This window comes from Nelumbo nucifera, chromosome 6 (assembly GCF_055504915.1).
Source record: "Nelumbo nucifera cultivar China Antique chromosome 6, China Antique-T2T, whole genome shotgun sequence".
In the NCBI taxonomy this organism is placed as follows: domain Eukaryota; kingdom Viridiplantae; phylum Streptophyta; class Magnoliopsida; order Proteales; family Nelumbonaceae; genus Nelumbo; species Nelumbo nucifera.
In genome coordinates, this window is record NC_142654.1 from 51,276,459 (window position 1) to 51,420,637 (window position 144,179).

Sequence of the window (144,179 nt, forward strand, 5' to 3'; positions counted from 1 at the left end):
AACTCCCTATCCTATCTGCTGATCTAAATCCCATAACCACTCCCTTTTAAATAATCATATTATACCAGTTTGAATTGGGCTTTAGGCCCATTAAGTCCATGTGCTCATTCGCCCTCCAAACTATTGCCCAATTGGGTATCCTTGTATGGCATGGGACCCAAACATTGATCTACACATCAGTCACTTGGGTTCAGCCCGGCCTCTGTTACAAGGCCTGGCCGAATTCACTGTAGGAAACAATGAACCCCTGAGCCCATCACCATGGGCTCTTAACGGGCCCAACACTTACACTAAGTGGTCCTTAGGTCAAGCCACCTTATAAAAAACCAATGACTGTGGACAGATGCAAGATTGGCCCATCAGGTATTACCTTCAATGGTCTTACACTTAACCTCTCAGCCCATAATGATCAATCACTGCTCGACAAGAGAGGACCTCTCCCTCGGCTGCAAGGAACAGTGTTGCACTCTCTACTCACATGGATCCCGAGAATTTCAATGATTGAAATTCCAACGATTGAAATCGGCTGCCAGCAGCTTTGCAAAAACAAATATGTATATCTCTATATAAATATATTTTGCAAAAACAAATTTCAACGATTGAAATCGGCTGCCAGCAGCTTTGGTTTCCATTAGAGAGAGTGCATCCCCAATCATTCACTTTGTCCGACAAATGGGCTGATCTTGTCACTATGATTACCCACTCAGATGAATTCTCGGATTGTCCCAACATACCCAGGTTTTGACCCCCTCTAAGGATCTCACTGATTGGCATATCAAAGATAGCCCAATCCGACACCTAGTGCAGTATCATAGTCGAGTCTAGGGGTCAGGTGTAACATTTCAATTTTGCCCATCTATCTCCAAGGTTCAGGGCAATACTGGAATTTTGGTCCGGTTCAAGGTTTCAAGAAAACCCACACTGTATTTACCTTATGTCTCACCCTAGTAGCTGAGACAAGCCACCCCAACCAACTTGGCAGCACATCAGTGTCAGCCTTGGCAGGATAAATCTCCCTAGATCTATCCAACGGCTATGAAGATTATAAACTAATATGAGTCTCATATGTGTCCAGTTTAAGGGTATTACACAGAAACACATCATAATAACATAAATCAAATATGTACTTTATTCATTTACAATAAATGTCATAATGTACATCATTCTGATTGAAGCTAAGGGCATATACTATCTAACATTTTCCCCACTCTTAGAGTTTTTGTTTTTGTTTTTTTCTAATGGTATTTGATAGAAAATAATTCCAACAAACCCAACTTTCCACAAAACTGGATAGTAGGGAAAGGTATGGAGTATAATTAGGATGACAGTACAAACAACAGATTCCATTACACCACGATCAAGATCATGCTGATTTTTTTCATTGTTTTTCATTCCCAAATTTTTTACCAAGTCAGCAACCCAAATTTCTTTTATAATAAATATTAGAAAACAGATACTCATTTGAGATCATGCTGATTTTTTTCATTGTAATAACTATTCCATGAGGTTCAATCTTTGGTCCAGAGGGGCGGGAAAAGTTAAGAAAAACAAAAAAGCAGAACACCAACAAAAAAGAACACCAACGAACACAAATCTAAAGTTTTGAAAAAGAACATTGATGGTTGATGCAACAAGGTTGAATACGAACACCAACGTATGTTTGCAGGAAAAGAATACAAAAGAAATAAAAAAGAAGCCAAGGGTAGCTGGAGAAGGAGCACTTACCAATGGTAGTTTGGTGCAGCAAGGTTGAAGTTGCAAAAGCAAGTGAGCACTGATGGTCGGAGTTGCAGCGACAAGCCCATAACGCCAGAAGCAAGCAGCGGCAAGCGGTATATTGCAACGGTAAAAAAAAAGGGTTACATATGATAAAATTTATAGGTGAAACACAGGATCAATGAATGATAGTTGTGTGGTTTGATCCACGAGAAAAATCCATTTAGGAGATTTTGGCCTGTGGTGTGACGCAATATATTGTGGACATTCCACGATGCCGAACACCTCCGGAGTGTACAGAAGAATTTATTAATAATTTTATAGTTATAATTAAATTAAGGTGGGTCGATGGATTGAAAGGGTCTTTAACCAATTTTTATGGACCAAACTCTTATAAGGAGGAGAAGAATTTTGGGAGGAGTTAGCAACTATAAGTGGTCTTTTGGAAGGTCCTTAGTGTGTGGGGGTGATTTTAATGTTCTCAGATTTATAAATGAAACAAATAACCTTAATCATAGGATCACCTTTGGCATAAGAAAATTCAACCTCTTTGTTGGTACCTTTGAGTTGAGAGAGTTTCTTATGCTATAAGAAAATTTCACTTTATCCAATTTCCAAGAGGATCCCATTTGTTGCAAGTTGGATAGGTTCTTATTCTCTTTGGATTGGGAAATTGCTTGGAGGGGTTTTGTGGTGAGAGCCTTACCTAGATCAACTTTAGATCATTGCCCAGTTAGACTTTCCCAAGAAATTGTATGAGGGGGACCCTGCCCGTTTAGGTTTGAGAATATGTAGTTGCTTTATCTTAAATTTATTAAAAAAATGAAAAGAGTGGTGGGAAAAAGACCATATGGATTTTCGGTGGAAAGGCCAAAGACATTACAAAAAGCAACAGTCCTTGAAAGCTAGATCAAAGCTTCGCATAAAGAGGAATTTGGAAGAGTGGAAGAAAGGAAGGAGTGGATTGGTGCAAGTATTCTAGAAATTGATGTGGGTGAAGTTGAGAGAAGGTTGAGGGAGGATGATAGGGTAGAAAGGTAGAAATTGAAACATTAATTGGAAGAAATCATTAGAAGATATGAAGTGGTTCAAAGACAAAAATCTAGATGCAAATGGTTAAAGGAAGGGGTGGAAATACAAAACTTTTTCATACTATGGCGACTAAAAGAAAATGAAGAGCCTTGTGGAAAGGATGGAGTGGAATAGGAAATTGCTTACAAGGGAATAGGATATAGTAAGAGCTTTTGTGAACCATTTCAAAGCCACCTTTGGTAGCCCGAGTAGCATGAGATAGAGCCTTCGTGACTTTGATTGTCAATTGGGGAATAGGGAGTGTGTTCACCAAGTTAGTTTGGCTCGATTATAGGTTGTTTGGCCAACCAAATCAAGCTGGTCAGGTTGGGGAATTGGTCACCCAAAATTGACTAACCATTAGTGAAAACCGACCAACTTGGGTTGTATTTGTTTGGGTTGATTTTCGGTTTGGTCGGTTCAAAAGATTTAAACTTAAAAAATTAAATTTAAATTAAAAAAATTATAGTAGCATTATTAAACAAATAAATTAAAAAATAAATTTATGATATAAAATTTTTTAGATTAAGAAATATGGATTTTTCCCACTTTCCCGTATTAAAAAATTATATTAAAAATATAAAATATTAGTATGTATATATGGCCAAGTCGTTCGATTTACAATTGGCCAAAGCAAAATTGACTCAACCTAATTGGATTGGGAAATTATTGAACCAACGTCAATAAGAAATCCTAGAAAATTGACTAATTCATGTCAAGTTGGTCGGTTTCAACAGTTTGATGAACAACCATAGTTGAAATTAATTATTGTTATTTTTTGTATTGTAGAAAAATTATTAAAATTACAATATAAAATATAAATAATTAATAATTATTTAAAAAGTTAAAAATACAAAACAATTGTATACTCTTATATGTTTATATTGTTTATCTTTTTCTTAACAAATCTCGTGCATCACACGAGTCACTACTAGTTCACTAATAATGAATTAGCACATTCCTTTATTTTAACCTAAACTATAATGAACCCACCAAACCAGTGGCTAAAATAATATAAAACTTTATGAAATTTTAGAAAAAAACTCCTATGAAAGCTGAGACAAATTGTGTACATCTTTCTAACCAAAACAAAGAATATTAATTGCTAATATTATTATTTTTCTATTAATAATATAATAGTATTTATTATTAATTTTCTATTATTCTCATTCTCATTAGATTAAATTTAACTGCATAAGTAATACTTCACCACTATAACATGTTTAGAATATGATCCTCAAATCCTGTCTACTGAAGTACTGAACCTCCCCATTGGAAAATGTGAAAGATTGAACCCAATAAATTGTTAACTGTTTTTTCAGTACAATTAACTAGTTAATTAGTAGTTAAGACTTGTGCTTTGCTTAGATGCACAAATAGCACGTGTCACATGCTTCTATTGACACAATTAGATCTGTTCATGGGCCAAGCTGGGCTTTGCCTCCTTATAAATAGAAAATTACTAGGCCCAAGCCTGAGGCTAGCCTGATGATCGGGCCTAAATCTTGAGTTTGAACCCAGCCCTATATAAAGCCTGAAGCCTTGAGCCCAAGCACACATGCATAAAATTTTGTCCAAACCTGATTTAAGATGGGCCGGGCTGGACCAGCCCTCGGGTTACCTGGCCCATGAATAGGTCTAGATGCAATATACAATTACAAATAGGCAAGATGGTGTGGATAGGCGATGTGAAATCTTAGCAAATTAAAAGACCACCCTGCAAACCAAAGTGGATGGGTAAAATAAAAAGCGAATTGCAGAAACTGTAACTTTGAGAAATTGCACAATTGATGCAGATTTGGTCTAGAGACTGTATAAATTTTTGAATAGTTCAGATTAGAAAGAAGAATGGTAGGGAGAGTAACTTTGAGAAATTGCACAATTGATATAGATTTGGTGCAGAGATTGTAGAACATTTCGAATAGTTCATATCAAAAGAAGAATGTAAGAGGGAAAATAACAAGTATAGTCGATACCTTAAAAATTGCAGATTTGATGTAGACTGATTGAGAATGATTGGTAGTTCAGAGAGAGAATGATAGGTCGATTTAGATGGAGAATGATAAGCATATTGATTGAGAATGCAGATTGTTGGTGGATGTCATGTGCAATCTTGGATGTGAACATAATTTTTTGAAATTTAGATGACACACAAAATTGAGAATTTGTTTCCTGAAAGTAAGCAAGGTGGGCTTATCCCATGAATGAATTGAAATACTATTTCTTGCAAAACTGGGAATAAGTTAAATTAAAATCCTATTTCCTGTAAAACTGGAAACCACATGTTTGAAGGGGGCAAACTTTAGCTTAACCACATTCTTTTAGGCTATGTTTGCTTTGAAGGAAAAAGTAGTGAAAGGAAGGAAAATATAGGGAAATCTTTACAAACCTTACATAAGTTTTCCTATGTTTTCAAACCAAACATAACCTTAATAGAGATATAGATTATTATAACATGATTTTTCATGCCTAGGCCCAACCTGAGGTTCGAAAATCCAACTAAACTCCGTGCAAAAAACCGGATTAAATTGGAGCGGGTTCGGGTTGAGCCCGCCCAAATTGCACCCCTACGTGACGGTAAAACAATGCGCTAATCAAGTCCTAAAGTGGATTGAACGATTAATCCAAAATTGCAGAGAGAGGTTAGAGAGCGAGCTTTATTACTTCTTATTCCACGTTTCGTATGGACTTTGAAAAGCAAAACCAGAGAAAATGTTTGGAGGTCGTTCTAATGGTTGATGGCGGCACTTAAACCCTAAACCATAAACCAAGAGAGGCCCTAGAAAGTACGAACTCTAGATCCGTACACAAATGTTCTATGCTCGATACATATATTCTTGAACCTGCGGTGGCTGCTGAATCGAAACCCTAGACAATCGTTTTCTTCTTGATGCAAATGGGCAGCGAAGCAATGGAGATGGGGATGGAGAAGTCATCGAAGAAAAAGGCGGAGACTCTGCAAGCGTTGGCTACTGGTCCTTTATCATCTTCGATTGCGAAGCTTTCAGGTTCTTCAAGAGGTATTCCTTCGGACAAGGATTTTCATTTCTTTTACAACTTCGACGAGTTCAAGACACCTATTAGGGAAATAGCCGAAAAGTCTGAATCGTTGTTGAAAAGCATTGGTTCGTCGAGGTCACTTTGGGGGAAAGAATTGATTTTTCCGGAGGATTCAGAGGAAGCTTATGATTGGCTGGTTAATGTTAGTGACGAGGTCCTTGAGAGATGTGATGTTTCGATGGATGAGTTTCAGAGATTGAGGAAGAAAGAAGAGGAAAGCGGGAGGAGTATGAGTTCGATGAATACTGACGATGGGTTTCAGTTGGTTTATGGGAAGAAGAAAAAGGGAGTTAGTCGTAGTATGGAGAAAAAGGAGGAGCATGATTCAAATCCTTCCACGGCGGTTAAAGTGGCTTCGAGGGACAAAAAAACTACTGGGGCACGACCGCGCGTGCCATTCCATATACCAACCATTCCTCGACCTCAAGATGAATTCAGTATATTGGTTAACAACTCGAATCAGCCTTTCGACCATGTCTGGTTGCGCAAAAGCGAGGATGGGAGTAGATTTTTACATCCTCTGGTTGGTTTTTATTTGATTACTCCCATCACATAACTTTAGTTCGAGTTGATTGTTTCTTTTCATGGTTCTTGCTTATGTATAGTGTTGGTGACATGTCTTCCATAAGTCACCAAGAAGAAAATATTCTATGCCTTTAAATATAGATGTATTAGGACATATGTTGATAAAAGAATTTATGAATAGCTTCTTCTTTCATGGTGTACAGTTCAAATGAATAGGTCTGGAAGCCTTTTTTTGGTGAGTGTTGAGGAAGACTTGAATGATTATATAGAGGCATAATTGGATAGTTTAAAAACTGGTATTCATCTTGATTTTGATTGCATCTGTGATATATTTTCCTGCAGTAACTTAATCCTTGTTTAGGTCAATTTCTTAATCTTAATTGATGTGTCTCAATAGGTGTTGGTGTCTAGAAATTATTTGCAATTTTATGATGTCTGCGTTCAGCATTAGATGATATTTTAAGAACTAGTTAATATCCCAGGAGAATCTCATACAACCAAAAAGAACAGAAAACCAATTCCTAATATAACAAGCCAATGACAGGAGATTAATGGGGAAAACAGTCTCACCATTCAATTTGCACAAGATGCACCAGCTAGGAGAAAGCGGTCGGCTTGGTCTTTTCTTTTGTAACACATCACAGGAAGGGACCTGAAGGGGGGGGGGGGGTTCCCTAACCAACATATTAAAAAAGGACCTACAAGAAAATTTACCCTTAGAATTTGGTACCCTCAAATGTTTATCCATTTCTGAGTTGTCAAGAGACACTCCATCCAACAAGTTCAAAAGACCAAAATTAGGACCTAACTCAGACTCTCTCAGATTCCTTCTAAAGCCCAAATTCAAACAAGACCAAGAGAAGGAGAAGGTAGACAAACTCAGAGTTTGATTTATTTTTAAGAGTAGAGATGGCATAAGAAGAAGGAAAACCTATTTAAACATGGACTCTCGAATCCAAACATCTTTCCAGATTTACACCCCATTGCTAGAGGATAAATCATACTTGATTTGATTGAGAAACAAGGGTAAAGACATCTCTATTCATTTTCCTTTTCTTCTTCTTGCCTCCCACCTTACCCACCTCCTTAGCTTTCCTAAAATAAGATTTAAGTTCCTTCGTGGAATCTGCTTTCAAGCCCAATCTGTTTGCTAACTCCTCCACTGGTTCCTTTCCCTTGTTAATCCCACTTTGGTTCTCTCCCCATCAACACCTCTTTTCCTCCACTTCTCCCTTTTTCCGCTTCTACAACCCTCCCTTCTAAACGAGGTTCACATTTGCCTTCCCCTCCTAACTCTTCCCCTCCTAACTCACCCCTCCTCCTTGGTTGCAATCATTACCACCAACAACCTTAACTCCTATCCCCTCCACCCTTATTCTTCCCCTTGATGTTCTTCAAGTTTTTTCTTTTCAATTTCCTCTCTTGGGACACTTATTGTTCTCCCCTGAATCTCCTCAACTTTTTCAGTTTCATTTTTTTGGACATTTCCAAGAGAATTACCTCCACTTTATCATGCTTTTCATTCTCTCCCCTTCTTACCTCTTTGGTCAATCCCTTCAACAAATGTTCTGAAAATAGTAATTGTATCTAAAATCATAGAGAAAATTGAATCAAATCGAATTGTGAAACATATAGTAAATCGTAAGAGTATTTCTATTTTTTTACAAACTTGTCAAAAATTAAATGTAGGTATGCTAAAAGACAAAATATATAGAAAAGTGTTATTTTAAGTCATATTTACCATATATGTACCTAAAACAATAGAACTTACCACTTATACAATAGCAGTTTAAGATGACATAATTGAATTTGACTTGAAAGTCAAATAATCCACATACAATGGCTCTTTATCCAATGCATATCTATAGAAATTTATGAAGTTTTAGAAAAATGCCTATCTATAGAAATTTTCGAATAGTTCAGATTAGAAAGAAGAATGATCAGAGGGAGAGTTACTTTGAGAAATTGCACAATTGATACAGATTTGGTCCAGAGACTGTAGAAAATTTTGAATAGTTCAGATCAGAAGAAGAGTGATCAGAGGGAGAATGATAGGTATAGTTGATACCTGAAAAATTGCAGACTTGATGCAGATTAACTGAGAACGATAGGCGGTTCAGAGGGAGAATGATAAGCAAATTGACTGAGAATGTAGACTGTTGGTGGATGTCATGTAGTCTTTGACGTGAACGTGATGGTGAGGTACTGAGGTGGTTGAAAACATTTTTTGAAATTTAGATTACACAGGATTGACAATTTGTTTCCTGAAAGTAACCAAGGTGGGCTTATCCCATGAATGAATTGAAATACAATTTCCTGAAAAAGTGGGAAGTTGAATTGAAATCCTATTTCCTGTAAAACTGGGAAACCACGTGTTTGAAGGGGGGGGGAAGACTCTAGCCTGACCACATTCCTTTAAGGTGAAGAATTGAAATCCTATTTCCTGAAAGTAAGCGAGGGATCCCAACTTGCACACCAGCATGGGGTGGAGAATTTATTAATTGAATGTGATTTTAAGGTGGTTGTGGCGTGGCTATTTGACCCAGATTCTGTCATTTAGTGCTACAGGGATCTTCTCAAAAAGGTCAAATGGCCAACTAAAAGTATGACCGTTAGAATTCAATGGGTGGGCAGAATGACAAATAGTTTGGCCTATTCCTTTGCTAAACAAGGGCCTTCTCGGGATTCCTTATTTTGTGCTACCTTGTAATTTGTACTTTGATTAACTTTGAGAATTTTTGATCTTTTAAAGGAGTGGTTGCATCTCGTGCCTCTCCTTTGGTTGCTTGTAACTTCCCAATCTTTTGGTTAATAAATTTATCTTTCAACTATCAAAAAAAAAAAAGAGAGTTGCTACTATAATGAGAAAATAGTTACCATAGTTGTCAAGGCGATGCCTATGCAACAAGGTGCCCTTGGAGGCTCGCCTAGCCTAGTCGCCAAGCAGTTTTGTATATTGTGTTATAAAATACTTTTATATTCTTAATTTTTTTGAGATTATAATTATAAAATAGATTATTAAACTAAAATATTCATTTTTTTATCAATAACTAAAATATTCCTTTTGTGTGTTTATATATTAATTTCTTTTTATTATTTTCTTATTTGTTAGGGTTTAATCAACACAGATATTGCTAACTGTTGATCTACTATGTCATCTTTGTTAGTTTCCTCATACTAACTACAATGTGAGTTGCCAATTTCATATATGGCCTTTTTGGTCGAGTACAAAGTATTCTTTGTATGATGAATGGTGTACTTAGATGCTATTACATTGTCAGTTTCACCTATGCATCCTTTTGTCAACTTTGTTTTACTTGTTTGTAATGGTCTAGTTTGTTATTTTCCTTCTTTGTGTTGATCTTTGCGGTAGCTTGCTTAATTAGGTATTCATTTTGCTTATTTGGGATTCACATTTCATGGTTTCCTTGTTTATACAGGAAGAACTCTCAGAGCGGGATTTTGTTGATAGAAAAACTGGGAATGTTGAACCAGTAAAACCACTCCCATTAGAGAGTACACCTTTTAAGCTTGTGGAAGATGTCAAGGATTTGAAGGAGTTAGCTGCCAAATTGCGTGAAGTGAATGAGTTTGCAGTAAGTCATGCCCATATTGATCTTATCCTGCACTATACAATTTTACAGTTATGGTTTTCAAGCTGGCTGCTATCAAGGTTGTCAAATACTAGGCAGTTATGTGGGTTTTATATTATGGCAAACTAGTAACTCCTTCCCAAACATGATGCGTGTGTATATGGCTATATGCTGTGGCAGTTTCTTTTTGCTTCTTTTTTCTCTTCGGGTTCTAAACCCCCTGATTTTGATAGTAAAGAAAAGCATAAAGAAGGAAAGAAATGGAAAAAAGTGAGGCTGCACCTTGAGCCTCTCTCTGGGCTTATTTTTTTTATGAGGAATAGTAAATTTTATTAATTCAAAAACTGATTTAGAGTTGTGAATTCATACAACATCTCAGGAGAGGTGCGAGCTGCAGCCCCTCCTTGAATCTTACAAGTAAACTGGGAAAGAAATACAGGAATCACAGTTGAGCCCATACAATTCTTCCCTACTTACCCCTTGCTTGGCTAACACATCTGACAAAGTATTTGCTGATCTCCCCACCCACTATAAAGAGACCAACATATTCCCTGTCAACCAACTGAATTTCTTCATTTCGTTCTTGTAGCACCATATAGCATCTTCAGGATTTTTCAACCAGCCCACCACCACCTTGGAATTCCCTTCAATTATTAGATGTGTTGTACCCCAGCCAATAGCTCTGCCCTGATAGAGTCTCCAACTCCTAAAGGACCCGAGTAGAGCAACACAATCTCTCCATTCTCATTTCTCAAAACACCCCCCATTCCAGATAATCCTGGATTACCCATGCTACTTCCATCAAAGTTCAACTTCAATGAGCCTTCAGATGGAGGAGACCAACTTGCAATTAACTTTGTCTTTTAAGGGTGAACACCTTGCTATTGCCGACCAATTTCTCCAAAGGTCATTAAAAGAGAATTGGTGAAAGATTTCCAAAGTCTTCAGCCAAAGTATTGCCCTATGCAACACACAGTCTTTCAATTCCTGACTGCTCATTTCCTTTTCTTGAAAAATTCTAGCATTTCTTTCTTCCCAAAGAGTCCAAATCAGTGCAGTGCGAGAACATTTCCACATAAGTCTCCCTCTTTTTGTAGGCCAAGAGAAAGTAGAATGGTTAAAGATCATGCGAACTTCTGCTGGTTCTCTCTTGGCTTATTTGTAACAGATATTTCTTTTGAGTAATGAATTAAATTTCAATAATCAAAAAAAGGAAAAAATTACAATCCAAGGTGATAAAATATCAAAGAGACAAGAGAAAGCAGATAAACCACGTTCTATTTACTTTTGTTAGTTTATATATATATATATATACCATGATATGATATACCATAGCTACACAACGATCTGGTGGCCAACATTGTTACTTCATGGGTAGCTCAAATCTGGAGGCCAACATTTAACTTCATGTTTGAAATGATTATTGAGCTCCAAACAAGGGGATGCAAGGCAGCAACTATATTGGGCCTCATTGTAACTTGGGTTGTAATCCTTGGGATGACTATTAGGTCATCAGTCTGTAATCAACTCCACATATTTTAATTAATGACAATTTTTTTGCTGATAAAGAATATTGAGCTAGCTAAAAATGGTAATCATGTAAGTTAGGAAGGCAATAGTATTGTTGCTCTACATATCTACAATATTGTCACCAACTTATGTTATAATACTATCTCTTGTACTCTTTATAGTGTTGGTAGTATTCACTGGGGAATATGTTGATTCCAGCAAAGTTTCATGATGCTATACATGGATGTGGAAATGGAATATGTTGTGGAAACCATCTCTTGTACTCCATATAGTTCTGGTAGTGTTCATTGGGGAATATGTTGATTCTAGTAAAATTTCGTGTCACTACCCATGGAAATGGATATATGTCATGAAAATATTTAGGAAATTAGGGACATTTTAAACCACGGAAAGTGAAGTTGAAGTGCTCTTTGGTAAGGAAAAGCAGAACTAATATTAAGGAAACCAAGTATATAGTGGAAGGATGCCCAAATCCCTCTCTAGCAAGTGATTTAATTATGTAGACTGCATAGAGCAGGATTGACTGTTTTTTAATATACATGGTCAATGATATCTTATAGTTAACGTGTTGCTGAGTCCTTTAGAGATCCATTATATTATACTATATCATATTACTGCACTTTAATTGTTCTAAAGATCCATTTCCTTCTGGAATGAGAAGTATATGGACACCTTTTTATTTTATTAAAGAACTTTTTTTTTTTGAAGAAGTATTGTATTAATGACCATAGCTATATAATAAGCCCCTGTACAATGCAATTCTGTACAAAACAGCAGGTCTGGAACATTAGTGTTTAAAAAATAATAAAAAGTCAGTATGAGTTCTGTGCATATCCCTGAATAACGAGTGATTTGTGAGCCACAAATCCACTAGCTCCACATAGGGTTAGGAATAGATCAACTGCTTCAACAGGGTTCTTCTATTCAAAAGTACAAGTATTTCTTTTTATTCATGATGGCCGGAAAATAGCATGCAGAATACAGCCTCACAACATTACCCTTTCATACTTAACTCTCTCAGATGACAACCCCTCAAAAGCAAACCCCCTAATTTTGGAACACACCAATTGGGTTTGAAGGCCATGAGAAAGGTGGTGTAAATGAATTTTTGGGTGTATAAGCTCTTGCCATTACTCCGTGCTAGTTAGTGGTGTTGTAAAGATTTTCTTTCCAGCCTCTAGAGGACTAAGACAAGGTTTACCCTTTATCACCCCTTCCTTTTCACCCTTGTAGCTGATGTGCTTAGCTGACTAATTTCAAAAGCAGATGATGATGATGCCTTTTAAGGGTTGGAGAATTGGTAGGAGCAATCTTCCAATCACCCACCTCCAATTTTTTGATATAATCTTTTGTGAAGGGGATGGTTTATAGAGGGTGAGGAACCTTAAGGATTTGATACTTTTGTTTGAAAGTGTATCCAATTTGAAGATTAATTGGCCCAAAAGTTGTGTAGTGGGCATTAATCCGGAGGATAGGGTTGTTGGGTCTATTGCAGAGTGCTTAGATTGCCCCATCTCTTGGCCTATGTCCTACTTATGTCTCCTCTTGGTGCAACCATAAAGAGAGTCGTTTTTGGAATCCGGTGTTGGAGAAGTTTGAATCTAGAGCACCCTTGATTTACAACCTTGTAATGAAGACTCTTTTTCAATTTGATTTCTAGTGTGTATCTGGTGTGTCAACTTGACAACCAATGGTGTTGAGATGTACTTCCTTTTTTTCAATTTAATGAAATTTCTTTTTGATCATTCAAAAAAAGTTTGAAAAAAGGTTGGCCTCATGGAAGAAGAATTCAATCTCCTTGGAAAGTTGAGTTAAATTGATTAGGGCCACTTTAGCCAACTTACTAGTTTATTTTCTCTTTTATCTTTAGAGTCCCTGTTAAGGAAGCAAAGAGGTTAGAGAGACTGATGAGGAATTTTCTTTGTGAACCTGGGGAGGAGAAAAGGGATCACTTAGTAAGATGGGATTTGGTCTGTAGGAATAAAGAGCAGGGTGGTTTGGGCCTAGGAAACTTAATGTGTAAGAATACGTATTTGTTGGGCAAATGGCTTTGGAGGTGGCCTTGAGAGAGAGGGTCCTTGTGACAGGAGGTTATAAGTAGTATACATGGTTGGGATGTTGGCTCATCTCGTTAGGCTACTTTGCTTCATCGTGGAAAGTGATTTCAAGGATTCACTCTCAATTCCTTTGTTATATCAGGTATGGTGTTTGTTGTGGGAATTTGGTGAGGTTTTGGGAAGACATTTGGGTGGGTAGTTCAGCCCTTGAGGATTTATTTCCTTCTCTCTATTTGGTTTCCCTGAGGAAGAATGAGATTGTGGCCAAGTGTATTTCTTCTCCTATCACCATTGATTCTTTGAATTGGGATTTAGGGTTTAGAAGAGGTCTAAGGGAGGCAGAATTGACTTGTGTGACAGTCTTCTTGCTTCTCTTGGCTAATGTTTGTCTGAACCCCCTTAAGTCAATGAAATTGGGATTTAGGGTTTAAAAGAGGTTTAAGGGTGGCAGAATTGACTTGTGTGACAGAATTCTTGCTTCTCTTGGCTAATGTTTGTCTGAACCCCCTTAAGTCGATGAAAGGGTTTGGTTCCCTTTGTCTAAAGGTTCCTTTTCATTTGCTTCTTTTTTCAAAATCGTTTGCTTGGCCTCTGTCTCTTTACCCTTTTCCTGTTAAGGAAGTTTGGACTAAGCCCATTCCCCCATTGGTCTCCGGTTTTTGCTCGGAAGTGTTCCTTGGGAAGGTTGATACTTTGGACAAGGTGTATAAGAAAAGGCCTTAATTGTGCTTGTCCCCAAATTGGTGTTTTCTTTACAAATGCATTGGTGAGGAGGTAAGAAGGGGAAAAAGTGGAGATTAAGGCCCTGTTTGGCAATGCTTCCACCTATTCCTGTTCTTTTTGAAATTCCTGTGCTAGAATAAGAATTTTATTTCTTTTTCCTCGGGAGTAAAGAGGCGCTTGGCAAAATGTTTATCGAGAACGCATTTTTGTTCTACAGAAACAGGAATGGCGTTTGGATAATGAAACTATTTCTTGATGTGAACAAATGAATTCAGATGATAGAAACTCAATATCTGTTAGAGATGATTGTTGTCGGAGATTAGTTTGGTTGAATCTAGCTAGAGCAATAATGAGTAAACAAGGTACGACGAGAAGGAATGCACCTACCTGTTTCCATGAATCTGGTTGGAAATGTCGCCAGGGATTTGTACCGTTCGCTTGTTGTCCGGTTTTTGACGCAACAGGAGCCAAGGGAGTTCCTTCCTCTGAGATGTGCAATGGCAATGAGGTAGTGTCGAATGAATGAAAGGTGGTTGTTTAGGGCTTGTTTCTATCATTTCGTGTGAAATACCAAACATACCCCTTCTCTCATGTGGGAATTGATGACACGTGGTCATTAATATGCATTAATGTTGTGATAACCACACATTCTCTGGGAACACATTCTTTGAGAGTGTCGGTTTATCACTCCCAAAGAACACGTTCTTTGGGTGTTCTCACGTGAAAATAGATTGTTTCTTTCATTTTTTTTTTGTACCAAACGCATTCCTGCTCTGCGAGAACACCGGGAACGATAGAAACGTTCTCATGGAACGTTGCCAAACAGGGCCTAATTGTCTAGTCGACAGGGAAATTCAGGTGGGTAAGAGCTTAGGTCTGTTTTTTTTGGGGAGGAGATGAGTTCACTAGAAGGGCTTTCGAAGTTTTTTGAAAAAGTAAAGAGGGTAGAAAGCTCAAGGAAGATTGCTCCTGGGGAAGGAGGAGAGGTAAGGAATGAGGAAGGCGGAGAAGATGATTTCCTTGAAGAAGACTATTAATTTGCTGTGTTTCGGAACTGTCCGCAGCACCCTCTTGTCTTTTGAGCTCTTGTTTCGGAACTGTCCGCAGTGCACCGTCTCTCCAAAAAACGATTTTGCTACTATCGCCCACCTTGTATTTGACCCTTGAATCAAATGAGGGTTAGCTTTGCATACACCCATCCTACCAAATATCAATGAGGCTGAATTGAGTCATTGGTGCCCCGTCTGCTTAAACCATATTTTGCTATGATAGCTTTCTTCCAAAGACCTTTGAGGTCCATGGTGAAATGCCAAAGCCATCTGCCCAGTAGAGAAACATTGGTGACTTTTAAGTGTCTCATGCCTAAACTGCACCTGTTTGTTGCTGTTCACACCTTCCCCTAGTCAACTAAAGTATCCTTATACCCTTTGCATAAGAAGTCCCTTGTATAGGTTGGGAGGCTAGGGAACACACTTTCGATCAGTGTCAGTTTGCTTCCTTTCGATAAATACTTTGTCTTCCATGATTCTGGCTTTCTTTCCACCGTCTCCACTACTAGATCCATAGACTTTTGGCTATGCATCTGGCTCCCAATTTCAAGCACAAATATTTAGATGGAAGTCTCCCAATCTTGTACCCCATAGCTGAGGATAGTTGATCCAAATTCTGCACCTCTCCTGACAGTCATCATTTCACTTATAGATAGATTGACCTGAAGCATTGATACCCCTTCAAACCAGCATAGTAGATGCCACTGATTTAAAATCTAAACCCTTCTTTTATTTTTTGATAAATTAAAATCTGATCCCTTCATGTATCGTAGAAAAAGAGTGTGTCATCATCATATTGAAAAAGAGCAACTCTTAAGCTATTACCCACTTGAAAATCTTCTAGCAAAATTTCCTAAACAACTCTTTTTTTTATGAGCTTTCCTAAACAAACCTTTCCCATCATCTTTACCCAAATCCTCCATGATGCAAAGGGATAAATAAGGTGAGAGCAGGTCACCTTGTCTCAAACCTTGAGAACTATGGTATATTCCTTTAGCTGGTTTATTAGCAAGTGTTGAAAAGAGGGTTTGAGATGCATACTTTTACACAATCCTCCATTTCTGTCCGAAGTGCTTTCTTTGAAGCACATTCTAAAAAACCTCAATTGACATGGTTGTATGCTTTCTCAAGGTTGACCTTACATATAAATCCATTCCTCACACATCTTTTTCTGGGGTCAACCAGTTCATTAGCAATTAGTACACTGTCCAGAATTTGATATTGTGTACAAAAGCTCGTTGAAACGTAGGGGTAATCGACTCCATGATGTTTTTCATTCTTGAGGTCAGCAATTTTGGTATAGTCTTTAGACACTGTCAATCTGACTAATTGGTTTGAAGTTCTTTGAGTTGAACTGCCCCCTTTTTGGTATGAGTGCAATAAAACATAGAATTGAGGCTTCTTCCTAGTGCTGCCAAAGCATGTAATTCAGTCAACACATTCATCAAGTCCTCTCCCACCATGTCCCAGCACTTCTTGTAAAAAAGAATGTTGAACATGTTTGGGCCTGGGGCCTTGTCCCTCTCCATCCCAGCTATCAGTTTCTTTGCTTCGTCTTCTGTATGGGGGTTTCTGACTCTGCCGCTTGGCTGTCAATCAAAGTGTCAAACTCCATCCATCTAATTTTTGTCCGATCTTGCAAGGTTCCTTGTATAGATTCTTCTAAAAATCAACAATTGTCTTTTCCACTAACTCCTCTACTGTCAAATCCCTATTGACAGCTAGTTACTTTTTGGTTTCTCCTTTTCTTTGCATTAGCTATCAAATCCCTATTGACATTATTATTTTTGCCTTGTTTAACCATCTCACCCTCAATATTTGTCTCTATTTGACTCCTTGTAAACTGGCTTATTATAGTTCAATTTTGCCAGGTTCTTGTTCTTGCTCAGTTCTTCAAAGAACCCCCCTCTTCCCTCTTCCCTGCCAAATTTCAAGCATTGTTGGAGTCTAGTTTCCACCTTACCACAGTGTTTCTTGCATCATCCATTAATTTTCTTCTTTAACTCCTGAAACTTCTTCCTCATGACCTAGCTTTCTTTTCCTTCGACTCTGGGATTATTCCACCATTCCTGGGATTTCCTACAGAATCCATATTCTTCTAACCACATCTGTTCTAGGCTGAACAGGTTGGGCTTCTTTCTCACCCCACCATAATCAAGAATCAATGGTATATGATCAGAAAAAGGGGTGTAGGTAATGCTTCTTGTAGAGAATTTGGGCATTTATCCTCCCACTTGGTGTAGATAAGGAACCTGTCCAGGAGAGCTAGAGATGGGTTTACTTGATTATTAGACCTTCTGTGTTTTAATCACCTTAAAAAATTGGCTAGCTTGATCCTCACAACCTGCAACATTGTCAGCAGGTACTGTTCCTCATCTTGTCACCGGAGATAGGTTTCTCATCCATTGGTCCTCAACTTGTTGCTGAATTTTATTTAAGAACTCTAAGTATTTGCTTTTGATGAATTGGAGGTCAATTGTTTTGAAGCTTGTCAAACAGTTCAAAGTAAAGATGCCTTTTTCTTATTAATTTAAAATGAAGATCTTTTTGTCCTTACAAGATTAATCATTATTCGTATGCTATTTTCTAGGTTGATTTGGAACACAACCAGTATAGGTCCTTCCAAGGAATGACTTGCTTGATGCAAATTTCTACGAGAATGGAAGATTTTGTAGTAGACACACTAAAACTTCGTGTTCATATTGGTCCTCATCTAAGGGAAATATTCAAAGACCCCTCTAAGAAAAAGGTGTGATCTCGTTATTCTATGTAAACATGTTTGGCATTTGAGATTGTTACTTCATTGTTTGTCATGCTTAATTAGGTCATGCATGGAGCAGATCGGGATATAGTGTGGCTGCAACGGGACTTCGGAATATACATCTGCAATTTGTTTGATACTGGCCAGGTTTTATTCTGAAACCTTTCTGCATATTTTGAATTCTGAGGCTCTGTTTGATCTTCTTCCTCTTGTCTGCTTATTTTGGAGGTAATAAATGAGCCTATTATCATCAGTGGTACTTCTTCTGATCCATTCTTTGCATCTCGCATTGTTTGATCCATTCCTTATCTCTCATGTTGAATGACACAATCACCTTTAGGGGGGAGCAAAAAAACCGAAAAACCGAACTGACAAAAAAATCAACCAAAACTGAACCGAAAATTCGGTTAACCAAGCCGGTCGGTTTGGTTTTAGCTCAATATTTTAAAAAACCGAAGGTACCGGTTCTGTTTCAGTTAACCAAAATAGAAAACCAGCGGTTAACTGAACCGACCAGTATACATATATTTATAAATGTTTTGTGTATATTTATATATTATATATTTTATATTTTCTATACATTACAAATTAATAAATATGGATTATATATAAATATATAATATATTATTTAAAATATAATATTATATGTATTTCTAGTATTTTATTATGTATTTATATATTTTTCTATAATAAATATTGTAAATAATAAAAACCAAAAAACCGACAAACCGAACTGACAGTTAACCGAACTGGTTAACTGATCGAATTCGGTTCGGTTTCGGCCCGGTTTGGTTTCAAAAATTAGCCCCCGGTTCGGTTAACCGAACCGTGAGCACACCTCACACTGTTGTACCCATCAAAATTTTCACCATTTCAACAACATGCCACCACTTTTTGCTGGTTGCTTTCTTACTATATTTTTCTTGTCTTTCTTGAGATGGTGAAGACTTCTCTTTTCTTTTTCTTTTTTCTTGTTTTTTTTCCCATGGAATGGTGATTGTTTTTTGTTGTTGCAGGAAGCATATCTTAACTAACTTTTCTATGTTACTGATGAGAGAACTTCTCTAATTTGGGGTAAAGATTTGCTATCTTATAGATAATCAAGTAATTTGTCCAAGCAAAAAAAAAAAAAAAAACAAAACGAAAAAGGCATCCTCCAAATGAGGCCCTTCAATCATTTGATTGCATTTGCCAACTCCAGTTTGTCCTTCAAACCATGAGTATGCACCCATGTAGACTACTACTTCACGATCTTAAAATTTCTTGTATCTTTTAAATAAAGATGGATGATGCATTGGTCACTGCTTGCAGGCTGTAGCCATGGCCAAAGAAGCTCACTACTATATAAATTGATTAAACAAACATCTCTATACATCCATAAGAGAAACTGTATTTGTCTCTGCTTAAACAGATGGACCAGTTGGAGCTTAGAATCCTTTTATCCATTTCAGGGGGCACCACAAGATGAAATAGACCAATAAATCTCATACTTTATTATTTTTTTTCCTTTTCAAATGTGAAAGGTGGTACAACAGAACTAAAATGGAGTTCTAACCAGAAAAAATAAAGAAGAAAGGAGAAGAGAATATAGAGAAGAGAGAAAGAGGAAAAGTACCAATCTGTTTTAGAGAAGGATTAGACTTCATAATCCACTCTAAGCAGTTGGCCCATCTTTTATATTAGTACTAAAGATGTGCTGAGTTACATATGTGCTCCTGTTTATGATAAATAATGGACAGGAGTGTCCAAAACATAAAATAAAAGGACATCTCTTTCCTGCCACCCAATACACCCAGAAGGACTATTCTTCTAACATTCCCCCTCAAGCTGGAGTATATATATCATATTAGACCCAGCCTGTTAGTGATGAAATCAATGTGAGGACGATTCAGAGCCTTGGTCCATAAATTAGCTAACTGGTCCCTTGTCTTCATCAATGGTGTGTCAATGTCACCACTTTGAATCCTTTCTCTAACGAAGACAGGGTGATTATCATGAGCGAACAGGTATTCTTTAGCATTGTCATTGTGGTAAACTGCCACTTCATTAGAGAACAAGTATTCTTTCCTGGAAGAGCAAAAAGCAAAATGTTGTAGCTAAATCAAGTGTAGAAGCTGAGTATAGAGCCATGAGTCAAGCAACAGGAGAATTAGTGTGGCTTAAGAGTCTTCTTCAAGAAATTGGAATTCCAGTGAAGACTCCTATGCACTTACACTGATAATCAGGCTGCCATCCATATTGCATCAAATCTAGGTTTTTTTTTATTGCAAGGACAGGGGACCAGTCTTTCTCATTAGTCATTTCTCATTGTAAAATTCAATAAATGGTGAAGACAGATATTCTTTAGCATTGTTAGATTGAACAACACAAATAGTAGAGCCAAATTGGGTTTTTATTTCCATAAAGAAAGATTTGAATACACAAAATAATTTGGATCTCTTCTTTAACAAATATAACCAGGTAACCCTTGAAAAGTCATCAACAAAAGTAACAAAGTACTTGAACTCCAAATAAAACACTACAGGATATAGACCCCAAACATCTGAATGAAATAATTGAAACGATTTAGACATACGACTCATAACTGAAGGAGGAAAAACAGCCCGGTGATGTTTGCTAAGTTGACATGCATCACACTCAAAACTGGTGTCGGTCAGAAGTGAAGGTACCATGACATGAAGACTCTACAATGAGGGATGGGCCAACCGACAATGAAGCTAAAAGGAGACACACCAAAAGAAAGACTGTAAGGCAGTAGGTCCTAAGTCACCTTGCAAATAGTAAAGATCGCCAAACTCAACTCTTCCACCAATCTGCCTCTTCGTTTGTAAGTCCTAAAACACATAATAAAAGGTAACAAAACAATTTAGTGATTTTGTAAGCTTACTCACAGACATAAGGCTAAACCAAAAGTGAGGTACATAAAGAACAGATGATAAAGACAATTGGGATGCTAGGTTCACATGTCCTATCCTAGATACTAGAGATTTATATCCATTAGCAAGAGTAACATGTTGGATGCAAGATGCCAAAGGATTTAATTGAGAAAAGGCAAATGAAGTACCTAACATGTGATTTGTAACTCCTAAGTCAATGACCCATGGAGATGGTGATGAGGTAGAGAGAAGACAGGTGGAGCTGATACTTAATGCCCGGGCAAGAGTAGTGGTGGAGGAAGATGAGGCTGCAACCTACTGATTATATTCTTCCTTAGAAATAGTCATTGTCTCCCCATCTAGGTGATAGTTTGTAGCAACTATCTGTGGTTGGGTCTGTAGTACATCATCTGGATAAGTGACTTGGTTGGCATAACTTCCTAGTTTTTTCAATAGACCAGTGTTTTAAAAGTGCAAGGCCCAAAAAAGGCGCAAGGCGCAAGGCAAGGCACAAGCTTCTTTGAAGCAAGGCGCAAAAATAAAAAGTCAGAAAAATAAAAAAATGCCAAAAAAATAAAAAAGAAAATATTAAACATAATATTAATAAAAAGTATAAACTTAAATTTTAAAATGAATGTTTTCAAAAATCTATTATCTAAAATGAAAATACATAAACATAACATGGAAAGCATATTCAAATGAGAATTAAATAATAAAATCGAACATATAAAACATTTTCAAGCATGTAAACCCCATAATCTCTTTTTCTCAACTGCATTACTTCAAGTAGCTAATGTGATGTGAAACATATTACATTCCTGATTCTTTGAGCGGCCTTTGTGTGAGAACCAAGAATTTAAGACCCTACGTGGACTTGTTTGGTCTTGCCTTGAGGGGCATGGCACAGGGGTTCGGGGACACTCTGAGGAAAGCTAATTGGTTTTCAAGGAACATGACTGTTAATTCTTAGCGGGTGGATAGAACAACTAATACCATAGTGGATGGGTTAGCAAAGCAAGGGGTATCAAGGGAACATTTATTTTGTGCAGCTCTGTAAACTTTCATTCCTAGTTTGATGTAATACATTGTTGTTGTTTAGGAGAGCTACCAGCTCGTGCCTCTCCTTGGGCAGTTTGTACTGTAATATCATATTGTTTTCTTGAATAAAATATCACTCATTTATAAAAAAAAGAAGTACTTGAAAGAATAGGGGTATGAGGTGGACTGTCTACCCTTCTTGAGTTTCATCTGGGGGAATCAAAACGATCTGGGACAGTGAGGTACTAACAAGGGTTGAGAAATTGGTGGGTAAATTCATTGTTTCAATCAAATTCAGACAAAATAGTGATGGTTTTGATTGGGTGATGACTTGTGTATGGCCCCAGCAACTATTGGGAAATGAATGAATTCTGGGAGGTGCTGGAGGACATTAGAGGTTTGTGGGATTGGCCTTGGTGTTTGTGGGGGGGATTTCAATGTTATCAGGTTCACTGCAGTGTTTTAAAAGTTGTTGGAGGCGTATGCCTAGAGGTGCGCCTCCAAGCGAGGCGCTCCCAAAACGCCTTGAGGCGTATGCTAGAGGCGCTGACACCTCCGAGGCTTACGCTTTCGGTGCAAGAAGGCGTACACCTCTTGCACTTTTTTTATGAGGCGTGCTAGAGGTGTACACCTCATGCACCTCATGCACATCTTATATAAATTGACAGAAAAAAAAGAAAAAAGAAAAAAAAGTAAAGGAAAAGAAAGGGAAGGGAAAGAAAAAGAAAGAGAAGAAAAAAAAGAGAAAAGGAATGAGATCCCCCCTTTCAACTAATGTTATGCATCTTTATTCTTCTTAGTATAAAAGATTTTTTATTAAAAATAAAGAAAAAATAAGATCCCCCTTTAGAACGCAAGAGGCGTAAGCCTCCTGAACACAAGGAGGCGTATATTAAGAAGAATAAAGATGAGATCCCCCCTTGGGCAGGGGATATTCCTCTTAAAGGTCTCTTTCCATCCTTGTTTCCTGTTTCTTTGTATAAAAATGAGGTGATTTCAAAATTCCTTCCTTCTGTGTTAAACCTGTCGGCCTTGACTTGGGATTTTGGTTTCTGTAGAGGGTTAAGGGATGAGGAAATCCAATGTTTGTCTAATTTTCTTTGTCCCTTGAAAAGATTTGGTTGGACCCCTCATCCAAAAGGGTTTTTTTTTTTTTTTTTCCTGTGGTTCCTTTTATAAGTCACTTTGCAACTCACCCTCTCAACAAGTTTTCCCTTTCAAAGAAGTTTGGTGTAGGCCAGTTCCCCCTAAATTTATGGCTTTATGTTGGGAAGTGTGCCATGGGAAAGTTAACACTATGGATAACCTACAAAAGAGAAGACCCTTTCTTTGTATCTCACCTAACTGGTGCACTCTTTGCAAATCACATGGTGAGGACTGTTACCATCTATTTTTATCTTGAAGTGTCACTGCAAAGCTTTGGGTTTGGCTTTTCTCCTTGTTTGGGTGCAGGCGGGAGATGCCAGCAGAAGTAAGCATGTTGTTTAACCCATTTATTCTCTCTTGGCCCCATAAAAGAGGAAGAAGAAGAGCTTCTTCTTGGAAGTCTATCCATGTTATCCATGCTATCCTGTCCCCTTACACGGTCAATTTGGGAATGGTCTTCTTCCTTATTCGGGTGGAGGTGGAACCCCCCGCCAAATGTTCAAGGGCTAGTTGACCCTACCTTTGTTAGCTATCAAAAGAAGAGGGGAAAAACATTATGGGTATGTTTAATGACTGCGGTTTGTTGGACTATTTGGTAAGAGAGAAATCAAAGCCTGTTTTAAGGCAAAGAAAGAAGTTTGGATGCTCTAATTGAAGTCATTACAGTTAGGATGATCCATTGGGTGAAAACTTTAAATCTTTTTTATGGTATTTCCACGGTTTATTTGAGGAGGAATTGGAGAGAAGTGGCTGAATCTGAGTCATTGGAAGAGTTGGTAGTACCTACTTAGTCTCCCCCTACTAATGGTTTCATCAAGCTAAATTGTGGCTCTTTTCTCTGTTCCCATTGGTGTTGGGGACTCCGTAAGAGTGGAAATCCTTGCTGTGTTAGAAGCATAGTTGTCAAGGCGACTAGGCGCCTAGGCGACTAGGCGCCTAGGCGACTAGGCGCTTTTCAAAGAATGCCTCGCCCAAATGCCAACTATGTTAGGCGCATGCTCAAGGGGCTGAAGCAAATATATACTATATAAATATTTATTAAATAAAAAATATAAAACATATAATATTTTTTTGGTTGTTTTAGTTTTTATGATAGAACCTATTGCATGTTATCATGCTTTTGTTTTGAGGAAAGTAAAATCAAAATTAACCTTTGAGGGTTTCACTTTGACAATAGAATTGAGCTGAGGAAGAGGAGAGAACAACAGACCTCCATCGTTCCCACACAGTCCTCTAAAGTCAAGGTGAGTTAATAAGTTTTGTTGTTCTTCTTAGTTTTGTTCTCTGTTTCCTGGTTTAAAAACAGTAGTTACGCCCCATTTTCTTCTCTTCCTTCTTTTATCTTTTCTCCAAGTTTTCGAATCATTTTATTTGACTAAAACAGGGGCTCCGCCCCCTTCTTTTGTTCTTCAATTTCCTGCATGTTTTCAGCTTTTTTTTCTCATTATTGGTGTCTGAAACAGGGGTGTAACAGGGGCTCCGCCCCTTCTTTTATTCTTCATATTCTTTTTTTATTTTAGTTTTTTTTTTCACCAGATTTTCTGGGTCTAGAACAGGGGCTCCGCCCCCTTCTTTTTTTCTTAATTTCTTGGATTTTTTCAGCTTTTTTTGTTCTTATCATTGGTTTCTTAAACAGGGGCTGCGCCCCTTCTTTTCTTCTTTATATTTCTTCTTTTATTTTAATATTTTTTCACCAACTTTTCTGGTCTAGAACAGGAGCTCCGCCCCCTACTTTTCTTTTTCATTTTCTTCTTTTATTTTAGTATTTGTTCCCTATGTATTGTTGATCTAAAATAGGGGCTCCGCCCCTTCAGTTCTTTCAAGTTCTAACTTGTAAGTGGCAACTCTAATATATTGTTTTGCCTACTTGAATTTACACAGCAAGAAATACAAGTACAAAAGTAAGTGCAGAATACATAAAACCAAAAAAACTAGTTCAAAAGGTGTAGAAAGCCTTATTTTTAAATTCCATCGCCTAGGCGAGGGCTAGGCGCCTGGGCGCCCCATGGTCACCTAGCCTCGCCTTGGCGCCTTGAAAACTATAGCCAAGAGAGCTAGAGAGCATAACCTTACTAAGATATTAATTGGAGGGGATTCTAAACTGGTTATTGGTGGCTGGCTTCAAAAAGAGGAGGGGATGGTGGGCTTTCATGAATGAGAAAAGGAGATTTAGATACTTGACGCTAGGAATGAATGTCGAGCTGAATTGGGTTACGAGAGATGCCAACTCCATGGCTGATGCTTAGATAAACAAGAGGTGGGAAGAAACTCTATTTTTTTGGTTATATTGTAATTCATTTTATGGCTTCTATCTGGGGAGTTTAGAGAGTTAATCTCCTCCTTTTTGTATCTTCCTTTGGCTTAATAATTAATGAACTTAAGTTATTGATAAAAAAATCAAATATCATATATTAATTGTATTGTTTTTTCTTTTTTCTTGGAAAATTTGCATTTTAAGATACCATTTGTAAGAATTAAGGCTTTAAGTATTTGAAAGATCATTGTTTTTGTTTATTTTAAAGGTTAGTAGACCACTACTTGTGTACAAATATCAATACAAGGTAATTCAGTAGATGATAAACCATTACCAAAAGTGTAGAGCACAAAAGCATCCACAGAAAAAAGACAATTTTAAAAAGTTGCTTGCTTGGGATGACACTCAAGGAGTCAAGGTACACCAGGTGCATGCCTTTTGAAAAGGGCTGCAGATGGGTTCAGGTGAGGTGCATACCCTGAAATGTGCCTTGTCTGTGTGCCTAGGCACGCCTTTTAAGACACTGCTATCGGCTGTGTCATGCACCTTATCACCATCTTGTATCAACTATTCTCGAAGATCATGCATTTATCTCTTGCTAAATTTGATAGAAATTAGCTATGAAGGTCTTAATTTTTCTCCGTCTGTATGAACCCTTAAGATGATTGTAAAGTCACCTGTGCACATCCATATTGTAAAAAGCATCAGGAAGTACACAATTTTACCTCCCAAAACCATTTAGGGGATGAGAACCACAAGCTGGAACAAGAAAGGAAGTGGTCTTGGTGATTCCTCATTTAGTGCCTAATTCTTTGCCCTCAGGTAGTCCAGGTAACCTTGTTGTTTTAGTTTCTGGTGCTAACAACTCTGCAGGTGCTGGTGCAGAATCTTCAGCTTCCCTCTGTGATAATGATAAGCCCAATTTGAATTCAAACATTATAAAAGGGATTGGGGGGGATGAAGGAAGTAGCTATGTAGATTTGGAGAATAGGAAGGAGCAAAGTGGGGAGGCTGAGGGAGCTGGTGGAGCTCAAGAGGGGTAGGAGTGGAAGCAGAAGAGGGAGGTGGAGATGTGAGTTACTGGAAGAACACAATAAAGGGGAAAAATTTATAACGAAGGAGAAGGATAGTTGGGTGTGTGCCTGTAAAGGTAAAATAGAAATTGTATGTGGAGAAGATATGAGTATATGGAGAAGATTGGAGTACTGCTGATATGGGGCTGAAGGAAGACTTATGTATTGGTAAGAGGTACCTCAATTGGCTTCATGCTTTTTGTTGTACTTTCTTCGCTCATCTTCCTCCACATGGAAAGCATGAAGCTGACTTCTCAATTGGCTTTGCGTGCTTTCATGGGAAATAGCTTGGATCATAAGTTTTTTTTTTTTTGTTATATAACTCTTAATCTTAGCGGATTTGGATTTGTAGAAATGTTGTCATTCTTTAGAGCATTTCTTTCCTTGCTCATATTGTTAAACTCCTTTCTCTTTTTGTCTTTGTTTTGCATTCATTTGATTCTACAAGTATTATGAGCTCCACTTCTACCCTCTTTGAGTCTCTTCACTAGAATATTGTAAGTACTATTCTAGAGCCTTCTTCCTCTGCACTTGTTTCATTCTCTCCTCCTGTTCTATGTTGTTCCTCTCATATCTCTATTATCTCCTGACCACTTAGTTTTCCCACCAACCATTGCTCCTTTTCTGCTGTCTTGTCATCTATAGATATTTCAAAGACTCATCAACATGCAATGGCAATTCCATACTGCAAAGAAGCTATGGATGCTGAAATTCAGGTCTTCATAGAGAATGATACTTGGGATATTATCCTTGCACCCCTAGATGCCTCAACCATTGGCAAGAGAATGGGTTTATTTGGTCAAGTTGAAGTTCGATAGTAGCCTTGATAGATACAAGGCTCGCCTGGTTGCACAAGAAAACAAGCAAGAGTTTGGGATTGATTATGAGGAGACATTTGCACTCGTTGCAAAGATGAGTACAGTTCAATTCGTTTTAGCCATCTCAGTAGTTAAACGATGGGATCCATCAAATGTGTTATCAGTGCAATGATGAAAGAGAAAAGAAGAGAGGAAGAAAGAGGAGAGAGAGCAGAAGAGAGAAGAAATATTTGAGAGTCAAAAGCGTGCTGGCGGTGCCAGCTATTTGTTATATATACTAGGGCGGCAGCAACTAAAAAAATAAAAAGTAAAGGTACAATAGTACCCTGCGGTACTAAGGAAAAATAACAGCTTTCAACAAAATGGATGTCAAGAATGCTTTCCTTCATGGTCACTTGAAGGAATCAATGTTTATGAAGCCTCCTCCTAGGTAATGTGATGATTCAACTATAGTTTGTTGCCTTAAGAGATTTCTTTATGGATTTAAACAGACTCCTTGGGCTTAGTTCGAGAGGGGTTTTGTTCTGTCATTATAGAGGCTGGGTTTATATAGAGTCCTTTTGACTATTCTCTCTTTGTTCTGCAATGGTCTCAAGGAATCACTCTTCTTCTGTAGGTTGATGATACACTCATTACCGGTGATGACCATGATGGTTTTTCTTAACTCAAGAATTGATTGAGTCAATCGTTCAAGATAAAATACCATGGCCCTCTGACCTATTTTCTAGGGTTGGAAGACTTGTTCCTGTTAAGGATGCTTTGTAAATCAACAAAAGTATGCAACGGATTTGGTTCAGTGAGCTTGCCTTAATGATGAGAAATACGTGGATACTCTTATTGAGGCGAACCTCAAATTATCTAAAGACAATGGTGAACTATTGACTACTTGTTGGTAGCCTTATCTATCTAACAATGACAAGGTTTGATCTCTCTCATATGTTCAAGTTCTCGGTCAATTTGTTTCTTCTCCCAGACAACCATATATGACCGTCGTCATCCGGATCATTAGGTTCATTAGGGGTACTGTCTCATGTGGGCTATTTTTCTTATCATCATCTCTGAATCTGTTAGCCTATGATGATGTGAACTAAGCTGGCTGCCCTGACACTAGAAAATCTATAACATGTTGGTGCATATTCTTAAGTGATTCCCATGTCTCCTAGAAGTGCAAGAAACAACAGATTTTCTCCAAGTCCTCCACTGAGGCAAAGTATTGAGCTATGTTGTCTATCTGTAGTGAAGTTGTGTGTCTTCAGGCTCTTCTTAGTGATCTTCACCATTTAAATTCATACTCCTATTCCCAACCATGCAGATAATGTCAGTGCCATCAAGGTCGCCTCTAATCATGTTTTCAAGAGCGCATTAAACAATAGAGGTCGGTTGCCATTTCATTAGAGATTAGGATCTTGTTGGAATCATCACTCTTCCCCATGTTTTGTTTGGTCTTCAACTCGTTGACATCTTCACAAAGGCTATACACGTCCTTGCCACAAGTTATTGGCTGACAAATTGATGCTGCTACCTTGACATCAGTTTGAGGGGGGGGGGGGTATAGAGATACTATCAGGTGACTTGGTTGTGAGTACCATTTTCTCTTGTATCTTATGTATGTTATAATTTATCTTTTTATCGTATTCATAGCCTTTTTCTTATATTTTGTTAGAGGAGAGTACAATTGTTCTTTCTCTTTTGTGTACTATTTTGATATATAATACAATTCTTTTGGGTGTGCGCAAGGTAAGCCACACCCTTTCAACTTCTTTTGTCTATTTTGTAGCATCTCTGACAAGGATATGGGTTTAGAGTCTTTGACATGATGATGACACTATAGTCTGTAGCAGCATTAAATTCAGGACATATAGTATGGAAACTGAATAAGAGCATTAGTAATTGCTGTAGCAGCTGTACTCTAAGAATAGGGAGAAACCTCGAATACAACTGTTTGCAAGTAGATGGGGACTCAAAGGACATTGTAGAGTGGCTCAAAAACAATAATGGGGGGGGGGCTTAGAAATATAGGCATATTCTGAGAGAAATCAGACATCTCTATCTAGAATTTTGGAGGCTTGCTTTCATAAGGATTCAAAATATCATGCAATAGTATGGAAGATGATTTTGCTGAACAATGAGTCAAAAAACAGAATTATATTTAGGAATCATTTCTGGGGAGAAGGATAAAATTGCAACTTAAAAACAAAGACAGAGATTCAAGGGATATGTAGCTGGACTAACACATGAAATTGTGTTTGAATGGTTGAATTATACCATAATTTCTTCTGCAATTAATAAAGGGGTTCAGTTACCAATAAAAAATGATATATGCATCCAGGGGCTGAACAATTGCATTGAGCATATTTTTATTTTATTTTGATCTGTTGTTAACAGCACTATATTGTTTTATATTATAAATTCTTTCTGATTCTCTGTTCATGGTAATTGTCCATTTTTGCATCTCCAATAAAATAAGTTTCACATTATTATTGGTCAATAAAAGAAGTGATATATCCATCATTTCTCCTGTTTATTTTTATATATTTTATTTTATTGGATATACAGGCTTCAAGGATATTGCAATTGGAGAGGAACAGTCTGGAGTATCTTCTGCACCATTTTTGTGGAGTTACTGCAAACAAAGAGTAACTTCTCTATCTATTCTGTGTGGGGCCTGTGGGCATAAAAAAATATCTATTCTGTGTAATTTTGTTTTGGAGTCATCACTTTTGATTTTATGACTGATATTATTTACAACCAATGTTGCTAGACATGGATCAGATCAGATGGTTGGACCAGTGATTTAAAAGGCGCGCCTAGGCGCACAGGCGAGGCACATTTCAGGGTATGTGCCTCGCCTAGGTCCTAGGCACAGCCCTTTCAAAAGGCGCACGCCTGGTGCACCTTGCGCCTCGGCCCAGGCGTGCATCTTTTGAAAATTTGACGCCTCACCTAATAAAATGTCTTCTTAAAAAGCAATATGTTTGAAAGTTTGACGCCTCGCCTAATAAAATGCCTCCGCGAACCCCTAATTTGGTAATGTTGCTCATTCATTCTTCCTAATAAAATGTCTTCTTAAAAAGCAATTAAAACTATAAAATCATTATTTTTTGTGTGAAAACTAAGAATTTAAGACCTAACATGGACTTGTTTGGGCTTGCCTCGAGGGGCGTGGCACAAGGCGGCTCATAGAATCAGGAATGTAATATGTTTTACATTACATTAGCTACTTGAAGTAATGCAATTGAGTGAAAAAAGAGACTAGAGGTTTTACATGCTTGAAAATGTTTTATACGTTTGATTTTATTTTTAAATTCTCATTTGAATGTTCTTTACATCTTATGTTTATGTATTTTAATTTTAGATAATAGGTTTTTTAAATCATTTATTTTAAAATTTAACTTTATATTATTTATTAATATTTTTTGTTTTTTTTTTGAATTTTCTGACCTTTTTTTTTTATTTTGTGCCTTGCTTCAAAAGGCGTGCGCCTCGCCTTGCGCCTTGCGTCTCAGGTGCAAATTGACCCCTGCGCCTTTTTTGCATCTTGCGCTTTTAAAACACTGGGTTGGATGTTTGGAATGCGACCTAGTAATATTTCTAGTTTTTTAGAATCCTGGTTTTCATTTTTTCAGAAGTCTGTAATTGGACTGGATGATTTTATGAGAATTGGTTGAATTTCCAAAACACAGGTGGTTTCTGTGGAACCATTTGAGTTTAATGATTCTTATATTTATAAAATAAAATAAGTATTATTTTATTATTTTAGGTTATATGTTTAGAATTTTTAAATCAATCTAAAATGAAAAGAGAAAGACTTTAAACTGTCCTGTCTATTGAAGCATAGAGTAGGTATGTGAATCACTGGAACCCCTTTTACTGCCTATCATGAGCAACAATGATAATGAACTGCTGGCCAGGTTACTCATTTTTTTAATCAGTGACGGTGAAAATTTTATTTATTAGGAAAAGTTAATGTATATAGGAGTAGAGGGATTGTCAGCCTTGACTTAACTTCCTTGTGAGATTCAGTATCAAGCACAAGTCCCCCTGTGTTGTATAAATTTCCAAATACATTGAATTCCTTGTTACCCCCTGTTTCACCCACTCATCTGCAAGACTGTTAGCAGACCTAGATGTTCATTGTGTGACTGCTCTCAATTCCTTTATCATCTCTTTAGTTTCTCTGATCTTCTATCTGTGCTTGCGTGTTCCCTCATCAATACTTACAAAGCAACCTGCTAAGAGATTAGAGTCCTCTTTGTTTATTATATTGCTGTACTTCATATCTTTAGACCTTTTCAGACCTGTCAAAACAGCCTTTAGCTCTGTACTATTGAATCCCCAACACTAATAGGTTCCGAATATATAATCATGATGTCTGCCTTGTGATTTCTAACCACTCCAGTGCCCAATACCTAGGTTGCCCGCTAAAATTCAGCTTGATATATGATGCCTGTGGTGGGCACCATTACACTTGTACTATTGACCTGCTTGGGGCAGAATCATCTACTTCCTTTCAGTTTCTTATATAATGTTGTCAGTTGTAAAAGAAGCAGCAGCTCCATAGTCCTGATGCAATGTGCTACTTTGATGGAGATATTATTATTTATTAATGGTTGTCCTTTCCTTTCGTCCCACACGCAAAATAAAATAGCCTCACTTTCTCTTCTCCATAAAATCCTCCCTCTCTCCTTTTGAAGTGGTAAAGAAAGTGGCATTGAACAATTGTTTGAGATCATTTGGAGGCAACCAACTACACTGCAGAGTAGATGTAAAGAATTTTCACCATTAGCTTTATACATTAGATGCACACAAGGAGATGAACACTAGGAACCATGAATCTTTGATGATGATGGTTTTGGTATTGAACCAAATGATGCTGTCCCACAGTAATGGTGTCCGATGAGGTTGGAAGTGGAGTGGTTGTGTTCAGGGTCAAACAACGAAGAAGGGGCAAGTTGATTAGAAGATGAGAGTCAGGTTTTTGGTAGAACAGTAGAACTGGAGGTGGAATGTAGTGAGAGTAAAACCTGACATCTCCCATAGAGAGAGGCTACGGATTCAGGGGCCTGACCGTGCATCGGTGATGTGAGCATTAGAAAGGATTGGGAATGCACTTTTTCAAAGTAGATGAAGGCAAGGTAAATGCTAGTTAGGACTTGCTTAAGAGATAACTGCTTGGGAAGTTTGAGGAGGAGGGGGTTTGATGTAGGTAGACAAATGGGTGAGGAAGGGTGTTGTTGGAGTTCCGGTGAAGAAAATGCCACAAGGTTTGTTCCTATTTATTCTTTTGTCAAAATACAATGCAGCCTTTGTTGCCAAGGCCCTTGGCAGATGGGAAGATTTCACCTCGTTGGGAGTTCGAGTTGGTTGTACTTCAAAGGAGGGAGCAAGGGGCCCCTGGTGAAATTTGGGTCAAAGCTTTTGGGTTACGACTCCCATAATTGTGCCTCAATGTGATGAAATCCAGAGACTTTTATGGTGTATTCATGGAAATTGATCTCGTCAGTGGAAATTAGGACATGTTATTGGAGTGGAAATTATTGGATGAGCATAACTGTTGAAGAAGATTGATTTGAAAGCGGACGACATTGTTTTCTCGGTACGGGTTTGGCTGGAGGTATTGCTGGTTTTCAGATCTTCCTGAAAGATGTCTTCTCCTTGATAAGATGGAATGCAATAAATCAAGGAAGGGGTAGTGCAATGGGCTACTTCTTGGGCCTAATGCCTCTAAAATAATGGTGATTCATGCGGAGGAATTGGGAAGTGAGGCTAGGGAGCCTCATTGGAAGTAGGGAAGGCAACATACTAGAAACCTGTGCTGGGTGCAGCTTGTTTAGTGAATGGACAACCCATATGTCAAACAACTTTTGCATGTGTAGGTGACCTCTGTTGTAGGCTATCTTTACCAGGTGCAATTTCGGCTCGGTTAGGAGCATTTCTAAGGGCATGAATGTAAAATGGATCATGTTCCCATCCTGGGGGTGATTTGGTGGAATCATTACTATTGGGAATGGTGTGAATGTTTTTGTGGTAGATGAATTGATAGGAAATTTTATTGTATTAGTCAAACTGAGACTGAGAGGTTCAGATGATTTCACTTGGGGTTGGTAAACAGTGGTTCTTCCATCAGCTAGCTAACAATAGGAAGAAGAACTATGTCTTGATGTTGGTTCTTGAATGGTGAAGATATTTTTGATCGAGAATTGATAGCTAAAACTTTGGTTGATCATTTCAAGTCTGTTTATGGTTCCTCACTCACTCCGAGATTTTCTGTTACTTGTTTGGTTGGCTAAGGCTAGACAGTGACTTGGCCACTGCCTTGGAGAGACCCTTTGAGGAGTTTCAAGTGAAAATGGTAGTGTTTGATATGAATGCCTCTATAGCCTCAGGACCAAATGGATTTACAATTGAAGGTGTTTAGGAGTTGCATGGGAGGGGTATCATCAATAGAAGGAGTAAGCACTATATTTGTTTCTCTTGTCCGTAAGTCCTTGACCGCTTCCAGACCTCTTTAGGCTCATCTGTCTTATAAGGATCCTTTACAAAATCATTGTCATAGATCTTTCCCTAAGATTGAAGAAAGTGTTACAACTCCTAAGTCCTAATATCTCAAAACAATGGGCTTTCATCTCGAGTAGATAAATTACATGCCAAGTCCTGGTAGCCAATGAAAGTGTGGAGGAATTGAGGAGGAAAGGGTGTAAGGTCTGTGTTTGCAGACTTGATTTGGAGAAAGCCTACAATTATGTGGGTTGGTCTTTCCGGACCTGGCCTTGAAGAAGTGTGGTTTTGGTGACAGATAGAGGAAGTGGATTAGTAGTTGCACCCAATCTTGTCACTACTCTGTCTTGGTCAATGGGGTAGGTAGGATTTCTTCCAAGCTAGGAGAGGTCTAAGGGAGGGGGATCCACTATCACAATTCCTGTTTAGCATTCTAATTGATGTCCATAGCTGTTTAATCTACAGGGTAGATGAGTTGGTATTTCTGAATGGTTGGCGGACATGTAGGGAAAAAGTGGTGGTCTCACATTTGCTCTTTGCTAAAGATATCATGATCTTTTGTCAGGATAGGGGTGAAGAGGATTTGAGAAACTTTCAGCTATTAGTGAAGTGTTTTGAAAGAATTGCTAGTTTGAAAGTAAACATGGTGAAGATTTGTTTAGAGTGCTTAAACTTAGAAGAGAGTGATTTGAGGAGATACGCAAAAATCTTAGGGTATGCTACTGCTCTGTGGTTAAAATAGATTTACCAAAAGAATAACAGTGTGAAAGAAGAAGTGCATTTTCATTGGTGGTTGGATAACACTTATTAAATCCATTCCAACAATCTTCCAGTTTGCTACCTTTCAGTGTTTAAAATACTGGTTTCAATAACAAAAAAGATTGAGAGAATAATAAGAGACTTTCTTTGGAAACCAGGAGAAGGGAAAAAAGGATCACTCAATCAATTGGAAAATGGAGTGCAGGACAACAAGATTAAGGAGGAGGGGGTTTGGGTAGGATAAGTATGTTTCAAGAATACTTCTTTTTTGGGTAAATGACTTTGGAGATTCCCCATTGATTCAAACAAGTTTTGGCACATGGCCATCAAAAGTGTTCACGAGCAACTTTTTAATGGATGGGATGGTGGTAATGCTAGTGCTTCTTTTATTTCACCTTGTAAAGCAGTTTCAACTATTTCTCCTCTTTTTTTTGTCGTTTATCAGGTATATGATTTGATGTGCATTCTTGGTGTAAAATTTATATTTCATTCTGGAAGGACCTTTGGTGGGGGGGCATTCTTTCATGGTCTTGTTTCCTTCATCATATATTCTTTGCTCCAACAGAGTTTGCTTCAAACAATGGGCTGCATTGGGACTTATGTTTTAGAAAGGGATTAGGCATGGTTTTGAAAACCGGACTGGAAACGAAACTGCTTTGACCACCGGTTGCTGCGTCAAACAGCCCGACCATCCAGCCCGAAGCCCAATCGGGCTGTTTTGGGTCCAAAACTGGACTCAGACTCATGTTTGGTTCTCGGGTCAACAGGTCCAACCATATGGTCCAGTCCAGTTTTCAAAACCATGGGATTAGGTGGTTGTGAAACATCAGATGTCATTGCTCTCCTTAACATCCAAGAAGAAATCCACCTTATGATCCAAGCAGACCTGATGAGAGGATTTGGACTTTGCCAAACCGTGTGTCCTTTTCTTGTAAATCCTTCTTCCTTGAACTATGTAGGGACCCCATTTCCTCTACAACTGGCCCTGTAAATGCAATTTCAAAAGATCCAAGTCCATGCAAACTTAGAGCTTTTTATTGGGAGGTATACCATGATAAAATTAACACAATGGAGAATCTACGAAAAAAGAAGCCTTGGTGGACACATTCCCCACATGCTTGTCCTTCATGTAAAGAACGTGGTGAAAGCTCTTATCATCTACAAATCTCCTGCAATTTTGTGTTTGCTATCTGGAGCTTCTCTCTCCTTATTTGGGAACAGGTGGGGGACCTGCCTTTGGATCTGAGAAGTTTATTTTGCAACTTGTTTTTCTCCCTGCTAAAAAAATAGGGGAAAATTGCTTTGGATGTACAGAAGGCAGCAATCTTGTGGGGTGTGTGGTAAGAAAGGAATCACTTTTTCAGAGAGAAGGAAAGAACTACTCAAGAACTGCTTGACAACGTCTCAATTAAAGTAGTGCTTTAGCTTAAACTCTGGATATCTTCTGTGATTTTACAAAAGATGACATTCTTGGAAATTGGAAGAAAGTTGCAAGCTCTGCTACTTGGACAGAAAAACATGTGTTTAGTTGGGTTTCTCCACCATTGGGACACCTAAAAGTTAACTTTTACAGTTGCAGCCTGGGCATTTTGGGCCTTCTGGCCTAGGTGGAGTAAGCAAGGATGAAAGTGACATACTTCTCAGGCCCGTTGGGAGTAGGAAACTCAATCCGGGCAGAGACTTAGGCAGCACTCATAGGTCTAAGGAGGATAAAAGCATTGAACTTGAATCAGGCGGAAGTATAAGGAAATTCAGGAACAGTCATAGCATGGTTAAAGGGTGAGCAGAAAGTGGCTGGAGCTATAGATATGTCTTAAGAGTATTGAAAAAATTAATCAAGGACCTACAGGCTCAAGTAAATTGGATTCCAGTGGCTTCTGATGGGTTGGCAGATGTGTTAGAAAAACAAGGGGTATCAAGGGATCATTTATACTTGGACAAGTTGAATAAAATTTTCCATTTCTTTTATGGAGGTTAGCCGAGGCTTGCCTCCTTAATTGCGACCTCTTCTTATGATAACCAGGGGCCCTCCGGCAATCCTCCAATAGCTTATAACTCCCCCAAAATTCTCTGCTCTCCCTATAATGATTTGGTGCAAATTTATTTGTGGCCACCCACTTGTAACCTTCCTCTCTCTGATGGAAATTGAGTACCTTCCTATCAAATCCTGCACCCCTGATAATTTCTCATTATTCCACATTGTGGCACCCACGAAGGAGCCAAAGACCAACTTATACAACCTTTCTTCCTTCATTTTCTCCTTATGTTTCCCTTTACCTTGCTCCACAAGACTATTAGTCTTCAATTCTAGACTTCTTTTACATTCCCATATGCGTTCATCCTCTTCCATGTTATTGTGAACAAAAGCGAGTGTATGCATCTCCCATCTTTGCACAACACATTCACCTCAGTGTCAATCCTTTTTGCCTTGTTAATGCTTCACCCTCTTCCATGTTATCGTGAACAAAAGCGAGTGTATGCATCTCCCATCTTTGCACAACATATTCACCTCAGTGTCAATCCTTTTTGCCTTGCTAATGCTTCACCCTCAACTTCTTGCACCACTATATCCTCATAGTGGCCCTGAACCAATCCCTATATTTGTTCTCCCTCTTCTTTGCCCTTCTATCGTCTCACAATTCTTTTAGGTTTCCCAATTTGGTCTGTAGTCTTTGTGGTTTCCATGATGATTTTCATAGTCTGAGTGGCTAAGCTATCTGCAATAACAGAATGCACAGACTGAGGAAAAAGTAGAGGACAAGAAGGTAAAATTCAATAAAAGTAATGAGAGTTGGCATCATAAGGACACTAAACTCAATTTGAGTTGCCAATGCCATTATGATTTTGGCACCATTGGTTTGAGTGATCATTCTCCATTAGATAATGTTCAACAGATCAGTCCATCCTGATTCCTGGGTCTAAATCTCCTCTGGCTTTTGTATGAGAATTTAGTGAGACAAACCTTCTCTACACGTACACCCTGAGTCAGTGATTTGTTCTCTGGGTTGTAATTTCTCCTCATTGATAGGTCAGGCATCATGTTTCTATTATGCAATATCGGGGTTCTGCTCTCTGCACAACTTCCTTTCAATTCCTTTGTAGACGTTTGTTGGATTTCGACTTGCTGCTTCCCATTTTCAAATAGCCAATTGACATTTGTACTTTCATGTACTCAAACATCCCCTTTAAACTCATTTACTCTGTGTACTTGAATAGTTTGCTGAGATGCTGTTAGAATTGCAATTGATCCAGCCAGAATCTTCTACCTCTTCCATTTGGTTCCTCTGCTTGTTGTGTGGATTAGGGTATTTGGAATGTGGGCTAACTGTATGATTAATCTGCTGCTTGATAAGGGACCTGAGGGGTGCTCACATGATTCTTCAAGTGACCACCTCCTTTGCCCCCATGACTCAGATTACTTGAATAGGTTTGGTCACCTTGTCCACCTGTTGAAAATATGCCAATTGGTTAGCTGTGGTCGAGATTAATTTGCTTCCTGTCCATTTGCTGCCTTTGTTCTTTATTTCTTTGAAGTCTTTTTACCAACTTCACTGCTAAATTTGAACTTGTTAATGGTTCGATTAACGCTAGTTCAGTTCTAGGTCTGAAGAAAGAAAGAGAGAGGAAGAAGAAGAGAAAGAATGGGTTCAACCAGAGAAAAAGAATCAGTCCTCTCAGCAGACCCCCTCTTATTCATAATCTGTGAAATAAAATACAATATAGAACCATGTCCCGTATCAAGTGTGGGACACAACTTAAACATAGACAAAATAGACCACTTATCTCTAATTAAGTATTAAATGACTAAATTGCCCTTATACTACTGACTCTAACACTCCCCCTCAAGCTGGAGAGTATATATCATATAATCCCAACTTGTTACATATGTAATCCATTCTTCCCCAACTCAACCCTCTTGTAAACATATTTGCCCACTAATTTCCTGAACTCACATGTGCTATACTTATCACTCCATTGAACACCTTATCTTTTCCAAAGTGGCAATCAACTTCTATACGCTTTGTTCTCTCATGAAAAACTAGGTTAGAGGAGATGTGGACTGTGGTTTGGTATCACAATACAACTTCATAGACCTGTCAATTAAGAACCCTGATGGTGCGCGATCTGGTAGCTTCTAGTTGGATGGTAGCTCGCCTAGTTGGCCTGTCGAACTGCAAAGAAGTACTCAGAGAACCCGGGGTGGTCACTCCGATGCTTAAGTTAGTACTAGGTTGGTTGCGAGCTGAATGCAAGTGAGTATGAGAGCTAGAATGCACTAAATCACGCACACCTGGGTCTCTAGGGCTGATGCCCTTATATAATTGGGCTTTTGTGAGTCTCACAAAACACCTCTGAGATCCTCGACCAGCGCCATTAGGAGACCGTTCTGCCCCGGGAGGTGGATAACGTGCTTAGCCTATAAGGCCTGTTGTGTCCGTCTGATCTCGGCGGGATAAGTCTCCTGGTTGTGTGCGTGATCCTGAAGAGCTCGGAGATAGTTGGCAATGCTTCTAGAAGTCTGACGTATCACCTCAGTAAACTAGGCAATACCGAGCTACCCATACCTCGGTCATCGTCGAGGTGCCCAAGGTGGTAAATTGTGCTGAGATGGCAGTAAGTGCCGACTCACAATCTAGCTGGCAGGTCTCGTCCATGTGTCCTCTACTTACTAGGTCGGGCCAAATCACCCTCATCAATTTCCCCCCACTCCCCATGCCTGGGGTCCTGACCCGATGCCGGGAGTTCATTACGAGTTCAGGTGGATTTGGCCCGGTTTACCTTCGGGTTGATGTCCGGTCCGACGGTCACGCCACGATAACCTGCCCGGCCGAGGTAAGCACTTCGACACAGTTCTGACTCCAACCCGTCCGAGGCGAACACATCAGGATAAGCCTCGACCTCTCGCCGCTCTCGGGGGCCAGATCGCTTCGGTCCTTTTTTCATGACGATGGAGCGACTCCAGGCGCTAGCTGCTCGCTACAAGTTTCCCGACGACTGTGCTTATAGTATCCCCTTAGGGAGGTATCCTTGGGACCATGATCATAAGGAGATCGCAGTCTTTGAGGAGCAGTTAGCGGCTAGGCTGCGCTTTCCACTTCATCCTTTTATCACTGAGGTCATCAAGTTCTTCGACGTTACCATAGACCAACTCCATCCCAACTCAGGTCGTACCATCGTAGGGGTCATATCCCTCTTCCACGACTACGGTAGACCCTTGAACTTAGATATCTTCAGTTTGATCTGTTTCATCAAGAAAAATCTTGCCAACCTCCCTTCGGAAGAAAAACGTAGTTATTATTATCCCCCCTTGACCTGGGTATAAAGTCCTACACCAATACCCTAAGAAGGTTCCGGCCTGGAAGAAACGTTACTTCGTCGTTACTGTTGCTGGGGGGTGTCCATTCCCGACACACTGGAGGACGACCATTAGTGACCCTGGTATTGAGCTAGATAAGTCCTCTGGGTAGGTCACCACCTCGGCACACACACACACACAAACTTGTGAAGGCCGGGATAAGTTCTCCTGGATGCAGCTCATGAAAGCAGCAAGTCATTGCATGGTGGTATGTGCTCGATCTTGAAACTACGCCTTTGCTCGTTCCCACTTGATACTTAGAACTTTTTCTTCCTTTGGCAGGTGAACTCCCTGATTCATTCTCTCGTATGACAGTCCGGTCAGCACCTAAAGAGGGCCCTAACAGCCGAAGTGAGGGCTGAACAAGCCGAAACATCCTCCCCGAATGCTCGAGGCGAGCTGACAAAGTCCTTAGGTCATATTCACAAGCTGGAGAATGACACGCAGGCTCAGAAGGAGTTGATTGAGCATTTGATGAAGGAAATCGAGGAGCTGAAGGTTACTATGAAAGAACACGAGGCCATCTTTGACGAGGAGATTAAGGGAGTTGGGGATGTCGCCGTCGCTGCTTAGAAGAGTTTGCCAAAGTTCCATAAGTTGAAGATAGAAATCGAAATGGGTGCTTATTAGAAGGGTTTCAAGCTCTGCAGGTGGTTGACCTGGCGCGAATTCCCCGACCTCAACCTCAGTTCTCTCACCACAATCGGAGTCACCACCGAAATGATCTTAGAAGCTAATAAAGATCCGGACTCCGTGGAGGGGAGCAACGACCTCGGTGAGGGAGCAACAAAGAAGGCCGATGAGATTGCGACTGTTGGGGATGCTATGGAAATCGACCTGATTGGAGATTCTGCTGGAGATGCTGAAGGTGGGGGCGAGGAGCCCCGAGAAGACTAAACTTTGCCTCTTTTCTTTGGACCCCCCTTGTAGATACAATGTATACCGAGCCTTCGAGCTTGGTTTAGTAGGCTTTAGTTCTTTTTTTTTCTGTTTCCAAGGGAGATTTCATTCTCTTGATGATTGTACAAGAACTCTTTTTTTTTTTTTCAATTACAAAGTAATGAAGTATTTTCCTTTTGTCACTTTGCGTACAATGAAATCGCAAACCCGAAGTCAATGTAAGCCAAGGTGAGTAGGCACTGTAGGGTATTGACCCGACGTGCTTGCACACTGATGGGGCGCAAGTTGGATTTGCCGGTTGCCCATGCTTAGAAGCAACTGGGTCTTATTATGGCACTGAGGTCACTTATTAGCTCTGTGCCTTAGCCCTTAGGCGTCGGGAACGACTTAGAGTCCACTCTCCATTGTGCGACCTGACCAGTTCGCTAGTCTTATGGACAGAGAAATCTTGTGGGTGTCTTACTCTTGAGCTCATAGGTAGTACCTCTTCAAATTGTCGACATTCCAAGCACAGGGTACCTGCTTCCCTTCCAACATCTCGAGTTCGTATGTGCCTTCACCGAAAACCCGTCTCACCTTATACAGGCCCTCTTAGTTCGGTCCAAGCTTACCCACACCAGGCTCAAGTACCATCACCTTCCAGAGTACTAGTTCCGAGTTTACCCACGCTGTTGGTAGGCCGTAGGGGTGATTTGGCCCGAAATAGTAAGCAGAGGACACATGGACGTGACCTGCCAGCTAGATTGTGAGTTAGCACTTACTGCCATCTCAACACAATTTACCACCTCGGTGGGCCAAGCCACCTTGGGCACTTCGACGTTGACCAGAGGTATGGGTAGCTCGGTATTGCCTAATTTATCGAGGTGATACGCCATACTTCTAGAAGTATTGCCAACTGTCTCCGAGCTCTTCGGGATCATGCACACGGTCGGGGGACTTATCCTTATCTCGTTGGGATTGGACTGACATGACAGGCTTTATCGGCTAAGCACGTTATACTCCTAACGGCGCAGGCCAAGGATCTTGGAGGTGCTTCGTGAGACCCACGACAACCCAACTATATAAGGGCATCAACTCCAGAGACCGAGGTACGCGCAATTTAGTGCATTCTAGCTTGCTACCGACCTAGTACTAACTTAAGCATCGGAGTGACCATGCCGAGTTAGCCACCCCGGGTTCTCTGAGTACTTCTTCCTTACAGTTCGACCGGCCAGCTAGGTGAGCTGCCATCCATCTAGGAGCTACCTGATCGCGCACCATCAATTATCTATTGCAAAAGGTTTTTCAGCCACACTAGTTCACATGTATTGTGTGCCATGACCCTGCATTTAGCTTCAACATTGCTTCTTGCTACCACGATTTGTTGCTTGCTATTCCAAGTCACTAGATTTCCCCCAAAGAAGGTACACTATCCTATAGTGTATCTCTTGTTAAAAATAGATCTGGCCCAATCATCATTTGTGTACCCCTCTTTTTCAAGCGTTCATCCATTCTTGTAAAACAATCCACGGCTTGGAGCTCCCTTCAAGTATTTGACAATCCTTAGGACTGCATCCCAATGTAGGACCCGAGGATGTTGCATAAATTCACTACTGCACATGCAAATGATATATCTAGCCGAGTAATAGTTAGATGATTCAACTTACTCACTAGCCATCTGTACCACTCAGGATCTTCAAATTCTTAACCTGCATCAACATTCAACTTGACATTGGTTCTATAGGTGTTTTAGTCGGTTTGGGACCTAACAATCTTGTTTCCTCGAGTCAATCAAGAACTTGCTTTCTTTGGCACAAGTTAATATCATGTCTTGATCTTGCAACTTCTATTCCCAACAAATATTTTAGTTTACCCAAATCTTTTGCTTGGAAGTGATTAGGCAGAAACGTATTCAACCTGTCAATCCCCATGCTATCACTACTAGTTATGACAATGTCATCTACATACACCACAAGCAAGATCTTTCTTGCCTTCGATTCATAGCTGTACACGGAATGGTTTACCTAGTGTGTTTCATGCCAAAGTCCCTTACTACTTCACTGAATTTGCCAAATCACACACGTGGAGACTGTTTTAGTCCATAAATTGCCTTCTTAAGTTTGCAAACTTTACCATCATCCCCCTGGGCAACAAACCCCGGTGGTTGCTCCATATATACTTTCTCAAGGATGTTACCATGTAAGAAGGCATTTTTAATATCAAACTAAAAGTGGAGGGCCCAATCATACATTGTTGCTAGAGAGGTCAATACCTGAACTGAACGAATATTAGTCATTAGAGAAAACGTTTTCGTGTAGTTAACTACATACAAATGAGAGTAGCCTTTGGACACTAATTGAGCCTTTAACCTTTCTACATTGCCATTTGGAAGATATTTCATAGTATACACCCACTTACATTTGACAACATGCTTACCAGGCGAAGAGTGGTAAGCTCCCACTTATGATTGTGTGCTAGTGCAGACAATTCCTCTTCCATTGCTTGGCGCCACCTTGGAGAGGTAATAGCCCCTCTATGAGTATACACTTATGTGACTGGTAACCTTTCAATGCTAACCTACACTGGAGAAATCAACGACTGAGGCATAACAGGAATTGTAGGAATGGGGTCATCAGCTAGAATAGGAAGAGAAAACACAAGAGGTGGAGGAACTATTTGGACCTACAATTCACTTCTGTCTTTCATAAGATGAAGCCATGTCATTCTTGAAAAGTCATTAACAAAAATTACAAAAGTACTTATAACCATTGTACAACTATTTGGACCCCAAACATCTGAATGAACTAATGAAAATGGACTCAAAACACGACTATCAACCCTAGGACTAATTGAGACTTTATGGTGTTTTCCAAACTGACACGATTCACATCCAAAGAAAAAAGATGACTCAATGGCAGAACTAGTAACTTCAGATCCTTGAGTGATGGATGACCAAGTTTGAGTGCCATTGGGGAGGACTAAGAGAAGATTGAAGTGCTTTTGTACCACCACCATCAAGGTAATACCGATGATTTAAAAGGCGTGCCTAGGCGCACAGGCAAGGCATATTTTAGGGTAGGCGCCTCGCCCAGATCCTAGGTGATTTAAAAGGACCTAGTTAATCTGATGCGTCTCAGCCCAGGCTTGCGCCTTTTGAAATTTTGTTGTTTATTTTTGCTTTTTTCGATCCTAGCGGATGGGCAAGGGGCTCATCCCCTAGACCCCCGTGCCACACACCTCAAGGCAAGCCCAAATAAGTCTATGTTAGGGTCCTAAATTCTTAGTTCTCACACAAAATATCTTGATTTTGTGTAAGAACTAAGAATTTTGGACCCTAACATGGACTCGTTTGGGCTTGCCTTGAGGGGCGTGGCACAAAGGCGGCTCTTAGAATCAGGAATGTAATATGTTTTACACCACATTACCTATTTTAAGTAATGCAATTGAGGAAAAAAAAGAGATAATGGGTTTTACATGCTTGAAAATGTTTTATATGTTTGATTTTATTTTTAAATTCACATTTGAATATGCTTTACACGTTAAGTTTATGTATTTTAATTTTAGATAATTGGTTTTTTAAAACATTTATTTAAAATTTAAAGTATATAATTTATTAATATTATGTTTAATATTTTTTGATTTGTTTGGTTTTTTAGCATTTTTTTTTAATTTTTGTGCCTTGCTTCAAAAAGGCGTGTGCCTCGGGCACAAATTGACCCCTGTGCCTTTTTTGTGCCTTGTGCTTTTAAAGCACTGGTAATACAACCACTAGTTTCATTCCTTCGACCAATCTTCATCCTCGTCTTGATATCCTGAAACACACACAAAGAGAGTTAAAAGGTGATAGAACAATTAACGGATTTTTTCAATCTACTAACAGACATGAGATTAAAAGGAAATTTGGGTACATATAAAGCAAAGGATAAAGATAAAGATATGAGATCAACAACACAAACCCCACAAATAGGAGAAGTATAACCATTAGTTAGGGTAACTGTTTGAGATGTGGAAGACTGGGAAAAAGAAAAAAACACACTTGGAGTCCCAATCATATGATAAGAGGCTCCAGAATCAATAATCCAATGTGAAGGTTTAGATGCCAAGCAAGCCATTCCTGAGTGAGCAAAGGTGGTTGTGTTCTGCTAAGAGGAAGTTTGAAGAAATTTCTTATACTTATCACGTGGACACTCACCACCTCCTTCCTAGAAGCACTTGTAGATGTAGAGCAGTGTTTTAAAAGGTGTGGGAGGCGTGCGCCTGGAGGCGCGCCTCCAGGTGAAGCGCTCCCAAAACGCCCTGAGGCATATGCCAGAGGCGCTGACACCTCTGGGGCGTACGCCTCAGGTGCAAGAGGCGTACGCTTTTCTCATGAGGCGTGCTAGAGGCATACGCCTCTTGTGCCTCATGCACATCAATACAAAAAAAAAAGAAAAAGGAAAAAAAGGAAAGGAAAAGAAAAGAAAGGGAAAGAAAAGGAAAGGAAAGAGAAGAAAAAAAGAGAAAAGGAAAGAAAAGAAAAGTAAGGGAAGGGAAGAAAAGATAAGGGGAAAGAAAATGGTTTGCCTGTCCCTTCGGTTGGGGGGCACCCCCCGCCCCCTTTGAACTACTGTTATGCATCTTTATTCTTCTTAATATAAAAGATTTTTATTAAAAAATAAAGAAAAAGAAAAAATGAGATCCCCCCTTCCTTTTCATCCTCCTCATACCCCCCCTCCTCTTAAGGAGGCTTACGCCTCCTTGTGTTTGGGAGGCTTATGCCTCTTGCGTTCTGAATTACGCCTCACGCCTCTAGGTAGTGGAACGCCTCCGCGTTTTAAAACACTGATGTGGAGGGTTTGAAAGGGATGCACCTAGGCGCACCTGGGCAAGGCATATGCCCTAAAATGCGCCTCGCCTGTGCACCTAGGCGCACCTTAGGTGTGCCTTTTGAATCACTAAGGGGGTGTTTTTTTTTTTGGATTTTGAGAGGAGATAAAGTTGGTCAATGGGATTTTGATTCCCATTGACCAAGAAACCCATGTTCTTTTTTCAGATTTATATGGGGACTAGGGAAAGTTTATTTTCTTGGGTAGTGATACCCATCTCCCAGGTGGGTAAATAACTTCCTCACCTGGGGGAAAGTTGCCAACACTTGAATGGGACAAAAATGCCCCTTTTAATTATTAAATTTTATGGTTAAAATGGTCATTGCCTTATTTACATGGGAAATAAAAGAACATGGGTAAATGCACCTACCTGGGTAAGTCTTTCCTGGGAAACACTTACCTGGGTAAGTGTATTTACCCTGGTAAATAACTTACTGAAAAGCGAACGGGGCCTAAGTTTTACTATAACTACCCTCTCCAATTGTTGCCATTGTAAAAAAAAAGATTCAACTACAAGAATCACCCTTCACTATTCAGCACTCACTACATGGCACATCACACCACAATTGAATAACTGTTGCTGAAACACTCATTGTCATCGGGCTCAGCACGAGGCCCTATATCTGTCACAGATATTCAACCACAAGTAGGAAAAGAAAAACCGTCCCTACACATACCTGCCGATTAGCACTACCACACAATTGAAATCCAATCCAAACAAGAGAGAAAACACCATACCATCAGCCGACTACAGAAGTCTGTTTAGGTGTCCACGAATCAGCCCTCTTTGAGTCATCATCTTGAGGGTTTCTAGAAAACCACTGAGGCGAGCATCACCAGAACAACTGGAGGCATAGTTACCTCCTAGAAGAAAAAACAACCAATCCTTTTTGGCCTGTTATCAATCCTCCAATTGATTGATGAAATATTTCAAAGAAAAAAAGATCTGATATGGCGACGCAAGGAGAAAAACAATGGATGAAAGACAACTGATTTCTAGATCTCTGGAGGGTTTCTAGAAAGCCACTGAGGCGAGCATCACCAGAACAACTGGAGGCATAGTTACCTCCTAGAAGAAAAAACAACCAATCCTTTTTGGCCTGTTATCAATCCTCCAATTGATTGATGAAATATTTCAAAGAAAAAAAAGATCTGATATGGCGACGCAAGGAGAAAAACAATGGATGAAAGACAACTGATTTCTAGATCTCTGGTACCATGTTAATGGTTTGACTAACACTAGTTCAGTCCTAGGTCTGAAGTAAGAAAAAAGGTAGAGGAAGAAGGAGAGAAAGAAAGGTTTCGGCTAGAGAAATAGAATCAGTCCTCTCAGCTGACCCATCTATAATTTATAATATGTGAATTAAAATACAAATGATAGCCATGTCCCTTATTAAGTATGGGACACACAACTTAAACACAGACAAAATAGACCACTCATCTCTAATTAAATAGCAAATGACTAAACTACCCTTATACTGCTGACTCTAACAGAACTCAACCTTTTAATTTTAACTTTTATTGTGTATATCCGTGTCCATCTTCTATGTGCCACATGTCCCCCCATGGCCACGCTGTCACCGTCAAACTCTTACTTTACTTTCTATAACAAAGACTTTGCTGAAGATGTAATCCAGATGTTGTGCCTTGTTCCTGCATAGCATGCTCCCTTACTAAATCATCTCCTCCTAGCTGATATTGTTTCTCCCATTAACTAATTCATCTATCTCCAACTGATTCCCTCTCTTTCTCACAACAAACCCTCTGTTCCCTACATCCTCTCTCTCTCTCCCATTCTCTGTATAAGACTGTCCAAGTATAAGAAGGTAGTTTTATTGTTAATGAGATAATGGTCAAACTGTGGTTTAACTGTGACGAAAATATTGACCTGGGACCTGGTCACTTTTACAAGATGATGAATCGTCCATGTCTAACATAGTTGACTTTTTTTTTAATCGTTTTTCGTTTTTTTTCTTTTGTTCTCCTTTAGTCTGACCTTAAGCCCCTTATTGCAGATACCAAAATGCAGATTGGAGATTACGCCCTCTACCTGACGAAATGATCAGGTATTAATATTATTCTTGCAAAATGTACTTTCATTTGTTCAGCATTGTGACGCTCATCTTCTTATCTTATTTTAATCTTGAGATGATATTGACCTTGTAAATGTAACTTCTCCTCATTCTTGACAGATATGCAAGAGAAGATACACATTTTCTGTTGTACATTTATGATCTGATGAAAGCAAGGTTATTTGCATTATCTGCCGACTCTGAAAATGGTGATGCTTTGCTGTTAGAGGTATGATATTAATTAGTTTTGTATCTTTTTATAAAATTTGAGTAATTTATGTAAAGTTGCTTTAAATTTTTAAGTTCTTACTCACTAATTAGTGATGAGTTTTATGTTATTGTGATTTGTTCTAAATTTATGTATCTAATGACTATTCTAATCTAAGTTCTACTTATTTTTTTCCCAAATATTTTTTTTTGTACATACATCCATTTTTTTCTTCCTGTTACTTGTTTATGCCATGTCTCTAAGGTGTACTGTGCTTATGGCAAGGTAACTTACCGATTATTGACTAGGTTTTTTGGTGTTGGTGGAAATATCAGTCATGTAAATATACGAAGCGTGTCAGAAACATTGGACACATCATATGGACATATTATAAAACTTGTACACATGGTTGAAACACTGAAATTTGCAAAAGTATGAGATATTATTATATGCAATGACAAAAGATATATGTGTAGACCCTTTGAAATTGTTAGTTTTGACATTATGTTCCAAATCATCAAATAAAGCTAATAAACTAATGTTAATAGGTAAAATAATATGCTATAATCTTGTGCTGTAATTTTAAAGTGTCAAAACTACAAGATAGAGTGAGTTCAAGCAAAATTTAAATTCATAGAAAGTGCAAATGATTCTAATAAATCAACCAAATATTTCATTATACAATAAAAACTCAAATTAACTTAACATTTGAAAAGAATTTTTAGCTACTCCACATATCTAAGAGATTGTCACCAATTTATGTTATGATACCATCTTTTAAACTCCACATTGCACTGGTAGTTTTCGTTGGGGAATATGCCAATTCCAGTAATATTTTGTGTCGGTACCCATGGAAATGGAAATATGTCATGGAAATATTAGGAAAAATATGGACATTTTAAACATGGTGGGCTTCCTGATTGGCCCATTACTGTTTGATTAAATGAATCAAAGAAGTTATTATGTCTATGGCTGGAGCTTCTTACCTGTTTTGCTGGAGAGAATTATGTCTTGAGAATTGTTGTTGAAGGTTCTTACTCTATGTGATGGGTTGAAAATATGGCTTTTTGGAGGAAGGAGGATTGCAAAAGCCTTCAGGCTGCTTCTTTTAATTCTTCGAAGTTTAGTGATCAATTCACAGGAGGGTTCAGAGGTTGAAGATAAGGGTATTTCGGGAATTATGGGTAAAATTTCTCCTAATGAGGTGGTGTTATGGGTCTTGATGAATGTAGAAGCTGTTGGGAATCAAAGAGTTGTATGGGGAGTGAGGCTCATTTGGTGGATGCTTTGATCCTTAGGGAAGGCTCACATCTATTGGAGATTAATGATGTTGACGTTGATAAGGGTTTGCTGGGACAGTCAGAAGAGTAAAAATGTGGGGCTGAATAAGGATTTTTTTTTTTTTTTTGAAAAAAGTTAAACAGATTTCATTAAAGGAAAGAGAGGAAAGAGAGGAAAGAGAGGGAAAAGATTGGGTGGAGGCTCAAGTGGGAAGATTTTTTTTTTTGATAAATGAGTGGGAAGATTTTTAAGAGAACCAAGATTAAAAAGGATAAAGTCAAGAACCGGGCGTCCATTTTTTTGAAAAAAGTTAACTGATTTCATTAAAGGAAAGAGAGGGAAAAGATTGGGTGGATGCTCAAGTGGGAGGATTTTTTTTTTTTTTTGATAAATGAGTGGGAAGATTTTTAAGAGAACCAAGATTAAAAAGGATAAGAGTCAAGAACCAAGATTAAAAAGGATATCGTTACCGGATAATAAAGTTGTAGCATTTTTTGCAATTGTTGAAGAGCTAAAGAGGTTGTGGCTTTGGGTAGAAAAAAAAGCTTGCCTAAATTGCAGAAGGGGAAGAAAGAGAGTTGGGTCTGGGTGATTATTAGATTTGATAGAGAAGGTTAGAAGAAGATTGATGAAGTTGCAATGGAGGATTGTGCTGACTTTAATTTTTCAAAAGTATGATGATTCGTCAATTAACAATTTAGTTTCTGCTCTGGTGGAGTCTTGCTTGAGAAGCCAAGAGGATGAAGATGGAGATCGGTGGAGAAGGAAGGCTGTTTGCCTATTGAGAAAATTGTTGAGGATGACAAAAGTCTTGTTTTTTTTTTGGGTGGTGAGATGGTTGCAAGAAGAGCCATTGAGCAATTTGAGAAGAGAGAGGAGAGTTTCAGTTGGGGAAAGAGGATAGATCTGGAATGAAGCAGACAATGGGCAAGAGGAAGTAGTTGAGGGGGAGTAGAGGTGTCTCCTCTAAGATGTTTTAGTTGTTTTGTCTAGTTGGTTGTAGCTGGTTGGTTTCTGGTTTTGGGGCTTAGGGGATGGGTGTGTTGGTGGCTGATGTTTGAGGAGGACTTTGCAGCTTGTTTTGTTTAGAGTCTTCTTGTAAATTTCATGTGAAAACATAAAATTTCATATTTAAACATTTGTGATATGCTATGTAGAAGAAGGCCTTGCACTTGCCTTTCTCCTCATGTGTGCTCTTTGTGTAAGGAAAGTGGTGAGACCCTATCTCATTTAACGATATCCTGTTCTTTTATGCTTTGAATTTGGGAATTCTTTTGTATTTTCTTCGTCTGCAGGTGGGCTCCCCCCTCAAGATGTGACAAGACGTTTCAACCGTGACTTCTTAAGACAACGAAAGAAAAGAAGCATGGTAATGTGGAAAGCAACAAAGTTGGCAATATGCTGGGTGGTGTGGGAAGAAAGGAATGACGGATTTTCTTGGAAAAGAAAGTGGTGTTGTACCACCATTCAGCCTAGTGGATCCACTTCAGTCGTTGTCTTGGCCGATCTCCCGTGAAGCATCTCAGATATGTTTCGAGACTCTTGTTAACCGCCTCTGTCTGTCCATCAGATTGGGGGTGGTAGCTAGTTGACTTGAAGAGTTTAACCCCGTGCAGGCGAAAAAGCTCAGCCCAGAAACGGCTCATAAAAATAGGGTTCCTGTCTGATACAATTGAGCTGGGGAGCCCGTGTAGGTGCACAATTTCTCGGAGGAACAATTCAGCAACTGTGACTGCTGTAAATGGGTATGATAGAGGTAGGAAATGACTGTATTTCGTCAATCTATCCACTACCACAAGGATAACAGTTTTGCTGGCAGAAACGGGCAATCCTGTGATGAAATCCATTGATATTTCATCCCAGACTTGGGTTGGTATTGGGAGTGGTTGCAAGAGGCCTGCTGGTGTTGTAGTGGCCGACTTGTTTTGTTGGCATACTGCACACCCGGCTATGAGTTCTGGATCCAATGGAATTGTGTGGCGATGCGTTTTTGTGTTCGTAGGATGCCGGAGTGGCCACTTGTGGGTGAGGCATGGAATAATTCCAGGAGCTTCTTGAGATGGTGTACCCGGGGTGCAGTGAGGGATTTGCCAATACTTGGGCCTTCAACTGCTGTAACTCCCTATGGGATTGGGCTTCTTTTCGAAGTAGATCCAGGAGTGGAGAAGTTGGGGAAGATACTAGTAATTGAAATGATTGTGGGTGCCATGAGAGGGCATCAGCCACCCGGTTAGCAGCCTCTGCTTTGTACTCAATTATGTAGTCGTACCCCAGTAGCTTGGATATCCATCGTTGTTGTTCCAGGGATAGGACTGATTGATCCAATAAGAACTTCAAATTTTGATGGTCGGTCCGAATTATGAACAGTCTACCGAGCAAGTAGGATCGCCAACGTTGGACTGCTAAGACCACTGCTATTAATTCTCGTTCATAAACTGATTTGGCCCACTTTTGTGATGTTAAGGCCTTGCTGAAAAAGGCTAGTGGTCGCCCCTCTTGCATGAGAGCAGCCCCAACACCTTGACCGGAGGTATCACACTCAATGATGAAGTCTTTTGTGAAACCGGGCAATGCTAATGTTGGAGGGCTCGCAACTGCCTGTCTCAATTGCTCAAAAGCTTGTTGGGCCTGGATTGACCAGTGAAAAGCGTCTTGTTTCAGCAATTGGGTCAACGGGGTAGCTATTTGGCCCACTTTTGTGATGTTAAGGCCTTGCTGAAAAAGGCTAGTGGTCGCCCCTCTTGCATGAGAACAGCCCCAACACCTTGACCGGAGGTATCACACTCAATGATGAAGTCTTTTGTGAAATCGGGCAATGCTAATGTTGGAGGGCTCGCAACTGCCTGTCTCAACTGCTCAAAAGCTTGTTGGGCCTGGGTTGACCAGTGAAAAGCGTCTTGTTTCAGCAATTGGGTCAACGGGGTAGCTATTAGGTCGTAGTTTTTGATGAAGCGGCGGTAGTACCCAGTCAGGCCCAAGAAGGCCCTCAACTCTTTCACACTTTTGGGTTGTGGCCAGCTCATTATATTGGAGATTTTATCTGGGTCGGCCGCTACAGTTCCATTCTCTACAACATGTCCCAAGTAGTGAACTTGGTTTTGTCCAGAGGAGAACTTGGACTCTTTAGCGAACAGCTGGTGGGCCTCAAGTGTTGCAAGGGTGACCTGTAGATGATTCAGATGTTCCTCTCAATTGGGGCTATAGACCAATATGTCATCAAAGAAAACAAGGATGAACTTACATAAATATGGCCGGAATATGTCGTTCATTAATGCTTGAAATGTGGCTAGAGAATTGGTCAACCTAAATGGCATGACTAGGAACTCAGTGGCCATCATGTGTCCTAAAAGTCGTTTTGTGAACATCCTCCCTATGTACCCTTATTTGATGATACCTAGCTCGTAAATCTAATTTTGAGAATATGGTGGCTTAACTGAGTTCATCAAGCAGCTCATCAATGACCGATATTGGAAATCGGTCTTCAATGGTGATATTGTTAAGGGCTCTGTAATCAATACAAAATCGCCACGTCCCATCCTTTTTTTTTGACTAATAATACTGGTGAAGAGAATGGGTTGTGATTGGGTTGTATTATCCCTTGCTTAAGCATATCTTAAACTTGCTTCTCGATTTCAAATTTTTGAAAGTAAGGGTATCGGTAGGGTCTTACATTGGTTGGGGCAGCTCTTGGCATGGGGGAGATGCGGTGGTCATGCTTTCGGCGTGGTGGAAGTTCTTGGGGTTCTTCTAACACGCTGCCATATTGCTGAAGGAGTTGTTGTAGGCGGCTTTGGAAGTCTCTAGGCCCATTTGGGCTGGTCCAATTTGAGTCCATGTGCATGAATATGGGCTGATCCGGATCTTCTATTTGCTTTGTTAATGTTGCAAGACTGATGGGCCTTGGACCCTTGCATGTTTTCCTTAGTAGATGTACTGTAGAGTTCTCTGATGTGAAGTCCATGGTGAGACAGGCCCACTTACAAATCATGGGCCCTAGTTGTCTTAACCATTGAATGCCTAGCACCACGTTCGCTCCACTGAGATGAAGAGGATATAGGTCCACCGCAAACTGGTGACCCTGAACCTTTAGTGGTAAGCCCATGCAAATGCTATTTCAGGATAGGCTATTACCGTTGGCCACATGAACCGTAAAAGCTGTTGTTGGTTGAATCGGGAGTCCCATTTTATCCACCAAGACTTGAGTTATGAAGTTAAGGGAACTACCACTGTCTATGAGGATTGACACTTGGTGTCCTTGGATTAGCCTTGCAACTCTCATTGTTTGAGGGGATGCAAGTCCCGTAAGGGCTTGTAGAGATATTTCAGGTGTGCCATTAGGTTGTATTTCCCACCCTGGGTTAGATTCCTCGCAACTGGTGAGGTCGTCTTCCTCTTCGGCATCTGCTTGGAGGAGAAATGCTTGTTGTTTCTTGCACCGATGGCCCGGCCCGAGTTTCTCTTCGCAGTTGTAACAGAGTCCTTTGTCTCTGCGGGCTTGCATCTCTGCCCAGGTCAGCCGTTTGAAAGGAACCAATGGGCCTGGGCCCAGTATTCCTTCCTCCTTGTCTGGTGCTGTTGTCCTGGTTCCTGGACCCCATGGCCATTGCACCTTTCTTGCTCGAGCGAACTTATCCTCATACAATTTTGCTAGTGTTGCCGCATTTATGACTGAAGTGGGCTGCATCGCCTTCACTTCCAGTCACAGTTCTTCTTTTAGGTTGCCGACGAAGCTTCCCACCAACGCCTTCTCCGTCCACCCTTGGACTCTCACGGCTAGCTTTTCGAACTCCATCTGGTAATCTTTAACTGATCCCACCTGTCGTAGCTTTGCCAAACTCTCATCGTGATCTTCAAACCCAGACGATCCAAAACGGATAGTCATGGCATCAGTGAAGTTTGCCCAAGTTTGACGAGGGTGCCCTCGTCGGTACCATTGAAACCAGAGGATAGCTTCCCCTTCAAGATGCGCAGAGGCTAGAGCTACTCTGTCTTGCCTAGGTGTCTCATGGTAATTGAAATACCGTTCGGCTCTGAGAATCCAGGGAGTTGGGTCGCCGCTTGAGAAGATGGGGAAATCGATTTTGGCTGCTCTCGTTGCCGCCGGCCCTGTTCTGCGGTTGTTTTCATTGCTGCGCTCTTGTTGGCTTCCTCTGCCGTTGTTTGTTGCCCCCTGCTCCAGCCAATTGAGGAGAGCAGTGAAACCTTCCTTCATTTCTTTGAGATCTGAAGACATTCGACAGATCTCTACCTCCATCTGATCTACTCGGGTGTCTACTGACGTGTTTCTTGTGTTGGTCATGCTGGCTCTGATACCAACTTGTTAGGAACCTGCCTAACTCAGGGCTCTTTGAGGGAGCCAACCTCCTGAATTCGTTGGAAGGAGAGAGAGAGAGAGAGATTACTGCCGGAAGAATTACTGTCTTATTTCTCTTTGTGCTTCACTACTTATACTGTTTACAATCTTTGATTTCTTTCTGTTACAGCTGTTGCAAGTGGATAGTTAGTTGTGCTGACATGGCCTCCTCTTGTAAAACTGATTAACTGCTTTCGGTTGGTCTGTTCCAGTAGTCTTTACCAAATGATTGACAACATCAAGGTGGAAGTAGTTCATTTGGTAAAATCCTTGGACAGCTTTCTAGTCATCTCAGTCATAGACATTCTAAGAACCTGATCTGAAGTATCACAGTCCTTGAGAGTGAGAGACAAAGTAAGGCTGGAGTGGAAACCACCAGAAGGCAATTAAGTAAAACTGAATTTTGGTGGGAACTCCCTTGGAAATCCGGGACTATCAGGTATAGGAGTAACCAGAAATTCTGAAAGGAGGATACTGGTTATGTTCTCAAGACTGATTGGTACAGGGAATTCACTGAAGGCTGAACTTTTGGCATTACTACAAGGTTTGAAGCTAGCTAAACAAATGGGATACAGACATATTGAGGTGGAAGGTGATTCAAAAATGGTCATTTCCTGGGCTGCAAGCAGCAGCCATACCCCTTGAACGTTAAACATATGATTAGGGAAGTGGGACATATTGCAAATGAGGTTGTTGCGGAATTTAATTGGGTCCAAAGGAGTGTAAATGGGCTAGCTGACTATCTAGCAAAACTAGGGGCAATGAGACTGCAATTATTTTGGGCTGCACTGTAATGAGAGAGAAAAGAGTGTTTAAATGGGATCATCAGTCCCATCACCAAGTTGTATGAACTGTTTCCAATCTGAAATTTAAATAAAATACATGTTTACTGATAAAAAAACATGAATGATGTTAAGCAAGAGGACATGGTGCATCTCGATGAAGAGGAGGGAACTATAAAGGTGGGGTAAGTTGGGGGTTCTAAGATTGCCTAATTTCTGAAGGTGTGGTTCTGGTGTCTGTGGTTGTACTTTGGGTTTTTTTTGTTTTCTCTTTTATTATTTGTGGACTTTATGTTCAACTGTTGCTGTTTGGTTTTCATTACATACATGTAAACCAAAAGATTAGTAAGTATCATGAGAAAGCAAATCTTATTGCTTACATGTATTTATGTTGCTGTTTGGTTCGTCCTCTGAACCAGAGCTTATTGTTTACAGGTATACAAGCGTGGTTATGACATATGTCTGCAGCTTTATGAGAAAGAGCTCTTTACAGACACTTCATATCTCTACATATATGGGTTTGTTGTTTACTCTCCCAGCATATGGAATTTCTGTTTTACCTACAACCAGTGTTTATTAGAAAATAACTTTCATCACTTACTTTTTACCTGTTCGTAACAGGTTACAGGGGGCTAATTTCAATGCTCAACAGCTTGCTATTGTTAATGTGAGCTATTTGTTTATTCCTCTCATCCCTCTTGCATCTGTTTTTATTATTACTGCTTAATGAATAAAACTTGCCTCAGGATGGTTGTTGGGCAGATGTTCTAGATGACCTTTGATGTGCTTCATATGTTAATGGTCCTTTTCTCACCAAGATTTTCATGTACAATAATTATCCTGGTTGAGTTAATCCAAGTTGGTAGTTAGAACATTTGTCTACTTAAATAGTCACAAATTTCTTGGTTCTTAGAGCTGCTACCATTTAGTCTTTGCAGTTTCTTCCATTAGCTATTTTGTTGGTTCTTAATGCTGATAATATTAAAACTTCAAATGGACACAGGGTCTTTGTGAATGGAGGGATGTTGTTGCTCGTGCAGAGGATGAAAGTACGGGCTATATATTGCCAAATAAAGCATTGCTTGAGATAGGTATGAGAGGTGTTTTAATTACCTAAATTGTCCTAGTATATATATAATGCCAATGCAAGTCAACTTAGTTTCAAGCTTTTCGTTTTTCTAAATAAAAAAGCCAGGGAGATGCCCCTCACAAATGGCAAGCTGCGCCGATTGGTGAAGTCGAAACATCCTTACGTTGAGCGCAATCTTGGTACTGTGGTTAGCATAATCAGGAGTTCAATCCAAAATGCTGCTGCTTTTGAAGTTGTTGCTGAACAGCTAAAGAAGGGTCGTTTAGAAATGGTAAGACATGCATTTAGATAAGTCCACAAAAAAAAGTGTCTTAAAAATCAACCTCCACTGTCTCCATCTACGAACTCTCCTTGGTATAAAACTCATCATCCCATTGATGTAGATCAATAAAATGGTAGCTAGTTCTGTCTTCTTGTAGGGCTATTGCACAGAAAATTAAATTTATCCTTCCACTGTATGAGTGTGCTGCTCCAGACAGAGCTCATGATTGAACATACATGCATTCCTCTGCTGGAAAAGTTGTACTATTAGTCCTGTGACTTCTTAGTGTGACTTTTTATGGCTAGATCCATGAGGTGATTCAGTGTGTTTGTTAAGGTGCTGAATTTTTCATCTGGACAGTAGCCTTGAGAAATAGGTAGTCTTGATAATCCTGTTTCACCAGCATAAACATTGCATGATTTTGTTTTTCTTTTGTGATTCTTTGCACACCTTAATTTCTGATTGCATGGTATAATTCATTTTCCTTTTCAATATAGCTTCATGTTTTGATATGTAGGTACATGAGGAGAACACAGAAACAGTTCAAAATGGAACCGGAACCTTATCTTCAGGAAATCTAACAAGCATGCAAAATGCATCTGCTCAAACAGAAATGATTAATAGCAATAGTGGCACTGGAGTAAACTGGAAGATGAACAAATATCCAGTGGCTTCTCTGCAAGTCAAGGAAGAGCCCTTAGAGCTTGGTGGTAGTGTTGTTGAGTGTGGTAGGGATGAACAGAGGCAGCATGAGCTACTTGGTGAAACTGGAAAAATCGAGAATGAAAGGGGCAGCTGTTCATCACAACTTCCAAATGAAAATCCCATCACATTGAGGCATATGGTAGACAGAAATTCTTGAAAAGGAACTTTACATTTGATGATGAGTGTACATTATAATAATTGCTCATTGGATTTTATTTCCTTTTTTTTGTTGGCTGGTGGGATGTATGTGCTGATGTAGCTGTCAATTCTTTTGTAGGATACTGGGGCAACTATTCAAGTGTTGAAGAAGCCAAGCTGTTCTTTTGGAGCACTGCTAGGGAATTCTTCCTCAAAGAGAAAGCTTAATCAGGTTCAGAAGGTGAGTTAAAGAAGAGTACTGTTCCTTGGTGTAGCTCTCTGTAAATACAATTGTCCATATAAAGAGCAGTCAACCTTTGGTCACCAGTACCATGGAAAGGAGGGTTATCCACTCTAAACTGTGGATCTCACTTTTTAGAGTGGAAACATGTGCAAATATGTTCCTATTTGTTAGGTTCATAGTTCTATTGCATTCTTAGTTTCATGATATTTTTTAACATTAAGGCTTAGTTTGGAAGGAGTACAAATACAAATATGTGCAGAGCAAGTACATACAAAATAATACAAAATACAAGAATAGTGAAGAGAGAACAATAGTATAATAGAGAAAAGACAATCAAGAAAAAAGTCATTGAATAATAAAAGAGAAAATATAAACTCAGTCACCTTACTCGTGTTGAGTTGAAATTGGGCCCGGGTTAGTCTTGGGTTGGCCCAACTTCTGTACTTCCTTTTTCCAAATGTACTAATTTACTAGTCTCTTTTCATATTAATTCAATATTAGCATTCATTTGTGTAAAAGAATATGGTTATCATGTTTTAGAAAAAAGTTTGCCCTTAAACTAGAAATTATTGGCATACAATATACATGCATACATGTATCCATGCTACTATTATAAGTGTGAATAAGGTCTAGATTCTAGACATTTTGACTAAGATGCCCCTGTTTTTGAATTTGGTCCTTATATTATGACAGCAAAAGTGTAATTTGAACTACTACTTTTATTAAATTCAATCTACTCCCTCTCATTAAGTCTTATATTTAATGTATTAACTCCAATTCCCTCTCAATAAATCAGCTTTATGGACTTTTCTTGACTGAACAACCCTTACTATTACTTTCTACTTCATTCAAGTCTAGAGTTGTAAAGTGGGTTATGCTGCCCACATGTCGGCCTAGCACGATGTGTCATGCTGGGCTTGGGTTTTGAGTTTTGTGGGATGGCACGACAACAACATAACATAGTGGTAAATACCCTTACCCCTTATTCTCATCACACAAATTCTCATACTCTCATATACTCATCTACTCTCACATACTCTCTCCTACACTCTAATGCTCTTAATTTCTTGCTACCTAGTCCATAGTTCTCAACTTTATTCAAGTTTCAACAAGAAGGCTTGCTCAAGTGTCTCAAGTTAGCAATCTGGGAGGCTTAGAAGCTTCGTCAATTGAAATGAAGTTAGGATTCTAGACTAGTGGACTGGGTAAGTTGTAATTAATTTTCCTTTTTTAGGGTTTTAATACTTCGAGAATACTTCGAGTATCATAGTATGACAACATCGATATGGGTTCTAGTGGTTCTACGGATGATGCTATTCAAACCACCCATACTATATTGCTAGGGGTGGAAAGAGAAAGACAACCAAGTCTAGGAAGTGTTTAATATAGAAACTCTTGAGGAGAAGGGAAAAAGAGGTGTTAAAATAAAAATGTAAGAGTGATTTTAGTTATAGAAGCAAGGATGGTACTTGCCATTTGGCTAGACATTTAGCCAATCAGTTATAAAATAATCAAAATCAATGACAAATTGAGTGTGGGTTTTATGGTAATTTTGAATATTCCTAGGAAAAGAGAGATAAGAATTAGCTAATTTTGAATACACCGAATAGCTATTTTTATTAGTTGAAGGTCCTTGGCTAGAAAGATTTTTACAATAATCAGTAAATCTCCAATTTAAAAAAGTTTGTGGAAATACTATTAGAGCAAATCCTTTAAAAATTTTCTACTCATAAAAAAAAAAATTAATTTCTAGTTTATCAACACTTAATTCTAAAGTTGCACTTTATGATATTTGGACTTCTAAATATAATGTAAATTATATTTGTGTTACTGAACATTTTATTGATGAAAATTGGCTTTTACAAAAAAGAATGTTAAGTTTTACCAGACTTGATTGGCTATATACTGGCACGGTAGTTGTTGCTAGTATATTAAATTATTTACTTTGATGATGCTACTGATAATGGTTCAACTATAAATATTTTAAAATCTCAATTAAGACCATGTTTAAATGGTAAATTATTTCATATTAGATGTGTGTGTCACATCTTAAATCTGTGTACAACATGCATTAAATATTATTTCAACTGACATTTCTAAAGCTAGAAATTGTATATCTATATTAGAACTAGTTCTAGAACAAAAAAAAAATAATGATTTAAATATTTATACAAAAATATGGTCTAAAATATAGAAATTTTGCATTAGTTGTTCAACATAGGTGCTATTCCATATAAAGGCATTCTTACTAATTTTTATAATGAAAAAATGACCCATGTTTTTATAACTGATATAAACTGGGAAATTGCAGTTTGTATAGAAGGTCTTTTACAAATTTTTTATGGTGCAACTAATGCATTTTCGGGTGTTTATAATTAGTAGAAATACTTTAAAATTTTAAAATAGTATTGATGTAATGGAAATTAAATTGAAAAAAACTAATGTGGTGGCGTGACACAAGATGTTCCACTACCCAGAGTAGGAGGCATAGTTTAGAATGCGGGAAGCGAAAGCCTCCCGAGTGCGAGGTGTAAGCCTCGAGCATGTATTTTTATTATAATTATAGTGGGTATATTAATAAGAAAATGATATTTTAAGCATAAAAATATACATAACACTTAAACGACTTAATTTCAATTCTCTAATTGTCAATATACTTGGTACTTGAGTTCTAAATCTCAAGTTTTCAACTCAAGTTCTTTTGCACTCCATGCAACAACTTACAATTCCTAATTCAGCTATGCAATATAGAATTATAAGTTGCAAAAAACAAAAATCTCACAAACCACTGCTTCAAAATAAAAAATTCAAATATCTAATAATTGATAAATAACAAAAACAAACTACAAATAAATACAAAGAGTTGTTGCTAGATTATTTTAATTTTTACAATCTACATCAGCAACAGAATAGAGTCAATAGACTAAATTAACATGTCTAAGGTTCAGAAATTCAAATTTAAAATTATTCTTTAATCACAAATGAGGCATTCACTATCAAGAAATAATTTACCAAAAGAAGAGAAGATAGAAGTTACTTGAAGAGTTGAAGATGATGGCTGAAGCTACAGCCAACAGTGTGGCGTCTTGACCTCTTTGATCTTCTTAGGGTCTTCTAAAATAAAGAGAAAGAAAAAACAGTGTGGGAGACTTAATAGAGTTGCGTGGTGTTTTTTTTTTCTTTTCTTTTCTTTTTTTAAATGTAGCTATGTTCAAGGTAAAGACTGAACAGAGAAAGAAAAGAAAGAGAGAAAATAATAGAAAAATAAAAATATCCCATACTTGAAGAAGATTTGAGAGGTTGGTTGAAGAGAAGCTTCAGGCTTCAGCAGGTTCGCAGTTCACAGCTTCATAGTTTCACTCAAGCCCTTAGTTTTGTTCATTTGCAAAATGAATTTATGGGGAGCTTTTCCCCCTTTTTACACTTAAACAATGCTATATTAAAGTGGTGCCCATGATATAATTGTAGCCCACAAATTAAAACTTAAAAAACTAAAATAAATAAAACAATAAATTGTTTTAAAATGCAACACATGTGAGGCGTATGCCTCTTGTATAAGGCGTGATTGAACTGTATGCCTCTCAAGAAGTATATGCCTTTGTACACGCCTCTCTATTGGAGTGTGTTTTTGCAGTGTTGCCTGGATGTCACGGGGGTAATCGTTGGGGCCCCGTGCGGCACTCGAAATGGGCGAGTAAGCCTACGAAACAAAGCAAACACACACACAAAGGCAACACGAAGGCACACGAATTAGCAAAAGGCTACTTGTATTGCATTAATCAGTGGTAAGCACAAGCACACAGTACAGTGTCAAGGGGATCTCGTGCTTAACCTTTACACGCTTATGAGCTCACTCGACTACCTACCTCCCCTCAAAGAGTACGTTAAGCTTTTGGGGGAGTGACAATAGGAAACATCAAAATGATGGAAAAGCATACTAAGTAATTACAATAACGCCATTGGCGGTCCCCCTTACAAAATACAAGTAAAGCCCACCCATGACACACATGTTGACACCATGAAGGCACACGGTTGGCACTCGGATGGCTCACTGTAGGTGCTTGATGGCGCGGCGAAGGAGTCACTTGTGACATTCTCCCCCACTCAATTCGATCTACGTCCTCGGAGATCGGCTTCGGCTGGTCCCTTAGAGTCACTGTTGCGGAAGGAGGGTTCTTCTGCTGCTCCCCGAACCAGCTGTCGTCCAAGGCCGAGGTGTATATTTTGGTGGCATGGTTGGGTTGGCTCATTCTGTAAGGGTTTCCTATGGCTAAGTCCTTTCCTGGCAGCCTCAAGGTATGTTAGTGGCTGGTTCTGTTTGGCTAAGGGGTAGGTTTGGGCCAGGTAAGGATCAAAATGGTGTTTTGGATTATTAAGGTGTGGATTCCCATGCATTTTTCCCCAAGGGTATCTCACCAGGCTACTACGGGAACTAGCCTTTGGGATGATGTGAATGTGGTCCCTGAATGGCTTGGGTGGCACTCGCTCTCCCCGGTGGTTGTGGTCGTAGATGAGGGCAAGGTTTGACACGGCCTTGGGTCTTCTTCTGTTGGGCCCACCAGTTGCGGGCACTTGCGGCTTCTGCTGCGAAGTCGACTTCTGCTGATGTGGTTGGCGCTGAAGTTGATGCTGCTGCTGGTGTTGACTTGGGCGCTGGCATCGGTGTTGGCGCTGAAACTGGAACTGTCTTGGGGGTGACTTCTTCCTGGTGACGACTTCCCAACCCGTTCCAGTGTCGATGAAAGGTACTTGACAGGGGTTCTTCCTTGCTGACGCAGAGCTGTCTTCATGGTTGATAGTTTCTTGGTACAACTGCAAGGCTGAAAGTTGCTTCCCAAGTATCTGCACGGCTGATGAGACAGGAACCATGCAAGGGGAGTGTTCGTCCAGAATAAGCAAACTGTTGATGTGTGGCATAAGTGCTGCTTCCGCCTGCTTGAGGAACTCCACTCCAAGAACCACCTGAAAATCATCCAAGGGAACCACAGATAGATTGATGGGTCCTTTCCATGGTCCAACTTGGAGTTCTACTCCACGGGCCGTGCCCTCTACTGCCTTGGCCCCGGAGTTGACAGCCTTGACCCACCCAGTTTGTTTGGTGGTGGTCAAGCCGAGTCGCTTTGCCTCCGCAAGCGAAATGAAGTTATGGGTGGCCCCAGTGTCCACCAAGGCTTTGGTCGGCCTCCCGCCGAGGGTGATGTCTACATAACTCAGCCCCTTGTGGGCTTTGGTGGGCCTCTTTGATGTGGCCTCTTTCTTGACCATGGCATTGATGAGTTGGAGGGCGCCTACTCTGGGCGCCGCTGTGGGTTTCTCCTCATCACTCTCTTCACTATCGCTGAGTTTGGCGATGAGGGCAGTTATTTTCTTTCGGGTTGGACAGTCATTTGTCCAATGCTTCCCGTTGCAAAGGTAGCACGGCGCAGGAGGAGGTCTTCTAGTTGATTGGTGGCCCTGGTAGCTTGGGCCTCCTTGTGGCTTCTTCCCTTGTTGGTAAGTGTAGGGCTTGTTCACGGGCACTGGCTTCTCCTTTGTAGGGGTTGATTGTGGATCTCCCCCACTCAAACTCATGGTACCTGGGCTGGATGGTCTTTGCACATCTTCTTTAGGTGTTCTCAGATCAACAAGCTGTTCAGCTATGGCCATGGCGGTGGCGAGGTCCTCAACCCCGCGTCGCTGGAGTTCGAGCTCAGCCCATGGCTTGAGACCATCCATAAAATTGAACAGAAGATCCTTGTCGGACATGTCCGTGATCTCCAGCGTCAAGGCCGAAAACTCCTTGACGTAGTCATGTAGTGATTCTTGATGTCTGAGATTCTTCATTCTTCGGCGCGCCAAGTACTCTACGTTTTCTGGGTAGAACTGCCGCTTGATCTCACGCTTGAATCCAACCCACGTGTCGATGGTACGGGTTCCACGTTCAATGTCTTGGCAACACCTACGCCACCATAACATTGCTATGTCAGTCAAATACATAGCAGCTGTACGTACCTGAGTTTGGTTGTCAATGATGCCAGTGGCAGAGAAATATTGCTCCAGTTGCCACAAGAAGTTGTCAAGCTCCCTAGCATCCCGGGCACCCGAGTAAGGCATTGGCTCTCGGATCTTGATGTTCATGGAAGCTAGGGTGGAGGGAGTGCTTGGTGTGTTGGCCACTGCCCTCTTTAGGAGAGTCATCTCATCCAATTGCGCTTGGAATTTGTCTAGCAAGCCCTGTAGGCTGCTTTGGGAAGGCCCAGCTCCCGAATTCTGTATGGTGGTGTGCATGTCTCTGAAGGCGCCATTGAAACGTCCTTCTAGTTCCACCACTGCATTCTCAACCGTCTCTAGGTTGAGGTGGAGTTCATCAACCCGGTCTCGGGTTTCTCCCACTGTCACCTCACAACGTAGGAGGCGCATGTCCACGGTAGCTAGTTGGTCGACTGATTTGTCATGTTTGCTAGCTTTGGTTGTACGCCCCTTTGGGGCTTGTGTCTTGGTAGGTTCGTCAAGTGGAGCTTCGTCGGTGTCGTGGGCTTGAGTCCGCCCATGTGGTGTGTCATCGGAAACGCCCCGATTGCTCTTCATTGCGTTGATGTAGGGATGAAGACGGTCCAGAGTATTTGTAGGAGCACCTGCTCTGATACCAACTGTCACGGGGGTAATCGTTGGGGCCCCGTGCGGCACTCGAAATGGGCGAGTAAGCCTACGAAACAAAGCAAACACACACACAAAGGCAACACGAAGGCACACGAATTAGCAAAAGGCTACTTGTATTGCATTAATCAGTGGTAAGCACAGGCACACAGTACAGTGTCGAGGGGATCTCGTGCTTAACCTTTACACGCTTATGAGCTCACTCGACTACCTACCTCCCCTCAAAGAGTACGTTAAGCTTTTGGGGGAGTGACAATAGGAAACATCAAAATGATGGAAAAGCATACTAAGTAATTACAATAACGCCATTGGCGGTCCCCCTTACAAAATACAAGTAAAGCCCACCCATGACACACATGTTGACACCATGAAGGCACACGGTTGGCACTCGGATGGCTCACTGTAGGTGCTTGATGGCGCGGCGAAGGAGTCACTTGTGACATGGAGGCACACCTCTAGGCGTATGCCTCCCACACCTTTTAAAACATTGGTTGCAATGTCAGATCGTAAGATTAGAAAAAATGGTTTAAATGTTATACTTGAATCTTTTTATGAAAATATGACAAGTGATATTGGAACGAAAAAAGATGAAGTTAATTTATTATTTGTACAACCTCGAGTTCTAGTAGTGGAAGTTAATAATTTATTTACAAATTCCCTTTGCTATGAGGAATTAAATAATTTTGATATTTTATCTTGGTAGGAAGAACATTGAAAAAATTATTCAGGGCTTGCCCCCATGGCACGTGATCTACTAACCCCTCCGATGTCCACAGTTTGATAATGCGGCTCATGAGTTTAATCTCTCAATAGATATTACACCTTTGTTCTTAACATTGCACTACAACTTGTTACTGTATACTCCAAGAAACCTGTGAAATTGCAAAAGAAAGCCCAATGATTTGATGTGAAAGATTTGAGTGTTATTTTGTAACTCTTTCAGTGACACATCTTTAAAGTTTTTGGCAGGACCCAAAATCCAGACAGCCTCATTTTATCTCATGAATATCTACTTCACTTAGGGTTCTATTGGCCAACCCTGTGAGAGGACACAACACATTTCAAAGCGTGTAACAAGTGCCAAATTTATGGCTCCTAGATTCCCAGGCATGTGAGAGGACACAACACATGTCCAACCCATATTCTGTCCATGGCCCTTGGATACATGGGGCATGGATCTAATTGGCAAGATTAACCCTCCCTCTAGGGGATATTGTTGGATCCTAGTAACCACAGTCCTTAATGTGGCCAATGTTATCAGATAGCATTGTTTCTCAATAACTGCTAAACCATTTTGGACCAGGAAATTATAGGACTGTATCAGAGGTTTTGGTAACCAATGTCAAGGAAGACATTGGTCCATAAAATTCATTTTGATTATCATGAATAAATTATCAATCATTTATCAAAAAAGCAGACATTGGTCCATAAAATGGGGGATTATACCCGGGTACAGGGTTACAAAGTGCAGACCCATTTTAAAGTACAAGTACTTGTACTTGTACACTCTTTAGTGTGAAATTCAATCCATAGTACAGAATGGACTGAAATACAGACTGAAATCTGTAAGTCATCGGACGTGTTTAAGCAAAGGATGGTCCTTGTACTATGCAGTTCACATGGTTCGTAACTCTAGGATGTGACATGACAACCAACTTAGGTGCATGATCCCAGGTGCACAAGCCCCTGGCTGGCTCATGGAGAAAAAAGAGAAGGAAGAGAATAATAGTAATTAATAAAGCCTTTTATCGGCCAGAAAGTTCCAGAACTATAAATAGCCCAATGGAAAAGGGTCATTTATCAGATACTTTCCAGAGAAGTAGGCGGTCTTAGTTCCAGAGTCTGAGAGAGTGAAAGTGATAGAAATCGATCAGCACCCTTGAAGACTTATTCTAGAAAGAAGAAGGACTGATATGGCATAGTGGTGGTACTTTGGATTTGGACTGAATTGAACACCCAAGGGTATTTTTGTCATTTTTGCAATTTTCTGTGGGGGTCCAAGGGTATTTTTTGTCATTTTTGCAATTTTCTGATATGGCATAGGATATGACAGCTTAGTTTGAGTCCTACTAGGATTATTGAATCTAACAGTTTGACTCCTAAGTCTATTATGAGTCTAACAGTTTGACACCTAGGATTATTATGAGTTGAGTCTATAAATATGTTGGACATTTTACACAAAGGCAATGAATCATATTGAGTTTTCTTCAGCTTATGCTAGCTATGGTGAGTGATTCCCATGCCCTAGAGTGATTCTAGGCACCCTTTGAGTGATCCCAGGTATTTTCTGTCTTCTTTCTCTCCTTATTTTCTCTCTTATTCCTTTAAGAAGCCATTACTGCCATTAACAGCCATAAAACTCTGATCAAGAAGACCATTCAACATTCTCTATGGACTAGAACTGAGCCGGTCCTACATCAGAAAACACTTTTTAGGAGAGGGACCATAAATTTTCCTGTGAGAAACAATAGCCACTGCTTGAGTTTACCTCCTTTTCAGTGCAGATTCAGGGGGAGACGCTTGTTGTTTCTTCGGTTGCATTCTCCAACTTTCAAACCCTAACTGACCAAGCTGACCCCATCTTGTCACACAGGGATAAATGGACAAGGTTTGATCTCTCTAGAGGTGTTTGTGATCCCTCCAGAGGCTGTCAATCACAATAACAGGGTTAGACAGGCCTGATGAAATCAAAAAACCCTACGAAATAGGGCTCAAAAGTTCTTCCAGCAAGAAATGCACCTTCCAGGAATGTGGAGAGCTAAGAGATCTCTACATCATTTCTCTTGAGTCTTCCAAAATAACAACTGATGCAACCATACATCTATTCCCAACAAAAAAGAGCAAAAAAAAGTCAATTACCAATCCTCGATCAGCCCTTCTCATACTCCCATGTGATTGGCTGACCTAGAACTGCAAGCAGATTATTCCAGGAAGGCTGGAAAAAAATGTTCTGATAGCAGGTGTAAGATCTGAAATAGAAGATTAAACAAAGAAAACAGTAGAAAAGTGATTTAGGAAGTGAGGAGAACAGAAGAAGAAAAGGGTAGATGGAAGAAAAGATTGATAGAAAGGGGAGCAGAAAGTATGCAGCCCATAAAACAATTAGCCCATATAGTGGTTAGCAGAGAAAGATAAAAGAAGAGAATGGCCAAATGGGCACATTACACAATCAGCCCCTAAAACATATTAAAGAAATGTCAATATAACTAGTTGTAGGCCCATCTCAACGATTGTTATGTTATATATGTTGGAAATTCTTTTCATTTCTTTAATTATGAACATCTAGTAGTTATGAAGTAAGCTGCAGGCTCATATTGATCGCAATTCAGAATGGGAACTGAATTCTATGAGATAATCTCCTGATGTAGGACTAATGTTTTCCAAGGCTAAACTGATAATGAATTTGAGGGAAACTGAAAAATGAATGATGATGGTATCATGGTAAGGGGGTTAGGTACAAGTTTTGGGTTTGAGAGTGAAAACAAAGAAATTTCAATATATGAAGATAAGAATGGAATTACTTTTCACTGGTTTAGAGGAAAGGTTATGAAGTCAAAGCAAAGCAGGGGATTGAATTTGAAGAGGTTTTAAGAAGGTTAGGCTTAGTAGAAAAGTTTTAATAACCTGTTTTGATATAAGGTTTGTAAAAGAAAGAAGAAAAAGAAGAGGAAAAGGTTCCTGCTAGAAAGAAAGAGAAGAAATAATTAGAAAAGAATGGGGGAGAAGCCAAAAATTAAATCTGGCTGCCCTTTTTATTAGATTATATACTCATAAATAAAAGTGTACAAGTATGCCCTTAGTAAGTCAGCTACTTGTGAGAAGTTGAAAAGTCACACTTAACTTAAACATAAACTAATGGGCCTAAGGCCCAACAACTACCTAACTAAGTTATGTAAATTAAAACAAGTAAAATCATCCCACAACTCAACAGGCTTAAAAGGATGATGTTTCTCAAAATTGGAAATTTTTGAGAACTAGGTTTTTTGTTGGAAATTTTCAAAGCTGTTTTAACGGGATGGAAAAAAATCACCTTAGATAAATTCTATGGCTGCTATAGGTTTCACTAAGATTTGGTAGGGAAGCTTTAGGGTGTGTCATGTGTGGATATTGAGAATTGAAGACAATGGAAGTAGACTTACGTAGGATCAAATTCAATCCTTCAACCAATGTTGAATGTGCCTTTTCCTAGGTATTTGATTGTTGTGGTGGGTTATTGCCCACCTCGGGGGTTCTTCAAGGGCCCCTGCCTCCTACAGAAGGGAGAAGACATTATCAAAAATGTTCCTCTTGTCAAGTTACCTTTTATAGTTCGTTTATAGAAGAATGATTTGCTCAAATAGCTCACTCATGCGATGTAACTAATCCTGCCCATGTGTCACATAAACAAACATAATTGGTGGTCCTGGGGTCCTACATGGGTTAACTTACTTGATGGGCCTAACATGGGCGTTGGGATCTTATCAACTCGCCCTCTCTCCAAAGTATCCTTGTCCTCAAGGTTGAGCTTGGGATACCACTGCTGGAGGGTGGGGTAGTCTTCCCAGGTAGGTTCCTCCAGAGGGAGATGAGTCCAGATCACCTTAGCTTGCCGGAAGATGTGAATCAGTCCTCTAATATCAAGAGTAAACTTAGGGATTAGCAGAAGAAAACAGGTCTGAATAGCTGTACAAAAGAAGAAGATGGCGAAAAGAAGAGGTGAGAGGAGTCGAATCATTCTCCATTCTCCTCTAACCGTATTTTAATAAGATCTAAAAATTTGATGATGACAAGAATGCCCTTAAGTGGGCGGCCAGCTTGACAGTTACATAAAGAAAATAAAACAAAAAATAAATAATAAGCCCATTAAGAACAAAATAAAAGACATTACAAGAGAGGATGTTAGGGCCCATTCGGCCCAGTCTCTTTACACTCCCCCTCAAGCTGAGCATAGATGTCAATCATGCCCAGCTTGCTTATATAATGTGTCAATTTCCCTCTTGGTACTCCCTTGGTCAAGATATCAGCCAGTTGCTCTTCTGATGTGATGAATGGCAAACAAACTTCTCCTGAAGAGACTCTTTCCCCTATGAAATACCTATCAACCTCAATGTGCTTAGTTCTGTCATGTTGAACGGGATTATGTGCAATGTTGATAGCAGCTTGGTTGTCACAATAGAGCATCATTGGTTTCTCATAGTCCACCCCCATTTCCTCTAGAAGAAATTGTAGCCATAGTAATTCTGACACACCATGAGCCATTGCCCTGTATTCTGCTTCAGCTGAGGATCTAGCAACTACTGGTTGTTTCTTACTCCTCCAAGACACAATATTCCCAACAACCAGAGCACAATAACCAGAGGTGGATCTTCTATCATCAATACATCCTGCCCAATCTGCATCAGTAAAGGCTTCCAGCTTCATGTGACCATGCTTAGCAAATAGAATACCTTTCCCTGGAGTACCTTTCAAGTAGCACAGAACCCTTTCTACAACAGCTAGATGAATATCTCTGGGAGAATGCATAAATTGACTAATAACACTTAGTGCATAGGAAATATCTGGCCGAGTCATGCAAAGGTATAACAACTTTCCAAGTAGTCTCTGAAACACTCCCTTATCAGACAAAGGTTCACCATCTGTAGCAGAAAGTTTATGATTAGGATCAATGGGAGTGGAGATGGGTTTAGCTCCAAGTTTACCAATTTCAGCAAGAAGATCAAGGACATATTTGTGCTGAGATATGAAGATACCATCCTTAGATCGAGCAACTTCAATGCCCAAGAAATACCGAAAATCTCCCAAATCTTTGATTTCAAATTCATAGTTGATAAATTCTTTTAGTTTGCTGGCCTCTTCAATGTCATTACCCGTGACCACAATATCATCAACATAAACAATCAAGAAGGTCACCAGAGAGTCATTTCTCTTCAAGAACAGTGTATGATCAGATTGTGTTTGGATGTAGCCAAAGGAGACAAGAGCAGCCTGAAATCTCTCAAACCAAGCCCGAGGAGATTGTTTGAGACCATAAATAGATTTATGTAGTTTACACACCTTGCCTTTCATTTCTTTCCCAACACTCCTGGAGGTAGAGACATATAGACCTCTTCATGTAGGTCTCCATTCAAAAAGGCATTTTTAACACCAAACTGGTGTAGGGGCCAGTCAAAAGTAGCTGCTAGAGAAAGTAAAACCCTGACTGAGGTCATCTTAGCTATAGGAGCAAATGTCTCAAGATAGTCAATGCCATACATTTGAGTGTAGCCCTTAGCAACCAACCGAGCCTTAAACCTCTCAACAGAGCCATCGGAGTGATTTAATTGTAAACACCCATTTACAACCCACTGGTTTTTTCCCTTCCGGCAAGTCCACAATATCCCAGGTATGGTTCTTATGCAATGCATCAAGTTTAGCCATCATAGCATTCCTCCATTCAGCTTGAGATAATGCTTTCGGTACAGACCTGGGTATCACATGGGAAGAAACAGAGGCAAGAAAGGAGTAGTAGGAAGGGGAGAGAAGGTTGTAAGATAAGTTTTTTGAGATACAATGGGCTGTACACTTCCGCTTGCCCTTGCGAAGAGCAATAGGAAGGTCAAGATCTGGGACAGTCAGAGATGGGTCACTAGAGGGCTGACCTGTTACCTCAGGAATGATGGGAGTGGCAAGATGCTCTTCTGAAGGATTGGAAACAACCTGCACATGTCTGAATCTTTGCCTTTGGTACCACCTTTGGAGAGCAGGAGTAGAAGCAGGAGGAGGAGCAGGGATATCAGAGGTAGGTCCAGTGGAAGAAGTGGACACCCCATGATCTGACTCACAAGGGATGGGAAGAGGAACGACTGGAGACATAGCAAAGGGCTCGTCAGGTTTCTCCCCCTCAGGAGAAATGTTAAAGAAGGGAGTCAACTCGGCAAAGGTGTCATCCCGAGATACAAATCGGGTGCCACGAACTGGATCAAAACAGCAGTAACCCTTCTGTGTGGAAGCATATCCCAGAAAAACACACTTATGAGCCTTAGGTTCAAACTTGTGCCTTTGGTGACTATGAATATGCACATAGCAAGTGCACCCAAACACACGGAGAGGAAGGGAAAAGAGATCCTCATCCGGGAAGAGAAGACTAAAAGGAGTTTTAAAGCCAAGGACCCGGGAGGGCATACGGTTGATCAGAAAGGTAGCAGTAAGAACAGCATCCCCCCAAAATTTTATAGGAACATGGGATGCAAATAAAAGGGATCAGGCAACCTCAACCACATGTTTGTTCTTTCTTTCCGCCACCCCGTTTTGTTGTGGAGTGTAGGAACAAGAACTTTGATGAATAACCCCAAAAGTTTCAAGATAGGTGGAGAGGGTTCTCTCAAAATACTCCTTAGCATTGTCAGAACGGAATATTTTGATACGAGTATTAAACTGGGTGAGGATGAGTTCATGAAATTTTTTCACAATAGCTGGTACTTCATCCCTGGATTTCATGAGATAAATCCAAGTGTAGCGCGAATAATCATCAATAAAAAGGATAAAGTACCTATAGCCCCCCATGGTTGGCATGTGATATGGCCCCCACACATTAGAGTGAACAATATGGAAAGGAGAAAGTGATCTTTTATTGCTAATTGAATAGGAATGTCTACAATGCTTTGCCAGCTCACATGATTCACAATGAAGACTCGATAAAGACACTCCTTTAAACATATCTGGGAACAGATGACTCAAAGCAGAAAAAGACAAGTGACCAAACCGGAAATGACATAATAAAATTTTGTTAACAGACTCTAACACGACTGACTCTAAGGCAACTCCATGAGGTGGTCCCAAAGCTTGATCCGGTGTGTCCAGCAAGTATATTCCGTTCGCCTCATGGCCACTCCCAATCATCCTCTGAGACTGCAGGTCCTGAAAAACACAATGAGTGGGAAAGAAGGTTATGTTGCAATTCATGGATTTTGTTAAGCTACTAACAGATAAGAGGTTTGTGTTAAGCTTAGCAACATGAAGGACAGAAGATAAGAACAGGGTGTCAGAGGTCTTTATATCACTTTTACCAGAGATGGGGGCAAGGGACCCATCGGCAGGGGATATTTTCTCTTTCCCAGAGAGAAGGTGATACGAACAAAAAAGGTTGGACAGGCTGGTCATATGGTCTGATGCACCGGAATCAATAATCCAAGGGATTTTATGATTACCTGAAACTGAAGCATGATTTGCAGAAGCACGAATACCTGAGTGAGTGAAAGCCGATGAAGATGATGTACTGTTGGAAGGGTGAGCTGAAGAAACTGTAGCTTCCAAGTGATTTAGGAGCCCCCCATACTTTTCAAAGTCCAACTTCATTGCGGCCAACTGCTCGATGGTTGATTTCTCTTCATTCTCCTTACTTCCCTCTTCAGGTACTGTAGCAACATTAGCAGTCTTGGGTTTTCCCACCTGACTGCCCTTCTTAGAGTTATTGTTGTTCTTAAACCTATCAGGGAGAAGTCCAGGATGAAGCTTCCAGCAGGTGTCCTTTGTATGTCGTGGTTTCTTGCAATATTCACACACCTGCTCTCTTTTTTCAGTAGGGCCCTTTGGTTTCATTCCTACATGTGCAAAATGTTCTGTAGGTGGACTCTGCAACTGAACCTGCGGCCTACTCTCCTCACTACTTATCATAGCATATGCCTGTGAAAGAGTAACCTCATCTCTGGCCAAAATATTTTGTCTAATAGTATCAAACTCAGGGTTGAGTCCAGTGAGAAACTCAAACACCCTATTTCTCTCCACCAGCTTTCTATACATTTCAGCATCCTTTTTACTCTCCCATACCACTGTCTCCATAACATCAATTTCCTGCCATAGGGATTTTAGTATAGAGTAGTAGATTGCTACACTCTTCTCCCCTTGTCTCAGGTTCTTCACATCACTTTTCAATTTATACGCTCTGGCTACATTCAGTTTTTGTGAATAGGTCTCAGTAACACTGTCCCATATCTCCATAGTCGAAGACATCCAGAGATAGTGTTGGCTTATATGGGGTTGCATAGAGTTGACTAACCATCCTATGATAGTATAGTTCTCTTGCATCCATTTTTCAAATTCAAGGTCTGTCTCCTCGGGTTTCACTTTACTGCCTGTGAGATACCCGAGTTTTCCTCTACTACAAACATAGATTTTTATACCAGTCAAAACGAAATCTACTGAGGCAGGTCCAGAAACCGGCACCTGCTTGAACTCACTTCTGTATGTCTCCATTAATCAAACGGAAATCAAAGAACCAGAAATTTTGACTATGTAAACTTACTTGAAGTCAAACCAGAACTCGGGTGCTTGAAAACTAGGGTTTTGCTCCGTCCAGTTGATGGGAGGAAGAGAGAAGATGCAGCTGCACCTACCAGACTAACCCAAACTCTTCCAAACCTGAACCGCCCTCCTTTAGTAGTCACCAGACACCTTCCAAGCACAGAGCGCCACACCCGAGCTTCACCTTTCCTGGTAACCTCGAAAATCTCTAGTCGGCTAGGGTTTCGGGCAGCAGCAGAACAGCATCACTTCTTGGCAAAATCCAGTCAGATCTAAACTCTCCAAACCCTCTACCAACTAGGCAAGTGATTCTCTATACTATAGAGAACCTATCTCTCCATACACTCCCTTGATTTTAGAGTGTACAGGAACAAAGGAAAAAAAAAAGGAAGAGGAACTAAACCTTCTCTGATACCAAGATGTGAATCAGTCCTCTAATATTGAGAGTAAACTTAGGGATTAGCAGAAGAAAACAGGTCTGAATAGTTGTACAAAAGAAGAAGATGGCGAAAAGAAGAGGTGAGAGAAGGAGTCGAATCATTCTCCATTCTCCTCTAACCCTATTTTATTAAGATCTAAAAATTTGATGATGACAAGAATGCCCTTAAGTGGGTGGCCAGCTTGGCAGTTACATAAAGAAAATAAAACAAAAAATAAATAACAGGCCCATTGAGAACAAAATAAAAGATATTACAAGAGAGGATGTTAGGGCCCATTCGGCTGTTAGGGCCCATTCGGCCCAGTCTCTTTACACCGGACATCGTGCTTCTCCATCTTTACCCTGCGATTATCAGTGTTCTTGAGTGTTTCAGCAACCATCTCTCCTTCTGTTGTGAATTCTGGCAAAGTTTGGCTGGATATCTCACTTGGATTAAGGTTCTTTTGAAGAAGTGAGACAGAAAAACTGGGTGTAGGCGGAAGGTGGAAGGGTGAGCATATATGTAACTGGCCCCACTCTGTCTACTATATTGTAGGGTCTATAATAGTGTGGAGCAAGCTTTTGCTAAGCCCACTGGGCCAAGGAGTGTTGCCAATGAGGCTGCAACTCAACAAACCTGTGCTTTTTATCGGCTACAGATGCTGTCCCCTTCTCTTAGCGAAGGTGGGTTACACCCATAATGAGCGCAAAAAGGGCTCATTCCCATGGACCTGTGATATGTAGTGTTGTACCAAAACTGAGCCCAAGGTAACCATTTCACCCATTGGCATGGCTGCTCCCATACAAAGCACTGCAAATATGTTTCCAAGCATAGGTTTATTTCCTCTGTTTATGGGTGATAGCTGGTGCATTGCCTTAATTTGGTGCCCTCGGCCTTGAAGTACTCTCCCCAAAAATCTACTCATGAAGGTGGAGTCTCTATCTGAGATGATAGACTTAGTCCTGAGCACTTACCCACAAATTCCTGAGCTGACTTCCTCATACTGGCCCAGTAGAAGTGTCTTGATATTCTTTTGTAAGTCGTAACACCTCCAAATACCCCTTCAGGTGATTCGTGAAACAACTGCAGTAGTTGAAAGATAAGCTCAGAGTTGGATGGTATATCTAGCCTGCCTTTAAAGAAGAGATCCTGGCCCACCGCCTTATAATGTGTAAGTGCTGAAGGGTCTGCATCCCAAATTCCCAACGAGCCTGTAGCTGGGCCAAGGATGAATTTGCTTGGGCTTCCCTTTTAAGTTTCTCCATCAAAGGATATACTGGGCTGGATACAGACAACTGGGCCAACTCATGTACACGGGATAAAGCATGGGCTGCTCTATTAGCAATTCCAGGTTTATACTCTATAACATAATCAAAGCCTAGGAGTTTGGACATACACTTCTATTCTGGGCTTTGTATTTGCTGTTCTATGAGATGCTTCAAGCTGCTGTGGTCAGTCTTTATAACAAAATGCCCACCAAAGAGGTAGTTCTGCCACTTTTTCACAGCTAGTTTAGTGCTGAAATTCTCACAATATGCAGAAATATTTCTAGAGAGAAAACAAATAAATTTCAATGCCTCAAGATTGTAATGGGATTTCTTTAAACTGTTGGGCACAAAAGCACGAGAGTTCCCAAAATTTCTAGGGTTATTAGTGGGAATTTTTGAAAACTGATTTAATGGATGGATCTGAGATGGGATTCACCAAGATTTGGTAGGGAAGTTATAGAGAGACAATTATTGTAATATGCAAAAATAAACAAGCTTGTTAATTCAAAAATGTTGAAATAATACACAATCATCTGGTATCTGAGATACACACTAGATCACCTCTAACATTATGCTTACATCAGAAAAACCTCTTTCCTTGTTGAGAATACTAGAATTTTTAGTTTTCAAAAAAAAAAACAAAAAAAAAAGTCCAGGTGCATGGTGTTTGTGGTCTCATAACCATAAGTTGATGTCTCCCTATGCCTGATAAAAAGAAAAAGGTTTCTGGTTTCTAAACCTGACCAAACAGAAAATGAATCACCTTTCTGACACCTTTCTAGTCAACCATAAATTGACTAGCCTGCCGAAGTAGCTATTTTGATTTTGAATGTTGAGTATGGTTTAGTGATCACCATGTTTCTCTTATCTTTTTAAGGATCATTGCATTGACCGGGTTTTTTGGTTGGGGCTATTTGGTAATTGTACACCCTTGTATAGCTGTGTCCCATTAGTCTGATAAGGTTCATGGTAAATACACATATGATACGCATATTTTACACATTTTTTAGGTTAACGAAAAACATATTAAGCTATTCAAAGATTCAGAAAATTATAGGAATATTTTTATCACTAAAAAATAAAAATTTATTATTTTCGAAAATGTATCACTACATATGTGAACGTTATAAAATTATATAATATGTGAATAATATGGATTTTCAGAAAATATTGGATAAAAACATGGGAATATTTTATTTTTAATAATGTATTAGATATATGCATATATTTAAATGTTTACATGCAACAGCAGGAATTATTCTGGACCTGCAATATCCAATTGCATAATTCCTGATCCCGAATAGCCGTTTATGCTAAATTTATAATCTCGTTGTTTGACCACACCCACCCAAAAGCTGGTGGCCATCTGTTCTCAAGATTTTTTATCTTGGCTTGGTGCATGAGAAAGGTTGGCCAGCTGTATTTGCTCATACTGCCTACAAATCATGTGACCTATATGGGAATTGTAATTAAAATTTTCAAGATTAAATTGTTTCAGAACATGGCGGAGCTCAAGGTGGAGCAAATCAAGTTATCTGTAAATCTTCCATTTCATACATTCTCAGGCGGGGATGAACATTCGAAATCACTTACGCAGGAGAGCATTAAACCATTGAAAAGTCTTGATGCAGAGGAAGCCGTTGCCAGGCCACCTGGTGTTACTGACTTTGAAGAGATAATTTCACTTGAAATTGATTCAAATGACCAGGAAGATTGTGTCTCGACAGAAGCTAGAAATGGTTTAGAACACAGAGAAAATTATAGTCCTGAAATTTCTGTTTTGGATACAGATATAGGAGGTAAGCCTATGTCTCTTTCTGATTTATCCTCGAGTTTCCAGAAATGCTTCCAGTCAATAAATCAGTCCAGAAACAATAGAGAGATTCAGAGATCCGCAGATTCAGATGGTGGTTTGCAGTTGAAACCATTCGATTATGCAGCAGCAAGAAAACATGTTACATTTGGGGGGGATCAAAAGGAAGAAACTGGAATGGAGGGTGAAGGCAAAAATCTGCATGACTCGGGGGGAAGGAATAACACTAAAGCTACTAGTAGTGTTCCAAAAGAAGAAAGCAATGATTCTCAACAGGCCAGACGACGTCAGGCTTTTCCAGCCACGGGGAACCGTAGTGCAACATTCTGCTAAGCCTTGGTACAAAGGCTACAAGCGTACGGTTTTATTCGTAGAAATGCTATGGAAAATGAGCCTTTGAGTCAATTGGTGCTGAACTGAAGGAGAAATAAAGTAAATAGAAAAGTAAAACGATATACAAAGTTCATCTTTGTACAGCTCAAATTATGATTTCAACTCAGCCTAATTTTTGAAAATTTCGTGTATGGTTATTAGTTCGGCACTTGTCAGTGTAATGCTATTGTTATGGTCATTTAAGCCCATGAAGGCTTTAGCAGCGTATGGTGCATGGTTTTTTGGTTTGATAACTTGAGGTTTTTTGGGCGAAGTGGTGCTAAGCATTACTCGGTCGAATTGTTTTCTCTTGCTACCTTAGTAGAACTAGCCAACGCAACCGGGACAAATCGGTGAGGGGTTAGACTGAAAAAACTATACCGCCTTGTTGGTTAAGGTGGTCTGACAAATCATTAGAATTTTCAGTGTAATCATAGGGAAATAATATAACAAACCCTAATTGATTAACTTGTCTGTTCCGGTTTTAATTTTGTTTTACTTTGTGATCTATGGTTAGGGGTGGATTCAAGCTGAGTTGAGCCGAGTACTTGGCTATTCAAGTTTGGCTTGTAGAAATAGTGTTTCGATTCAAGCTAGAAATTTGAGCTCGAGTTTGGCTTGGCTTGGCTTGTGTTTGATTGCTAAAAGGTAAAAATTATACATATAAAAATGTTTTTTTTATTTTACATTCAAAAAATTAAGAATTATAAAAATTTAATATTATACATAAAAAATAAAAATATTATTATATATAATAAAAAATTAAAAATATTTATTATATATATATATGTATTTATGTATGTAATAAAATTACTTATTTATTATACTAGGCTCGTGAGCCGAGCTCAAATAGGTCATGAGAAGCTCGGCTCATGGCTGCCCTATCAGTGGTGCCTTTGTTCTTATTTATTCCTATTCCTGTTTGGATGTGAATACATTGAAAAGGGCCTCCTCTTGTTTTCATTTCGAGTTTCCATCTAGGTTTTTCTCTGTTTCCTTAAACCTCTTCTAGTTACCGGATGATTTCATTCTCTTCACTCTTTCGTTTTGTTTTATGATTTTTATCTAGAACTCTCCGCTTTTATTGTGTTATCTTCAACTTACTCTGACTTTTTTCAAACCTTTGGAAAAAACTTAATAGATATTTATCTTTGGAATAAAGACGTTTTATCCTTTATGCCGTTCTATCCATCTCCATCCTTGAACAAAATACCAAATATAAGTAATTGTTCATTCACACAATACTAAATCCCTTCCATTGGACCAACAAAACCAATCCTCTAATCTTACATTGCCAATTTTCTATGACTCAAAATTGCATTTGCCATTAAAGGCACCCACCCTGCAAGGTTCAAAACATCGATATGCCCGATATGTTGGTATGGGCGTATCAGGCAAATCGATACTATTTTTTTTTACTTTTTTTCTTTAACCGGTTTAGGGGGGGCCGGTTTAGGTCTCTTCCATCCCCTGAACCAGTCAGACCCTCGATACACCCACTATAGGGGTGTATCAGTGGGGTCTCGGAACGATACATATCGGCCGATACGTGTCGATACTTTGAACCTTGCCACCCTATACTTTTAAGATTCCAACATTTTGCTCATTTTAGTTAATTGAGTTATGGTAAAAGTAAACTTACAAGATTACCCACCCATCCAAGACAAAATCAATGACCAAAATAACAAATATGACCATTTCAAGGCATAGCTTGAGGGTTCTAGATATCACCAAGAATAGTGAGATTTGAGAATCAAAGAGTTGGATCTCAGGGCTTGTTCATTTCTTGTTTAACTCTTATCTCTTGAGAGGAATATTACAACTTTAATAGGAAAATGGACATTCATTTCCTCTTATATCTTAATGAGGAATTTTACATTTTTTTCTTAGTGGAAAATTTTATTTTGTTTTCCAATGATACCACCAAAACACAAACCATCCTTATAACTCAAGGAATAATAAATTCTAATTATTATTAACAAAAATAACTAATTCAATATTCAGTTACTCAATAATAAAACTAATAAATTATTTATATTTAATAATATTTTAATTAACTAAATTAGTAATTACTTAATTAATGATATTCATTAGTATTATAAACTAATAATTATAATACTAATATTAATAAATTATTAATTATAATATAATTTTTAATTTTAATAATATAAAATTATTAATATTAGAATATTAATAATACTATAATATTATTAATAATAGGTAAAATTCTCAATTACTACCCTATACTTTGGGCCTATTGCTACTTTGGTCCCCGAACTTTAAAATGCGACAATTCAGTACCCGAGTTTTCAATTAGATGTTAACTTATCGTTAAGTGACATTTGAAAAGACACAAATGCCATTCAAGTGTCATTTAATTTTCTTTATCAACCATCTAAACGTTGACAAAAAATTAACAACCCCAAATCCTTACTTGTTCCATTCAAGAAAGTTGGGGTCACGTTTGTGTGGGCATTCTCGTGACCCCAACTTTCTTGAATAGAAGAGGCAAGGATTCGGGACTATTAATTTTTTGTCAATGTTTGGATAGTTGATAAAGAAAATTAGATGACACTCGAAGGGCATTTTTGTCTTTTTCAAATGTCACTTAATGGTTGGTTAACAGCTAGTGAACTGTAGGTACTGGATTGTCATGTTTGAAAGTTCAAATATTGAATTGTCGCATTTTAAAGTTCGAGGACCAAAGTGACACTAGGCCCAAAGTATAGGGTACTAATCGGCAATTTACCCTTAATAATATTATGATAATACAATATAATATTAAAATTAATCTATATATATATATATATATATATATATATTAAAACAAAGCGGTCAAGAAATTTTCTCGTTTTTTTGAATTTTTAATTTTTTTATTCAATGTCATTTTTGAAACAACCAATGAGATGCAATTTCCCAATAACCTAAATAATATCTTCTCCTAAACTACCTCCCCCACTTTCTCTAAAATTATCTCTAATTCCTATTTATCTTCTAAATTATCTATAATTAATTCCTATTTATCTCCAAAATTATCTCTAATTTAGTAGAGAATTTCTCTCCTAATTTCTCTCTAATTCCTATTTAATCTCTCCCCTACTTTTTATCCATATTTATCTAAACAAAGTTTGGATTAAAAAATTTAAGAATTATTTAAATATTATAAAAAATTATATAATAACTTTAAAATATTTATTAAAAAACAAAAAATAATTTTATATTTTTACAAAATATATCACAAAATCATGTACTAACAATTTATTTTGTTTTGTTATTTAACAGAAAACTTTCAATAATTATTGGAGATTAAATTACTATTATTGAAATTCTTAAATTTAATTTATTGTACTTATTGTATTTTAGTTATAAGTTATTGATTAATATTTATTAGATATTAAACTATTATTTCAAATTATACTATTTATTGACTAAGTTAATATATTTTTAGTACTTATTGTATTTTTTAATTTCTATAATTATTGTATTTTTCATTATCAATATATTTTCAATAATCATGTATTTTTGCTATAAATTTGCAATAATTATTGGAAATTATACTATTGTTATTTATCAGAGATAAGACTATTAATTTAGCTAAAATCATGAGTGTTCATGTGTTGGTTTGGTTCGGCTGTAAGCTATTTGGCCAACCAAATTGATCTGGTCAAGTTATGGAGTTGGTCAGTTGAAACCGACTAACCTTTTGTTAAAACCGACCCGCTCAAGTTGTATCGGTATGGGTCGATTTTTTGGTTTCATCAGTTTGATGAATAAACCTAATTGAAATTAATTATTGTTAATTTTGTATTATAGAAACTATATTAAAAGTAGTATATAAAATATGATTACTTATTAATTATTTAAAAAGTTGACAATATAAAACAATTGTATACTCTTATGTGTTTCTATTAGGGTCATTTGCTAGAACACACCTTTAGGGATGGCAATTTTCCCCATCCCCAACGGGAACTCGACTTCCTTGACCCGATGGGGCTGGGAATGGGGATTGTTTTGGCAGGGCAGGGGGCGGGGATGGGGATTAATAGGAATCCCCGGTCGAAGTCAAGGTCGGGGATGGGGATTGAGGTCCCCGCCCCGCTCCAACCCCAATATATATATATATATATATATATATATATATATATATATATATATATATATGTGTGTGTGTGTGTGTGTGTGTGTGTGTGTGTGTGTGTGTGTGTGTGTGTGTGTGTTATTTATATTAAATATAATATTATATTATTTACTAGCGGGGACCCGTGCGATGCACGGGATTAATTAAGCGAAAGATAAATAATAGAAAATGTCATTTACTAAAATACCCCTTATAGTTTCATGGATTTACTAAAATCTATCCTATATTTAGCATTTTACTAAAACACCACTTATAATTTGCAATGGATTTAATCAATCTTCCATTAGAAGACAGTGGAAAATGACAGTTTTGGCCCTAATGTTCATTTAAATAAATTTAATTAAAAGAAAATACAAATAAAAATACCATTTTTGCCCTTAATAAGACACATGCAACCACTCCCTACAGGGAACCCATCCCCGTCGGAGATCGGGGATGGGGGTTAATTTTAGAATCGGGTTCAAGGACGGGGAATATGATTCCTGTCCCGTTGACATTCCTACACACCTTATAGTTTTACATATTTATAATTTACTTAAACATGCCTTATAGTTTTCATTTTACTAAAACATCCCATATATTTTACAACTTATTTACTTAATCAATCTTTCATTAAGGAGTGTTTGTTTTGCCATTAGGCCCATTACTTTTTATTACAAAAATACCCTTAACACTTTTTTGTATAAAAAACAAAATCGACCAAATATAGCCAGTAGAGTGGTTGTCTATGTCTTATCAAGGGTGAAAATGGTATTTTTATTTTTATTTTCTTTTAATTAAATTTATTTAAATGAACATTAGGGTCAACACTGTCATTTTCCACTATCATCTAATGGAAGATTGATTAAATCCATTGCAAATTATAAGTGGTGTTTTAGTAAAATGCTAACTATAGGGTAGCTTTTAGTAAATCCATGAAACTATAAGGGGATTTTAGTAAATGACATTTTCTATTATTTAACTTTGCTTAATAAATCTCGTGCATCGAACGGGTCCCTGCTAGTATTATATTATAATTTGAGTTGTACAAAGATGAACTTTGTATGGCCCATACCTCAGGTGGTGCTTGGCTTGGGTATTTAAGTCCATACCGATATGACGTGGCCTGACAAAGCGGACCATGTTGGCATAGGCCCATGGCCTAGCCTGTAGCAGGTCGTGTCGCTCGCCTTAATATAGTCATTGGGGGTCCACAATGGCTAGTTTTTGCTTTTGGGTGGTTTTTTACATAAATACCCCCAATAGCTATAAACAACTAGTAAGAGGAGGTATTTATGTATTTTGACTTTGGGGAGAGAAAAGTGACAATAATGCCCCCAAATAACTTTTTAATGACCAAAATATCCCTCCCAACCACTAAAAAATAACTAATTTTTCAAGGTATTTTGGTCAATTAAATTAATTCCAACTCCTATAAATACCTTTACCCGCCATCATTCTCATCACACCAATTATCGAACTCTTTAATGCTCTTTTATACTTTCTCATACTTTTCCATACTCTCTTGTACACATTCACATACTCTATATTCTCTAATTTGGGAGCCTTGGAAGCTTCAATAGTTGAAATCAAGTTGAGATTTTCAACTAGCAGATTAGATAAGTTACAAATAAATTAATGTTTATTTTTTAGAGTTTTAATATTGTAATTTTTAAAAATGGTTGATTCCACTTAAAATCAATTTCCCACATGTCCAATTTTGATAATGTTAGTGGTTCTATGGATGCTAGTTGTTCTATGGTTGATGTTGGTGGAGTTGCCACCCGTAGAACTGCTACTAGGGGAAAGAAAAAAGGGTAATGAATTGACTAGCCTAGTTTGAAAATTTATTTACCATAGAAGAGGTTGAGTGGAAAGGAAAAAGAGATGCTTGTTGCAAATGCAAGAGTGGTTTTATTTATATTAGCAAGGGTGGCAGTGGCCATTTGGGTAGTCATATGGCCCACTCACATGAATAATGAAGAAAATGATAAACAATCACAATCACAAATTGGGCTTAGGTTTTTTGGGTAATTTTCAATATTCTCAAGAAAAAGTGAGACAAGAATTAGCAAAATATATTGTACATATTGAACAACTATTTTGATTAATTAGAACACTAGGCTAGAATGGTTTTTACAACAATTTGTAAATACCCAATTTAAAAAAGTTTCTAGGAATACTATTAGAGAAGATGCTTTAAAAATTTTTCACTCATATAAACAAAATTTAATTTCTAGTTTATCAACACTTAATTCTAAGTTGCACTTGCTTCTAATATTTGGACTTCTAAATATAATATATTTTATATTTGTGTTACTGGACATTTAATTGATGAAAATTGGATTCTACAAAATAGAATTTTAAGTTTTACTAAAGTTGAATGGCCACATAGTGGCCCATAAACTGTTGCAAGTATTTTAAATATTTTACATACTTATATAATTGAAAATAAAGTTTTTTTCTATTAGTTTAGATAATGATAGTAATAATGATTCATCAATAAATATTTTATTACCCCAACTAAAATCATGTTTAAATGGTAAATTATTTCATATTACGTATGCATGTCACATCGTAGACTTATGTTTTCAAAATGCTTTCAATATTATTTCCCATCATATTTCTAAAATGAGAAATTGTATTATATATATATATATATATATATATATATATATATATATATATATATATATATATATATATATATTAGTAGTAGTAGTTCAGAAACAATAAAAAAGTAAGAATTTAAATATTTATATTTAAAAGATGGTTTAAAATATAAAAAATTTGTATTATATGTTCAACATAGGTGGAATTCTACATATTTTATGTTAGAAAGTTGTATTTCATACTAAGATACTTACTAATTTTTATAATGGAAAAATGTCACATGATTTTATAAGTGGTGATGATTGGAAAATGGTAGTTTGTATAAAAGATTTTTTTACAAATTTTTTATGATACAACTAATGAATTTTTGGGTGTTTTATTACCTAATTTCTTGTATCTTAGTTCATATAATTAATGAATATTTTGCAAAATATATAAGTAATTTAAATTTTCAAAATATTATTAAAATAATGGAAGTTAAATTAAAAAATATATTAGGAAAATATTTCTCCTCTATATTACTTAGTTACAACATTAGTGACTAGGATTAGAAAAGATGATTTGGATGTTTTACTTGAATTTTATTGTGAAAATATGACTATAGATATTGGAAATAAAAAAGGGGAAATAATTTATTATTTAAAATGTATAGTTTATATGAATCGTAATCATTGAGGCATAAGAAAACTTGTACAGGTGTAACTCCCACTTCTGAAACATCTAGTTCTAGTAGTGGAGAAGAAAATTTTTGGTCTCTAATAAATAAAAGGCAAAAATCTACTGCCACTTCATCATCAAGTTCATTTACTGAACTTAATTTTTATTTATAAGCTAATTTTCCTAATTTAAACGAATCCTTTGACTTGGAGTAATTAAATAATTTTGATATTTTAGCCTGGTGGAGTTAACATGGAAAACATTATCTAGTTCTAACCGCCATGGCACGTGATCTACTAACCACTCTGGTGTTTATAGTTCCATCAGAGTCTTGTTTTAGTATAGGTACTAGGGTGTTGGATGACAAGAGAAATTGCATGAATGATGCAAGCCTAGAGATGTGTATGTGTTTGAAAGATTGGCTAGATGTTGAGGATAAATTACAAGATAAAGGAGGGCATGACATTTCACCTTATGTTTCACCAGAAACAGATGATGATCAAGGTTAAGGAGATGGAGGTGGAACTTGAAGAAAATAATGAAGCCAACATTTTTTATAAACTCAATAATTGTATAGAATTTTTAAAATTAGTTTATTTTTTTAATTTTATTTAAATTATTTGTTACTTTTCAATATCATTGTAATTTTTAATTTTATTGCATTATTTAAATTCAAATAAAATAAAATTTCTAAAATCTTCTTTTGAATTTATTGTCTATTTTGTATTTTGTTAAGTGTTTTTTTTTTATATTTATTTTCCCCAAAGTTTGTATCACTTATCAAAAAATGAAAAAAAAAAGTAGAAATGCCAAAAAGATAAAAAAAATACTAGTTTGAATCAACCTAGGCCTAAGGCCCAGTAGATAGCCTAGCCCAAGCCCATGGTCTAGCCTATAGCCTGCCCTACCCAGGCCCGTGGCATGACATGGCCTAGCCCAGACCCACCTAGGCTCGTGCCATGGGCCTTATTAGGCTTGAGGTAGGCACAACCCATGAAAGCCTATAGGCCAACACAACATGACCTACTATAAAAAATTTTGAAACATATAAAATAAATTTAATTTCTACTTTGACAAATCTTTCTTTTAAAATTTATCTTACTTCATATGCTTGGTCATCTAAGTATAATACTAATTACATTTCCATAACTACTCATTTTATTGTCAAAAATTGGGTTTTACATAAAAGAATTTTGAGTTTTACATGATTAGAATGGCAACATACTGGCCAAGCTACTACAAATAGTATTTTAAATACTATACATAATTATTGTATCGAAGACAAAATTTTTTCAATTACTTTTGATAATGCTAGTAATAACATGACTGTAAGTATTTTAAAATCTAAATCAAAACCTATTTTCAAAGGAAAATTATTTCACTATGGATGTTTTGTCATATTTTAAATTTATGTGTACACGTTGGTTTAAATATTATTTTATAACACTTTTAAAAAATTAGAAATTTTATTTTGCATATTAGATCTTTAGGTGCAAGAAAGCAATATTTTAAAAATTTATGTCATGAATATAGATTAAAATATAAAAATTTTATATTAGATGTCTAACAAAGGTGGTATTCCATTTATTTTATGTTAGAAAGTAGTATACCATATATAGAAATTGTATCAAATTTTTATAGTCAAAGAATGTCAAATAATATGATAACTGAATTTAATGATTCTATAAATGTTTTTTTCTGGTATTTATTATTCAACTTACTCTATTTTACTTGATTAATTATTTATAATTAGTGGTTGAGATGTGAGAAAAGAGGAGAAATATTAGAGAAGAGAAGAAAAAAGATAAGAAGAAAGGAGAAGGAGAAGACGGTTTGATCACTTCTCTCATTACTCTAATCTGCCATCTAAGGGAGTAATGGTCATTGGAAAGCTCATAGGGTCAGGATTTCATTCCACCTTGGTTGAAAGAATTTCCAGAGGTTGCAAAGTCTTCGGAAGCCATAACAAAGGCTGCTAGCAAAAGTTTCAGACCTATAACCCTTCTCCCACAGTCCACAGTCCACACACACAAACACACAACCCTCACTATAAGATTTAAAATCAAATTGCAGTCATAGTAACACAACACCTGCTATCACAGGCTTACAGGTGTAACCGACCTCACAAGGGCTAGTTTAAGCCACACATATATAACATCTACAATTCTGTTGATGTATTTCTCCATCTAAAGCAGGTCACAAATTACCAACACAGGTTCTTCAGTCACACAGTTTTGGATCATTGACCCACAAGAAGTTGTTAAACAAGCCTACATTCAACTAGAGCAGATTTTAGGATGTTCTTGGTAACAATGCCAAGAACCAATAATAAAAAAACACTTCAATCTAGGTTCCCGATTAGTTCGACTGACTTTTTGAAATTACAATCCAAAGAAGAATGGAAGAAAGAAAGAAAAGCAACCACGGACCTCTAGAAAAGCTCAACCAATCGTCTGCCAATCTCTGAGAGTGATTTTCTTTTCAATTTCTGTTTAAAATTGATAGAGTAGGCTTCACCAACAGTTCTCAATGCAAGGTCGAACTTGTTTTCCCCATTCTCAGTCCAGGTATTTGATTGGTAAGACCTATGACCAGATAAGACGCCTTTTACATAGTGTTGTCCAACTCTGATACCATGATTTCGATCAGGAGTGAAGTAGAGAAGAAGAAGAAGAAGAAGAAGAAGAAGAAGAAGATTGGTGACTAAAAAGTATGGCTGGCAGCACCAGTCTTTGTATTTATATGTTAGGGCAATGATATAAAAAACATGAATAGACAAAAGTGCCCTTTTTGCACATAACTAAGATTACATCGGTTACCAAACCCAAATGTGGGAAAATTAGACTAATCTTTCATCAATTTAGCCACTGATGTCCAATTGTATATCACCCGAGTTAGTAACCCAAGCACAAAGAAAGAAACAATCACTTAGCCCCTACAACTTCTGATATAACATTTCTCGATTTCTAAAACCAAGAAAAATCATTGAACCCATATCTGGCCAAATTAGTCTAAAAGTTAATCAATCTGGCCATCGGTGTCCTATATATACATCTTTCACATTTTAACGAAAGTATAAACAGAGAATTATCACTTGGCCCCTACATCTTGTGATTTAGGTTAGAGAATCTTTCTTGTTTCTGAAAAAGCAAGAAAACTTACCTAACCCTTATGTCACCAAAGTAATCTATAAATGTAATTAATCCAGCCACCAGTGTCCAAACAAACATCTTTCGGGTTAATAACCAAAGTATAAACAAAGAATGGTCACCTGCCCCTACAACTTGTGATTTACGGCTGAAAACCTTTCTTGATTTTCGGAAACCAGGCAAGTTACAAAACCCATATGTGGCCAAATTGGTCTAAAACTTAATTAATCTAGCCATCAGAGTCCTAATATACATCTTTCCCGTTGTAGCAAAAGTATAAATAGAGAATTGTCACTTGGCCCCTACATGTTGTGATTTAGGTTAGAGAATCTTTTTTGTTTTTGAAAATCAAGAAAAGTTATTGAATCCTTATGTGGCCAAATTAGTCTATAAACTCTAATTAAGCTAGCCACCGATGTCTAAACATACATAGAGAATAGTTGCCTTTCCCTGCATCTTGTGATTTAGGGGTGAGAACCTTTCTCGGTTTTTGGAAACCAAGCAAAGTTACCAAACCCATATGTGGCCAAATTAGACTAATCTTTCATTAATCCGGGCACCGGTGTCCAAGTGCACATCTCCTAGGTTAGTAACCCAAGGACAAAGAAAGAAATTGTTACTTTGCTCCTACATCTTGGGATTTAGGGTTCAAAACCTTTATTGGTTTCTGAAAACCTAGAAAAGTTTTCAAATGCATATCGGGCCAAATTAGAAAACAAAAATTGTTACCTTGGCCATTAGTGCCAAAGTATACAAAATATGTATTATTAACCCAAATATTGTCACTTGGCCCCTACATCTTATTATTTAGGGATTAGGGCTTATCACTGTTTCTGAAAACCAAGAAAATTTATCGAACCCATATGGTGCCAAATTAGTACAAAAGTTTATCAATTTGACCATCAATGTCATAATATACATCTTTCCTATTATAACTAAAGTATAAATAGAGATTAGACACTTGGCTCCTACATCTCGTGATTTAGATTTTAAAACCTTTCTAGGATTTTGAAAAGCAAGAAAAGTGAATGAACCAAAATGCAGCATTGTTGCCAAATTAGACTATAACAGTAGTCATTCTGGTCACCAATGTACAGGTATACACCACCCGGGTAAGTCACTCAAACACAAAGTTTTTATAATGTCACTTGGCCCTATATCTTGTGATTTAGGTGACAGAACCCTTCTTGATTTCTACAAACGAAGAAAAGTTACCAAACCCTAATGTGGCCAAATTAGTCTATAAATTATAATTAATATGTCCATCAGTGTCCAAACATACATATTTCATGTTAGTAAAAAAAGTATAAACGGATAATGGTCACTTGCCTCTACATCTTGTGATTTTGGGCTGAGAACCTTTCTCGATTTCTGAAAACTAAGAAAATTTATCGAACACATATGTGGCAAAATTAATCTAAAAGTTAATCAATCAGGCTATCAGTGTCCTAATATACATCTTTCATGTTATCATGAAAGTATAACCAGAGAATGGACATTTGGCCCTTGCATATTGTGATTTATATTTGGGATCCTTTCTTTGTTTCTAAAAACCCAAAAAAAAAATGAACAAAGCCATATGTTGCATTCACTTGGCCGCTATATCCAGTGATTTAGGTGGGGGAACCTTTCTTGGTTTCTGCAAACAAAAAAAAGTTACCAAACCCTTATGTGGCCAAATTAGTCTATAAACTATAATTAATCTAGCCACTGGTGTCCAAACATACATCTTTCGGGTTAATAAACAAAGTGTAAACAAAGAAGGATCACTTGCCCCTACATCCTGTGATTTAGGGCTGAGAACCTTTCTTTGTTTTTGGAAACCAGGTAAAGTTGCCAAACCCATATGTGGCCAAATTAAATTAATTTTTCATCAATCTAGCCACCGGTGTCTAATTGTACATCACCTAGGTTCATTACCCAAGCAAAGAAAAAAACTATCACTTGGCCTTACAACTTGGGATTTAAGGGTTCAAAACCTTTCCCAATTTATGAAAACAAAGAAAAGTTATTGAACGCAAATATGGCCAAATTAGTCTAAAATTTAATCAATCTGACCATCAGTGTCTTAATATACTTCTTTCACGTTGTAACGAGATGTTGCTTGTCCCTACATCTTGTGATTTTGGGCTAAGAACCTTTCACGGTTTTTGGAAACCAAATAAAGTTACCGAACCCATATGTGGCCAAATTAGACTAATCTTTCATCAATCTGGCCACCATTGTTACTAATCCAAGCACAAAGAAAGAAACTATCACTTGACCCTTATAGTTTTGAATTTATGTTTCAAAACATTTCTTGATTTGTGAAAACCAACAAAATTCACCAAACCAATATGTAGCCAAATTGGTCTTAAATTTAATCAATCTGGCCATCAGTGTCCTAATATACATGTTTTTCGTTGTACCAAAAGTATAAACAAAGAATTGTCATTTGGGCCCTACATCTTATGATTTAAGTTAGAGAAACTTTCTTGTTTCTGAAAACCAAAAAAATAGTTATCGAACCATTTTGTTGCAAAATTAGTTTATAAACTGTAATTAATCCATCCACCGTGTCCAAACATACATCTTTTGAGTTACTAACCAAAGTATAAACAAGGAATTGTCACTTTCCCCTACATCTTGTGATTTAGGGATAAGAACCTTTCTCAATTTTCGAAACCACGCAAAGTTACCGAACACATATGTGGCCAAATTAGTCCAATGTTTCATCAATGTGGCCACTGGTGTCCAAGTATACCTCACCCAGGTTACTAACCCAAGAACAAAGAAAGAAACTGTCACTTGGCCTTACATCTTGGGGTTTAGGGTTCAGAATCTTTATTGGTTTCTAAAAACCTAAAAAAGTTACCAAACTCATATCTACACAATTTGGAAAAAAAAATCATTACATTGGCCATCAATGTCAAAGTGTGCCTCATAAGGATTATTAACCCAAATACCAAGAGAGAAATTGTCACTTAGCCCCTACATCTTATGGTTTAGGGCTGAGAACCTTTCTTGGTTTCTGAAAACCAAAAAATTTACCGAACCCATATAGGGCAAAACTATTCTAAAAATTAATTAACCAGGTGATCGGTGTCATAATATACATCTTTCGTGTTATAGCAAAAGTATAAACAGAGAATGGTCACTTGGCCCCTACATATTGTGATTTAGATTTGGGAACCTTACTTGGTTTTTGGAAAGTAGGAAAAGTGAACGAACACATATGCTGCATTGTTGCCAAAATTAGACTATAAACTGAAGTTAGTCTGGTCACCGATGTACAGATGTACATCACCCGAGAAAATAACCCAAGCACAAAGTTTCTAAGTTGTCACTTGGCCCCTATATCTTGTGATTTAGGTGGGAGAACCTTTCTTGGTTTCTGCAAACCAATAAAAGTTACTGAACCCTTATGTGCCCAAATTAGTTTATAAACTATAATTAATCTAGCCATCGATGTCCAAACATACATCTTTCAAGTTAATAAACAAAGTATAAACAGAGAATGGTCACTTGCCCTTACATCTTATGATTTAGGGCTGAAAACCTTTCTCGGTTTTTGGAAACCAGGTAAAGTTATCAAACCCATATGTGGCCAAACTAATCTTTCATCAATCTGGCCACCGGTGTCCAAGTGTACATCACCCAGGTTAGTAACCCAAGCACAAAGAAGGAAATTATCACATGGCCCCTACAACTTGGGATTTAGGGTTCAAAACCTTTCTCAATTTCTGAAACCAAGAAAAGTTATTGAACTATATGTGGCCAAATTAGTCTAAAATTTAATCAATCTGGCCATCAGTGTACTATATACATCTTTCACCTTATAGCGAAAGTATTGTGAGCTCCAAAAAGCTCATGGTTGGCTTAAAAAGATGGGAGTTGCCACCTATTTTTTAAAATAAATGGGCCCTTATTTTCATATTTGAAAATTTTGACTGAAGTCTTTGATAGTGACTCCATTCTCCATGAAAAAGGCACACAACAGAGAGATTTTGGGTCCTAAGAATTAGGAGAGTGAAGGTATTAGGCACCCCTCTCTCCAAGCTACTATAGTAGCCTAATACAGGAGTTGTTCAGGCTCAATTTATTTTAGAAAACCAATAAATACAGCTGCCATAATTTATTAAATCTAGAGAAAAATGCTCTTAGCTTCTCCTGAGATCGACTTTGAGATGATGTTATCGGGTCTTAGGTACTAATTTTCCTAAGACCCTCGCCTTTTTGCCTCTATACTCGGTCTAGAAGAAGTCGAGAACAATGCTTTTCCAAGGTCTTAGACTTACCTTTCGTATGTACCTTGTTAAAAGTTTTTTAGCAACTAGGGATGAGATAGAATGAAGTTTAAATGGGTTCTTGAACTAGGGAGTGCTTCTGGTTGTAACAGCATCTACTTGAAAATGGAGGAAGCGAGTTTGGAATATGTGGTTCGGCATACCTCCAAATTTCGAGTGAACAGGAGGCAATATATGGATTAGGAGAAAGCTCTCTTCTCTCTTCTCTGTCCTTCTTTATGGCTTTCTCCCTCTCTCTCTCTCTCTCTCTCTCTCTGGAGGTCTAAAATTCATCCAATCACATGGCTTGGGATTTAAGAAAACTTTTACAAGAGAATGGGCAAGAGTTTTTCAAAGAAAATGGTGATCAATCAATTTTTCCTCTTTTATGAAAGATTGTTTTTGATTTAGAGGTGGTTTTCATGGGTTTTGTGTGTCCAGTGGGAGCTTAGGGTGTGCCTATCATGGCAGTCTCATATTTGGGATTGTCAGTGGCAGAAAATGTAAATATGATAAACTTTTAAATACACTTTTGTCTTTTTCTTGTTTATTTTAAATAGGGGTATCTTTGGGTTTTGGGGATTTTTGGGCCTATTAGGCTAAAATTCATTGGTCCAGGCGTTCTAATGGGTCAAGAATGGGTCTAACATCAGCCATCACCCTTTTGAAGCGTTAGGTTGGGACAGATAACATGGTAATTTAATCAAGTGCATCAAAATGGTATCTTTTTAGTTTAACGGTCAAATGGATGAATCCAATCATGAAATTTGGCATGTTGGGGTTTTTTGGGTCTCTAAACACAGTAGTAATATCTAATTGGTCAAATAGGGTCGGGATTATTGAGATCTATGGATGACTAGTTTGGATCAACGAAATTTGCTAAAATAGAATCTTTGTTTGATTAAGGGTCAAATTGGAAATTTTGGGATAAAATTTGGTGGGTTGGCACTTTCGAATGTCTTGGATCTAATGGAAGTGATAGATCTTTGATCATAGGTGTAGATTGACTGATTTAGTTCAGATCATGGTCTTAGCTTATGGTTTTCTAATCAATGTGAGGGCCCGAAATGGAATGATGGATGGTCTTAGCTTATGGTTTTCTAAATCAAATGGAGGTGTTTAGTCATGAAATTTGATGTGATGAGTTTTTTGGATCTCCAAAAATAGATTGGTCATATGAAGTTGGGATGATGGATGGTAAGCTCTAATTAATAAGATTTATTGAAATAGGATATATGTTTGATGAGAAGTCAAACGTGGGAATTTTAAGGTATAATTTGGTAGGTAAGCATGGATTAGGGTGAGGAGTCGAGTGGATGGTTCTGATATGAGAAAGATATGGTCAATCTTAGGAAATCATTCAGAGCCATTAGAATGGATTATTGATGTTTTTGTGGTTGATTGTCATAGATTCATGTTGGGATTCGCTAGTTGATTGTTTCCTAATGATCTTGAGGTGATGGATATGTTGGATTTGATTTTGGAGGAATTAGAATTTGAATATCGCATAGATTGAAGCCGTTAGAAAGAAAGTTAGCGTGAAGAATGATGGATCTTTACAGTTTAGTCATTAAAACTAATGTGTAATTAAGTTATAGTTTTCCAAGTTTGGGGATGATGTCTGATTAGATGTTGATATTGATCTCAAGGTTTTTATTTGTCATGTGGATTGTGTCAAATGAGGGTATTTCGGATTTTGGAAAGTCTCAAGTTGATTTGGTTGTATTTCTATGTTTTTGGAGTCTAAGAGGAGGGTACAAAGAGGTAGGTGAAGGGACTGAGCAAAAATTGGGTGCTGACACATATAAATGGAGAATTGTTACTTGACTGCTACATCTTGTGATTTAAGTTAGAGAACCTTTCTTGTTTCTGAAAATCAAGAAGAGTTGTCGAACTCTTATGTGGCCAAATTAGTCTATAAACTATAATTAATTCAGCCACCAATGTTCAAACATACATCTTTCGGGTTAGTAACCAAAGTATAAGCAGAGAATGGTCACTTGGCCCTAAATCTTGTGATGTTCAAGCATACATCTTTCGGGTTACTAACCAATGTTCAAACATACATCTTTTGGGTTAGTAACCATTCTCTGTTTATACTTTGGTTACTATCCTGAAAGATGTATGTTTGGACAATAGTGGCCGGATTAATTATAGTTTATAGACTAATTTGCCCACATAAGGGTTCGGTAACTTTTATTGGTTTTAGAAACCAATAAAGGTTCTCTAACCTAAACCACAAGATGTAGGGACCAAGTGACAAATTCTCCCTTTGTGCTTGGGTTATTTACTCGGGTGATGTATATCTAAACATCAATGACCAGACTGACTACAATTTATAATTTAATTTAGCAATAGTGCAGCATATGGGTCGTTCACTTTTCTTGGATTTCAAAAACCAATAAAGGTTCTCAAATCTAAATTACAAGACATAGGGCCTAGTGTCCATTCTTTTTTTATACTTTCATTATAACGCAAATGTGTGTGTATATATATATATATACATATATATATATATTAGGACACTGATGGCCAGATTGATTAAATTTTAGACTGATTTGGCCCCATATGGGTTCGATTAATTTTCTTGGTTTTCAGAAAAAAACAAGAATGGTTCTCAACCATAAACCATAAGATGTGGGGCCAAGAAACAATTTTTCCCTTAGTATTTGGGTTAATAATACATATGATGTATACTTTGATACTGATGGCCAAACTGTTAATTTTCTTTTCTAATTTGGCCACATATGGGTTTGGTAACATTTTTTGGTTTTCAGAAATCAAGAAAGGTTATGAACCCTAAATCTCAAGATATAGGGGCCAGGTGACAATTTCTCTTTTTGCACTTGGGTTACTAACCTAGGTGATGTACAATTGGACACCGGTGGCCAGATTGGTGAAAGATTAGTCTAATTTGGCTACATATGAGTTTGGTAAATTTTACTAGTTTCCAAAAACCTAAAAAGGTTCTTAGCCCTAAATCACAAGATGTAGGGGCAAGTGACTATTTTATGTTTATACTTTGGTTATTAACCCGAAAGATGTATATTTGGACACTAGTGGCTAAATTAATTGTAGTTTATAGACTAATTTGGCGACATATGGGTTCAGCAACTTCTATTGGTTTTCAAAAAGTGAGAAAGGTTCTCTAACATAAATCATAGGATGTAGGGCCAAGTGACAATTTCTTTCTTTGTGCTTGGGTTACTAACCCGGGTTACGTATATCTGGATATCGATGGTCCGATTGATTATAGTTTATAATATAATTTGGCAACAATACAACATATGGATGGATTCAATATCTTTCCTTGGTTTTCAAAAACCAAAAAAGGTTCTCAAATCTAAATCACACTGATGGCCAAATTGATTAAATTTTAGACTAACTTGGCCACATATGTGTTCAGTAACTTTTATTGGTTTTCAGAAACCAATAAAGGGTCTAACTTGGGTTATTGACCCGGGTGATGTGGACTTGGACACTGATGGCTAGATTAATGAAAGATTAGTCTAATTTAACCACACATGGGTTTGGTAACTTTTCTTGGCTTCCAAAACCTGAGAAAGGTTCCCAATTAAGTTTATGAGAACTCCTACTCCTAAAAGTCTTGGGTTGCCTAGGCTACAACTATGAAAGTTCAATTTGCCCTGCATATCTTGGGGTGGGAACCAATATATAGAATGCACTATTAATAAATGAAGAGGATGCTACCTGTTGCCAGTTCCTTTGGAAACCATCAACTTGAAGTGTTAAATTCTTAAAATGGTTTGATCCAATGCATAACCTTCTTCTTGATATTACTTGTTTAATTTTAGCTGCAAGAAAAACCAAAAATAATAAAAGATTTTAATAGCCCACTAAAAACATAAAGATTCTTAAAGGAAAAGGCAAAATTTGGGTTTGGATTTTCTTTAACTTATAGACATATGAGTGATTAATTGCAAACTAGAGAATAATTTTGATGTTCAAGTCATAAAATTGCCCAAAATAGCTGATTTCTGTTGACACCATGCTTAGCTTGTGTGTCAACCAACCCATTTACTGATATTGGTACCCATCTTATTTTTAGATTTCAATCTTTGCAGAAGATTTATATGATAAATTGAACTTGTGAAATGTTGAATGTTTCCTATAAGGGCCTTGTGTATCAACCATTATTAGTTTATTACTTTGAAACTACATAAATTGGGTCCTAAGCTTATCCAGGGGACAAAGTAGATTCCATGGTGTATTTTTTTCCTTTAGTTTTTAATTTCTGAGTCATTAGCTTTCCTTGGCCGTTTGGTATCGCCTAACTAGATTAAATTAATAGAAGCATTTGATTTCAACAAAGCATTTCATCGAATTGTATATGGTATTGAAGGAAAATTCAAGTTGAACATTGTACGAGCAAAGTAAAATGAAAAATAGCCATCTAACAAAAATGTGTAAAAGAAGCAAAGTAAAGTGCAAAATAGCCATCTAATGATTAGCCCTAGTTATGAGAAAAACAAAGATATCTTATAAGAGAATACAAGCCCTGAAGAATGCCGATAAAACATTGTAAAGCCAGAGACAGAGGCAAGTGGAACGAGAGAGACTCCTTCACTCAAAAGAGCGATCAAAGAACCGAAAGATGTGGAGATGAAGATAGACTCCTTCACTTGAACAAGTGAGTGGAGATCCGAAAGATGCGGAGGTGAAGATAGACTCATTCACTCGAATGAGCAGAGAACAAGAGATGTAAGGAGACTTGAGCGATTAGAGAAAAGGAGAGAATATAGTCAAGAGAGAAGAAAATGATTGCAAGCGAGAGAGAAGAGAGTCGAAATGGGAAGATTTTGTTGCAATTTATAAAGGCGCAATTTTGTCCTAAAAAAGGGGATACGAATTGTATCATATACTATGCTCCTCTTTTGTATAAAATTGCTCTTCTTTGATATTTTTTTTGGAAAAAAGATGCCTCACTTTGGTTATTATATAAAGAGTGTTATTTTTGTTATTATTAGGGCCAAAAATCTACCCTTATCGGCTACAAATCTTTTATAAAAGCTAGGGCCATCCTGATGTCAGAACTGTCATTCCTATAAGAGTAGATTTCTGTTGAGTGTGGGGTGCTTATAGTTTCTACTGCCCCACACAAGTAGAAGTCCATGTTCTTCTTCCTATTGCAGACAGAATATGGAGATATCTAAGGTTACACTAGACTACAAGAATGAACATGTAGAAGAGTTGAAGATCAAGTATTTTGACACAATGCCTTTTACGATCGAATTGGGATATGCTCCTCACACAGGGCGCCTAACAACGACCTCATTGACACATCCCACCGTGCATTGGGAACATCTCCCATAAATAATAACACATATGTACGAGAGATGTTCCCAATGCACGGTGGGATGTACCAGTGAGCTTGGTGTGAGGCACCATGTGTGAGGAGCAGATCCGGTCTCTTTATGACCTTTATGTGTTCTGAAGTCAGGGCTCCTATTTGCCGCTTCATAGTTTAAGTCAGGGTTCCCATCCGCAATTCTAATTGTTTGGTTTGGATCATGCTGACATACTTAATCTTCTAACAAGACCTTTGTGAATGCACTGAAATATATGAAACAAAATTTTCCAAACCGCTAAAGGAGGTTCCTTGTCAATAGAGCTATCAATTGGACAGATTTGGTCCAACCCGATCCAGTCCAATGTGAGTCCACTTATAAATGGACTATACCCAATCCAGTCCAAATCCAATACAAACCAAATTCAATCCAATCTATTAAAATGTAAATGGATTGGATCCAATCCAAACCGAATGAAATATCAAAAATGATATAAAAGCATTTTTAGCATTGAAAAAGATTTTTTGTAAAAGTACTTTGATAAAAATGTTTTCATAAAAGTGCTTTTACAAAAGTACTTTATTGAAAGTACTTTGAAAAAGTGCTTTTACAAAAATACTTTTGTAAAAGCACTTTCCAAAAAGTACTTTCATAGACTTTTATAGAAGTACTTTTGTAGAAGTGCTTTTGTAAATGTACTTTTATAAAAGTACTTTCATAAAAGTGTTTTTATAAAAGTACTTAGAAGTGTTTTTATAAAAGTACTTTCGAAAAGTGCTTTTGTAAAAGTACTTTACTTTTGTAAAAGCACTTTTTGAAAAGTACTTCCATTGACTTTTATAAAAGTGTTTTCGTAAAATTTCTTTCATAAAAGTGATTTTCTAAAAGTGCTTTCATAAAAGTGCTTTCGTAAAAGTGCTTCTATAAAAGTGCTTTCATAAAAGTACTTCCGTAAAAGTGATTTCATAAAAGTGCTTTCATGTAAAAGTGCTTTTATAAAACTACTTCTGTAAAAGTGTTTTCGTAAAAGTATTTTTGTAAAAGTATTTTTATTGAAGTGCTTTCATAAAAGTGGTTTTATGTTGTTTTTAGTTTTGATTGATTTCAAATTGGACAAGGGTTTGACCTCATGATTGGATTATTGGAAATTTGGTTTAGGTCTAATTCAAACCAATAAGAATTTGGAGCAATTTATTTTGTATTGGCCCAATCCAATAATTATAATGGACCATCCAAATCCGATTTGATAAGGTTTGGATCGGATTGGATCCAAACCAAAACCGATCTATTGACACCCCTATTGTCAAGGAACTATTGCTTGATCCTTTCCTTACATCTTGACACTAAGGAGATGTTACCAACTTGAAAGATTGCAACTCACAACCCAGCCACAAAAATCTTGTGCCTGAGAGTAGTTAAGTATATTGCCATGAATCAAGAACAAAGGTTTGATCCTGGTAGGTGACATTTAGAGTAGATCGAAAGGTATTCAGGTAGTTACCTATGGGAGTGAAACTAGCATTGGAGCCATGAACCATAAACCCAGGAAAAATAATAGAAAGAAGTAGAGAAACCCATTCCAATGGTTTAATTCTTGCCATTTCCCTTAACCCAAATCATCAAAACTTCACCGATCACTCGAATTCTGATGAATCCTAATGTAGGAGCCTACGGCCCAAGCCAATAGTGGATGCGTGCATGGGAGAGGCGGCAAGTAGAGTGGACCTAATGAGAGCACGCGTAGAGCAAAGACCGACACGTTGTCATGGAGCTAGTCGTTGGGGCCCGTGTGGCACTCGAATGCGACGAGTAAGCCTAAGCGACAAGCAACAACACAAGAAAAGGCAACAAAAATGGCACACGAATTCGACAAAAGGCAAATTGTATTGCATTAATGGATGGCAAGCATAAGCACACAGTTCAGTGTCGGGGGAATCTCATGCTTAACCTTTACATGCTCTTGATTCACTTGACTACCTACCTCCCCTCAAAGAGTATGTTAAGCTTTTGGGGGAGTGATATAAAGATACATCAAAAGGATGAAAAATCATACTAGGTAATTACAAGAATGCCATTGGCAATCCCCCATACAAAAATACATGCATAGCCCACCCATGACACACACTTGGACACTGGAGTGGCTGTTGTAGGCACGATGGATGGTACTTGATGGTGCGGTGAAGAGAACACTTGTGACAGTCTCTCCCACTCAATTTAGTCTTCGTCGTCAAAGACTGGCTTCTGCTCGAGGCTCAGATCTGCTGTTGATGAAGGAGGGTTCTTCAGCTGCTCCACGAACTTTGTCTCTTCCAAGGCCCGGGCATGATGATGGGTGAAAATCTTTAGGGTGTTCTTGATGGTGGGAAAACCTATGGCTAGTCCCTACGTTAAGTCCTTGTCTGGCTGCTTCAAGGTAGGATTTTGGATGTTTTGCTTTGGTGTTAGGAAGGTTTGTGGCCAGGGCTAGGTCAAAATGAAGGTTTGGATTTTTCGGGTATTGTTCCCCCTGATGATTTTTTTCCCAAGGGTTGATCCTCACAAGGCTCCTATGAGGGTTGGTTTGATCATTGTGGTGGCGGACAGGGTACCTAAGAGAATTTGGTGGTACTCGCTCTCCCCGATGATGGTCAGACTAGAACTGGTTATGGCTGGAGACGGCCTTGGGTCTTCCAAGAGTCTTCTGTGTTGTCGGCTTATGGCGCTGTCGTTGGTGCCGTTGTTGATGTTGGTACTGGCGTTGGTGCTGGTGTCGATGCTGGCGCTGATGTTGGAACGACTTTGGGGGAGACTTCTTCCTGGTGATGACTTCCCAACCCGTCCCAGTGCTAATGTGAGATAATTGAGACGGGGTCCTTGTAGGCACGACACTAGCTTCGTGGGTATCTGCTTCCTGATAGTATTGCAGGGCCGAAAGTTGCTTCTCATGTACCTTCAAGGCTGTTGTCACTGGAACCATGCAAGGAGAACACTCGTCCAAGATGAGCAGACTATCTATGTGTGGCATGAGAGCTGCTTCCGCCTGTGCGAGAAACTCCATTCCCAAGACAACCTAAAAATCATCGAAAGGTACTACAGATAGATTGATGGGTCCTTTCCATGACCCAACATGGAGATTTACCCCACGAGCCATGGGTGGCCCCAGTGTCCACCAAGGCTTAGGTCGGCCTCCCAAAGAGGGTGATGTCTACATATTTCAGCCCCTTGTGGGCTTTGGTGGGCTGCTTGGATGTGGCTTCTTTCTTAACCATGGTGTTGAGTTTGGTGATGAGAGTAGTGAGTTTCTTCCGTGTTGGACAGTCACTCATCCAATGATTCCCATTGCAAAGGTAACAAGGCGCAAGAGGAGTGGTTGGTCTCCTAGTGAACCGATGGCCCCGATAGCTTGGGGCTCCTTGTGGATTCTTCCCTTGTTGGTAATTGTTGGGCTTGTTAGTGGGCACTGGTTTCTCCTATGTAGAGGTTGATTTCTAATCTCTCCCACTCAAGCTATTGATACATGGGCTATGTGGTTGGTGGTCTTCCTCTTATGACTTCCTTAGATCAACTAGTTTCTCGGCCACTGCCATGGCTGTTGCTAAGTCCTCCACCCCACGCCGTTGTAGTTTGAGTTACGCCCATGGTTTGATACCATCCATGAAGTTGAACAAAAGGTCTTTGTCAGACATGTCGGAGATCTCAAGGGTCAGGCCTGAGAACTCTTGGACATAGTCATGCAATGAGTCTTGGTGCTTCAAGTTCTTCAACTTTCTTCGTGTCAAGTACTCAACATTTTCGGGGAAGAACTGTCGCTTGATCTCTCTCTTGAAATCGGCCCAGGTGTTGAGGGTCCGAGTGCCACGTTCAATGTCCTTGCAACATCTACGCCACCATAGCATTGCAATATCATTTAAATACATGACGACTGTACATACCTGAGTTTGGTCATCATGGATGCTAGTCGCAGAGAAGTACTGATCAAGTTGCCACAAGAAATTTTCAAGCTCCCGAGCATCACGAGCATCGAAGTATGGAGTTGGTTGGCGCACCTTGATGTGGGTGGATGGAGCAGATGAAGGGTCGGTGGAATTGGCCATAGCTCTTTTCATGATTGTCAGCTCAGTCCTCATCTCATCCAATTGTGCTTGGAAGCTGTCCATCATGCCTTGAAGGCTGCTTTGGGAAGAGTTGGCTTGTGACTGCTGCAAGGTGTTCTGGACGTCTCGGACGGCTCCGTTAAAGCGATTCTCTAGCTCCATCACAACATTCTCTACCATCTCCATGTTGAGATGGAGTTCGTCGACCCGGTCTCGAGTCTCACCTACTGTTGCCTCACAGTGTAGGATGTGCATGTCCATGCTAGCTAGTTGATCGACAGATTTGTCATGCTTGCTAGCTTTAGTTGTGCGGCCCTTTGGGGCTTGCGTCTTGGTAGGATCGTCAAGTGGAGCCTCATTGGTGTCGTGGGCTTTGTGCAGCCCGTGTAGTGTGTCATCGGCAATGTCACGATTGCTCTTCATCGTGCTGAAGTAAGGGCGAAGACAGGGTCCAATGTGTGTGTAGGAGCTCCTGCTCTGATACCAACTGTCACAGGGCTAGTCGTTGGGGCCCTGTGCGGCACTCAAATGCGACGAGTAAGCCTAAGTGACAAGCAACAACACAAGAAAAGGCAACAAAGATGACACACGAATTAGACAAAAGGCAAATTGTATTGCATTAATGGATGGCAAGCATAAGCATACAGTTCAGTGTCGAGGGGATCTTATGCTTAAACTTTATATGCTCTTGATTCACTCGACTACCTACCTCCCCTCAAAGAGTTAATCATTTGGGGGAGTGACATAAAGATACATCAAAAGGATGAAAAATCATACTAGGTAATTACAAGAATGCCATTGGCAATCCCCCATACAAAAATACATGCATAGCTCACCCATGACACACACTTGGACACTGGAGTGGCGGTTGTAGGCACGATTGGATGGCACTTGATGGCGCGGAAAAGAGAACACTTGTGATAACGCGACATGGGGCCAGTAGTATGGCTGCATGTGGTGGCCTCGGATGGTCGCGCCCTCATGGCTAGACCGCACCCTGGCTGTCCGCATCCACCTACCTCCAGGCGGCCTCAAATATAAATAGGGAGTGACCCCCAAAGGTAAATATCTAGACTCTTCATAACTGAGAACTTTCTTACTTTCCTTTGTGGCCTCGTATGAGCATCCCAATCTCAGGCCTCGTCCACCTTTTTTCACTCCCGTGCTAACTTGACTGTTGGAGTCTTCGCCTCGGGTCACCACCCGAGGACTCTGATGTTATCTCTCTCTCTCTACAAGTCCAAACTACTGGTCATCGGCCATTATGGACCTCAAACACATTAGTCAACACCTCAACTTGGAAACAAATTTACTTTGTTTCCCTTGGCCCATCCTAGGCACCAACAAATCCAAACTTTGAACACTCCAAAATCATGGGCTCCAACACTATTTATAACATTTCCTTCTTCTATGGAAGACAATGAATAGTGTCTTCTATTGAAGGATAGTTTTGATATTTCCAATATTAACTGATGGACTGTTTACGGTAAGGACAGACACATTTTGAAATTTCAGATACTGCAATGACACGCTATGAAGTTTGGGGACTGACTTGAAATACCCCCTAAAGTTCAAGCATTGATCAGGAATTTTCTAAAAGAAAAAAGACTGACTTAAGACTAGGGATGGCAATTTCGCAGGAATTTTTAAGTATCAGAACCACCTTGACCCTAATAGGACCCATTTATCAAAACTATAGGGATTGGGATTTAAGATTAAAACCTTGTAAGGTTTGGGACAGATTTGGGTTTTGACTTTAGAGTATCCGATACCCGATACCTGAGGTGCATAAATATGAACCAATTATATTATATATCATGCAAAAATTTGCAATTTTTAATTACTAAGATAATTATTTTATTATTAATAATTTATTTATATAAATTTATTGGGATTAAAATCATCATTAGATGTAAATTTGGATTTAATAGATTGTTTATTTCATTTAGTTATAAAATGCTAATTTTAAATATTATTATTTTAACTTTTAGTTGGAATTATATGTATTGATTGTTTTGATGAACACAAAAGTTAATAAAATCTATTTTATTTCATTAAATAACACAAAAGGTGAGATGGGTAAGTTGCTTAAAGTTGTGCTATTATAATTAATTGGTTTGGGTTCAAGATAAGCTATAAGCATTAAGAATTTTTTTTAGTAAAAAACATTTGATCAAGGGGTTTAACAAGTGGGACGGGACGAGATGGGTTTGGAACGGGACAGGTTTAGGAAATTGAGAGGAAAAGTTAGACACTTTAGAATCAACATACATACATAAGTGGGTTCGAGAATGGGTAGGAAAAGTTGCCATTCGATTTTGCATCCCAAGACGCACGAATCCGTCAATAAGAGTGGACAATTGTTGCCATTCGAGTTTGCATCCCAACACACACAAATCCGCCGATAAGAATGGAGCATATTGGCATTTTGAATCTAAGATAACGTAGATGTTCAAAAGAAACCTGGTTGAATCAGAAGAACAAATCATAAACAGCTTCTTTTCGAAGTGTTTCAAAAGACATAATGGCGACCCTCTTTTTGGCACACGGGTTCGGCATCGGTGGTGACAATCCACTTTTTATCACAATTATTTCCGAGTATACCAATAAAAAGACTACTCGTGTGGTCTTTATTTGCTGCCGTCTTCACCGTGGAAGAATTTGGGATCTTAGTTGATGGCGCCCTGCTCGGTACACAGGACAGCGGCAACAACTCGTTTGGCTTATTCTCCAAGGATTTCTTCGTCGGCGTCGCCATGGCCTTCATCTGCTCGGTTCAACCGAGTTTCTTTTGAACGTCCGTTAAGTTACCATAGATTCGAAATGCCGATGTGGTCTATTTTTATGGGCGGGTTCACGCGCCCCGTGAACCCACGGGTTCTTGCCATTCCTACTTAAAACAACCCAGGTACTGATCAGAAATTTTCCAAAAAAAAAAGTCGGATTGCTCAACGATCTTATTTATCTCTTTGAACTCTTTCATTCTCTCTCTTTAATCTGTTGTTTCTGAAACCCAAAGAGATGCATAAGTCGAAGTTGCAAGAACTCTGCCAGAGGAAGACATGGAGCTTACCCAAGTATACATGGACGAAGGAGGGACCCGATCATAACCCTTGCTTCAAAGCTTCTGTTTTCGTCAATGGGATCTCTTTCGATACCTCAAACTCCTCCAGATCCTCAAAAGAGGCTCAGAACGAAGCTGCTAAAATTGCTCTTGACTACTTCTGTACTTCTGCCCGTCCTCCTCCTGATGACAATCAGAGTGTCGGAGATTCTACCTCTAATCCTTCGGTTTCGGCTGGTATGGTTATCAAGTTACTAAGAAACCCATTTGTTCTGAAATGTTTTTGATGTGGTTAGGTCTCAGAATTGGACATTAATTTTGCTGTTTTCACTTCTTGGATTGTTTTCAAGGGATTCTTTTTGTGGTTTATTAGCCTTTCTTTACCATTTTAGCATTCGTGCATCTATAAACCCTAAGGCTTTGGTCATTGGAAAGGTTTATTTTGATGCAATTCCCTATTGAAAGAAATATTTCCACATATATGAGTTCTTGAAGAAAGGGATTAACCTGCTATTTTTTCTTGGTTTTCTTTTCTTCTTATATTTTAATTATGAGGTTTCTAATAAGTGAAATACTGTCTATATCAGATTCTGGAAATTGTTTTAATGTACTTTCTTGATCAATTTGCAAAAAGAATTTTTAACGGTTTTAGTTTTGGTGAAAGATTTGATCGCCACAACAAACTAACATTTGGTTATAAGAGAAGAAGGTAAAAATGTCATTATGATTTAATCCTATTTTGCTATATCAGCTATATCGTTATTTGTTTATTTATTTTTTCATATTTTTAGGTTCTGTATTGCTGCTTTTGATTAAAAAATTATTGGTCGCTGCCACTTGTGTTGCTAAAATTTCTGATTTCTGAGGTGAATTCTTGGAGTTTGGGTTTTCTATCCACAACGCTATTCGCAAAATATTACAGCCACACATCAGGAACATCTCAGTTGTCATTCATGGGGAGATGTTCCTGATATATGGCTCTGGTTGTCTTGTGGGTACATGTGGGTAGTGTCTTTGTGGGTAGAGGATCTGAGCTCATTTCTTGGGGGTGGACCCTAAAATTGTTGTCTGTCCAATTTGAAGACACGTGGAATGGAGATCATGGGATCTTTGGCTCATATTGCTTGGGTTAGAAGGTGTTATTTGTTGATTGTCTATCAGGTGGTTTAATGTTCACTCAATTATTTTTGATTGGTATTGTGAAGTCTTAAACAGGAATATTGTAATCAATAACCTCTGTTATGATATTGTGAAGTCTAAAACATGAATGCTATATGTGTTGCATAATATAAACCCTGATTTTACTATGCATATTCCAGACATTGTTATCTTGATATATATTTTTTTCTTTTTGATAATTCTTTAGGTTATTCAAGTGCAAGAACTGAGTTACAAAGTAATTCTGGCATTGGAGGAAGGTTGTCACCAAAGAATTCTATAACAGGAGGAAATATGTTAAGTGTCAAAAATGACAAAGAGTTTGGAGGTTGGGCAATACTTTTCTTTAGTGGCATTATTTTTTGGTCTTTATATGGATTGCTTTTCCCAGGATGTTGCTTAATCATACTTAATTTGCATTCTATATGATATCCTTTGCATATTATAACAGAAAGATTATTATTCTTCATAATGCATATACACAAACCAGAAATAACAGTAAAAGAAAAAAAGAAAGATTATTATTCTCATACAGGCTTGAATCCTACCCATATTTCTGGTGAAGAATTTTGGCACCCTCAAGAAGGCTGGCTGCAATGGCAGAGAGTAAGAAGAAGTTGGTTTGGCTGGTTTATTTGCCTAATGGAGGTCCATTCCCAGTTTTAAAGATGGCTGTTTTGGTGGGGTTGTGGGAAGGTTTTGAAGTTTCCCTGGTAGGAGAAAACGTGCAGGTACTTCAGTTTGCTTGGAAGTGATGTTGGGCATTTTCTGCTGGTTTGAGGTGGTTTCTGAGCTTAAAGTCAGTTTGGGTAAAAGTCTTATTATCCCACTTGGGCAGGTTGAGGATGTGGAGGCTTTGGCTGATGTGTTGGTTTGTTAGGTGGATCACCTATGGGTGAAGTATCTAGGGTTGCCCTTGGGCGCCAAGTGCATTTCCTCTTCCATCTGGGATCCAATTGTTGACCAACTGGAGAAAAAGCTCTCTTCTTGGAAGGCTAAGTATCTCTCTTTTGGTGGAAGGGTCACTCTTATTAAGAGCACTTTGGCCGCCAATCTTCCTACTTATTACCTCTCTCTTTACCCAGTCCCAATAAAAGTGGTTAAACAGAGAGAAAAAATGCAAAGAGACTTATGTGGAGAGGATGGGAAGAGGAGAAGAAGATCCACTTGTCAGTCCTTCAAAATTAAACTTCTTATTATGGGTTTTGGTGCTAGACAGATTCTGACTAAGGAGGGCCTATCTAGGAGGGGCATGCAACTTCAAGACTTGAACTATGGCTGATCACCTGTGCGGTTGTATGGTCTCCTATCAAATCCGGGGGCATTTTTTCAGAGCTGTTGGGATCTGCTGGGTCATGCCACATTCAGTTAGAGATTTTCTGTGGTATTGGAACTTGTGGGCTTGAGCAGAAATAATGTGTTTGGAGATCTATCCCCACTGCTGTAACAAGAAGAATTTGGATGAGTTAACCGGTTTGGCTTTTGTAGGGTGGTACTTGGGTCTCTGTTGTGAAAGAGTTTAAGCAGTAGAGTGCTTCTTTATTGCTTAGCTCTAGAAGTTTGTGGGAATTCTAAGCTGGTGTCTCCTCCTGGGTGGGGGCTTCTTGCTCCCAGAATGCTCCTGGGTAGAGACATGTGTCCAGAGAGGACCAGGTGCTTATCGCATGGTTTTCCTCGTCTCCTTCACGATTTGACCACACAGTGCAATCTGAGCTCCTTTTCCTTGTGCGCACAAAGTACTTCTTTGTCTAGACGTGAGAAGCATGAGACTCAATTTTGGCGAGCCCCTTAGAGAGGTTGTCATTTTGGGACTTTGACGGTTCTCGTGAAGCTGGACGTCAAATCTCTAGGTGGCATTTGATGTTCTTCTGATTCTGTGAGCATCGCAAGAAGAAAGAATAGAAAAGGAGATTGCAGAGAAACTGTGAGATTTTTCTTAGTAAACCTAGTGATTTAAAAGGCGTGCCTAGGCGCACAGGTGAGGCCCGGTGCTCACCAATTTGGTAATGTTGTTCATTCATTCATCCTAATAAAATGTCTTCTTAAAAAGCAAGTAAAACTATAAAACCATTATTTTTTTTGTGTGAAAACTAAGAATTTAAGACCTAACGTGGACTTGTTTAGGCTAGGCTTGAGGGTTGTATCACAAAGGCGACTCGTAGAATCAGGAATGTAATATGTTTTACATTACATTAGCTATGTGAAGTAATGCAATTGAGTGCAAAAAAAGATTAGAGGTTTTAAATGCTTGAAAATGTTTTATATGTTTGATTTTATTTTTAAATTCTCATTTGAATATGCTTTACATAATTACATCTTATGTTTATGTATTTTAATTTTAGATAATAGGTTTTTTAAAACATTATTTTAAAATTTAACTTTATATTTTTTATTAATATTATGTTTAGTATTTTTTTGAAAAATTTGGCAAATTTTTTTTGAATTTTCTGACATTTTTTTTTATTTTTTAGCAATTTTTTTGCGCCTTGCCTTGCGTCTTAGGCGCAAATTGACCCCTGCGCCTTTTTTGCACCTTGTGCTTTTAAAACAATGAGTGGGCTGGATAAAGAATCTAGATTCAGTAATATGGTACTATATAGATGAAATGAAGAAGTTCAAATGGCTAACACAACATATGAATCTGATTATACAATGGGTGTGGAGGGAAGCTAATTGTTTGGCTGATTATTTACCCAAACAAGGGGTAATTAGGGATCAGTTGTTTTGGGCACGGTTATAAAATTCTTGCTGCTTTTAACTGTTACTTATTATTTTTGATATCAATAAAATTTTAACTTTATTCATAAAAAAGAGATTGTGGGTTTTACATGCTTGAAAATGTTTTATATGTTTGATTTTATTTTTAAATTTTCATTTGAATACGCTTTACATGTTATGTTTATGTATTTTAATTTTAGATAATAGGTTTTTAAACATTTATTTTAAAATTTAAATTTATATTATTTATTAATATCATGTTTAATATTTTTTTGATTTTTTGAAATTTTGGGCATTTTTTTGAATTTCTGACATTTTTGAGTTTTTTTGGCATTTTTTGTATTTTTGCGCCTTGCTTAAAAAAGCGAGTGCCTCATCTTGTGCCTTGCGCCTCAGGTAGAAATTGCTCCCTGTGCTTTTAAAACACTAAGTAAACCATGGTGGCAGAGGAGTAAATTGTCCCACCATGTACAAGATTTCCTAATTCTCCTGTGTTGTTGGTATTTCACTTCTAGAGAAGAAAATATAGATCTTCTGCACTACTGTTTTACATCAAAGCAATCAAATCTGGATACAGATGTGTTTTGTGTCTGGATGAAGAGGACAACATTTTGCATCTGTTGGTCCAATGCAATTTTGTGAAAGGTATTTGGGCCTACTTTTTCAAGCTCTTCAAGGTTGCCGGATGGGTGCCAACTGATACTGCTGAGATCCTTTGTTTCTGGCCAAGATTCCATGGAAATCCTAATTCTAAAATCATTTGGAGCTGCATCGTCTTTGCTGTTTGCTGGGAGGTTTGAAAGGAGAGAAACAAAAGAATCTATGAGGGGAAGATGAAAAGCTTGGAAGAAGTTGGGGCAACAATCAACTTGGAGATGGTTGGGTGCTGGCTCTTCCAGAATTTAAAGGCTTCCGGAAAGAAGATTATGGAACTGCCTTTTGGTGCATTTTAAATGTGGGCTTCTTGTATTTTGGATTAGTAATTCTCTCATTTTTTTCTTGTTTTTTTTTTTTTTTGTTTGCTGGGGGTGACTCCTTGTCACATATTGTTTGATGTATTTTCTCATTTTAGCAATAAAATTTTCTTCTTTATTTATCTTAAAAAATCTGGTATATAGTGATATGGGATCTTGGTCGAATATGCCAACAGTGATACAGAAATGTATAAAAAATTAAAGGCATTAGCAATAGAGAAATAGGAAAGAAAAGATGCACCTATAAATTAGCATGATTCCTTTTAACAGGATGTGGCTTTATATATTGATTCCTTTTCTGTATTTTTGTTCTGATGGAATATTGATGGTTTGGGAGTCAAGCCCAGCTGATTTTTTGACTAGTTGATTGTCGTATTGCAACAATTGAGCCAGCTCTGCAATTAGGACCTGATTTTGATGTGAAACTATTGGTATTCATTGTTCTTTGAATCCCATATAACTCCTGGATGAAACTGATCTGATTGTGAGTCTAACCACCATGTATCTGATTGTGAGTCTAACCACCATGTGTTACAATTTTTTTTTCAGCATTTAAGAGATTAATCCATAACTACATGCTTAAATCATCTTGATACACTCAAGAAGGCTGGCTGCAATGGCAGAGGGTGAAAGAATGATCTTTGTTTTTTTTTTTTTTTTGCTAAGAAAACAAAAGTGCTCTGCTTCATACAAATGAAATGAGCTTTCTTAGAGGCTGCAGAGAAGAAACAATAAAAGAAAAAGAGAGATGAGTTGATAGATAGTATGTAGGAGGAAAGAGGAGGGTGGGCTGGGATTAGGGAACTTAGTTTTGAAGAATAAAGCTCTCTTAGGTAAATGGTGGTGGAGGTGGCCCTTAGAACAGGAGAGTCTGTGGCATGAGGTGATAGATAGTATACATGGTAGACAATCAATAAATAACACACTCCTTGGAAAGCAATTTAGAGTATCCTCCTTTTTTTCCTCAACTTTATCAGGTATGATGTCAATTATGGTACTTCTATTTTATTTTGGGAAGATGTCTGGGTGGGCAATTCTGCCCTTAAGGACAGTTTCCCTTCTCTTTATTCCCTTTCTTGTTAAAAGAATAAAGCAATCTCACACTTTCTTCCAACATCTGTTTCTCATTCCTCTCTGAATTGGGACTGGGGGTTTTGTCGGGGCTTGAGGGATCATGAGCTCTCTTGTGTTTCAAACCTTTTCTCACTACTTGGAAGTGTTTTTCTGGACCCTCTCAGATCTGATGTAAGACTTTGGTCCTCTAATCCAAAAGGTTATTTCATGTGTGCCTCCTTCTTTAAGTCCATTTGCTTTTCCTCGGGACAGATGGGTTTTCCAGCTAAGGAGATTTGGTCTAGACCTGTACCTCCTAAAATTATTATTTTCTGCTAGGAGGTGTTCTATAGGAAAATCAACACTTCAGACTTATTGCAGAAGAGAAGGCCTTTCCATGTGTTTGTCTCCTAACTGGTGTGTACTTTGCAGGGCTAATGGTGAGGATTGCTCTCACTTACTTTTAACCTGTTCTTTTTCTGATGCTATTTGGAGTTGGATCTTTAACTTGTTCGGGTACAAGTGGAATTTGACTACAACTGTGGTCAGCTCTTTGACCCTTCCTTCTTTGTGTGGCCCACAAAAAATGGTAAAACAATGTGGAGGTGCATTATAGCTGCTGCTCTGTGGACAATTTGGGAAGAAAGAAATGTGAGGATTTTCCAAGAGAACGAGAGAAATATTCAGACTGTAAAGGATTGTTTTTTGACCCAGGGCAATCCATTGGCTCAGATAATTGGAATCCTTTAAAATATACTCCTTTGATGACATTTGGAGGAATTGGGTAGTTGTGGCTAGTAGCAGTACTAGGAAGAACAAGGTACCAGCTGTGTGGGTGCCTCCTTCTGAAGGCTGGACAAAGCTGAATTTTGATGGTAGCAGCCAAGGAAATTCAGGTCCTTCAAGGATAGGAGGGTTGCTGAGAGATAAAGACAGCAATATCTTAGCTTTATTTTCAGGCTCCGTGGGTATAGAAGACTCTATTAGAGCTGAGCTTCTAGTGGCGGTACAAGGTATTCAGATTGTAGATCAGTTAGGAGTTCAGAATTTGCTTATTGAAGGAGATTCCAAAGTTGTTGTGGGTTGGTTAAAAAATCCAGATTCAATTATTTGGTGCTATAGGGATATTATGAAGAAAGTTAATTGGTTTTCAAGGAACATGACTGTTATTTCTCAGTGGGTGGGTAGAACAGCTTATGCCATAGCGGATGGGTTAGCTAAGCAAGGGGTATCAAGGGAACATTTATTCTGGGCAGCTCTGTAAACTTTCATTTCCGAGCCTGATGTCGTACATTGTTGTTGTTGAGGAGAGGTACCAGCTCGTGCCTCTCCTCGGGTAGTCTGTATTGTAACATCATTTTGTTTCCTTTGAATAAAATGGCATTCATTTATCAAAAAAAAAAAAAAAAAAAAGAGAGATGAGAGAGCGATTGGGGGCAGGGGAGGGTGGGAGGGCTACATTAAGTAGCAAGGTAGCAAGGTAGAAGACCTAGAGTTCCTAGAGTTTTGTTGTTGGAAGTTCATGTTTACTCACATTTCTTTGTCCAAGTGCTGTAGAGCTTTTGGTATGATGTAATTGGGCAAGAAACAGCCTCTAATTCCTTCCCATTCCTAGATAGAAATGGATAGACTAGTCCAAACAGTAAATTAGTAAATTCTCGCCCTACCTTAGCAACGGTGGGCTAGAAATGGGTTCTTGGAAGCAAACCAAATGGGGCTGGGTACTAGGCCTGTAAAAGGAGTGAATTCAAATAGAATCAGACCATATTTGAATTCAATTTCGATTAAACAGTGATTCAAAGCACGTGCTTATCCGCACACTTGTACACGTTCAATGGAGGATGAGAACAAACACTCCTGTAAGGGTTTTTTCTTCTATGTAATAACTTTCTGTTGAAATTACACTATTGCCCTTCCGTATATGTGTGAACCACACACTTGTATATGATTTTTAGTTGTTCCTCCAAAACACGTGCTTATCCTGGAGTGTTCCTTTGGAATGGTTCTGATGAAATGATGAAATCATCATTTCTTAGAAACACATTTTTGGAAGACTGTTCTTGCCTGGGAACAGAACCTCTGGAACGCCAAAGATCATTCCAAACACAGTTCTGTTTTGCGGGAACATCTGGAACGCCAGAAATGTTAACAATGCCAAATGGGGCCTTTGCTGAGTTTCTTTCCATACAGAGTGTTAACACTGTACAAATAAATCGAGGAATAAAAGGGGTTAGGTGGTGGTTCACCAGCCTAACAAAACATTCTGTTGTAGACAACATTCCTTTTCTAAATTAGTAAAGTTTACTGATTTAAATAAAAAATGCAACTAATAGATAAATACCCATAATGATAAGAAAAGGGGGCTGTGGTTTGCGCTGGAAATGAAGTGGTCTTGGTCATGGAGGAAGAGGAGAGAGCTAGGAAGGGTAAGGCAGAAAAAAACAAGGAGGGTGGGGCTGGCGGGATCCAAACAATAGTTAAAGATTGTGATATGGCTTCTGTTTGTGTTGATCCTATTCTGAAAAAATACAATTGATAAAGATGGTGAGAATGCTTTGGTTGCTGAAGTTGTGGTTAGAAAGCTAGGTGTAGATTTGGGGCATAGGAGGTAGGAACTAAAAATTCTGAGTTTGATGCTTCATTGGGAGATCTGAAAAAAATCTAGGGCTTTAAATAAAACCCATTTAGTGCATATTACAAAAGTGTTTTCACGTCTGAAAGATGGTCTTGTAGGGGCAGGCCCAACTAACAAATTTAAAAAATGTACAAAAAGAAAAGGGATTAAACCTAGAGGTCCAAGGCTTATGGCTAACTCCGGGAAAGGTCAGGGGGTGCAGAATCTTGAAAGAAGTGCTGATTTACCATTGAATATTCCTAGGGGGAGGGGGACTTGAATCAAAGTGGTGACTTGGGGGAAAAGACGAAAGAGGATAAGGAGGGGGTGGTGGGATCAAAAGGGGAGGAGGTGCAACAAGGATTAGATTTAAGTGTGCTTGTTGATAGGGAGGTGGAGATCGGCAAGTCTTTAGGTCTTTTCTTCTTGGGAGGTGACACTTTTGCAAGAAGAGCTTTTGAGGAGTACGAGTAGAGGAGGGAAGAGAGTCCGAAGAAGACCAGAGTTGGGGAAGGGGGAGAGACTTGGAATGAGGGAGGGAAGGGAGATTATTGTGATGAGGTGCAACAAGGATGCTTGTTTTGCACTTGTCAGTTGGTGCTATCTTAGCACCCTCTTGGTTGTATTAATTTTTCCTTTTTTTCATTAAGTAAAATTTTCTTTTATTATCAAAAACATGTATCTCCATATTTCATTGGCAAAGGTCCAAGTAAAGAAATGTTGGTTGATTACTTGTTGAAAAAAGGTGATTGCTTTTTTTCCCAATTCTTTTAGGTTTACCTTACTCTTCTTTTTATGCATACACACAAATTTGGTGTGCTGTTTTAATCTTATATGCTTGTTCAGTTTATCACATGCCTCCCCAGTATCTGACTCCATTGTCATTACCTTCCTCATCTCTAAATGTTACTGTATGTCTCACAATTGGATCTTGTTCTAGATATGCAACATCTGTATAAGAACCAACTCCAAAGTTATGCCCAAAGGAAAAGTACTGCTCTACCAACATATTCTTATGTGAATGAGGGCCTACCTCATGACCCTCGCTTTAAAGCTAAGGTTACAATTAATGGACAAATTTTTGAGAGCCCAGGGGTTTTCTGCACGGTCAAGGAAGCAGAGAATGCAGCTGCAGGAGCTGCATGTGCATCATTGTCACTAGATGACATTCAACTGGCAAGTATTGTTTATAATTAAAGCAGTCTACTCATTATGTGTTCGTTTGCCAGTTCTAGTATCTTCATGAATATGAATATGATTATTCTTCCTTTTGCATATCTTTTTCAGGATGAATATGGTATATATAAAAACCTTTTACAGGAATTAATGCAGAAAGAAGGTTTCTCCATGCCAATATACAATACCACCAGATCTGGTGCATCTCATTTGCCAACATTTTTCTCTAGTGTGGAAATAGAAAAAGAGATTTTTCAAGGGGAAGCAGCTAAAACCAAAAAGCAGGCAGAGATGAATGCAGCAAAGGTTGCATATTTTGTCCTCAAAGAGCGTAAGTAACTGGTTCACATTCTAATTATCCTTAATATCTTTGTTGCAAGATTAATTTTAGCCATTCAACGGCTTCCATTTGGTTCAATTTCTTTGATGGTAAAACTAGCTTAGTTGAACAAAACATGCCATAAAGTTTCAGTTGATTATATTAAAGATCCTCAATGATCAAATGAACTACATGGCATTTCTTTCTAACCATCCAAATCCAGGCATGCTTCTTGTAGCTATCCCAATAAGGGTTTCTAGTTGGTTCCATTTCTTTAGCTGTAGAACTAGCTTAGTTGCATGCTATTAAGTTTCGGTTGATGATGTTAATGTCTGGATATCAAGTTTCATGTGCTTCCCTTCCAATGCAACATCTCTTTTATTGTTATAACTATAAGGCCTCCTTTATTTCCCAAGAAGTGGGTGTCGCTAAGTTGGTGGGTTCCATGGAAAAGAAATAAACTCGCTTTTGTATTTTCAGTATTAGTGGGTTCCGTAGGAAAGAATTATTCCCAGGCGGCTCATTTACCTGGGCAAGTAATACTTGCCTAAGACTTGGGTAAATCACTTACACATCTACGTAGAAAATTGCTAATATATGATGGGACAATATTGTTCTTTCAATAATGTCACTTTTTTTTTGGATAAAATGGTTATTGTACAAATTTACTTGGGGAATAAAAGAACATTGGTAAGTCCACTTATTCGGGTAATGTTTCCCAGGAAATACTTGCCTAGATAAGTTCATTTACCTAGGTAAATGATTTGTTGAGATGTGAAAGAGGCCTAAGAAGCATCCTAGATTTGGATGATTAGATAGAAGTGCTATATAGTTTTTTTTGATATAAAAATAGAAGAGCAACACAAAATGGGAAGTAATGTGTCCCCAAACATCAACGAAGAAGATAAGGAGGGAAGGAGGAAAAGACAAAGAATTTAAATCTAGGATAGTCGAAGAAGAAGATTGAGCCTCATGAGTAAGCCAATCAGTTGCTTGGTTTGCCTCTCTAAACACATGATGGTACGTCAGCCCCCGTTTGAACAAATCTCGCATCCGCATGCAGCTTGAAATCATGTTCCTTAGCTTCCAAGGAGTCCTCATCTTGTGCTTGATACATGATATGACTAGCTCCGAATCGCCCCCAATGACAGGGGTGCTCACAGTTCAGTTAACCAAACCGTGGGCTTATTTTTGAAACCGAACTAGGGTTATTGGTTTTTGGAAAACCGGTAATTGAAACTAAACCGAAGCCGATTGGTTAACCATCGGCTTCGTTTGTTGAATTTACAATATATTATAGAAAAATATATAAAATATAATAAAATGCTAGAAATATATATAATATTATATCTTAAATAATATATAATATATTATATTATAAAATATATATGTATTTATATATATAATGCATATTTATTAATTTATAATGTATTGGAAATATAAAATATACATAATATATATAGTATACATAAATATTCGTAAAATATATATAAATATTTATTCTAGTTAGTTTGGTTAACCGAAACCGAACTAGTACCTTCGTATTTTTTTGAAATACCGAACCAACTGGTTTGGTTAGTCGAATTTTTAGTTCGACTCCGGGGAATTTTTCGATTCACTTCGTTTTTTCGGTTTTTCTTGCTCACCCCTACTTAATGAGGATTGGTTGATTCTTGAAATTCAAAGCTGTTTACTGAACTGAACCTGTTGAGAGAGCTGAGAAGAAGTGGAAGAAGAAGAGAGGAGAGTCTAATGTGTTCGAATGGGCACTGTTCATCAGCCGACCCTATTCACTAATATAAGAGCAATACGTAATTTACATGAAAGGACCAGGATGCCCCTGATTAGTGATGGGACACCCAGTCTAATAAAACACAAGATACAATTAGGCCCAGTTACTAAGGCCCATTAACTAGAGACTCTAATACCCAGCCCAGACAAGAGAATAACAACATATCAGCCCTTTAGTTAAAACATCTGCAATTTGCATCTCTGAGGGAGTGTAAGGAATGCAGAGTTCTCCTGTGACTATTCTTTCTCTAACAAAATGGCGGTCTATCTCAATATGTTTTGTTCTATCATGTTGCACTGGGTTATTTGCAATGTTGATAGCAGCCTTGTTGTCGCAGTACAACTTGAGAGGACACTCAGTCTTCACTCCTAGTTCACCAAGAAGAATTTTAAGCCACAACAGTTCCACAACACCATGAGCCATAGCTCGATATTCTGCCTCTGCACTAGACCTTGCAACAACATTCTATTTTTTACTTCTCCATGTAACTAGATTTCCCCTAACAAAAGTGCAGTAACCTGAAGTCGACTTTCTATCACCCACAGAACCAGCCCAATCTGCATCAGTATATCCTTCAACTTCAATTCTATTGTTTTTTCTGAACAAAATCCCTTTCCCAGGGCAAGACTTCAAATATCTGAGGATTCTTTCTACAGCCTTCATGTGAGGAATTTTGGGATTGTGCATAAACTGGCTGACAACATGAACGGCATAAGCAATGTCGGGATGATTGAAGGACAAGTAAATTAACTTCCCCACTAACTTCTGGTATCTCTCCTTATCAGGGTAGTCCTCTCTCACTGACTTCTGTAGACCATGATTTGGTTCTATTGGAGTATCTGCTAGCCTGTACCCCAACATGCCTGTCTCTTGTAGAAGGTCAAGGATGTATTTCTGTTGACATATATAGATGCCCTCTTTAGATCTAGCAACTTCAATCCCTAGGAAGTACCTCAGTTGACCCAGGTCTTTGATTTCAAATTCAGCAGCTAGGACCTCCTTCAGTCTGTTGATCTCCTCCTTATCATCCCCAGTAATTACCATATCATCTACATAGACGATAAGAGCAGTAAGTTTCCCATTCCTCTTCTTTATAAATAGAGTATGATCTGCCCCACTTTGAGTATAACCACCTTTCTTCATGGCTCCACATAGCTTCTCAAACCAGGCACGAGGGGACTGTTTAAGGCCATATAGTGCCTTTCTCAGTCTACACACTTTTCTGCCAAATTCATAACCTGGTGGAGGATCCATGAATACTTCCTCATGTAGATCACCATTTAAAAAATCATTTTTCACATCCAGCTGATGAAGCTCCCACGAGAAGTTTGCAGCTAATGAGAGTAGGACTTTGATAGTGTTGAGTTTTGCTACGGGAGCAAATGTTTCTTTGTAGTCAACTCCTTCATTTTGAGTAAACCCCTTTGCCACGAGTCTAGCCTTGTATCTTTCAATGGACCCGTCCTCCCTATGCTTCACGGTGAACACCCACTTGCATCCAACAGTACCTTTCCCTTCTGGTAGATCTACTAGTTCCCAAGTCCCTGCTTTCATCAAGGCCTTCATTTCTTCATTCATAGCCTCTTTCCACCTTGGGTCAGACACAGCCTCAGAGTACCTAGTAGGAACATGCACAGAAGAGAGAGCAGACACAAAAGAACAATAACTAGGGGACAAGTGTGAGTAAGACACAAGATCCGCAATAGGGTATCTGATAGTACAAGAACGAGTAGATTTACGAAGTGCAATTGGAAGATCCAAGTCAGAGGAATTGATAGGATTACCTTGAGTTACTGAGACAGGTTGATCCGAGTCCAATTGGTTGCTGTCATGAGTTGGAGGGCTCTTCTTCCTTCTATTGTAGGTAACTCTGATATCTTTCTGCTGCCTGTTGGAGCCTTTAGTAACATTTTCCACATCACTAGTAGTAGCTGGGCCAATGGGAGCTGTTAGTAAACCCTAGTTGATTCTAGGTCAAAGTAGAGAAGAAGAAAGAAGAAAGAAAAGAGAAAGAAGAAGAAGAGTATTCGGCCAGACTAGAAGAGAGAATGTAAAATCACACCTCTCCTAGCCGACCCACTTGAATTTATTCAAAAACTTAGAGTTACAAGAAAGACTATTTTGTCCCTCATAGAAGATGGGACACATAACTTAAACTCAGATACAATAGACCTTTCACTTTCAAGAAGATAAACTAGAATGACCAAAATACCCCTGACTTGAGCATTCTAACACTCCCCCTCAAGCTGGAGAGTATATATCATATAGTCCCAGCTTGTTACAAATGTAATCTATTCTTCCCCGAGACAATCCCTTTGTGAAGAGATCTGCCCACTGGTTTCCTGAGCTCACATGAGATGTAGTTATTACCCCACTTATCACTTTCTCTCTCACAAAGTGACAATCCACCTCAATATGTTTAGTTCTTTCATGGAAGACGGGATTGGATGAGATGTGAACAGCAACTTGGTTATCACAGTATAGTTTCATGGGTTTGTCAATTGAGAATCCCATCTCCTATAGTAAGTTCTTCAACCATACTAGTTTACATGTGGTATGGACCATAGCCCTGTACTCTGCTTCTGCACTACTTCTTGCCACCACTGTTTGCTTCTTGCTCTTCCAAGTTACAAGATTGCCACCCAGGAAGGTACAATACCCTGTGGTTGATCTCCTGTCTGATATAGAGCCAGCCCAGTCAGCATCTGTGTACCCTACTATCTCAAGAGTTTCTCCATTTTGGTATAACAAACCACGACCTGGAACACCCTTTAGGTACCTAACAATTCTCAGAACAGCTTCCCAGTGAGGAACCCGGGGATGTTGCATAAACTGACTCACCACACTGACAGCAAATGATATATCTGGTAGGGTAATGGTCAGGTAGTTCAACTTTCCCACCAACCTTCTGTATCTTCCAGGATCATCAAACTCTTCACCTGCATCCACACTCAACTTGGCATTGAGTTCCATAGGGGTCTCTGCTGGTTTAGCACCTAACAACCCTGTTTCTTCAAGTAGATCAAGAACATATTTTCTCTAACATAGGTTGATTCCTGTTTTGACCTCGCAACCTCTATTCCTAGGAAATACTTCAGCTTCCCCAGATCTTTCATATTGAAGTGGTCCTGTAAGAATTTCTTCAGCTGTCAATTCCATTGCTGTCACTTCCAGTTATGACAATATCATCCACATACACGACTAGCAAGATTTTCCCATCCTTTGAGTTATAGTTGAACACAGAATGATCAACCTGACACTGTTTCAACCCAAAGGCCTTCACCACTTCACTGAACCTGCCAAACTATGCACGTGGAGATTGTTTCAGTCCATAGATTGCCTTTTTGAGCCTACACACCTTACCAGCCTCCCCCTGAGCAACAAACCCTGGTGGTTGCTCCATATACACCTCCTCAACAAGATCACCATGTAGGAAGGCATTTTTGATGTCAAGTTGTACGAGAGGCCAATCATACATAGCAACTAATGAAATCAACACCCGAACTGAACCATATTTAGCCACAGGAGAGAATGTCTCCATATAGCCCACACCATATAACTGAGAATAGCTCTTGGCCACTAACCTTGCCTTCAATCGTTCCACACTGCCATCAGGAAGATACTTCACTGTATAGACCCATTTACACCTAACAGTGTGCTTACCAGGAGGAAGAGTGGTGAGTTCCCATGTGTGATTATGTTGTAGAGCAGAGAGTTCTTCTTCCATGGCTTGCCGCCACCCTAGGGAGGTAAGGGCTTCCTGTACAGTCTTGGGAATGGGAACAAATGAGAGTAATGATATAAACTTGCAATGAGAAGTAGAAATGTGAGAAGTGGAAACATAGTCTGAAATGGGATGAGAAGTACAAGTACGTTTACCTTTTTGCAAAGCAATAGGGAGATCAAGATCTGAGGGAGAAGGAGCAGTACCAGGATCTGTCGACAGGTGCTGAAGTGGAGGAGGGGCCGAAGCACTTCTACGGGTATACACTTGTGTAATTGGCGGCCTCTCTATAGTAACAGGCATATGATGTGCATCTGCAGTAGGAATGGGAGCTACGGGAAGAGTGTCCACAACTGGTACAAGAACAGGAACCACAGAGGGAGAAGAAGGGACCCCGACATCTGAGAAAAATGGAACTGATTCAAAGAGGGTGACATCAGAGCACACAAACGATTTATGAGATTTTGGGTTATAACACTTATACCCTTTCTGAGTCCTCGAGTAGCCAAGAAAGATACACTTCGTAGCTCGAGCATCTAGCTTGTCTACTCCAGGCCCCAAGTGTTGAACAAAACAAACACAACCAAAGACTCTTGGGGTGAGAGGAAATGGAGACAAAGTGGGAAACAACACGGAGAAAGGGGATTGACTTCCAAGGATTGACATGGGCATCCGATTTATCAGAAAACAGGATGTAAGAACAACATCACTCCAAAAATGCTTTGGGACATTCATATTGATCATCAAGGACCGAGCGGTTTCAAGAAGATGTCTATTTTTCCGTTCAGCTACACCGTTTTATTGCAGGGTGTAGGCACAAGAAGTTTGATGAATTATCCCATGATGTTCTAGGTATTGCTGAAATGGTGAGGAGTTGTATTCTTTGGCATTATCGGAGCGAAGTATTTTCATATCAACACCAAACTGAGTGCGTATTTCAGCATGAAATTTTTGAAAAATAGAGAACAATTCACTACGGTCTTTCATAAGATAGATCCTTGTCATCATTGAAAAGCCATCAACAAAGATTAAAAATACTTATACCCATTGTATGACACCACTTTAACTGGACCCCATACGTCAGAATGAACTAAAGCAAAGGGACTTGAGACACGATTATCAATTCTTGGACTAAATGAGACTCGATGATGTTTTCCCAACTGACATGACTGACAATCTAATGATGAAAGATGACTCAAGGAAGGAACCATCAACTTCAAAGCCTTGAGAGAGGGATGACCAAGTCTGCAGTGCCATTGGAGAGGAGTAAGAGACGACTGAAAAGCCACTGGGGGGCCACCACCATCAAGATAATAGAAATCACCTGCTTCATGCCTTCCACCAATCTTCCTCCCCGTCTTGAGATCTTGAAACACACAAGAAGAAGGATAGAAGGTTACAGAACAATTAAGGGACTTGGTTAATCTGCTAACAGACATAAGGTTAAAAGGGAACTTAGGAACATATAAAACAGATGCTAAAGACAAGGAGGAGAGATCAACATCACCAACACCACAGATAGGAGATGTAGAACCATTAGCAAGTGTAACTGTTTGAGATGTGGAGGAGCGAGAAAGGGAAGAAAATACATCACGAGTCCCAGACATATGGTTCGAGGCTCCGGAGTCAATGATCCAAGGTGAGGCTTTGGAAGTTAAGCAAGCCATACCTGAATAGGCAACTGTAGTGGTGTTCTGCTGAGATGTTTGAAGGAATTGCTCATATACTGCACGTGGTACACTCACCATTTTCTGCCCAGAAGCACAAGCAGATGTGGAGGGGGTTGGGTCAGTTTGATGGCTTTCAGTAATTGTGCTACTACTCTTAGACGTAGCATGGTGAGCCCAAGTGTTGGGTGGACCATGCAAATCATAGTAGAAATTAACTGTGTGCCCCTCTAAGCCACAATGTGTACACTTTCTCTGAGCATTACTCCTTCCTTTTCCACGGCCTCCCCCTGACTCTCGGCCTCCAGTCCGGCCACTAGCCCGGTTAAACATGTGTCCACCACGGTTGCTTGGAGGTCCACTGCTATCACCACCACTTCTACTTCCACGACCACTCCCTTTAGTCACTACTAAACCAGATCTATCAGAGACGGAAGAATGTTTACCGACTCAATGGATGTCCTTTTAAGACGGGCAAAAACTTCTTCAAGTGAGGGGAGAATGGATCCCCCCAATATCTGTGCTCTGACAGGCTCATACTCAACCTTCAAGCCCACAAGAAACCTAGTCACATCAAGTTGTTCACGTTGTTGTTGTTGGATCTGGACATCTGATGTTAGAGGGTGATACACATTGAGCTCATTGCGGATGTTCCTCAAACTTGCATAGTACTCTTCTAAGCTTTGACTCCCTTGCTTCAAATTGAAGTATTCTTGGTACAACTGATATACCCTAGTTGTGTTGTCTTGTCCAGAGTACAACTTCTTAGCATGATCCCAGATTTCTTTGGCTGTATCTAGGAACATTAAGTTCACACTAATCTTTGGTTCCATGCTGTTCCAAAGCCACGTCATTATCTGTGCATCTTCTTGTTCCTAGTCACTGAACCCAGGGGAATCAGAGGGAGGTTTCTCCTCTCTCACATGTTTTACTTTCCTCTTGGCCTTCAAGAACACCTCCACGGATTTTGCCCATGGTACATGTTAAAATAATGTTAAAATAATTTAGTTGCTGATGTTAGGGCCTGTTTGGCTAATTAAAGTGTTTTTTTATTTCATTTTTTCTTTCTATTATGTTTGTTATTGTACTCAGGGGCACAAGGGTCTTTTCCCTTGTTATTTCTGCCACCCTATATATATTAAAATAAAGGCTGGCGCCGCCAGCACTGTTACATTGCAAAACCCTTCTTTCTTCCCTCCTCCCTTCTCTTCTCTTCTTCTCCTCTTATTTTTGGCCGGCCATATTGTCAAGATGGTATCAGAGCGGGAATACTGATTAAAGAGAGCAGATCGAACAACCTTACTGAGAGAACAGATCAAACAGACTAGCAGAACCTGGGCGGAACAAAAATCTGATTCTGGATTGAGAAAACAACTACAACTGGTACAGTTCTCCCTGTTTTTCTCTTCTTTACCCTCCTTGGTCATGTGTCGAGTGAAAACCCTATGAGTCTGGGCGGCTGAATGCTGTCGAATCTGTGTACCCCCTGTTTTTTTGGATCATGTGATCCTGTTCATGTATTAAGACATCTGTAGGTCAAGGATGACCTGTCTTCTCAATGGTTTGATTTGACTATAAGTAAGAAGGATCTCTCTTGCTGATTAGTGGCTGTTAGACATTCTGGAATTCTGGTAGGTTGGGACTGTTAAAACTATACAGGTCTGAAATCTGCCGAATATTACCTCCGTTTGTCCGGAATTTGGCACTGTTTGTGCTCAACTTGGTTGTTAAACCCAAGTGTGTGGGTGTGAACTGAGTGGACCATTGTTTTGTGGAGTAAGGAGGGGTCCTAAGTCCGGTGTTTGGGACTGATTAACTGTTTGACGATGTCGACTGAGAATTCTGCTACTTCAGAGATTTCAAGGAGCCACAATGGAGTGAGTGGGGGAATGGATATGAGCTTTCCCATGGCTGTTATTCCCTTTGATGGTCTGAATTACCTTGAGTGGTCTAGGGGAATAAAACTCTACATCACTGCTAGGGGGAAAATAGGATACATCAATGGGAGAGTGAAGGAACCGAAGTATGGAAGTGCTGAGCATGATAGGTGGAACCAAGAGAACAGTATGGTGATGTCTTGGTTCTTGGTTTCAATGCTTCCACAAGTAAGGTAGACTTTTATGTGGGCTGAAACTGCTTGTGAGATATGGGAACAAGCGAAGTCCACCTATTCAGAGTAGAGACACTATGCCAAGATATATCAACTGCAAGCTGAATCCTCTACTTGCAAGCAGGGGGAGAGGAGTCTCTCGATGTACTATTCTGATTTGACATCAATATGGAAAGAACTTGATCACTATCAGAATGTGAATTGGAAGTGTGATGAAGATGCAAAGGCCTATAAGTCACTTGTATCTCAGCAACAAGTGTTTGCCTTCCTCCTAGGGCTGAATCCGTCGTATGAGTCCATCAAGGTGCAGATCTTGGGTAGTAAAGACTTGCCATCAGTTCAGGAGGTGTATGTCTTGGTGCAGTCAGAAGAAAAAAGAAGTGTGATGAATGGTGTAGAAGGGGAGTCAGTTGCCCTAGCCGTCCGGGGAAATTCAGATACAAATGTCGGAGGTGGTTTTAAAAAGGGTGATACTCAGAAAAAATCAGATGATGAGAGCAAGCTTTGGTGCACTCACTGCCAGAAGACACGACACACGAAAGATACATGTTGGGATCTCCATGGAAAACCTAAATGGGCACAGGATTTGGGTAAGAAGTCAGCACCTGATCAAGGCAAGAAACTAGGCCAGCAGAATCAAAAAAGGTATAACTCAGCTAATATGGCATCGACAGAGACTAGTCCTTCGGTAACTCAGGAGAGACATCCCAGTTCTGACCCTAAGGAAGATATTATCAACTCCTTCCGTGAACATTTGGAATTGTATGGTAGGACTCTCTGCCAGATGGATTTTGGGCCTACTCCCTCTACCTCGTTTGCATCTACATCAGGTAATGCTACAACCTTCCATGTGTCATCTCATACTACTGATTCTCCTTGGATTATTGACTCCGGAGCCTCAAATCACATGACTGGTAAGTCTAATTTGTTTCAGACATATAACCTTCTCTTTGGGAGAGATAAGGTAAGACTGGCTGATGGTTCTTTTTCTACCATAGCTGGCCGAGGCACCATACCTCTCCCACTTGGCCTTACTCTTCCTAATGTACTGCACGTTCCGAAATTACCTATTAATTTGCTATCTATTAGTAATCTGACTCACTCCTTGAACTGCTCAGTCACTTTTTTTCCGTCTTCATGTGTTTTTCAGGATTTGACCTCGGGGAAGACGATTGGTAGAGGAAGCATGGTGGATGGTCTCTACGTGTTTGAGAATGATGCTGGTCTAGTGGCGACAGAGTCCACGAGTTCGTCAAGTGAGAGTCAAGCCTATTTATGGCATAGTTGTTTAGGTCATCTTTCTTTTGAGTTGTTAAAAGTTATGTTTCCAAAGTTGTTTGAGTCCTTGTCAGTGAGTCAGTTATAGTGTCAAACTTGTCAGTTGAGTAAGCTTGTAGAAGCTCTTTACCTTTACGAAATAGAAGATTTGAATTTCCATTTCATATTGTTTATTCTGATGTTTGGGGCTCTGTTACTCTACCTACTGCGGCTGGCTATAAGTACTTCATTACCTTGATTGATGATTATTCTAGATACACTTGGGTTTACCCTATGCGATCTCGAGATGAAGTGCCACAAATTGTGAAAGATTTTCAACGCATGGTGTTCACTCAGTTCCAAATGGAAATCCATATCTTCCAATCAGACAATGCGAAAGAATATTTCCATAGTGATCTCATGAAGTTTTTTGCTTCGAGTGGGTCACTTCAGCGAAGCTCTTGTGCCAGGACTCTCCAACAAAATGGTGTGGCTGAACGGAAGAACCGTCACCTTCTCAAAGTCGCTCGTAGCTTGTTGATTCATATGAATGTGCCAAAACAGTTCTGGATGGATGCAGTTTTGTGTGCGACATATATCATCAATTGCATGCCCTCTCGGCTACTAGAGTATAAGGCCCCACATCAGCTCTTGTTTCCTACAGCCCTGTTGTCCACCATTCCGATGCGTGTTTTTGGGTGTCGTTGTTTTGTCCATAACCTGCCCCCTACTCGTGGTAAGCTTGATCCTCGGGCTATTCCTTGTGTTTTTTTTGGTTACCCTTTATCTCAAAAGGGGTATCGTTGCTATGATCCCATTGCTCGCAAGTACTATGTTTCCATTGATGTCTCATTCTTTGAGAATCAACCTTTTTTCTCGGTTTCTCCTCGGGGGGAGAGTAGGGTTGAGGAGAAACAGGCGATGACTCAAATTTAACTACCTCCTTTACCCGATCCTCCTCCATTCCGGGTTTTTCATCGTCGCCATAAGAGCCAGCAGAGTTCAAGAGCCGTGGAGCCTGACACTATGCAACCAACATCATCGGATTCACCCGAGGCAGATCCGTCTCATCAGCCAGGTACACTTGCTCCCATTGATATACATGCTCCTTTAAATGTTGATTCACCTGTCACCAATGATCTTAATATTCCTATTGCTAAGAGGAAGGGTGTTAGGTCTTGTACCACTAATCATCCTATCTCTAATTTTGTGTCCTATGAGCATGTTTCGCCTTCATACCGTTTCTTTCTCTCTTTTGTGGATAGTGTTTTTGTTCCTAAGACTGTGGCAGAAGCTTTGTGAAAACCTAAATGGACAGATGCAATGCAGGAAGAAATTGATGCTTTACACAAAAATGGCACTTGGGAGTTGGTAGACCTTCCTGAGGGGAATGAACCAGTGGAGTGCAAGTGGGTGTTTACAGTGAAACACAAGGCTGATGGAACTGTTGGAAAGTATAAGGCTAGACTGGTAGCAAGAGGCTTCACACAAGTATATGGAGTGGACTATGTAGAGACTTTTGCTCCAGTAGCCAAAATGAACTCTATCAGGATTCTTCTTTCCTTGGCAGCAAATCTTGACTGGGATCTTCACCTTGGACATAAAAAATGCTTTCTTGAATGGTGACTTGGAAGAGGAAGTGTACATGACCCAACCCCTAGGGTTCTGTGCCAAAGGCAGTGAACAAAAGGTGTGCAGGTTAAAAAAATCTCTGTATGGGTTGAAACAATCACCTCGGGCTTGGTTCAGTAAGTTTCATTTAGCAGTTCAACAGATGGGGTTCAAACAATGCCAATCAGATCATACTCTATTTGTGAAAGAGGTGAAGGTAAAATTGCAACCCTTATTGTGTATGTGAGAGGCTGAAATCCGGAGACTGAAAAAATTCTTAGCCACTAAATTTGAGGTGAAGGATCTAGGCCCCTTACGATACTTCCTTGGAATTGAAGTTGCCCGCTCTCACAAGGGCATCTTTATTTCCCAACGGAAGTATGTACTAGATCTACTAGAAGATACAGGCAAGTTGGGGGTAAAACCATTTGATTCACCTATTGAACCTAATCACCATCTGGGAGACAGTCAGGGAGAGTTTTTGAAAGATGTAAAGATGTTCCAGAGACTCGTGGGGAGACTTTTGTATTTGTCTATGACCAGGCCTGATATTGCCTATGCAGTGGGTGTCCTTAGTCAATTCATGCACAGCCCTAGGACAACTCACTTTGAGGCTGCAGAGAGGATCTTGAGATATCTCAAGAAGTTTCCTAGAGCTGGTTTGTTGTTCCAGAAACACAGTCACTTAAAAGTGGAAGTATATACTGATGCAGATTGGGCAGGAGCAGTCAATGACCGAAAGTCTACCAGTGGGTATTGTGCCTTTGTAGGAGGAAACCTTGTCACATGGAGAAGCAAAAAACAAAGTGTGGTGGCTAGATCCAGTGCTGAAGCAGAGTATAGAGCGATGGCTCATGGGGTTGCGAAAATCATGTGGATAAGAAATCTGTTAGGTGAACTGGGTTTCGCAGTAAGCAATCCTATGTCACTCTACTATGATAATAAAGCTGCGATCAATATTGCTACTAATCTAGTTCTGCATGATAGGACGAAACACATTGAAGTGGACAAGCATTTTATTAGAGAGAAACTTGAAAGTGGAGAAGTGTGTACACCATGTCAGCTTAGAAGAACAACTTGCAGATATCTTCCCCAAAGGTCTCCATCATGCGCAACACAAAGATTTGTGTGACAAGTTGGGCATGATTGACATCTATGCTCCAACTTGAGGGGGAGTGTTGAAATAATTTAGTTGCTGATGTTAGGGCCTGTTTTGCTAATTAAAGTGTTTTTTATTTCGTTTTTTCTTTCTGTTGTCTATTATTGTACTCAGGGGCACAAGGGTCTTTTCCCTTGTTATTTCTGGCGCCCTATATATATTAAAATAAAGGCTGGCGCCACCAGCACTGTTACATTGCAAAACCCTTCTTTCTTCCCTCCCTTCTTCTCTTCTCTTCTCTTCCTCTTATTTCTGGCCGGCCATACTGTCAAGAGTACATAATTCTCACCATTCAACTTGATGGATGTCATTTGAATACTTAGATAATCTGGAGAAGGCATGATGTCTATTTTGTTGTCATTCCCATCTGCAAATGAAGCCATCTTAATTATTTCACCTTCAAATATACACCACAACCTCACACACTTCACAAGACTTATCTCACTTATGATACCACCAACTCCAACTTCTTCAACTGCACATTACACACTACACTAAGGCTGAAATCATTCATTCAACACATCAAGCACCTTGACTGCACACTGCAGGACCATTTACCATCAACATGCCAAGGCTGAAATCACTCAGTCATTTCATCGAACACTTGTTCTTCATACTGCAGAACTGATTACACGCAAGGTCTAGGAGTTCACTTTTAAGCATTTAGAATCATAGATATGTCAGCCACCACGACACAACCACCACCACGCCACTGCTGTCGTGGACTTCAGCAGTCTACGACTCTTCTTTCAGCACACATATGAGCAAGGAAAAAAAAGAACATGACTGATATGTGTATCAGTCTCACCAAGCTCCACAACAACTAACTTTTGAAGCACAAAATAGCATTCACAGTCCATTATTTGAGCACATGACAGCAGTGTTCATACCTGTCTACGTTCAGCCCTCTTCGTACACTGAATAGAGGGTCTAGTGTACCACTTCAACGACCACCACAGCACCGGCCAGAGGCATTCTCACCTCCAGGCCTTCAAAACGACAACTCCTTTTTCAGCCCTTTATCGAATCTCCAATCAGGTCAGCTGAAGGATGAAAACTACTGTGAAGCTAGCGGCGAACCCAGGAAGAGGACAGCAGCAAGAAGAGAGAACACGAGACCTTATTGCTCTGATACCATGTTAGTAAACCCTAGTTGATTCTAGGTCAAAGTAGAGAAGAAGAAAGAAGAAAGAAAAGAGAAAGAAGAAGAAGAGTATTCGGCCAGACTAGAAGAGAGAATGTAAAATCACACCTCTCCTAGCCAACCCACTTGAATTTATTCAAAAACTTAGAGTTACAAGAAAGACTATTTTGTCCCTCATAGAAGATGGGACACATAACTTAAACTCAGATACAATAGACCTTTCACTTTCAAGAAGATAAACTAGAATGACCAAAATACCCATGATTCGAGCATTCTAACAGGAGCCTCACTAGATTCACCTGGGATACCACAACTAGGAGGATCAAGAGGAGAAGATGGAAGATTCGAGGAAGAGAGGGGCACTAAGAAATGGGGAATAGAAGAATCAACCGGAGGATCCTCTTCCATCCTACTAGTCTCCCCCTGAAGAGGATCCGGGGAAGATTGAAAGTAGGATTGAGACAAAGAACACCACATCTTTTGTGACATCTTTTCTTGGTGACTGGATCATAACACTTGTATCCCTTCTGAGTAGGAGAATAACCCAAGAAGATTCCCTTTGTAGCTCGAGGATCCAGTTTTGTCTTCTTTGGATCATTGACATGTATGAAACATACACACCCAAAGACCCTCGGTAGAAGAGAAAAAACAGGGAGATGAGGGCAAAGAACCGAAAATGGAGGCTTCATTCCCAAGACCTTAGATGGCATTTGGTTTATTAGGTATGATGCAATGTGGATTGCCTGAGACCAATAGCCTTTTGGAACCTTGTGCTGAAATAATAAAGCTCGTGCAGTCTCCAATAAGTGTCTATTCTTGCGCTCAGCAACCCCATTCTGTTGGGGGGTACTAGCACAAGATGACTGGTGAATCATTCCCGCATCCTCCATAAACAAGTTTAAGGATCTTTCGAAATATTCAACAGCATTATCTGACCTGAATTGCTTGATTTTCTTGCCAAATTGTGTTTCAATCATTTTGCAAAATGCTATGGTTACCCGCGACACTTCATCTCGTGTCTTTAATAAGTAGATCCATGTGCATCGAGAATAGTGGTCAATAAAACTGATAAAGTATTGATAGCCATCCACAGAAACAATGGGAGAAGGACCCCAAACATCAGAATGCAGTAAGTCAAAAGGTACTTGAATTTCATTACTAGAAGTTGAGTATACAGTTCTACACTGTTTTGATAGTTGACAGACTTCATAGACTAACTTTTGACTTGACACACCTTGAAACAATTCCGGAAACAACATTTCCAATGACGAGAATTGTAAATGACCTAGTCTAGCATGCCACAGGTGCAACTTAGATAATGACTCCACATTAGATTGACCACTAGTAGTAGATGTTTGAAGGGCTGAACTGATGTCTGCATCCAGGTAGTAGAGGCCTCCTCGCTCATGACCACTCCCAATCGTTCTCTTCGTCAAACTGTCCTGAAAAACACAATGGGTAGGAAAAAAGGTTATGCTACAATTCAAGTTCTTGGTAAGTTTTGAAACAGATAAAAGATTTGAAGGGAGATTGAGAACATGCAAGACAGATTTGAGGGAGATGTCCTTGCTTAGGTCAACCACTCCTTTCCCAGATATGGTAGAGAGGGAACCATCAACAACCTTCATCTTGTCTTGACCAGACATTAAATGATAGGAAGAGAATAAAGAAGACATGTGAGTCATGTGGTCAGTTGCACCAGAATCAATAATCCAGGAGGCTAGATCAATGGAACTAGTTGCACTAAAGGCTGAAACAATACCTGATCTGGCAAGGGAGGTGGGAGCAAGAGAATTTTTCCTTAGGTGGGCCAGTGCCCGGCTAAGTACCTCTACCTCATCAGCTGTGAAATCCATAGGCCCATGTCCTTGGGAACTAGTAGTCTGTCCCGAAGAAGAGGAAGCAACTGTGGATGAGTGTTTGGAACCTCCATCACTGTGACTTGCTGCTAGGTTCCCACTTGCCGAATGGCCCTTCTGGTGCTTCTTCTCTTTCCTCAATGCTGCTGGTTTCAAATGAGGGTAGAGAACCCAACAATTCTCTTTCACATGTTTTTCTCCCCCACAGTGAGTACACCTCAGGTGTCTCTTGTCAGAGAACTTGTTCCCCCTTTGGCTTGTAGAAATGAGAGCTGAATGTTCATAGACTGCTCTACTGGTTTAGTCTGGGCATCAACTTGCATCTCCTTTCTTCTCACCTCTTCATTTCTCACAAGATAGTAGACATGATGTAGATCAGGCATCTCATCTCTTCCCAGAATTTGGGACCTTATGTTCTCATATACCGGATCTAGGCCAGCAAAAAATTTGAATGCTCTACCCTCTTCAACTTGTTTGTCGTGTTTTCCTTATCTCTGGCATTCTCCCAGTCTATGATGAGGTGGTGATCCAGCTCTTCCCACAATCCTTCTAATGTAGCAAAGTATGTAGCAACACTCATGTCTCCCTGCTTCAGGGCAGCAATATCTTGATTCAGTCTATAGATTCGGGCATTATTTTTTTTTTGCCCATAGGTCTTAGACACCTTCTCCCATATCTTGGCAGCTGTGGAGAAGTGTTGAACCGTCCTAGCTACCCTGGGAGTCATTGAAGCAAGCAGCCAGGAGATGACTATAGCATTCTCTCTTCTCCAAACAGCATATTCAGCACTCCCTATTTCGGGTTCTTTCTTCTGCCCGTCCAAATAGCCTGTAAGATCCCGGGATGTGATAAAAAGCATGGCCGAAACAGACCATTCCCTAAAGTTGTATTCATCAAGTAACACACTTGTTATTTGTAGGTTGTGCAAATTAGGGTTCTCCAGATTTGGAGACCTCCCACTAGTCCTAATATCTCTAGAAGAAACTTCCCCAGATATGGAAGACATCTTCTCCGACTTGCAAGAGTACCAAAACTGTCACACAGGTTATGTGAAACCTCTTCAGACTTCCGGACCTTGCAGCACTGTAATCTCAGACCTGAGGGTCTGTTTTAGGGCTGTAATACCCTTCCCACTCTGCTGTACTGCTCCACTCACTGCTGTCGCAAGCTGCCACTTACAGTTGAAGTGCCGAGCCAAAAAAAACTCTGCTGTGTTTGGCCACTGTTGCTGCAACCCTGACCTAGCTGTTGTGGCTTCTACCACACACCAATCACTGCTTTCGCAGGTTAACCTTCACCCACGAACTGCTCTAGGACTGCTGAAATCAGTCCTCTCTTCTAGATCTGTTTTACACAGATCTCACTTAGCCGAATGGCTACACCTTGCTCTATGTATCTCTTAGGCCATCAGCTACTGGGACTAACTCCCCTTGGGCCCTACAACCAAGGGAAACCCTAGGTATAAGTTCTGCTCTGTTCTACGACCAGACCTAGGGTTTCTTTGCAGTACCAAGATAGAGAGAGAAGTACGAGACAGCTGCTGTAACCAGGCGAGAGAGGTGTTCTACGACCAGACCTAGAGCTCTGATACCATGTTTGCTGAACTGAACCTGTTGAGAGAGCTGAGAAGAAGTGGAAGAAGAGAGGAGAGTCTGATGTGTTCGAATGGGCACTGTTCATCAGCCGGCCCTGTTCACTAATATAAGAGCAATACATAATTTACATGAAAGGACCAGGATGCCCCTGATTAGTGATGGGACACCCAGTCTAATAAAACACTAGATACAATTAGGCCCAGTTACTAAGGCCCATTAACTAGAGACTCTAATACCCAGCCCAGACAAGAGAATAACAACATATCAGCCGAACCAACAAAAGCCATAATAATATGGGCTTCCCAAGCTTCCGCTTGATTAATAGTGCATAAGCCAGGTTTATAAGCTTTAGTGTTGAGAACTTGACCTAGATGATCATGAGCTATGCTTGCAACCGAACACTTCACTATTTCAAGATGCGTCGAAATTGATTTTAATGAAGTCAAGTTTTGGATATTTCCACATGATAGATTTCCAAGTCTTCTCATTAAGCTCCACCACTGGATTCTTTGACCCTTCAAAATGTTCCAAGAACATGTTAAGCACCCTTTCCAAAAGCACATTGGTGGGGGGACTGTTACATTATTGAACATCTTGAGGTTTCTATTCCTCCAAACAACCCAAAAAATAAGTGCATTTTTTCTCTCATTAGATGCCTATTATTTTCCCTTCTATTTCCTAACCTAGTCCACCAATCAATAAGAGAGTGATCATTATCATTTGGGCCCTCTAAGGTGGTATTGGTTGTCAACCAGATTTGTTTTGCATGAGGGCAATCTTTGAAAATATGACAAACAATCTTTGAAAATATTACATCCAAGGTTTTAAAAGGCTAAAGGTGGAGGCGAGGCGGTTTGAGGCGTAAGCCTCAAATTAAAAACTTAAAAATTATGAAAAATTAAGTAATTGAAAGTTTATACAATTGTTTGTGACTTAATGTATGGTTCAACAATTGCTGATTGTTCAAATCAAGTTGAACATGCCAAAATTTGTATAAAAAATAACCCAAGGATAAATCAACAAAAAAAGGAAACATTCAAATGAGAATAACAAATCTGTAGTCAAATTAATAAATAGCAATATCATGTTCATTGTATGCAACATATATCATCACAACACTTTTCATGTTCATTGAAATAACAAATTAATAAATAAGTAAATAACAAATTAACAATATAACAAATTAATATTGATCTAGATTCAATATATTTCTGGAATGCATTTCAGCTCAGGAAATATTGAAATGCATACTAATATTGAATTTGGATTCATAAAGGAGGAGGAGGCGGCAGAGGACCTGTATACACTACGCAGTACGCACGATTCAAAAAGAAAAAGAAAGAGGAGGAGGAGGAGGACCTGTACCTCTGTACGCATGCTTCGATTTGTCTTCCTCCCTCCAATATTCTTGATCTTGAATCTTGAGTTCGGTCTATGAGAACTGGGAAGTCTTCTTGAAATCTTGAGTTTGGTTGAACAAAAAAGGGGGAATAGCAGTTTTGGTCGATGGAAACCCACATTTTTTGGGGTTTTCACTTTTTCTTTTATTTTTTCCAAAATTACCCATCATGAAATCAAGTTTTCCCCACCCAAAACCCTTTTAACTTGAGGTTACTGCCTCATGTAAATTGATGTGGAAGGCCAAAGGCCTACACCTCACTAAAACTGAGGCTTACGTCCCTTGAGCTAAGACTGAGGCTACCAAGGCTAGGCGAAATTTGGCCGCCTCGCCTTAGATGCCTTTTAAAACCATGATTACATCCCCTGTTCTTTAATTGAGCTTTTGTAGGAAGCTTATTATTTAACATCAAATAAACAAAAGTTTTTAACTTTGGGGGACATTTTAGGTTCCAAACCTTTGAAGCCAATTAAAGGAATCGTTTTGACCTAGTGTCAATGAGCACTTAAGCAAATAGATCGACTTGATGGTGAAGTCACCATTTGGATTACAACATCCCCAAATATTATCATGTAATTCTGCCCAAATTTTGTCCTCGATCCAACACTCTCTTTTGAAGTCAATCATATCCAAGATCAAGGTATTGTTGTTTTCTTTATTCTCATAATGAATAAAATTTGATAGGGGTTGGTCTGTCATCCAATTTTCAATGCCAAAATCTAATAGATCTCCCATTTCTGCCATTGAGTGCCTTTTCTTAATAGCTTCCTAGCGAGAAGGATACCTCTTCAGGCCCAAGAAATACCCTTCCTCACTTTTACATTCTAGAAATTTTCTGTTTTCATATATTTGTCTTTAATAACTTTTACCTATGGATTTTCCTCGTTAAGATTCTTCCATCCTAATTTGGCTAAACTTGCCTCATTAACCCATTGAAGCTTCCTTAAGCCCATACCACCCCATCTTTTTGGAGTACAAACTCTCCCAATTTAGGAGATGAATGGGTTCTCTCCTATTTGAGTTTGTTCATAGGAAATCTCTTTGAAGTTTGTCCAGTTCCTCTATAGCATTTTTTGGGACTTTGAATTCTCTCATAATAAATTGAGGCATCATGTTTGTGGTAGAATTGATAAGAGTGAGTCTACTTGCCAGAGAGGGAATTTTTCTTCCAATTTGCCAATTTTTGGATCATTTTCTCCTTGATAGTAGAGAAGGTATATTTTGTTACTCTCTTTGTGATAATGGGAGGATTCAAGTAGCATTCCTAGGAATTTTGGAGAGAATTTTCTGAAATCTGTGGAGAGTATTCTTTGAGAAAAGAAATGATGATTTGTTAAAATTTGGACATTGACTAGAAGCAAGCAGGGATGGTTGAGTTAGCAAAAAGGATACAATCATCTGCAAACTGTAAAATGGGGATCTTTGTACCTCCCCTAGAAATTTTACAGCCAATTTTTTTATTAGTTATCATAACTTCCTTCTCCAACTTTTTTGATAGTGCTTCAGCATAGAGCACAAAGATATAAGGAGAAAGAGGGTTTCCTTGCCTGATTCCCCTACTTGGTTTAAACTCATCTGCTGGATTCCCATTTATTAAGATTTTGTATGAAACAATTCTTATACATTGCATGATGTTATGGACACATTCCTTGGGAAGACGTACCGTTGCCACCGGCAGCAATAGGCACCTGACCCACCTTCAGCAGCAACAGTGATTCAATGATTCTCATCCTACCCAGTTCGGCAACATCAGTCTTATCTAGATTAGATTAGATCATCTTGCTTGTTCTTATCTTATTCTATTGCTCTTATCTTATCTTGTTAGTAGCTTATCAGATTAGGATTAGCTTATCTTATCTTTAGCAAGATAGAACTGGAAGTCTCCCTATTCGGCAAGGAGACTCCCTTTGATTAGGACTCTTGTAATCTCCTATTTAAGGAGATCCCATTATTGAATGAGGATATCAAATTTCCAGTCAAGAAAGAGAGTAAAAGGAGAGTTCGGTGATCTCTTGGACAAATCACCCTCTAGGACGCCAAGATAGTTCAGCTAGGAAGGGGAGGAACAAGGGAAAACAGGAGCTTTTCCCCGTGGACTGACCCGTGACGAGATCCTACGCCCGGGCCCATAACAACTTGGTATCAGAGCCAACCGTCATGGGAGATCTGGAGCAGCTATCATCCAGGGTCCACGAACTGGAGCATAGGCTCGTGGAAACCAGCGTGGAGGTTCGTGAGGTCAGACGATGTCCGGGAGCTGCGACGCTTGCTGGAATCGTATTTCTCTAACAAGGAGAGGAATCCAGAAGGGGCTGTAACCACAAACAGCCGCCGACCAAACTTGACGGAGTCGTTCGGTGAACAGCAGGTCGCCGCCCCGGTAGCCGCAGTCATCCCCAAGTACAACAGGCTGGAATTCCCGTTGTACAACGGCAATGGAGACCCCTTAGGCTGGCTGTATCGCTGCGAGCAGTTTTTTCGGAATCAATGGACAGATGATCGGGATAAGGTAAATCATTCTATATTGCTAGAAGAGGGTCGTGTTAAAGCAGAAACAGAATGGGCTAAGACACCAGTAGATTTCACTACATTGCAGCTTCACAATTTGATGTATGAGAAAATTCATTTTGTGAAAGCCATAAAGGTGCACAAAGATTTCAAGTCAAAGTATCCGGATATTGAACTTGTGCCTGAGGAAGAGTTTTTCAGTTCAGCCCCTCAAGATATTAAAGGATCTGTACTATCAAAAGACAGTGCACATGACCTGATGCTAAGGCGGCTTAATTTTGAGCTTTTCCGGCGAAAAGAACTCTGCAAACTTCATGAGAAACTGGAGCAACACAAGAAAAGCCTTATGGAGACCATTGCAAACCGAAAGTTCCTTTCAAGTCTCCCGAAATCTCTGAAGAAAACATCCTTGCTTGTCCAACACCAATTGGGGGTTCTGCATACAAAGAAATTAAAGCAACATAATTTAGCAGAATTACTGCCACCTCCACTCTATGTGATTTACTCACAATTGCTGGCTCAGAAGGAGGCATTTGGGGAGAGTATTGAATTGGAAATTATAGGAAACATGAAGGATGCTCAAGCCTTTGCCCACCAGCAAGCAATTAAGGACAATGGTGTTTCTACAAATACAGAAATGAATAAGTTGGAGGATGATGCGCCTGATGAGGAAGAGGAGGGCCAAAGAAGGAGAAAGCGGCCAAAGAAGGTTACTGGAAAAGAGAACCTTAACCAATCAGGAATCTATCGATCTCATCCTCTTAAAATCATCCTTCATATACATGATGATGAGGTTTCAAATCCCAAGCCTGCAAAACTGGTTACTCTGAGGTTTGAATACTTATTGAAGTTGAATGTTGTATGTGTTGGGATTGATGGCTCTCAAGAAGGACCTCAGAACAACATCTTATGCAACTTGTTTCCTGATGATACTGGTACTAAGCTTCCCCATCAGTCAGCTAAGCTCTTTGTTGGTGCTGCTGTTGAAGTCTTGGTAGAATGGTGTAATTTACCATCGGCCGAAGCCACATGGCTCCCATTGGCAGAGTTCCACGCCACATATCCAGAGTTCGAGCTTGAGGACAAGCTCGTAGTCCAGGAGCGCAGTAATGTTATGGACGCATTCCTCGGGAAGACGTACCATCGCCGCTGGCAGCAACAGGCACCTGACCCACCGCCAGCAGCAGCAGTGATTCAGTGATGCTCATCCTACCCAGTTCGGCAACAGCAGCCTTATCTAGATTAGATTAGCTCATTTTGCTTGTTCTTATCTCTTATCTTATCTTGTTAGTAGCTTATCAGATTAGGATTAGCTTATCTTATCCTTAGCAAGATAGAACTGGAAGTTTCCCTATTCAGCAAGGAGACTCCCTTTGATTAGGACTCTTGTAATCTCCTATTTAAGGAGACCCCATTATTGAATGAGATATCGAATATTCAGTTGAAGAAGTGAGTTAGGAGAGTTGGTGATCTCTTGAACAAATCACTAGAGGCGCCAAGATAGGTTCATCAAGAGCAGGAAGGAACAAGGGAAAACAGGAGGTTTTCCCCGTGGACCGACCCGTGATGAGATCCTATTCTCGGGCCCTCAGCAACTTGGTATCAGAGCTAGGTGTCATGGGTGATCTGGAGCAGCTACCATCCAGGGTCCACGACCTCGAGCACCAACTCGTGGAGACCAGCTCCAAAGTCCGTGAGATCAAAGACGAAGTGAGGGAGCTGCGATGCCTGATGGAGCTATTCCTTTCTAGCAGGGAAGGGAACTCTGAAGGAGGGACAACCGCCAATGGCCGCCGACCAGATCTGCCAGATTCTTTTGGCGAACAGCAGTCCGTTAGCCAAAGAACCGCAGTCGTCCCCAAGTACAACAGGCTGGAATTCCCATCGTACAACGGCAACGGAGACCCCTTGGGCTGGCTGTATTGCTGCGAGAATTTTTTCGGAACCAACGGACAGATGACCGGGATAAGGTAAGTCTAGCCGCCTTTCACTTAACAGAGGAAGCACAACTTTGGTTTTATCGGTTAGAGCAAGAAGAACCCGAGCTCAGTTGGCCCCAGTTTAAGTCCTATTGCCTTCTTAGGTTCGGACCCCCATTGACCAGCAACCCACTGGGTGAGCTGATTAACCTTAAACAGACCGACACAGTGGCTGAATATCAGCGACAGTTCCAAACCGTCCTCGCGAGGGCATCCTCCGTGCGACCCGACCAGCAAGTGGATATGTTCACGGCAGGGCTATCAGAACCCCTGCGGGTGGATGTCGAGATGCAGAGTCCCCCAAATTTGGTCACAGCCATGAACTTAGCCCGCGCGTTCGAGCGCAAACTGCAGCTCAGCCACGGGCCCAATATGCCTCCTCACGATCTAGGATTTTGTCCAGCTGTTTCTGGAGGGCACTCTCCAAGTTAATTAGAGCTGGCTCTTCAATAATTTTCTTTTGGGTTTGTTCCAATCTAGTCAAAAGGGATTTCTTCCTTTTGAAAATATCCCCAAATCACATTTTGCTCCATTCTTTAAGAGGTCTAGCTAAATTATTCCTTTTTTTAACAAATTGAATAGCTCTAGAGCCATTCTTTAAGATGTGGATCCAAGCACCACATAGATTCAAATTTAAAAGGTTTAGGCCCGTTATGATTAGGCAAATCTGTGTGGAGGGAGGAGCAAAGGAGAATGATCAGAAGCTAAGAAAGGAAGATTGGAAAGAAGGGCATTTGGGAATAGCATCCTCCATCATGCTACTATCAATGTCTCTAACCCAGTTCCAAACCGTTCTCTGTTCACTTTTGTTTGGGGGAGCATATATGCAAGTACACCACCATGACTTATTTGAGGCATTCTCATTGACTAGATAATGAGCCAGTCTATATTAGAGAACACAAGTTGGAGATAACATTGGCTCCATAAACCACCAGGAAATCCTATAGGATCCAATTAAAACATAATAATCAAATTTAAGTTTTCTAACAATTCTTTTTGCATGATCTGGGTTTAACTCTAGTTTCCATCAAAAAACAAATAGCAGATTAACAACATGACGCTGTAACCAGGGCCTACCTGCCCCTCTGACATTCCAACTAATCACAATCATTTATACTGAATTGCATTTTCTGGACCCATATTGTCCTTTTCATTTGTTGAAGTCTCTTTGTTGTTAAAACCTTCTCTTGATCATCCAACTCGTCCCAATCCTCCTCCATCAGATTGTCATCAGCATCATCATCTTTGAAGTTTTCTTCTCTTACAAGATCACCTCCATTCTCATTCAAGTCTTCTTTATTCCTATGGAACCTGAAATTATTCTTAAGATTTACAGGTATCTTCTTAGTTCAGACCACGATTGTACATACTGTTTCTTTTACCATTTTTTGGGAACCCAAATTGCTTTTGGATAATTGGTGTTTCGTGGTTCACTAGTTGCCATACCTGAATTGAAAACTCTGGTTTTGGAGTACTCTTCTGCACATGCAAACCTTTTATTTTTCATCGAGTTCCAACTGCTTCGCTTGCCAGCCCAAGAGTTAACCTTAGAAGGAACAAAAATTTTCGATCCAAAAACATTATTGTTCATGGGAGCTTTTCTTTCATGTTATCTAAATTTACATCTACTGACCACGGTGCATCCCCCATTGCCGTTTGCCGCCCCCCTCCCTCCCCCTCCGGGGATTTTGGACACTCAAAGGCCTTATGGCCCCTCCAACCACAATTGATGCAAAGATTAAAAGTGTTTTTGTAGAAAACCCTGATCTTAAGAACAAAAAGAAGATCGACTCTAACACAAATAGGGGTGGCAATTTTTCACCCAACCCACCCATTTACTTGGCGGGTTGGAAATGGGTTGATCACCCATTGGGTCAATTTAAATGGGTTGGGTCGGGTTGGGTTGTGGATAACCATTGGGTTAACCACTAAAGATACAAGTATTAATTCCTTAGCCTTTTTTTTTATTTGTTTTCATTTGAATGAAATAATTTATAATTAATGTATTAATTTTCTGTTAATTATTGACTAAAATTAGTTTTGTCTCAAATCAACACACTTGATTCAAATTGACATAAATCCAAATCAACTTAACCCGAGTCCAGATCAGCTCAATTTGGTCTAAATATGAACAGACCTGATCACCTCGGTTTGGTTCATTTGATTTCAGATAGATGCATGCCTTTCTCTTACAATTTCATCTTTTTCATCCTTGTTGACAAAAATAATTATGTTGAGGTACCAAAAAAAAATTAGAACACTTGCATAGGCAGAAAATTCTGCAAATATGATCATATTTATTCATGTATCATAGGTGGAGATCAAGACGCAAATCTGGCAGAAAGAATTTCAGCCAATGCAAAAGATGGTACCCGTCACTCTATGCTTCCTTCAGGGCATGCCAATGATAGTACACCGAAAAGCAAGAAATTGCCTTGTTCATCAGATGACATATATGCCCATCTACGGGATCCATTTCCATCAATATGTTCCTCATCCGATGATGATTTTTCATCAGATGGGCCATGTTCACCTAAACTGTCTTCCGGGGGCTCAGAATGCTTGAATGTGGGTACAAGTGTATCTGCTGTTGATTCAAATATTAAGGTAGTGGCCAATGAAAGGCCTCAACTGAGTAAGAGGATAAGGGTATACCCTCGCAAGCCAGACATGACATTCCCTAGGGGCGTCACCATATTGCCCATCAGCGACGACAAGTGGGTGGCCCTGAGCTTGGATTTCCCAAAAGAAGATAACCAACATGGTGAAGCGCTTATTTCTCGGTGATGCTTGATCTCCCATTTGGTTGTAGTTTCAGTATTTTGGGTACAAGACACAGTACCACAAATGCAAGTCAATCTAATCTGTAAATCCTTGTATTATCTTTACAAGATATAAGTTGATGGTCTTTAGATCCCTGCCAAGTAATCTACTTGACAGCTTTATTTGTTCTGTTGAATTAGGGCCCCCTTTTTTGTCTCGGAAATTAACATGGTACTTTGGTTTGCCCTTTTTTGTTTCGCTTTTTTACTTTCGAGACCTTAATCCAATAGACGTGTGGATCATGATCCATGTTGGATCCCATAATGCTTGTGGGTCTCGTTACATTCATCAATAATTTAATAATAATGCTTGTGGGTCTCGTTATATTCATCAATATTTTCAGTAGTCTATTGCCTAACACGAGGCTGACACATGGTTTAAATTGGTATCCAAGGTGACGGGCATGTGGCACGGTGAAATGGCCCTGTATTGATGCCATTTTCTGTATTGGCTTGTATTCGACCACAAGGTTCGAAGTATCGCTATGATATATGTAAAGGGTGTATCGCGTTGATTTCCAAACCTACCGAATGAGTAAGTTAAAAGTGTTTAGATGTTTTCTTTTCAATTGACTAAAAATATCATATAATAATTCACAAGCAGAGAGGGGTATCTTATCTATTTATAATTAATCAAAGTGTGTGACATATCTAAAAATTGATTTAGATATTTGAAATCAACGGCTTCATATTTGAAGTAATGTAATCCCACATGCCGGTGTTTACAGAAGAAATAAAAATCAAGAGTAAAATGAATAAAATTGATTTCCTTAAGCTTTGAAATTGACTGCATTGGATGATGAAATCATGGAATAAAAACTGATGTAGGATCAATTTCTTTCTATTCCCATGCACCGGTTATTTGCAAATTTAATATATATATATATATATATATATATATATTAAAGGAAGGCTTTCAGGCTAAAATTTCCATTATTCAGATACATGGTTTTTTCAAAATTTGACATGTCATTTTCTGAGAAGTTAAAACCTACAACCCACTACCATCATTCAGGCAAGTGGCATTTCCATTTTCTAAAAAGCTAGACAGGTGGTAATTTCTGAGAAATTCCTGTTAAAACCCACAACTCACTATCAAGCTAGATTTCCCCACTATTCAAATACATGGCTTTCTCATTTTTTTGGAAAGCTAGACACATAACATTTTTTGAGAAGTTGCTTCTAAAGCCTACAATCCACTACTACCATTTTCAATCCATTCCTAAAAAAATGTAGAAAATGCAAAAGTAGTTATCCACAACCACTTCTACCTACATTCTATCAATTTCACTTAATCATTAATCCTTTATGTATCATAGCAAAAAAAATTATCCATATTCTAATAATTATTGAAAAGCTATTTTTTGAAATAAATATTTTTTTAAATTTTAATAATTATTTAAAATATTAATAAATATAAATTTAATAGTAATAATTCTATAATATAAATTTAACATTATTAATTTCCCGTACTTAGTACGGGGTCATTCACTGATAATAATTAAAATGACATCTATTTTTTTTTGAGTACGCACTATACATCACACACGTCAGGTTCGGTATTCATGTTTAATTTGATTGGATCCCATTGGTTTCTTTTGGGTCGGGTTTGATCTTGATCAAGACCATATTAAACCCGACCCGTTGACATCACTTCGAGGAAACCTCCAACTTCACTAACTTGAGAATTTATAGTTTGTAACTTTGTACAGAAAAATGAAGACTTTATAATTAATAATTAAGGGTCGTTTTCTTTTTCGAAAGCCCATAATGGTCGTTCTTCCATAAATTCAGCAATTCTTTATCCCTCTCCCACTACTGAGATAAAAAAGCATGTTGGTTTCCAACTTTATCCACAGAGCAAATTGGATTCCACTTGAAAGTCCTACGTCTCAGACAGCTAAGCCTAACAAGTTTCTCCTCCCTAATCTTGCCACATGTCCCACTTATGCCTGTCCGCACAAACTGCCGAAAAACAGAATGCAACTCACAATCAAAGCATTCAAGAAGGTTCATGAGATATAATAGGCACATTAGATAAGCATAATGAGTGAGCATGTAATAACTGTGTGACATATGTCTTAGTTAATGTGTTTTTCATTCAACTATTTTTGTTCCGTTAGATAGAAATTGTTCATTATTTTGTTATCTTTATCAAAATAATTAAAAATAAAAAACAATAAAAAAAAACCTAAATGAATTCCAATTCCCAACACGTATAGGTTTTCTTTTTTCATTGTTTTTATTTTTAATTATTTTGAGAAAAATAATAAAATAATGGATAATTTCTGTTTAATGGAACAAAAACATTTAGATTAAAGACACATTAACTGAGACATGTATCACACAATGCCAACTACTTCCGGACCCTTCATGAGCTGGCTTCACAACCAAAACAACCCATTTGAGTTCAAGCATAAATCATTAAACACCAAGACTAATCAATAAAAAATAACCAGAAGAGCCCACTAAAATTCTAGTATAAAAACTCAAGCAGAAAATTCCCGAAAGATAAGGAAGAAGAGAACTCTGATTCAGACTTTCCACTGCATTCTTTGGACTGTAGAAATGTACAAAGACAAAATTAAAGAGAACAAAGAGAAATGCATACATGAGTTAGTTCAAAATGGTTGAAAGATCGAACAACTAACGACAGTGATAGCCCTATTCGTGGCCTGGGTTTCAATATTGAGGCCTTGAACAGAAATGGTGAAGTGAAGGACAAGGAGGGAACAATAGAGGAGAA

The 144,179-nt window shown here is 39.0% G+C and overlaps 2 protein-coding genes and 1 pseudogene across 4 annotated transcripts; all 3 read left to right on the forward strand.

Moving 5' to 3' along the window:
- The first annotated feature begins 5,395 nt into the window (after positions 1-5,395).
- LOC104587716 (Polynucleotidyl transferase, ribonuclease H fold protein with HRDC domain-containing protein) lies at positions 5,396-77,776 on the forward strand. Of its 2 annotated transcripts, XM_088889372.1 has the most exons (15): positions 5,400-6,370; positions 9,813-9,968; positions 17,915-18,073; positions 18,149-18,232; positions 29,847-29,926; positions 47,663-47,713; positions 47,840-47,948; positions 55,779-55,861; positions 55,965-56,010; positions 56,347-56,434; positions 56,535-56,704; positions 57,213-57,539; positions 57,678-57,779; positions 76,862-77,089; positions 77,132-77,776. In XM_088889372.1, exons 1-15 carry the CDS (start codon positions 5,678-5,680, stop codon positions 77,507-77,509), a joined length of 2,754 nt encoding a protein of 917 aa, XP_088745498.1. In that variant the 5' UTR covers positions 5,400-5,677; the 3' UTR covers positions 77,510-77,776. The 2 variants fall into 2 exon arrangements, with proteins under 2 accessions (XP_010243731.1, XP_088745498.1); XM_010245429.3 differs by having other exon boundaries at positions 5,396-6,370; positions 76,862-77,776.
- Positions 77,777-104,459: 26,683 nt separating this feature from the next.
- On the forward strand, positions 104,460-141,770 carry LOC104587715 (double-stranded RNA-binding protein 1-like). The gene is made up of 6 exons (XM_010245427.3): positions 104,460-104,639; positions 104,751-105,032; positions 106,162-106,281; positions 114,253-114,488; positions 114,600-114,819; positions 140,926-141,770. Exons 2-6 carry the CDS (start codon positions 104,753-104,755, stop codon positions 141,396-141,398), a joined length of 1,329 nt encoding a protein of 442 aa, XP_010243729.1. The 5' UTR covers positions 104,460-104,639; positions 104,751-104,752; the 3' UTR covers positions 141,399-141,770.
- Positions 134,266-140,857, forward strand: LOC148791044 (THO complex subunit 5B pseudogene; annotated as a pseudogene). Its single transcript, XR_016077387.1, has one exon. The product of XR_016077387.1 is annotated as a THO complex subunit 5B pseudogene (transcript).
- Positions 141,771-144,179: the final 2,409 nt, after the last annotated feature.

Bases quoted from the DNA above. Each gene is read 5' to 3' on its own strand.
- LOC104587716 (XM_010245429.3), top strand. From the start codon at position 5,678: ATGCAAATGGGCAGCGAAGCAATGGAGATGGGGATGGAGAAGTCATCG. The intron at 18,233-29,846 runs GTTTTATTCTGA...TTGGATATACAG, and splicing joins ATTTGTTTGATACTGGCCAG to GCTTCAAGGATATTGCAATT. The intron at 57,780-76,861 runs GTGAGTTAAAGA...AAATTGTTTCAG, and splicing joins AGCTTAATCAGGTTCAGAAG to AACATGGCGGAGCTCAAGGT.
- LOC104587715 (XM_010245427.3), top strand. From the start codon at position 104,753: ATGCATAAGTCGAAGTTGCAAGAACTCTGCCAGAGGAAGACATGGAGC. The intron at 105,033-106,161 runs GTATGGTTATCA...ATAATTCTTTAG, and splicing joins TAATCCTTCGGTTTCGGCTG to GTTATTCAAGTGCAAGAACT. The intron at 106,282-114,252 runs GTTGGGCAATAC...ATCTTGTTCTAG, and splicing joins AAATGACAAAGAGTTTGGAG to ATATGCAACATCTGTATAAG.